Here is a 111346-nt window from a genome sequence, read left to right on the forward strand (position 1 = left end):
CAGTGACTGAGACTCTTGCCAAAACTCCCAATATATTCGACGAATCTCTTATTTACACCATGTTTGCACTGGTAGTTATGATGAAAGCATTCGTTAGTGAGTTTCAGTATTAATATATAATATTAATCAAAAATATAATTAAAATATAATCAAATATTATTTGACATTATGCATAACTCATAATCATATTAAGATATTAAACATGATATTGTCAGATTTCTACTCATTTCACCCAAAACCGTGAAAACTTTAAAAGCATTGGAAAATTAACCATTGTGTTGGTATAGCAACTGTTTAAAGGAGCATTTCACCCGTGGGAACATTAATCTTTATTAAAAGTGGGTCATATGTAGTCGAAATGTAAAAAATTTCGAATTTGGTCCCTTCTTGACCGAGGACAGACAGAAAGTAACTTTAGGGCGCATTTGTATGGAAGACAACTCCCACAATGCACCACATTGCACAGCTCCACAAGCCACTCCCACTAATCCAGAACAGCGCATATGAGAGAAATCACTCTTCCGTCTACAAGGCTAGTTAAATTCATTGAAATTCATTCAATAAATTCATTTCACACAAAATTTCTAGTTAGTTGGCGAACTCATTAGTGAATTACCCCTTGTTTGTATTTCCTTTCGAAATGGGGAATTATTGAACGGCACCGGGATGTTCAGTCCGCGTCCGCGACAGGTAGGTCTTCTGCCTCCTGTTCCTCCATCAGCCTCCGCTGCTCTTCGCTATATTGCGCCTCGTAAAGGTAGCCGCGAACATCTGATTCGAGCATCAGACTTTCAAAATTCTCTTCTTCCATATCATATTGAGTACCTTCCGCCATTGTCGTAACTTCACATCTGGCTCCACAGCGCCTGTTAGCTTAGCTTCCAAACAAGATGGCGGATATTGCGGATGGCGGTTTCTGCAAGTGAAGTCCCACCCACTGATCTGTAGTAGGTCTGTAGCGGAGTCACTTCCGGCATCACCGGCGGCCATCTTACCACAGGGAAGCTGTGAATTAAGGTGAGCGATCAGCACGCACACAAATCCTCTTATCTCGCTGAAATCTGGACGGATTTACAAACGGTTTGGTTTCTTACAAACGTTATTAACGTGGCTATAATTCTGAATGCTTAAACATGTTGAACATAATTATTCATATGTACGCAGTGTCATAACTACATCTCTGACGTTTATAACAAACCAAACCGTTTGAAAATCGGTAGAAAATTGAGCAAGTTATGGTTATTTAAAAGTACATGCACCATGTTACGAGTGACCGAGCACCCTGTGGTAAGATGGCCGCCATGTGCGGACGTCGACCTCCATTGGCCAGCAGCGCGGACGAGACATCTAGCCTTTATTATATGATATCCCACACCCTGGAAAAATGAGGAATGAGTGTTTGTAGTCTCAACCCCTCTACAAATATATGGGACTTCCTGCTTAGAATGATGCAAAATTACGATTTTTACATCATTATAAGCAGGAACTGCAACATCGAAATCCGTATTTCTTCCATCTCAGGGGAAAAATAGGGAACAATGCATGACCATTCAAAAATATGACTGGGTTTCTAACGATACAAGGCTTAATGCAAATGGGTGAAGTGTCCCTTTAATACAAATATGTTTAAAACATAGTAAAACAGGAGGACATTTGTTATGGTTACCGTAGCAAAACCATGGTTATTTTACATAAGCTAAGTGGGCAAGAAGAAGCCTAATTTAAGTTCATTAAAAACTAGAGACAGACAAATAACAATCAATCAGCTAAAACGCATAAATAATGTAAAACAGATTAAACTCACCGTCTGAATGCTCCAGTCTTTCTTTCTTCTGTGGTTTTACGGACGAGAGCGATGGAGTTAGAAGAGAAAGAGGAGGTCCGACTGGATAGAAGATACGAATACTATATTATTTTTATTATTATAATTATCACGAATATTTGAATTACGCAAGTTTGCGGCTTTCTGTGGAAGACAGGAGAAAGCGCGCGCAGATCAGAGGCGCGCTGTAAATTAGGCTACATGTTCCAGACGCCCTCGGTTTGAAATAAATGCTGTTCTTCACTTTCTGTTGATGTGTGAATCCTGAAAAAACAATGCATGTCAGATTCCACACTTCATTAAGCAGCACAAGCATTTTCAACTGTGATAAACAGCAAATTCTTGAACAGCAAATCAGCATCTATTTCTGAAGGTTCCTGTGACACTGAAGACTGGAGTAAAAGCCAATAAAATGGAGATTTGACTGAAAATACATTTGAATATTCAAATAGAAAACAGTGATTTTTGATTTGGAATAATATTTCACAGTATTATTGTTTTTGCTGTTTATTACTGCACCCCCTCCAGCAGAAAACAGGAAAGAAGAAATGAAGCAGGCCAGTCACAAACACACACTCCCCGAGACAAACAGAGAGAAACACAATAAACTTGCATTTTTAATTGCATTACACTGCTTTATTGTAAATTAAATTGTATTGTACGTTGTTATGGCAATGGGCATTTTTGTATTCGAGGTCCGCGCTGTACACGGTAGACCAATCACAACAGACTGAGCTGTCAGGCCAATCAGAGCAGAGTAGCTTGCGGAAAGGAGGGATTTAGATTGATTGATTCATCTGACGAGTCGTTTGAGAGTCATTGAAAATGTGGTGATGTGCAAATGTATATTATGAGACAGTGAAACCATTTTTTGACCTTTGATGCAGGTAAACCTGTTGTAGGAGACTCCACAACAACATTAGGAAACTTTAAAATAGCATAATAGGAGCAGCTGTCCAGTCAAACACCCAGATTTTTCACATATGGCCTAATATAAGGTGCTAAGACAGAGATTTAAGTTTGGTCTCCTTTGGACATTCTAGTTTAAGGTATTTTGCAACCATAACGTCCCTGTAACACGTTTTTTTTTGACACAACCTAAAAATAATGACATGAGGAAGCTATGATGATTCTGGAGCAGCGTGTTTCTTCTGGTGAGTCTGAAAAACCCATTTAAAAGAGAATCTCTCGCCACAGATGGAGCAGCGGTAAGGTTTCTCTCCTGTATGCCATCGCTCATGGATCTTCAGGTCACTTTTTGTCACAAAATTCTTGTCACAAAGTGAGCATTTAAAAGGTTTTTCTCCTGTATGAGTCCTCTTGTGTATTTGTAAGCTACTTGAATTAGTAAAACCCTTCCCACAATCACCACAGTGATAAGGTTTCTCTCCAGTGTGAACTCTCAGATGAACTTTGAAAGAAAATGGACTAGCAAAGCTCTTCCCGCAGTAGGAGCACAGGTACGGTTTCTCTCCAGTGTGAATCCTCTCATGGGATTTCCAGTGAGTCGAATGATAGAAACGTTTCTCACAGTGTGAACACTGATATGGTCTGTCATCAGAATGTATTTTTTGGTGTAACTTCAGAGAACTAGAGTTTGTAAAGGTTTTCTCACATTCACTGCACTGATACGGCCTTTCACTGGTGTGTGCGAGTAGATGTTTCTTCAGACTGGTTCCGTGTTTGAAGCTCTTCTCACAGAGGGGGCACTTGTACGGCCTCTCATTGGTGTGTATGAGTAGATGTTTGTTCAGATGGGATCCCTGGTTGAAGCTCTTCTCACATTGAGTGCACTTGTACGGCCTCTCATTGCTATGTGTGAGTTGATGGCTCTTCAAAGGGGATCTCTGGTTGAAACTCTTCTCACAGTGAGGACACTTGTACGGCTTTTCACCAGTGTGGATTCTCTTATGCATTGTAAGATGTTGTTTGGTGCGGAAATACTTGTCGCACTCGCTGCAGTGCAAAGTCTTTTCACTGTGTGTCTTTATATGAGCTCTCATACTATAAAGAGTGGTGAAAAAATCCTTCCCACACTGTTCGCAGCGAAACTCTTTCTTCAAGCTGTGCTCTTTTGAATGAAGTCTCCTCTCTTTTGAGGTAGAAAAGCTGATGTCACATATCTTGCAGGTGAAGTCTTTCAGTTCTTTGCGTTTTCTCTCACTTTTTGCTAAATGACCCTGTTTGCTGAATGTTTTTCCACAGGAGAAACTCTTCACTGTCTGTCGCTGTTTGGATGTAGAGGCAGTTTCTCCATCAGAAGATGAACCAGCGATGTCTTCTGAAAGGAGGAAAATGGGCATTAAATATAGAACTTTTATACTAAAGCTGAATGATCAGTCAAAATAAAGTTGTGTTGGATCTGAGAGTAGATCGGACAGAGATGATTTGTTCAAACGGAACAATCTAGGACCATAAATGAAGTGGGTAGCATCTAAGCTAACTAACCGCTCCACCGCTGTAAACAACAAACTAGTTCTCAACAGGCCTGAAAATTACAACCCGACCCTTTTAAAGCCCGGACCCGATGTAACCCGACACATCAACATGAATTATCTGCCCGAACCCGGCCCGCGGCGTCGGAATTTTTTTTCCGTGCGTTGCACGCAGCAGCCAGACTTTCTTTACGGTGAACAGCAGCGATGATTAATAAATGTTTTTTTTGTTTTTTTCCACTGAGCGGAAAAGATTAAGCCCGAGGTCCGACCCGACCCGGGTCATTTGCTTATGTTTTCGACCCGAACCCGGCCCGAACCCGTGGATCCCGTCGGGTTTGTCGGGCCGACCCGACCCGTTGAGAACTCTACAACAAACCCTTGTAAGATTCCACTTAAAGGTGAAGTCTGTAAGAATGACAACTAGTGGTCGAAATAGGTACTGCATTCCAATTCTAAATATCAGAGAACGTCGTTTGTCCCGCCACCTGCTCCTCAGACTCGACGACGTTCACACGAGTTGCCAGTTTGAGCACACGTAACAGGAACGAGCGCAATGGACAATGCTTGGAAACGCACATTTCAAAGTAAAATAACTGGCTGTAGAAGTGTTTTTCAGAGAAATGATTATGTGAACTTAGCATGTTTCCTCAATATATGCAAACATATTATGGCATTTTTATGCTTTAGTAGAGTGAAAAAGTTACATACAGCACCTTTAAGATGTCAACTTTGGGCAGTTTGTAAAAGATAGATTGGTTTGGAGAGGGCACAGCTTGAGCCCCACGAGGAAAATACCAAGGGTTGTTTGACCACCCAAGACACCTTTGGGCCTTATCATACCCTTATATACCCTTAATAATCCTTATCATGGATTGCTCCTGTCTGTCTGTCTGCCTTGCTGCTGAGTGGTTTGCGTCTGTATGCTCCGTAAAGCTTTGTTTTGAATCTTTATTTACTATCATTCCTTTGTTGTTTATATTGCTAAATATAACTTACTCATCACCACACATTAATCTGACATCGCTACCTTCAATCTAAATCGTAATCACTAGCACAACACGCTAGTAATTCGCTAGCCTGTTAACGTGCCATCCGTGCCTGCCGTCTTTATTTATTTATTTTTTCTCGTGCACGCTCGCGCCATTCGCCATTTTTTCTCTCACGCCTTTTACGAGTCCATCAAACAACTGTGGTGAGTAGGTCAGTCAACAAACACGGTGAGTCATGTCTTCTCTTATTGTCACTTGCACTTCGTATCACATGTATAGTATAGTCCTCTCTGTCAGCACAGAGGGCTTTTCATGTGATAAATGCAGGGAAGTAGTCAGGCTGACGGAGAAGATTTCAGAACTAGAGGCACGCATCCAAACTTTAATTGAGGATAGTAAGAGTGCAAGGGCTTTAGATACGGCTTTGGATGTGACTAGCTTAGTGAACTCTGTACATTGTTCGATTCCAGCTGTAGAGCCTGTGCAGCAGGGCAACTGGCTGACCGTGAGACGCTGTAGTCACGGGACAAAACACTGCTCTTCCGCTCCGACTACCATAACAAATAGATTCTCCCCACTCAGTAAAACACCCACTGTGAATCCTGTTGAATGTGCCCTAGTTATTGGCGATTCTATTACACAGAATGTGAAAATAGAGACACCAGCCACCATAGTCACATGTTTGTTGGGAGCCAGAGCACCTGACATCAAAGCAAATTTAAAAGTGCTGGCTAATGCTAATCGTAAATTCAACTTTGCCAGTCGGAGATCACTAAAATTAACGTTAAAGAGGTGTGTGAACTCGCAAGTACGATGTCAGGCACTGTCATTTGCTCTGGCCGCATTGCTGTTCGCAGGAGTGATGAGATACTTAGTAGATTGTCCTCACTCAATGGCTGGCTGTCTAAGTGGTGTCCGCAGAATAATATAGAATTCATAGATAGGGCTGGGACGGTATGGATTTTTTCTTACCGCGGTTGAAAAGCAAGAAATTCCCGTGGTATAGCGGTAAACCACTTTAAACTTCACTTTAAACCGCGGTATTGCGGTAATGCGGTAACTGTCCCAGCCCTATTCATAGACAATTGGAAAAGTTTTTGGGGCAGGCCTGACCTGTTGAAAATAGATGGTATTCATCCCTCCTGGGATGGTGCTGCTCGTCTCTCTAGTAATATGGCACAGTCTTAGAGCTCAAACATGAATTGAGGCCCAGGTCAGGAAGCAGACAGACTAGCTAAACCGACCGTATGCTAGCTGTCTCACGTCACCAAGGTCAGATAAATCCCATCATATAGAGACTCTTTCACCTAGATACCATCTTATGAGACTCAGAGACTGTGTCTGTTCCCCGAATTAGGAAATACAAAAAACTCCCAAACCCATTTAAGGGTAATAATTTAATTTATGTTCAACAAATAAAAAACAGATATAATACAGATAAACAAATGATAAAGCTCGGGTTGCTGAATATTCGATCCCTTACTTCAAAAATGAAATGATTACAGATTATAACCTAGATGTGCTGTGTTTGACAGAAACCTGGCTAAAACCAAACAATTATATTACTTTAAATGAGTCCACCACCCAATATTACTGTTATAAACATGAACCTCGTCTGAAAGGCAAAGGGGGAGGTGTTGCTGTAATTTATAACCCTGGTAATCCAGAGTTCTCGCGAGAGCACAAGTTGAATTTGCTCAGCGAGTTACTCTGGTGTCGAGTAATGATGCTCATTAAATATGCCCCTCGATCTGAGCTGCACCAATCACATCGGGTTATCTGATATAGGCGGGTCAGAGGCAAGATGACGACAGCGCTGCGACGTCGAAGTCATTAGTAAACATTGCAAGATGGCTATGGATGAACACCATTTGTTTGAAACGGCTTTGGCCGCTACAATGAAAGATTTAGACTTTTTTTCTCTATAAGAGGAACAGAAGACTGCGCTCGAATCCTTCCTTGGCAAGAAGGGCGTTTTTGCTGTTTTGCCGACCGGATACAGTAAGAGTATAATCTACCAGTTAGCTCCGCTGGTAGCTAAGCGGTAACTTGTTGTGATTGGTCATAGTGTTATCCATCTGCATGCAGTGAGATTTTCAAAAGGAGCGCAACTGGAAGAAAACAAGACTAGAGGTATTTCGCATTTAGTGGAAAGAGAGCTCGATTTCATGCAGAGAGGCTTTAAAAGCTGCTAGATCTGCTTATTTTTCAACCCTATTAGAAGAAAATAAACAAAACCCTAGGTATTAATTTGAAACAGTGGCTAAACTAACGAAAAATAAAGCTTCAAGCCCAGACGTTTCCAAGTAGCACAGCAGTAATGACTTTATGAACTTCTTTACTAACAAGATTGATAATATCAGTGAGAAAATTATAACTATGCAACCGTCTACTACAGTATCGCATCAGGCAGTGCATGTAGTCTCCTTAAGGTTTGATTGAAAGGTTTAGAAGGATGAAAATTTGATTCATTCATTGCTATAGGAGAGGAAGAATTTACTAAACTTACTCTCATCGATCACAAGTTCAGTATGGCGTACCACAAGGCTCAGTACTAGGACCGTTGCTGTTCACTCTGTACATGCTACCATTAGGAGATATCATTAGGAAGCATGGCATTAGTTTTCACTGTTATGCTGATGATACTCAGCTCTATATTTCTTCAAGCCGCGACAAAAATGACCAATTCACAAAATTAATGGAATGCATAGCTGATATAAAAAACTGGATGACTAGTAATTTCCTACTACTTAACTCTGAAAAAACAGAGATTTTAATTATTGGACAAAAAAGTTCCTCATGTAATAACCTAGAATAACCTTGTCCTGCACGCTTAATAAATAAATTACAGCTGGTCCAAAACTAGGGGTGGGAGAAAAAATCGATTCTTAGATGCATCGCGATGCAGACGTGGACGATTCTGAATCGATTCACCAATGTCAAAAAATCGATTCTCTAATTTTTATTTATTTTTTTCCTAATAACGTATATTAATATTTTCATGTAATATTCCCTAAGAACGCAAAAGGCGGAACTCGGACGCGCAGTGCGCGTGCAGTCTGTGGCGTGCACATAACAGACTCGCGCACTTAACAGACGCATGATGGCTGAGCGCCAAATTCGAACGGCACCCTCTTCGTTAAAAGCTAGCGTATGGAAAATTGGCAATTTCATTGTTACCCATTTAGTATTTTTTGTATGAAAGCTGCTTTCAGTAGCCTATTTAGTTTTCACATCAATATACTGTAAACCGATCTGATACGTACGTTGTACTGCCCTGTAATATGTGCAATGCCAGTCACAAAAAGTTACATTTTGACTGTGCTCTCTGCAGATGTTCATTCACTTTTTTGTATAAGCTGTTTTTGATTGTGGTATACAGCAAACATTTCAAGTCATAACTGTATTATTTAGTTGTGTATAAGAGAGGCTTTGTATGTTACTAATTATTCAGAATATGCGTAAGTCCACAAGCATTATATGAGAGCTGCTGGTACATAATTCTATATTTTCGAACAAAAACTGTTTGTGATTTTGCTACAGCAAAATGTTTTTTTTGTCTGAAGGATTATATTGCTCATTGGAAATAACAAGAGGATGTTGGTTAGAAGTCTATTATTAAATGCTAGAGATTCAGAATATGCTGAAGTTTGTATTAATTTACTACAAGTACACTGCAGCACACATTTATTTTCCTGTTGGTTCTTTGCAATGTTCAAATCACTTCCATTTGTTTTATTAATAAAATTAATATAGGAAGATGGAAGTAAGTTCGTTATGGGTCATCATAAATACTTTGCTTTAAAAGTACCAAGTTAAAAAAAAAAAAGAATCGTTAATAATCGATAATCGTTGCCCTCTGAATCGTAATCGAATCGAATCGTGAGGTGCCTAGAGATTCCCACCCCTATCCAAAACGCAGCAGCTAGAGTTGAGCGAGCTCTTAACGCATTATAGTCCTTCACGTCTATTGCAATCTTAAAATTCCGGCTATCAATATCAATATCAATAATCAATATCTGGCGGTAGATCCTTCTCCTATTTAGCACCAAAACTCTGGAACAGTCTTCCTAATATTGCCCAGGAAGCAGACACACTCTGTCAGTTCAAATCTAGACTAAAAACACATATCTTTGGCCTAGCATACACATTATAGACTTATATAATTCAATGTTAGGCTGCATAGATTAGGTCAGCCGGAACTGGGAACACTTCCCATAAATCCTGATGAACATCTAAGGATGGCGTCTACGCAAATATTAGTCTCTCGGTTTATCCTGAAGTTTACTGCAGTCCGCTGGATCCAGGCTGTATCCAGATCTGATGAAGGACCTGTGCCTGGACGCGACGACAACGCAGTCCTGAAGTGTCAACGCTGTTAAAAAAGTGTAAAACGCTGTTGTTTTATCTGTACAGAGTCCCCACGTAGCTACGCGGACGTGATAACTAACGTCGGTGTTTGTGCAGAGGTTTGCGCAGAGATAATCTTTTGCACCTTGGAACCTATTTCCGGGAGTGCGTTCTCGAGCCACCAGGCACTGTTTTGTGCGAATGGGCGGCCGGAGCGCATTGAGGGTTTTCTGTTAGAACGGTGTCGTGTTAGCGGCCCCGACGTTAATAACTAATGATCTTCGCAACGGAAGTGAATCAATCAATCAAAACTAACTTTAGCTGGACAATAACTTTATCCTAGAGCTGCTGTAAAGCCAAAACAATCTCTGTTATTGTAATTTCCTACTATCACTGTAAAGCTGCTTTGAAAAAAATAATATTGTTAAAAGCGCTGTATGAATGAAGTTGACTTGACTTGAGTGCTAATACAATGCTATATCAGATATACACAATATACTGTATGTGGGTCAATGACGTGACGCCTACATTTTCTGTCCGATTGCATTTTTTCAGGCAAAAATGGGTTTAAATGCCTAAAAAGATACTGTATATTTATAGTACCTCTCCCATGTATGTACTCACTTTAACTTTTAAAAAACCTTTACTTATTTGTTATTTTTTTTGTTATTTAAAGTGTCAAAACATCATGTGGTGCGACCGTCCGGCCATAACTTCTGTTTTGAAAACATCTTTGAAATTACTCTGAATTTATTCAAATTCATTTTCTGCACTATTTGGCATGATTTCCAAAATGTTTTGTAATCCTTTTAAAAAATTCTAAGCATTTGTATTTATATTTCCATCATAATATACAAACAAACTTTGTCCGATGATGTCCATTTTATGAAATATCATGTGGTGCGACCATCAAGGAACTACCATTTTGGGACTTTAATGTTGAAAACTATTCAAACACAGGAAGTTACATCATAAACCAATTTACCAAGGACCCATGGAAGCAGCAAGCAGGTTTGTAATTCTCTCAAATTGGAAAAAAAAATAAACCTTTGTAATGGTTGGTATGTAGTTGCCACATTTGGATGTCATGTGGTATGACCTCAAAAAAATAATAATATTAAAGTTATTTCTACAAATATATATTTTTATTATAAATTTCATAGTGACCTTTTTTGGCAAGCTAGCTTGTTTTGTTTAGGTGGCCAATTCTGTGCCTGTAAATTATGACTGAATGTGAAAATGTCATGTGGTGCGACCAAATATCATGTGGTGCGACCACTGCAGACTGTTTTCCATGATAGATATATGTCCTAGATTGGCAGTTTTATGCTTTTATATTCAATTGACGGTTTATATAAAACAAGTACTTTACTTTAGTATCATTTGGAATAGATTTTTATGCAATTTGGGATCTTTTTTATAGATTTCAGACAGTTTGTGCTTACTCTTTGTACAATATGAGAAAAATGCAAAAAAAAAAAAAATAGAGCATGTAATTTCAGTTTAGTAATAATGCATTTATTAGTAGTGTATTTATTATTGCCTATTTATTTATTTAAAACTATTTTAATCTATTTTACCAGATGCCACTGCCAAGCGAAAAAATTCTAACCCTGCAGCAAGAGCAGAGTACCTTGATAGGAGAAGAGTGAAATATTATTACAGTTTAAAATATCTGTTTTCTATGTGAATATATAGTAAACTGTAATTTATTCCTATGATCAAAGCTGAATTTTCAGCATCGTTACTCCAGTTTTCAGTGTCACATGATCCTTCAGAAATAATTCTAATATGTAACCCTAGACCACAAAACCACTCAATGGGTCAATGTCACATGGGTAAATTTTTTGACATTGAGATTTATACATCATATGAAAGCTGAATAAATAAGCTTTCCATTGATGTATGATTTGTTAAGATAGAACAATATTTGGTCGATACAACTGAAAATCTGGAATCTGAGGGTACTACAAAATCGAAACATTGAGAAAATCGCCATTAAAGTTGTCCATTTATGTTTGCAATATTGCTATATTCACTCACAAAAATAAATGTTTAGAAATTTATGGTAGGACATTTACAAAATATAAAACATGATCTTTATTTAATATCCTAATGATTTTTTGGAATAAAAGAAAAATCGATAATTTTGACCCATACAATGTATTGTTGGCTATTGCCACAAATACCCTGTGCGACTTGTGACTGGTTTTGTGATCCAGGGTCACTAATGATTTGCTGCTCAAGAAACATTTCTAATTATTATCAATGTTCATATTTTTTTTGGAAACTGATACATTTTTCATACATGTCAGGATTATTTGATGAATATAAAGTTCAAAAGAACAGCATTTATTTGAAATAGAATCTTTCGTAACATTATAGCCTGCTCCTGAATGTGACACTGAATGTGTCCTTGATTAATAAAGTATTAATTACTTTAAAAAAAATATTGACCCCAAATGTTACCTGTATACAATACTTTTATGAAATAATTTATATCTATAACATTATTATTTGTTAGAAAGAAATTCTAAGTCAAGTTAAATTAAATGGTGCACTTGTGTTTGTGAAGTGATTTTTTTTTTTATAAAAGTGAGTTTATAAAATGTTTATGTTCAGGAAAATTCTGTGAAATTTGTATAAAATCTGGTTTAAATAAAAAAAATTGTATAAAATGTATTGTTCATTGATCTCTTTAAATAGATTTTTAACTATATAAGGTTTTCGTGTCATTTGGAGCGACCACTTATCATGTGGTGCGACCAATAAAAGCTATCACTGTATTAAATTTAAAATAAAATATCTTATTTCTGTGGCTGAAATATGAATCACTGATACAGTATGCTTTAGTAAATTATATTTTTAAAACATTTCTATCAGTTTTATGCGATTTACAGGAAAAATAAGTCTGTTAACTGCATTTTAGAAGGCGACTGAAATTGCAGAACAAAAATATGAGATCATTATATACAAAAACTCAAAAGAAATTAAAATACTCTGTTTTTAAACACTTTAATTACTGAGAACATGTAAAAAAAAAATACATTTATGTTAAGGAAATTAATTAATTTTAAGATAAATCACGGTCGCCCCACATGACATTTTTTAAGCCTATGGACAATTCATCTAGATGAAAAAACACTAAAATCACTTAATTTAAATTTTTTATTTGAATTTTTATGTACACAACATTCTTAATGATTGAACAATTGCAATATATATTGTTAATTTTAGTATTTTAAAATTGGCCTGTTGAAAATCCTTATACGTCATTGACCCATGTGTACAATATAATTGCAGAAAAAAATAACACAACAATGCCCAGAAATAAGTTGATCCAAATTGTGATGCGTGTTATCAAACTTTTAAGGCTGTCATTTAAATAAATACAATGTCTGATTTGATATTTTATCACTGGGATATTTTACACAGTCTTAATGAATTGGCAGAATTTGCTACAAATGCTGCTCCACATGAATTTCTACAATTTAACACTAATTCTGTTACTTCAGCATATCTGGTCATAAAAGAAAGAAACATACCTGCAGGAACAAAGTCATCATCATCATCAACATCATCATTCTGATCTTCATCCTCATCTTGTTCATCCTCATCATTATTCTGATCTTCCTCCTCCTCCTCATGGCTCTGTTGTTGTTCCTCTGCTGTGATTTCTTCTCCTCGTCTCTTTATCAGATACCTGCAATCCTCCAGTTTGACGGAGCACATCTTCATCTGCTGTTCTCCAGCGTTACAGTCAGAGGTTTGATCAGCGGATCCATGATCCTGAGCGTCAGTATAACACAGTAAAGTGAGGTTGAGCTCTGAGTCCTGTGTGTCTCTGGATCTCCAGACTGAATCCTGAGCTTCTGTCCCATCAGTCACACACACGGAAACCTTCTCCAGATCCTGACAAACACATCATAGATCAACACAAATAAACAACAACCTGTTGATATTAACCTCAATACTGAGGCATAAGAAGTGAGAAGCTAACAAAGCTTTGGTTTGATTGAGCTGAAGGATGAAATGATGAGCTGCTCAAACCTCTCTGTTGGGGTTGTCTCCTCTTTCTCTCAGCTTTGCCTCCAGTGACGCCACCTCTTTCTTCAGCTGACAGATTTCAGTGATGAAATCCTCAATATCCAGCATGGACAGATCCGTTCCTACTGATTTACAGCAGATCACATCCATCTGCGCTCTCATGGTCAACATCTGACGACAAACATCATTATTATTTCATGAGGAATTTGCAATGAACTGACACTGATTTAAACTCAAAAAAGCCCATTTCAGAGAATATTAATTTCAGATATAAGTGTTTAGGAGCATTTATGTTTAGTTTCAGTATTGAGCCAGCACTGTGCAGGGATATTATCAAATAGTAGCCTATATGACAATATTACATGTATTACTCATTTAGTAATATAATAAACATGATATTGTCAGATTTCTACTCATTTCACCCAAAATCGTGAATCTAGCATTGAAAATTACCCACTGTGTTGGTATTAGTAACTGTTTACTACAAATATCATGGTTAAAACATGGTTACTGCAGAAAAAACATGACGTCATTTGTTATATTGTCGCAAAACCATAGCTATTTTTCATAAGCTAAGTAGGCGTGGAAAAGCTAAATTTTAAAGTTAATTAAAAACTAGATATATAAAAATAACAAGCCAACAGCTAAAATGCTTATAGAACAGATTAAACTCAACGTCTGGGAGTTCCAGTTGTCTTTCTTTCTTCAGTGGTTTTACCGGTAGACTAAATAACGTCACAGCGCCTCCTACAGCGTACGAGCGATGGAGTAAAAGAGTAGCTTCACCAAACCTAATTTCTCTGATTAAAAATACAGTTGTATTTCAGTGGCGTTACTAATAGACGAATATACTAACATATGTTTTATTGTTAGTCTTATATTTTTATATGTTTTATTTATATGTTAGTCACTCAGCCTTTCTGTGGAAAACAAGCACATGCAGTAAAGGAAGGTTTATGTAAAAACATTATATAAAAAAAAATATTTTTGAAGACTGGGGTAACGGCCAATCAAAAGCTGCTTTGACTCACTGAAAAAAAATTTAATTTAGATTTAATAGAAAACAGTAATTTCAAATGATAATATTTCACAATATTACTGTTTTTGCTGCTTATTACTGTACCCCCTCCAGCAGAACACAGACAAGAAGAAATGAAGGCCAGTCACAAATACAATAACGATACAAGGCGCTGGGTGAAATGGGTGAAGTGTCCCTTTAATACAAATATGTTTAAAACATAAAACATGAGGACATTTGTTATGGTTACTGTAGCAAAACCATGGTTATTTTTCATAAGCTAAGTGGGGAAGAATAAGCTTAATTTAAGTTCATTAAAAAGACAGACAAATAACAAGCAAACCGCTAAAACGCATAAATAATGTAAACAGATTAAACTCACCGTCTGAATGCTCCAGTCTTTCTTTCTTCTGTGGTTTTACGGACGAGGGTGATGGAGTTGGAAGATGAGGAGATCCGACTGGATAGAAGATACGAATACTATCATATTTTTACCTGATAATTAGATTTAAAAAAATCGATAAACAAATGTTATTCAGTCAGGGTAAATCAAAATGACGTTAAAATTTGAATTACGCGAGTTCACGGCTTTCTGTGGAAGACAGGAGAAAGCGCGCGAAGTTTAGAGGCACGCTGTAAATAGGCAGTATCAGAGAATGTCTTCTTCTTCTTCTTCTCTTTCCGGCAGTGTAGACGCTACTAGGCGTATTACTGCCCTCCACAGGTCAACTTAAACTAAATTCTTAAATACAGTCCTGTCTCATGCAAGAACTGGATGACTGCTTCAGAGATCTGTTTATGCTTGTCACTGTGTCCAAACAAAGAAGCAACAGAAAAGACTTTAAGCCCAAGTTCTGCCAATTTACAAAAAAGTGTTCTCCTTTCTATATTATACTTCCTGCATTCTAAAAAAACATGTCCTATTGTTTCCATATTTCCACATTCACACATACCAGAAATGTGCTTTCCTATAATATGCAAAAAATAATTTAACCCACAATGCCCCAACCTCAATCTGCACAATTTAACTGAGTCCCTACGGGACGGAAAGGTACAAAAACATTTTTTTCTAACTTTTGGTTGAATAGAAAAATAGTGTCTACCCTTGATTTCCTTTTCCCATCCATTCTGCCATTCTTTAATTATGCATTCTTTAACCCTTTCCCTCAGTTCCACCCTCCCCAAGGGTATATAGATATCTATTTCTCTTTCTAGGCTCTCTTTTGCTATATAGTCTGCTTGCTCATTCCCTAACACCCCCGCATGCCCAGGCACCCAACAGAAAGTGATATTGCAAGTAAACCCAATTCTAAAGAAAACACTTAATATGTCATTTACAATATCAGGGCGAGCTTCAGATTTTCCTGCTCTTAAAGTTTCCAGGGCTGCTGCAGAGTCAGAACAGATAAGAGCTTCTCTCGGGCTGGCTTCTTCAATCCACCATAATGCCCACAGAATTGCCATTAGCTCAGCAGCAAGAACAGAGCTACCATTCGAAATACGTTGTCCAATTTTCATTCCTAGTTTCTCAACATACACCCCAAACCCAGATCTTCCATTAACTGGATCTCTAGATCCATCTGTAAAAATGATTATACTAGTCGGTTTAATTGAATCAAGATATTTAACTATTTTTGGTATCAATTCAATTTTATCTTTCTCCTGGAGAAAAGCAAACTCAATTTTCAACTCAGGCATTACCCAGTATGACATAGGTAACCATCTTGTATGCTTTGCAAGATCTCCTTTTTCTACTCCCATCTTCCTAACCCATTGATTTACATTTACAAAAACATTTTTATATTTCCTATTTCCATCAACCTCATTCAACAGACACCTTGCTGGGACTGCATCATTACAACCACTAAGTTTTACCCAATATTGTAATCCTAATTTAATACGTCTTAGCCATAAGGGCATTTCTCCCATCTCAATAAGCAACGCTGGAACTGGGGAAGTTCTGAAGGCCCCACAACACAGCCTCAAAGCTCTTGTTTGCACCGCATCTAACTTATCCAACACAGTTTTAGAGGCAGACCCATATACAAAAGACCCATAATCAATAATAGACCTGATCATTGCCTGATATATTAATAATAGCGTTTCCCTATTAGCCCCCCATTCACATCCAGCCAGACTTCTCATAACATTCGGAACTTTTTCACACCTCTCCACAATCTTACCTACATGCACAATCCAAGTCAAACGTTCTTCGAACCAGATCCCCAAAAATTTAAAAACCTTCACCTTCTCCAATGGAGAACCATATAAATACAGCCCTATATTAGGAAGTTTTCTTTTAAAACCAAAAATCATATACTTTGTTTTAGATGCTGATATTTTAAATCCCCACGTATTCCCCCATTTCTCTATCAGCACTAACATTCTTTGTATTTGATTTAAAACAAATCCTACATTGCGCCCTCTTTTCCAAATGGCCCCATCGTCTGCAAATAAAGAAAGCCCAAACCCTCTCTCTATTTTACCAAAGATATCATTGATCATTATATTAACCCCCAGAGGTCGACGGTATCGCGATACCAGCTCGCTTTTTTTTATCAGTGTAAAAGAAACTCAGAAATACTCTGTTGACTTTGATTTTCCATAGGAGTTTCATACATCAATCGTTTCTGTTAAATGTGTATTATTTTTGTGTATACTCACAATAAAAAGAAAGTGTGGTGCTTTTTGCCAAATAAATAAAAATAAACACGAAGCGAGTTCTGCCTTCTCTCTGTCAGTGTAGTCCATTCTGAAACGCGTCCGAAAATGAATCATAACTCAGCGAATACTTCTCACACAGGCATGTGAGTTATGTCTTTATGAAGCTTGAAATCTCTTCTTTTAAATGAAGTAATTTATATAAAAAAACAAATGTTTTCAACTCATGTAATCCGTTTGAAAGCAAGGAGAGGTACCGTTTTTCCTTCTGCCTCATTATCTCTATAATCAGCTGCGGCCGCCCCGCCCCCGACGCGATTCACATGTAAATAGTTTAGGAGATCTAGTATGCATCGCATACGCCCCCCGATCAATGCCACTTACTGATAGTTCATCGCGTTTTGAGTATGGCACACTTCTCCGGTAATAAAGACGCCATTTAGATGATTCTGGACAGCGAGGAAGAATGCACGATACCGGGTTGTTTCCTCAGAGGAAGATTGTAACAGACGACGAACGGCAGCATTTTGAAGAGCGAATTCCGCCGAGGACACAATTTCGGAGTAAGTTTTACTTAAAAGTCTTTTGTCTTTTATTTTTCGTGTTCGCATTTATGAGGAAAAAAAAACAATATTACGTGACAGTTCTCCATTATGGACGCGAGCGCTCTAAGCACTAAAAGACTTTCAAACATTCACAGAGACCTCAAAACAGAAAGTACAAATCCTTTCTTTAAAACGAATTTCGTTTTGTATCAATTGTATCTTAATTTTAATCATTAACAAATTTCCTGGATTTAAAGTAAATATAGGCTAGCAATCACAACATAAGGTCTGAACTGGAGATCATCATGAACCAGACCGTAGCCTACACTGTAAAACATGAGAGCCCCATTAAGTTATATGAACTTACTCCTTGTCTTTAACTCCAATTGCAATGGTAAGTTGTAGAAATTGAAGTCAAATGTATAAGTTTTCTAAAATTAAACTTAAAGTTATACATTATGTTGACTACCTGTGATTTTTGTCTGGCTTGTAAAGTTCATTTAACTCGTGGCTGTAAGTTACGTTGGGGGAGGGGTGATACAGAGCAAATACCGCGAAACACAGAGAGAAGTTATCGCCATTTTGAGTTGACGCAGCTGCCAGCAGGAGCCATTACGTGAATTCGTGCTGAAAAACAAAATATCCGTGGAAGGTAAGTTTTTCTTTTTAATTTGTAATTATAATGAAGAACATTACGTTTTAATTCTTGTAAGCAGCACATTGACCGTGCTCTGCGAATTTAATGACACCATGGTGTTTTCCCTCACCAGTTCACCTTTTACCAGAACACCAAATGGTAAAATAATTTAATTTATAACTTTGGTTCATAGCTTATACCGTATTTTTTGTTTTAACTCGTGCTTATATCGTAATTTTTTCGTATTTAACTCGTGGCTGTAAGTTACGTTGGGGGAGGGGTGATACAGAGCAAATACCGCGAAACACAGAGAGAAGTTATCGCCATTTTGAGTTGACGCAGCTGCCAGCAGGAGCCATTACGTGAATTCGTGCTGAAAAACACAAAATATCCGTGGAAGGTTAGTTTTTCTTTTTAATTTGTAATTATAATGAAGGACATTACGTTTTAATTCTTGTAAGCAGCACATTGACCGTGCTCTGCGAATTTAATGACACCATGGTGTTTTCCCTCACCAGTTCACCTTTTTACCAGAACACCAAATGGTAAAATAATTTAATTTATAACTTTGGTTCATAGCTTATACCGTATTTTTTGTTTTAACTCGTGCTTATATCGTAATTTTTTCGTATTTAACTCGTGGCTGTAAGTTACGTTGGGGGAGGGGTGATACAGAGCAAATACCGCGAAACACAGAGAGAAGTTATCGCCATTTTGAGTTGACGCAGCTGCCAGCAGGAGCCATTACGTGAATTCGTGCTGAAAAACACAAAATATCCGTGGAAGGTTAGTTTTTCTTTTTAATTTGTAATTATAATGAAGGACATTACGTTTTAATTCTTGTAAGCAGCACATTGACTGTGCTCTGCGAATTTAATGACACCATGGTGTTTTCCCTCACCAGTTCACCTTTTTACCAGAACACCAAATGGTAAAATAATTTAATTTATAACTTTGGTTCACAGCTTATACCGTATTTTTTGTTAGTTGGTGGGTGTGTCGTAAACGCGTAGCTGCTATAACGTTACTGGAGCGGAAAATCATTGTTTGCCTTTGAACAAATGTCCGTTGCCAGCTAAGTTAGTTAACTTATAAACATTACACAGCTTACAAATAATTTCTGGGCAATCTAAGTGGAAATCACATGGTGATGATCGTGTTTGAGGGGTTAGGCCTATATGTCTAGTGTAAGGTTAGGACTTAATATGAATTAAACAATCCGAAAATACTGCAGGGTTTTTCCGGCCTAGAAAATTAATATGGCAGGCGCTCGCTCGCAGCTACCTGTACACCTCTCGGTTGTTGAATTTGTGCGCGAGTACTTTTATCATGCCAGCTGAAGGTTCATTTTTGCGCGTTAGAGACGAATATTGACATTGCTTAATTCAAGTTCATGGAAACTCGTCTTCTCTCCGCTGCGGCTGTCGATAATTCTCTAACGTTGCTATAACTTACAGCATTCAAACGGCGCGTCGCGTTCGGTAAGTTAACGACATTCAGCATGTTAAAACTATGCCATGATATATTCATAATACAAGGCTCGAAATTGCGACCATTTGGTCGCATATGCTCCCGAAATTTAATCTGTGCGACCTAAAAATATATTCGGGAGCGAGTGCAAATAGCTGCTAATGGTTGTGGCACGACCTGTTTTCAGGGAGCTGATTATCACGCGAAATTTAAAAGGCTTAATAAGAGAGATGATGAAATAAGGTTTTTAATAAGGCATTTAATTTTTTTTGGTCGGCCGCGAAAGCGAATTTAATCCCGCCAAGGCCTGTTTTGATCGGTAAGTGACAGATGACTGACTGCTGCGCTTGTGACAGCCGGGCGCATTACTGAAAGAACGAGCAGAGACTCCAGAGAGAGAGCCCCGGCCTCGCGCGCGCCCTCTCACCGTTTTCAAACTGTCTTGCTCTCTCTCTCTTGATTTTTAAACTGTTACTGGATTTATTTGTATCTTCGTAGAGATTAGTAATGCAGTGCAAAGGTGCTTAAAATATTACCTTCCATCTATATAATACTGGGTAATATAAAACTGGGTATATTAGATTTTAAGTATTACACTGACCTTCATTGAGAACGTGCAATACATTTTTTCTTAATTTTCTTCTTCTTCCTCTTGACAGATTTCAAGAATGTTCCCTTAATGAAGTGGAAATGTAAGTTTTGTGCATTCTCTACTAATCATCAGGGAAGAATACTACAGCACTACAAAGAGTTTCATGGGCATCATCGGAGGAGTTCAGGCCTCACCTGTATTCATAAAGACTGTTTAAAAACTTTTCAAACCCAAGCCGAACTTAAAAATCATTTAAAAGAACATAAAAAAGGATACAGGATTTTAACCAAATTATCCTGTGATTTATGTAAATTCTCAGAGTCTTGTGACATTTACAAATATTTCATCCATCTGAAGATTCATTTGAGAAACCGAGAACTTGTTAATTGTCCATTTGCAGGTTGTTTTTTCAAGTCTAGTGTGCTATCTACTTTTACTTCTCATAGAAGTCGCTATCATAAGCCTTCCACCTTAGAAAATTTCAGACCAGAGCTTGTGGCAGAGCTTGCTGTTTCTGTGCCTGTTGTTGAAGACGACTTTGTTTCAGACACTGAAGATATACTTGAAACTGAGTCTGTATTTGAGGCGGCTGGATCTGGACTTGAAAATGGCAAGGCCATCCAAAATCAGTTGGGATCTCTATTTCTCCGCATGCAAACACTTTTACATGTATCTAATTCAGCAGTACAGGAAATAGTTGATGAGTTATTTGACATTGGAGATTTTGCTCATCAAAACATAAAGACTGTCATTGATAACATTTTGAAAGACAATAATTGCAGTGTTGATCCCTCTGTTGTAACTTCATTGACTGAAGAATTACAAACTTTGAACCCACTCAGATTGCTCTCAAGGGAGGGGCCTCTTGGCACGGAGCGCAAAAGACAGTCATTTTATAAAAATAACTTTTCTGTTATTGAACCAGTTGAGTATGTGTTAAATGCACAAGAAAAAAATCATACTTTTGTTTATGTTCCTATTTTAGATTTGCTCAGTAAACTTTTGGAACGAAAAGAGGTACTTCAGACATTAGAAAGATCCAGTCAACTTGAAGGTAATTACGGTTCAATTCGAGAATATTTTAAAGAAAACAAGATTCTCTCTGAAGAAAAGGGTATAGCTCTTGGACTATATATTGATGATTTTGAAATTTGTAATCCGTTAGGTACTTCAAAAAAAAAGCACAAAATTTGTGGGGTATATTGGGTGATTGCCAATTTACCCATACAACTTCGCTCAACATTATCATCAATTTATCTAGCTGTGTTGTGCAAAACTGTACACATAAAAGAATATGGTTACAGCAAGGTTCTAGAGCCTCTAATTAGGGATCTTGAGCTCCTTGAGAGAGAAGGTGTGTTTGTTCAGAGTCTTGGCTCTAATCTCAAAGGGACAGTTTTGTATGTATCTGCAGACAATTTGGGTGCACACTCACTTTCTGGATTTCAAGAGTCTTTCAATGTTGATAAGTTTTGCAGATTTTGTACGGCAAATCGTGTAGATCTTCAGCAGTATAATGTCAGAAGTGGGGTTTTTACCTTGAGAACACCAAGATTGTTCGATGAAGCCATTAATGTGCTAAAGCAAAGTGATCTTTCTTGTGTTGATGGTATAAAGAGAGACTGTCCTTTAAACAGACTGGCTCACTTTCATGCTGCAAAAGGATTTCCACCGGATTTTCTACACGATGCATTTGAAGGAATTGTACCCGTGGAGCTCTGCATATGCCTCTCAGATCTGATTGCTAAGAAGTATTTTACACTGAATGACCTTAATGAGAGAATAAAAACATTCCCCTTTCAGTTCTATGACAAAACTAACAGACCCCAGACAATACAAAAAAACTTTCAAAAAAACAAAACTATCGGTGGCAATGGACACGAGAACTGGGCACTTCTGAGATTTCTTCCACTGTTGGTTGGCCACTGTATTCCAGAGGGTGAAAAAACGTGGAATATAATTCTTGAATTAAAAGACATTGTTGAGTTGTTATCCAGCTCCTCATTCACAACTGAAACTCTGTGCTACCTGCAAGCCAAAATCTCTGACCATCGACAGTTGCTTTTAGAAGTTTTCCCATGTACTAAATTGCGTCCTAAACATCATTATTTGGAACATTATCCTATGTTAATCCAAAAATTTGGTCCCCTAATTGAATTTTGGACGCTAAGATTTGAGGCAAAACATTCTTTCTTTAAAAAGGTGGTCCGTGATGCTGGCAATATTTAAATGGGACAAAATATTCCAAAGGAATGGTGATCTCAGTTGGGCACACAAACGGACTACCAGATTTTGGGAAAGTACTCGAGATCTGTATAGTGGATGGTCGCATACTTTTCATTACTGAACTGTTCACAGCTGGCTTCTTGGAACATCTAAGGTGTTACCAGCTCGCCAAAAAAGACCCTGCAGTAACTGTGGCTGTCCAACCTGAAGAGCTGAATGACTACATCCCCCTCGTCGCATACCTTGTTGATGGAAAGCTGCTCATTACTCCAAGGACATTCATGTTACAATAAGGTATAGTAAACATAAATCTTTAAAATCTTGCTGTTTAACTTGTTTACTTACTCCAAGCCTAATGCAATTACGCAACAAATTTAATGCAGACCATGCTGTTCTTTGAGTACAATTTCATGGGCTTTATATTGCTGCTTCTGATATCTGTTACTGTTTTTATTTATTTTTTCACAGTTACGCTGTTGATTCCTCCTCGAAGTTATCACCTCAAGGCGTGTCACCCTACAGAGTGTTCCTGAGCCAGCCAGGAAGCTATATGAAGGACATTCATGATAAGATAAAATAAGGTAAGGTGAACTTTTTTAAATATTTTTATTTTTTACTGTTTTATTTGTGTACTCACTGCTGGCCTAATACAATGACACAGTGGGCCCTATTTTAACGATCTGAAACGCAAGTATCAAGCGCAAAGCACAAGTAACTTTGTGGGCGGGTCTCGGGCACTGTTGCTATTATACCAGCGGGATAAATGACTCTTGCGCCCGGCGCAAATCTAAAAGGGGTTGGTCTGAAGTAGCTTCATTATTCATAGGTGTGGTTTGGGCGTAACGTGAAATAAACCAATCAGAGCGTCATCTCACATTCCCTTTAAGAGCAGGTGCGCTTGTTCTAAAGCGGATTCCTATTATTTGCCAGGCGCACGCGAGGAGCGGTTCACAGCCGTGGAGAGCAACGCTCTCGTCAGGGACGTTGGGGATGGAGAAACGCACCCAAATTAACTTCGGTGAAACAGGCGTATGATAATTTGGGTAAATGTGTAAGCTAGATGTATGCTTTTATAATAAACTCTATCTATCTATCTATCTATCTATCGTAATGTATGATTTGCAAAAATAACTGCTGCGTCTGTGTGTAGATGAGAGAATTAAAGTGATTGATTATGGCCCAGCATGCGCCCTTAAAATAGCACATGAATAACATGCGCAATACGTCACTGACTTTAAACTGTTTTTTTTTTTTTTTTGGCCAGTGGCGCAATTGTTTTATAAACCATAGCATGAAGGAACGTTTGCGCCGGAACACGCCGCCTCTTTTGCGCTGAACTGCGCAGGGAGCGCAAGTTCATTCCGTAGTTTAGCGACGTGCTTCTGTGGAGGGAAAAGCGCGCTTTGCGTGGGTGCAAAATTGGAATGATACATGCGTCGGTGTACAAAGTCAATTGCGCTGGGTGCAAGATGGGGCCCAATGTGTTTAATTCAGTCATTGCTGTTCTTTATTCATTGTACAATTTCATGGCTTTTGTCTGTCAGAGGAGCATGTTTTCTCATCCGAGCATGTGGATATTGTTGAACGTGAAACTATAAACACAATAACCGACTTGAGTATATATGTTCGTTCTGTAAGATAAATGTCGACGTCTGCTTTATTAGCATTTTTTTTCCCACTCACTATGCTTGAGCTTAATACTTTGGCTCTTTTGTTTTTGATTACATATTGTTTAATGTTATCAGCTAAAAGAAGATATAATGTAAGCTTGTTGTGAAATTGACTAATCATCATAAGCTTGTTCAGAATTGGATAATAACTTGATGCATTAAAAAAAGTCTTTCTCATTAAACGTCATTTAAATAAACTAATTTGAGTACAATACTCTTTAAAAATGCCCATCCCTACTTTTATCTATACTTTTACAACCTTTTGCTTTTGTTTTATTGTATTGTCATCTAGTTACAGCTGCTGATTCCTCCAAGATGCTTCTCAGAGTTATTGTGTCACCTCAAGAAATAAGGCGTGTTACCCTACAGAGTTTGCCTGAGTCCGTTGAGAAATTATGTGAAGCACTACGCACCAGTTTGGGTTTGCAAGGAAACTTCATTCTACAGTTTGAAGATCCAGATTTTGGAAATGAACTCTGCAATTTGACAGATATCAAAGATCTTCCAACTGATCGAGCAACACTGAAAGTTTTGTTCACATTTTCTGATTCAGTTTCTCACCCGACATTAGATTCTGCAAGCTTGAGTTCAGCTAATGCTTCATCAGTGGATTGGCCTGATCCTTTTGTAATTCCTGACTTCTCCCATGATGTTGAACTTCAACTGAGAGCAGCAAATGATTCCTATGCCAGAGATGGAACAGTCATTGTTATCTCCAAGGGTGTTAAGAGTGAAATACTGGACAAACTAGCTGATATGATATCAAAATACACTCCATATCCTAGTAAAGATCAGTATGAAAGTGTAGCCAAAGCTCTTGTAGCAAAGCACCCTTGTCTCCAAGAGCCAGGTTCTGCCAAAGGATGGTACTGCTGGGTGTTCAGTTTAAAATTCAAGATGGGCAATTACCGTCAGAAGTTGATGGCAGCTGGATGCCCTGAAGTTGTTGTAAATAAAAGAAAGCCTGGACAGACAAGCTGCAAGGCAGTCAAGAAGTCAAAGAAGGGAGAAATCCACTATTTGCCAAATCTACCTGAAGGACAATCTGCAGTCACTTTAGAGGAGAATCGGAAGACCATGCTTTTAGAGGTCCAAAAGTGTGATCCAGACCTGCAGCTTCTTGATGAACTGATGAATGCAACATTCTCTCAGCGAAGAAAGGAAATCATTGGTGACGAGCCGCTCATCTCTGTAGTCAGGGACAGATGGCCTGCACTCTTCAATGAGAGACAGGTAACCAGTGCCAACTCAGACATTCACAGCAATATAAATTACAAGGAAATTATGTATTTCCTTAAATGGGTAGTGACATGGCTGATTTAAATGAATTTGAGGTTCACATATGCCTGTGAAATAATTTTCATCTGTATGTGCTGTCCCTAACTACTCTGTCGCTCTTTTCCCTCTCTCAATCTTTGCTGTCTTATGTGTCTGTTTCAGATAAGTGAATAGACTAGTCACCACCGATCTACTGCAGTCATTCTTAAATGGACTAGATGCCTTGGTGCCAAGTCTTTTAGAGCTGTACAAAGTAGCTGTATCTTCAAGCAGGAGGTTGAGCCTTAGCAGTGTTATGCAGTGCCTTGATAAGGAGGTATGAATAACAATGAACTAATTATTTTACATTTGATTACTTAATTCAATTTTGGTTTCTAAAAAATACTGATAGGCCTACCTGAAAATCACTGATTATTTCATTATTATTAAATTATTTGTTCTTTTTTAATTAATAACTGTTTACTTTTTTAATAATCTTTGAAATTGATATTTGACCCTAATCAATATTTACTAACATAGGGATTCTAATTTGTATAATGCCAGTCACTCTGTCTTGTTTACAATTGTTCGTAGGACACAAATCAGAACAGAAGAACAGCTGCCTTACGTGGTCTTCCACACTTCTTTACAGAGGATACTTCGGATATAATCAAGATGTGTGATGTAAGAAAATATATTTACACATTGTTAACGCACTTATGATACTGAATTCATTGCAGAGTAGTAGGGATGGAGAAAAAAATTATTCTCTTAACTGTCATGATTTTGTTTTTGTGATATATATTTTTTAAAAAATAAATAAATAATTAATTAGCTTCATTTTAGTCTTTGTTTATAATAAATAATTGACCATACAGTGGCTTTTAGCCTAATTTGTGCTTCTCCAGTGGCTTGTTTTGACTGTCATCCCAGCCTTTTAGAGCATATATTGAAATGAAGTAAAATCATGATATGGCTTAGTGCAATTGTCATTCTTTTATTGGACCATTTCTATAATTTTATAGACCAAATCTATTACATGCCTTTTGAATTAGGATTGATACTGTCCATTTGTTTAAAGGTTCATGGTGAAACCCTGGATGTCATTATGAAGGGAATGCGTGTTGGACTACTGATTGGACACGAAGGTGTCCTGAATGATGCATTTCCTCTTGATGTCTCCAACGTGGCTGTGGTGGTAGAAGAGACAATTGTTCTCCATAATCTCAGAGACATACCCACTGGCTTTGCTCTGTTAATGGGCACAATCTACTGCCTTAACCTTGAATATCCCCGCAGTATGAGGTACTCCTTCGAATTCCTGCAGAAAGTAATCATGAAGATTAAAACTGACCACTGTTCTGCCAAGATACATGGACTTCGAAACAAACTGCTGAGATATCATTTATAGACTGGTCTCAAACCATACATCGGAGGGAACATGTTACATTTGCAGTCTTTGTCTTCAGTTACTTGACACTGTTCAAATTTAATATTACCGACCATTTCAAGTAAAACCCAAGTACTGCTGAAAAATCTCAGAATTATAAATGTTTAGATGTGTTTTTAATGCAAGGTTGTTAATTTTGAGAATTTCTGAAGCTTTTGCTGATGGGACACTTAATGTTACTTTGCATTCTGTTCTTTAATTTAGCTGATTATAAGTGTTTAACTGCTGGTGTTGTCATTTACAATTGCAAAGACTCTTTGTTATAAGAAAGTATGTGAAAGATGAAATTGTTGTGGAATTTTGTAACATAATGAAACCGTTTAATAATAATTCCTTACTTAGAACCTGTTTTCCTGACATAAATTGTATCATAAAACCAATGTTAAATTTATGCAACATTGAACTATTTACAATAAAAATATTTGAGCAGATGATTTGTTGATTATGAGTTTTCAATAATGTAACCTAGTAAGTTGTCTTAACTTGGAGAATCAAGTTGAAACAACGAATGTTCATAATGTAACCTAGTAAGTTGTCTTAACTTGGAGAATCAAGTTGAAACAACGAATGTTCATAATGTAACCTAGTAAGTTGTCTTAACTTGGAGAATCAAGTTGAAACAACATTTGACAAAGTTGTTTAAACTCAGAGAATCAAGTTGAAACAACGAATGTTCATTAGCTAGTTAACTTGTAAAACACAACATTTTGAGTTGAAACAGAATATATTTAAGTTGAGTTAACTCATGTTTTTAAGGCAGCAGGTGAACTTTCGTTTCTAAGTTTAACAGACTTGAAATGTTTTACAGTGTACTTGCTTCACATGTCTAAAAAAATTGAAATATATTTACAGAAAGCTGGTTCTAAACAAAACCATCCAAAACAAAAAAACTATGTAGCCTAATAAATGTGCATTTCTCTGGTGCGTTCACTAGCCTACTGCGAAGATCGCAAGTCAATAGCCTATGTCAACTTCATCTTTGCCAGAAGTTAAATTTACGTAACGTATTAAACGGCAAATTAACAATATGCACTAATATTTCATGAAAACAACGTTACAGTCAGGCGAAATATGAAAGACAACATTTTGTTTAGTAGATTTGGGTACAGTTTTTACTGTAGAATATACTGCCACGTCAAATAAGCTTTTGTTTAGCAATTTCTATATATAAAATAGCCTACTATTTTTGTCAAAAATAAAGTCATCAACTAAGATGTTAGCTGTTCCAATGTTGGCTATATTCAAAGTAATGAATACATACAGATAAAATGTAGGCCTATAATCTTTTTTTTTTTACAAAGAAAGAGTACACTTGAAATATTGTTGAAATTGTAATTATTGTTGTTGTAACCTTTTTAATAAAATAGCAAAACATATTTACAAGATAGATGTAAGCAAAATCTTAAATGGTCAATATAAGTCTTCTTCTAAATATATATTTTGTCCTTGCATTGTGGCTCAGTCAGTGTCACACCTGAATGCATGGCTCATTATTATGCAGAGTGGGTGGGACATTGTATTTCTCAGGTGTAAACCACTCCTCGTTCACGCCCCCCTCGCATACTGGCTTTCCAAGCAAAACCTGTTTTACATCAATTTAAATCAATGTATGGTTTTATGTGAACGATAAAGCAAGACTATTTTCACATAATTTTGAAGAAAAAACTATAGGCGACCACATCCATTAGTCAAAAGTCTTATTGCCACATATTTAGTATGTGTTTTGTGGCCTTATTTCTGCAACTTTCATTTTTATTTTTTCCAATAACCACGCATAAACATTATTCTCTTAAAAATTCAAACATATACATGCATGTTGATCAGATATTTTGGTAGCCCTGTTTGTGCTATATAGAGTGAATTTACACCTTTGCCATTAACATGTTTATAAATAACTGAAAAAAGCACAAATGTCAGAGCATGTCAGAACACCTCCAGGGCCCAGAAAACAGCTCAGACTCCAGAGGGTTAAACAGCACCGGACTAATAACACTTCCCTGTGGAGTTCCATTCATCAGAGAATGTCTAGTAGACGGGCTCTGGCAGTATGCACCATATGCACTGGCGAGCATGACGTATTTCCGGTAGTGATGGGAAGTCCGGTTCTTTTCCGCGAACCGGTTCTTTCGGACAGTTCGTTTCAATGAACCGGTTCTTTTTTCTTTTCTTTTTTTTTTTAGAACATATAAATAACATTACAGAAAAAAAAAAACAGGCATGAGTAACATAAACTGCAAAGATGATTAAATAAAAAAGAAATAAAACATTAAATAAAAAGAGACATTCACAAGACGCCAGATACAGATTTATAATATCTTACAATAGACATAGCTTTTGATTTTTTTACAATTTTAAGAGACTTCATTAACAGAGTGAGTTAGAGAAAACCTTGTATAAAAGAGGAGATTTTGACAATCTACATTTATGAATGAAAATTTTGCCATTCAGGATGATAACATTTACAAAATTGAGAATATTTTTATCATCATTCTCAAAGTAGCAAATAATTTCTTTCACATTCAGTGTTATCGTTAGATTAATTTTAACTGAAAAAGTAAAAAAACAATCTTTCCAAAATGACTTTACACTCTGGCAATCAACAAACAGATGATTTAAAGACTCCTCACAGTTGTTACAAAAGGAACATTCTTTCCCAATATCCATAAAATTAGAAAGCCACATATTAGTTGGATATATTGTGTATAAGATCTTCAGGTGAATTTCTCTTACTTTGTTAGAAATACAAAATTTGTAAGGGAGCAGCCATGCTTTTCTCCAATTAACATCTCTTAAAATGGAATTCCAGTAAAATTTCCCTCTTGGAGTCAATGAGCCGGTTCAAAAAACCGGTTCACCAGTTCTTTTACGTCATCAAGTATAATGACGTCAATTCTATCATCCCCTTAGATAAATATACATTCAAATAAAGGCATGTGTAATCATAACTTCAGTTAAATAATAGTAGCCTACTCATCGTCATAATCATCTTGGATAAGTTTCTTACATTTACATTTTGAAAATGAACCCTGTAGTAGCCTAGGCCTAAGGCGATACGCAAACGCGGATGTTTTACATGTCTTAAAGATCTAAATCTAATAAACTGGTCTTCATCATTTTTATATTATTTGTAATTAAATAAACGTACATTTCGCTGAATTCGGCCCCTCATTCAAGTCCTTGGTTCACCCGTGCTCGCCCAGATAGCAAAATTTGTCTGGCCCACCTCTGGGCCTCATCCTTGCTTCAATTCTGGCCCAGTTCTGGCTGGGTCCCCGGCCCAAAACTGGCCCAACACACTGAAAACGGACTCAAACTACTTCCTCTGGCCCAGATGTGGCCCACATCCTGTAAAGTGACTCTTATTTATTGATATGGCCCAGACACTGTAAGCCAGATCTGTCTGAGAGACGGCTTGGTCCCCGGGCCAGATGTGGCCCAGAAACTGCTAAATGTAATTAATTTTATCAGGGAAACACAAAATCAATAATTGAAAAAGATTGGGCTTTCATTCAAAATGAACAAATAACATACATGAACATTTTGTTAACAACATGGTAATATAAACATTTAATATAAAACAAACATTTATAACAATTAACAAGTGCACTTAAATATGCAAGTTAACATTGTTTTTTGTAAAAACAAATTAAAACAATTTACAAGAATACACACACACTCACGCACACACTCACTCACACACGCACTCACACACGCACTCACACACACACACGCTCTGCACTCTCTCACTCACACACACTCACTCACGCACACATGCACTCACTTACGCACTCACACACTCACTCACACACACTCACTCACACACACACACGCACTGCACTCTCTCACTCACACAAGCACGCACTCACGCATGCACACGCACTCACTCACACACACACACACATACAGTAAACGCACTCTCTCACTCACACAAGCACTCACTCACGCACACATGCACTCACTTACGCACACACACATACGCACTCTCTCACTCACACAAGCACTCACTCACTCACACAAGCACTCACTCACGCACACACACATACGCACTCTCACTCACACAAGCACTCTCTCACTCACACAAGCACTCACTCACGCACACACACATACGCACTCTCACTCACACAAGCACTCTCTCACTCACACAAGCACACACAAGCACTCACTCACGCACGCACACACATACTGTACACACACTCCCCTCCAATTCATGTTCTTCGCCAGGGAGTTGGCAATCACCCTCTTCATTATGCGCCAGGTGCAGTCACGTGTATCCGCCCCACCAATAAGCCCCAACCAGTTTACCTGAAACCAATTTTTTTTAAAAACAATATAAAAATGATTACTGTAATAAATATGTATTGCTTCGTCACCTGTGTCAGCGCTCCTGTCTACGGTCTGTTTATCACCTCTACCAAAATTAGTTTATAGTTGTTTCCTCGTGTTCATGTTGTTTCAAAAGTGGTGTTGCAAGTAAAAAAAAAAAAACACTTTTAGTATCTATGTAATTATTTACAGTTGTTTTTTTGTTTTTGTTTTTTACAGCCACTAGGACCAATTATTCAATACTAATATCAGTTTTTCAAACCTCTTCACACAGTGAGCACAAAAAACTGTTTATGTGGGCGAAACTGTGGATCATTTATCATTGCTTTGGCACAATTTCAATGACTAGCCTACATCTTTAAAATTATATGAATTAGTTAGTTTCTCATTACATGACCAAAACTCTAACTACAGGGCCATTTGCACCGGTGTGCATACCCTTATTAAAACTATTAAGTTTTATTTAGTAAAGAAATTTTATACAACAAGTCACTGTGTAACGCTACCTGTTTTTTTTAGGTCGTTGTTGAGTGACAACCTTTGCTATTGTTATGGATGAATGAGTTGATTTGGCAGGGTATCTGCAGAGTTTTTAAAATGTAAGACTTTTAAATACCTCTTTACTTGAGTTCAGCAGTCCAGCGGAGTGGAGTCAGTTGAGTCGAGCGGTGGTGGGGCAGCCAGTCTTGTGTTCCAGACGCGGTAGGAGACCGGAAGCCGGGCAAAGGGCAAGTCTAACGGGCTGAGGCATAACTGAAGGGTTGGGGAGGAGAATCGACACCGATGAGAGATAAGTAATGTCTTTAACTGATTGTGACATAATTGATGTCTCTTGGAACTGGATCAAACTTTATGTTATTTAAAATTGTCTTTTGGGAGGAGTTTATAGTTTATTGGATACCCCATGCTTCACTGCTGTTACCAATGAGACTCCATCGGCGAGTGGTGGACGGGACCCCATGCCAACGCCCTATTCTGTGAGTGGAGAGACTTTGCAGTGCTGTACATTGATATATTCACGTGTGATTATTTGTGTGGGTTGCAGTGAAACACAAGTGTGGGAGTGCATCGCTAAAGCATTGGTGGTTACAGTTAGTAATCAGAACTAGTTAAGCTGTGGAACACTTTTTTCTCTCTCCGTCTGAGCCCTGTGAAGAAACAGTTAAGCTGTGGAACACTTTTTTCTCTATATACGTACCCTTCTCTCTGTCTGAGTCCTGTGAAGAGCCCGCTAAAGCTGTGAAGTATACGTACCCTTCTCTCTGTCTGAGTCCTGTGAAGAGCCCGCTAAAGCTGTGAAGTATACGTACCCTTCTCTCTGTCTGAGTCCTGTGAAGAGTCTGCAAAAGCTTGAAGAGCCTGTTAAGGCTGTGAAGTAAACGTACCCACCTCTTCGTCTGAGCCCAGTGAAGAGTCTGCAAAAGTCTGCAGAGCCCGCTAAAGCGGTGAAGTATACTCACCTCCATTCTCTGTCTGAGTCCAGTGAATAACACGCTAAAGCTGCGAAGTATATTTCTTTCTCCATTCGAATCCTGTTGAGGCGAACATCGAAGCTACTACAGTAATTGTTTTAAAGAGATGTTTTAATTAAATAAAGAGACTTTTGTACTTCCCTTTGGTTGTCCTGTCTGCTGTGTCCTGCGGTGTAGCTCCTCACGGTGGTGTGTAAGTCAGGGGTGACGGCCGGTCATTAAGAGCCCACCCCAACCTGTGACAGTTTCTTCTGTGTAGATAAAAATTCACCTACGCTTTGCATCAGCTGGGTATGCAGGGTAAATGACGGCTGTTAGCCTACCATGGTCGTCCTCGATCGCCCAGTAGCCTAATTTGTTTTTAAATAATAATTGAAGATATAAATCAATATAATTAGTTCTAAATTAAAGGGGTTGAAATGCTATTTCATCCATACGGACTTTTTTACACTGTTAAAGAGTTGGATTCCCATGCTAAACATGGACAAAGTTTCAAAAATTAAATTGTACGTTTGAAGGAGTATTTCTGTGGCAAAAATTGTCCTTCCGGTTTGTCACAAGTTTCGGAAAGTTTTTTTCGAGTATGGGTCTGACAGACGTCAGCTGGGGCGTAATTTCCTTATATGGGTTCTAAGGGCACTTCTCCCGGAAAGGCGCGGGCGCGCGTGCACTCGTAGACCAGAGAGAGAAGAGAGCCAAAGCAGTACCTCATCAAAGCGCTGTGCTCGGCTTTTGGGAAGTCAATGTCACCAAAGAAGTGGGTTTTTGGTTGCCAGGGCAAGACAACCCTGCACAGATTCCCAAAGAACCCAGCGTTAAGGGACCAGTGGATGGAGTTTGTTTTTCCAGAGCATCAACGGAGTTGTGCAAGACTGTTTGTTCCCTGCATTTCGACAATGATTGTTTTATAAACAAAGCCCAGATCGACGGATTTGCAGATCGTCTAATGCTGAAAGGGATAGTTCACTTTGAAATTAATTTTTGATATGTTTTAGCTTACCTCAAGGGCATCCAAGATGTAGGTGTCTTTGTTTCCGCAGTAGTTTCAATTTTGATATTTTTAGGTCAAACCATTCTTGTCTGTCAGTCATATAATGCAGGTCGATGGTCACTGTCTCAAAGAGCATGCACAAAGTCCAAATAAAAACAATTCCCCATCGTCCAAATGAAACAATTCCCCATCATAAGTACACATTGATGGCCTAAGACAGTGGTTCCCAAACCTGTCCTGCCGGCACCCCAACACTGCACATTTTCTTTGTCTCCCTAATCAAACACACCTGATTCAACTCATCAGCTCATTATCACATGGGTTAATGAGCTGATGAGTTGAATCAGGTGTGTTTGATTAGGGAGACAAAGAAAATGTGCAGTGTTGGGGTGCCGGCAGGACAGGTTTGGAAACCACTGGCCTAAGACACGAAACGAGCGGTTTGTGTGAGAAAACGAACAGTATTTATATTGTTGTTATCTCTTGAAAACAGCACACGTCCAAATGATCTGACGGCGCGGGCGGGTATAGATATATACACTAGACGTCACCTTGGCTACTGAAGTTCATTGGAACGAAACCGTAGCCAAGCGACATCTAGTGTATATATCTATACCTGCCCGCAGGCGGGTATAGATGTATACACTAGATGTCGCCTTCGCTACTGCAGTTCATTGGGACGAAACCGTAGCCAAGGCGGCATCTATGTATATCTATACCCGCCCGCGCCGTCAGATCATTTGGACATGTGCTGTTTTGACCACAGGCCATAAATATAAGAATAAAAACAAAAACTGATGTTCAGCACATGTTGACAGTTGGTGCCACAATTTGTTGTAGGCACAATATGGATTTGAGGTACTGTATATATTGGCTATATACAGTATTATATTATGCTATATTAAAACATACCATTCTAATGAGTTCTAGAAGTTTTAAAATCCTTTAGTGTGAGAGTCAAATCAACATTGTGTCCTGCTGTCTGATTTAATTAAGATTTAATTTTGTGCTTACATTTTTTTACAATTCCCATAGCCTACACTTCACACTGGAAGTTGAGGTTTTCACTGAGGCTAAATGCAGAAGTGGGCATGTACAGAATTCATTGCATTTAATCAGATAAAAGTTTGTTTAACAGAATATAAAATGATTGACTTTAGGAGATCATGGAAGTCATTTTTATCAGGGATGCATTTCGATTTATTGGCTAGCTTGCTGTTTATTTCCATTAGTGCACATGTGCTGCACTGTTTGTGAATTGGGGTTATATACAGTTTGTACAGGTGTTCAGAGCTACATTATCCTTTTCATTTTTGAATATTTAATTTAAATGGTGTTTGCAGTAACACATTAAATAAGTGCAATTTGTATGTCTTTTATCAAACTTATTCTGAATAGCTTGTGTTTTGCTTTGAACTACATTGCTTATGGTGTGAGCGGGTTAAAAGAACAAACATGGTAAATGTGAAGGTTACCAGCATCTTTCCTTTTTCAAAACATGTTTATATTGGACACTGTTCTGCTTTTGCACTGTTCTGGAACTACATTAAACTCCTCCTTGACCTCTGAGTAAAGCAGGTGTAACAAGTAGAACAGCTAAAACTGAAAGCAGAAACATACAAGAGCTTCACATTGAAAAGGAAAGAGGCTGAAAAAGCAGCATAAACCAGCAGAATATTTTCATGGTAAGTACAAGTTTAAAGCAAATGGCTTTTCTGCTGTGTCTTGTGTCTTTCTATGGATAAATTATGTGAATTTTCCTAATTTATAAACTATATGTATTTGCAGGACTAATATCTTTCTGGATAGAAAGAAGAGTGACGCTGCTTCTAAAATGAGTCTCAGTGAGAAAGCAGAGGAGGGATGTTCTCAGTCCCAGAGATCTCCTGAACCCAGCTGTGTGTCTGTGAAGAGTGACGCATCCATGGATAATCTTTTAAACCTCAGTGAGAAAACAGAGGAGGGATATTCTCAGTCCCGGAGATCTCCTGAACCCAGCTGTGTGTCTATGAAGAGTGACAGATCCATGGATACTCCTTTTAAGTTTAGTGATAAACCAGTGACCACTGATACTATGTGAGTATAAACACGTTAGATTAAGTTAATTACTGCTAAGATATTAGTTCATGTGTAAACATTCATTACAATATATACACAGAGGGAATACATTTTCTAACTTAAATTCTCATTCTGTATAAATATCAAATCTATGGAAGAGCCTCAATTATATCTAGTGAAAACAATATATGGCATTATGCATTGTGGGAATTAACAACAAATATTTTAGTCATTACCAGAGATGGAGACTTCTGAACATGAAATACTCAACCATCAATGTCATGTAATTCTTTAAATGTGCAGGTTATCATATGTCTACAGTACATCATTAATCTACATTAGGCCTATGTAGGCAGAGGTGGAAAGTATAACTATTCGTTGCTGACGAGTCAATATTTCAGTGTAATGGTACTATTATTGGTATAAATACTATAAATCATAGTGCTATTAGGCTATGAAAACAAATATAGGGAATGCATCTGTATACAATAGGCTATGCTCTACATTATGTGCAAAAATGGTTATAAAATATAAACAGTTCATTCTAAAACAAAAACTGATTGCTTACTATTTTAAAGCAGAAGTTAAAATCTCTAAATTAAAAATGTAATTCATCTGACCATACTGAACATACATCAGTTACAATTGTCAATTTAAAGTTACTGTTCTCATAAAAATACAATTTATTACTGTACATTAAGAATTTTAAATCTATATTTAATGTCCAACAATTGCTTCATCCAAATGCATAAGTCATAATTATTGCACTTTCTATCTGTTGCGCTCAGCCTGTTTGATGCGCCTGTATCTGTGAAGTACACAATCATTTCTATTTTGCATAAAAACTTGCCCTGACAGCGAGTGAATCTTTGTTAATGCTTGTGATTCACTTGCTGTCAGGGAAAATGTTTATGCAAAATAGAAATGCTTTTGAAAATTTCAATAATTTACAGATAAAGATACCTGTAAACTGCTAAGGTGTTTGATATTAATAATTCAGGAATTACCTGTAATATATATGTTACCGGCAAAGTGTGTAATCCGTAATGTATTTTTTGCAAAAAACATCAGGAATTCTATACATTGCCTAGGCATTCTATACAATACCGGAATTTCAATAAACCTTTTTGGTTTATTTAAATAAGGATATTTTACTTTAATTTTATGCGGGGTTTTTTTGGCTGCCAGTCATTCAACTGTTTTATCACTTAAAGGAATAGTTCATTTGAGTAAATCATGGGGTAATTTTCATTTTTGGGAGAACTATCCTTTTAATTTTCTTTTTTTTTTAACTGTTTAATTACAGATTATTTTTGTAATTTTATACATTGTTATGTTATTTAAGCAAACAGAAAAAAATACTGTATAAAAAAAATAAAGTAAATTGTCTGTATAAAAAAGTGAATTGCTGTAATTTGTCATTTATCCTCTGGGGTCTGAGGTGTTTTCTGGGCCATGGAGGTGTTCTGACATCCCCTGAGGTTTGTGCTTATTTCTGTTAATTATAACATTTTCATGGCTAAAGTGTGATTACACTGTATTCAGCACAAACTCTGCTACAATAATATGTGAGCAGCATGTATGTACAATTTTGTAGTTATAAGAAAATTATGTTTTTGTGTAGTTTTTTTAATATCTGTCAATCGGTCCATAAAACCCATACTGAATATTTGTATATTTGTATATATATTTGTATCTTGTAGCCTACACTGTAAAACATTGCTGTACAAAAACAGCTAAATTCTGAATTTGTCAGAACTTGACCTTACTTGACCTACAACAATGAACCCAGCGGTTTCCCTCCTAAACCTACGCCAGGGGAATCTTCCCATTGAATCGTATGTGGCAGAATTTTGTGAACTCTCTCACCTGGTGGACTTTAATGATGTGGCACTCAAAGACATTTTTAGGGTAGGTTTGAATTTGCTTCCAGCTACCTGGGGGAAAAATTCATTGGTCTCTGGCACAATACATGGACTATGACCTATTATTGAGCGGTTCCTCATTTACTGTGGGTTTTGAGGAGAAGCCCCACAAACCCACAGTATCTGCCAAGCCTAAGCCACTTCATGTCATGCCTGCCAAGCCTGAACCACTTCACGTCATGCCTGCCAAGCCTGAACCACATCACGTCATGCCTGCCAAGCCTGAGTCTCTTCACGTCATGTCTGCCAAGCCTGAATCTCTTCATGTCATGTCTGCCATGTCTGGGTCTCTTCACGTCATGCCTGCCAAGTCTGAGTCTGTTCACACCACGTCGGCCACCGAGCCGGTGTCTCCTGACAAGATGGCCGCCGCCGAGCCTGTGTCTCCTGACAAGATGGCCACCGCCGAGCCTGTGTCTCCTGACAAGATGGCCGCCGCCACGCCTGAACCTGAGCCCTCAACAGAGATGGCCGCCACCACGCCTGAACCCTCAGCAGAGATGGCCAACGCCACGCCTGAACCTGAGCCCTCAACAGAGATGGCCGCCACCACGCCTGAACCCTCAGCAGAGATGGCCAACGCCACACCTGAACCTGAGCCCTCAGCAGAGATGACCGCCGCCACGCCTGAACCTGAGCCCTCAGCAAAGATGGCTGCCACTAATCTTGAGTCCTCAGTTATGGCTACACTAACAATTATGGCCACAGCCATATGGTGTGTGTGGTCGGTGCACACATTTGAAGTTCACGTCACGTCTGCCGAGCCAGAGCCTGTTCACGTCACGTCTGCCGAGCCAGAGCCTGTTCACGTCACGTCTGCCGAGCCAGAGCCTGTTCACAACACGACTGCTGAGACTTTTCACGTCATTTCTGTTCTTGAGCCATTGTCTGTTCCAGCCCATAACCCCATAGCTGTCCCCAAGAAAATTTTGGGGGGGGCAGTAGGGTCCTTGATAGGACCATGGAGGCCGCGCCGCCATGGTCTCCTGAACTGTCTGGTCTACCCTGGCCACCTGAACTGTCTGGTCCACCCTGGCCACCTGAACTGTCTGGTCCGCCCTGGCCTCCAGCACTGCCGGATCCGCCCTGGCTTCCTGCACTACCGGATCCGCCCACGCCTTGCCACGGCCCAGGTCCGCCCACGCCTTGCCACGGCCCAGGCCCGCCCATGCCATGCCACGGACCAGGTCCTGTCCCCTTGCACGGGCCTGGCCCACCATCCCTCCCCCATGACCTCCTCCATTCCACCACCCTCCTGGTATTATGTTGTGTTTTGGTTTTGTTGGGCGTCGGGAGACGCCCTTAGAGGGGGGGATTCTGTTACGATTTTGGGTTTGTTCTTGTCATGTTTCTGTGTCATGTCTTGTTTCCATGTCTGTCATGTGATTCCCTGTTTGTCATGTGATCCTGCCATGTCTTGTCATTGGTTATTTGTCTGATCATTGTTCACAGGTGTCCCTTGTTTTGTCATTATTCTGTGTATTTAAGCCTTCATGTTTGCCATTTGTCTTTGTCAAGTATTGTTTCCTGTAGTTCTGCTGTAGGGTAAGTTTCATGTTCATGCCACGGTTTTTTTTTTTATGCCACGTCATGTTTTTGTTTCATGTTTTGTTTTGTTTTGTTTCAAATAAACTGCACTTGGGTTCTCATTTACAACTTGCCTCCAGTGGATCCCTTATTACAAGCCTACAGAAATATACCGTGAATTTACAGAGCTCAAAGTCGACACTCAGAGGCTGTGTTTCAAATCACTCCCTATACCCTCATTCACTATTCCCTACATTAGATCACTAATATAGTCCACTTGACAGAGTGAATGAAAAGAAGTGAGTGTATTCAGACACTTATGAACACCTGATAAGCAGAATCACTGAAGTAAAGTGAAACAAGACCAGAAAAAAGATAAACAAAAGTCCTCAATCAGATGAGATACTCTCACTCGCAGTGCCATGCGGTGATACTGGACATCCTTTGGAAGATGGTTTGAGGGCAGCGAACAGGAGCAGCGACTCCTCAATCCAGGTAGCGAGTTCTCCGTCCAACCTGCTGTTCAATCGCTCCAGCACCACCACCTCGAGTAGCCATCGGCGGTCTCCGCTCCTTTGCTGTTCGACCTCCTCAGCACCGTGATCCCCATCAGCAGCGAGAGCTCTCTGACAGCGTGTCCCTCCTTCCTCCAGGGCTTCGGCACCAATGTAGCATTCACAAACTTTAATATATAAATAAACAAACACAAAACGAAAGTAAAGGAGGCAGCTGTTCATGGATGCTGCAAACACATAAACAAAACATAACATGAAAGTCCAGACCTGGTCCTCTCTCGTCCTTCTCTGTCATCACTACTCTTTTAATGCTTAAGAAGCTCCTCTGTGAGAGATAAGAGACCGGTGGTAATCACCAGTAATCACGCCACCGTCCTTGTGCCATTCTCTGACGGCCCTCTGCCTTGTTCTATGTAGTAGTTCTATGTCTGTTTAGTTTTATTTGTATTTTGGTTCTGTTTTTGCTGTTCCTGTTTTGGCTGTGTTCCTGATAATTTTTAGTCTCCCTGGTAGTTAATTAGTTCCTGCACCTGTTCTGTTTTACCCTGATTACTCCCCTGTGAATTTAGCCCTCGGTTTCCTTTGTTTCATTGTTCGGTATCGTTCCTGGTTATTTATTAGTTTGCTCCTGTGATATATTGTATGTTACTTTGCAGATTAATAAAGTGTTTGTTTGGATTCTCCGGCCTCCTGCGATTACTACAGCCACTACTCAGTATATAACTAGTACTGTAATGCCCTTTTGTTTGTTTGTTTTTGTCAGTATCAGCAGGTGGAAGAGACAGAGATCGGAGTCTGTAAGGAGTAACAACTCTATGGAAGAACACATTAGATTCAGCGATGGACAAGTGCAGACAGTCAAAGACCTGCTCAGAACCAACATGAAGGACAAGTATGAGAGATTATTTGAGGGAACCAAACTCCAAGAGAAAGAAACCCTCCTCAACAGGATCTACACACAGCTTTACATCATAGAGGGAGAGAGTGAAGGAGTGAATGAAGAACATGAGGTTTTACAGATGGAGAAAACAGCCAGAGCACAAACCTCACAAGACACTCCAATCTACTGCAATGACATCTTTAAAGCCTCACCTGAACCAGGACGTGAGGAGAAAGAGCAAATCAAGACTGTTCTTACTAAAGGCATCGCTGGAATCGGAAAAAGCGTTTCTGTGCAGAAGTTCATTCTGGACTGGGCCGAGGGAAAAGCCAATCAGGATGTAGATTTCATGTTTGTGCTTCCATTTCGAGAGCTGAACTTGATCCGAGATCATCAGTACAGTCTTCACAGACTTCTGCTGGACTTTTATCCTGAACTTCAAGATCTGGACCCAAAGATTTTTGAGGAGTGTAAAGTTGTGTTGATCTTTGATGGTCTGGATGAAAGCAGAATGACAATGATGTTTTCAGATGATCAGAAAGTTTCTGATGTGACTGAGACATCATCAGTGGGTGTGTTGATGTCTAACCTCATGAAAGGAGATCTGCTTCCCTCTGCTCTCATCTGGATCACCTCCAGACCAGCAGCAGCCAATCAGATCCCCTCCAAACACATCAACCGTCTGACAGAGATTCAGGGATTCAATGAGTCTCAGAAGGAGCAATATTTCAGGAAGAGAATCAGTGACAAACATCAAGCCAGCAGAATCATCCCACACATCAGAAGAGCAAGAAGCCTCCACATCATGTGCCACATACCCGTCTTCTGCTGGATCTCCTCCACTGTGCTTCAGAAGCTCCTGGAAGAAGATCTGAGTGCAGAAATCCCTCAAACTCTGACTGAAATGTACATCCACTTCCTGCTGATTCAGATCAACAAGAGGAATCAGAAGTATGAAGAGAGAGATCCAGAGAAACTCCTGCCGTCCAACAGAGAAGTGATTGTGAAACTTGCTGAAGTGGCTTTCAAGCAGCTGATGAAGGGCAATGTGATGTTTTATGAGGAGGACCTGTTTGAGAGCGGCATAGACGTCAATGACGCCTCAGTGCTTTCTGGGATTTGCATCTTTAAGGAGGAATCAGTGATTCATCAGAGGAACGTCTACAGCTTCATTCATCTGAGCGTTCAGGAGTTTCTTGCTGCCTTCTATGTGTTTTACTTTCATGTAAGTACAACTATGGAGGGACTGAAAAAATTTGCTTCAGTACAAAAATTGCTTAAAGGTGCAGTAGATGATGCCATTGAGAGTGAGAATGGACAGCTGGATCTGTTCCTGCGGTTCCTGCTGGGCGTCTCACTGGAGTCCAATCAGAGACTCTTACAGGATCTTCTGACACACACAGAGAACAGCTCAGAGAGCATCAGGAGAACCACACAGTACATTAAAGAGAAAATCAAATATGGACATGGACTCACCGCTGAAAGATCCATCAATCTGTTCCTCTGTCTGCTGGAAGTGAAAGATCAGACTCTGTCCAGAGAGATTCAGGAGTTTGTGAAATCAGACAAACTCTCAGAGAAGAAACTCTCTCCTGCTCACTGCTCAACAATCTCCTACATGCTTCAGATGTCAGAGGAGGCGCTGGATGAGCTGGACCTCAAGAAATACAACACATCAGATGAGGGTAGAAGAAGATTAATACCAGCTGTGATTAACTGCCGGAAAGCCCTGTGAGTGTTTAATAATATATTACATTGAAAAGTTTCAGAATATAAACACAATTGTTATGATAACATATACATCTTAAGTATATTTTGATTATTTAAAAAAAAGTGTTTTTACAAAATGATGCTGATATTATTGAACTCTTAATTGTAGAATGCAGTTAAAAATATATAAATCTCATATCTTTCAGTCTTGCTGGCTGTAATCTCACTGTTCAGTGTTGTGAGAGTTTGTCATCAACTCTTCAATCCTCATACTGTGTCCTGAGAGAGCTGGATCTGAGTAACAATGACCTGCAGGATTCAGGAGTGGAACTGCTTTCTGATGGACTGAAGAGTTCAAGCTGTCAGCTGGAGATACTGAGGTTTGACTTTTACATTGAGTCATTCATGGTGGTTCCATACTGGCTTTAAAACAACCCGTTTACTGTTGATGTGTGTCTGTAGATGATCTGACTGTGTGTTTCTGTAGGTTGTCAGGCTGTATGGTGACAGAGAAAGGTTGTGGTTATGTGTCTTCAGCTCTGAGTTCAAACGCCTCACACCTGAGAGAGCTGGATCTGAGCTACAATCACCCAGGAGAATCAGGAGTCAAGCTGCTCAATGACAAACTGAATAATCCAAAATGCTCACTGCAGATACTCAAGTATGTGGGGTATAAGATAAGGGGCCCTATCTTGCACCCAGCGCAATTGACTTTGTACACTGACGCATGTATCATTCCTATTTTGCACCCGCGGAAAGCGCGCTTTTCCCTCCACAGAAGCACGTCGCTAAACTAGGGAATGAACTTGCGCTCCCTGGGCGGTTCAGTGCAAAAAAGGAGGCGTGTTCCGGCGCAAACGTTCCTTCATGCTATTTTGCAGGTTTAGAAAACAATTGCGCCACTAACCAGGAAAAAATAGTTTAAAGTCAGTGGCGCGTATTCATATGCTAATTTAAGGGCGCATGCTTGGCCATAATCAATGTAGCGTGTGCACAACGCGCATACACTTTGATTCTCTCATCTACACAGAAGCAGCAGTTTTCATTTTTGCAAATCATACATTATTATGATAGATAGATAGATAGATAGATAGATAGACAATTTATTATAAAAGCATACATCTAGCTTACACATTTACCCAAATTATCATACACCTTTTTAACCGAAGTTAATTTGGGTGGGTTTCTCCATCCCCAACGTCCCTGACGAGAGCGTTGCTCTCCTTGGCTGTGAACAGCTCCTGGCGCGCGTCTGGCAAATCCGCCGTTATAATAGGAATCCGCTTTAGAACAAAGCGCGTCTGCTCTTAAAGGGAATGTGAGATGACGCTCTGATTGGTTTATTTCACGTTACGCCCAAACCACACCTATGAATAATGAAGCTACTTCAGACCAACCCATTTTAGATTTGCGCCTGGCGCAAGAGTCATTTATCCCGCTGGGAAAATAGCAACAGCGCCAAGACCCGCCCACAAAGTTACTTGCGCTTTGCGCTTTGACTCTTGCGTTTCAGATCGTTAAAATAGGGCCCAAGAAGTGAAATAATTGAATTCAGAGCTTTTGATCAAACTTTGCTTTGAAAGTAAAATCCTTAATTCTTCTGGTTCTTCCGATCTCTGCATTGTAGCAATTAAATCCATATTTTAACTCGCATAATGTATTTGCACCATTTTCTTTATTGCAGTTTTTACATATTTATAGTAAAAGGTCAATATCTGCAAAAAGTGCTTGCTGAAAATACAACTAAAACATTGAGTATGTTAATTAGAATATATGGATTGGGTTATTAAGAATTTGAAGATGGTAGTGATACTCATGTACTGTTATTTATTGGTTACAGAGTTACTAAATGCAAACAATTTACAACTAAATATTATATTATTTATTTTACAGTTATATGCATATATCAAATCCATTTTAGCTCCTTCGGCTGTTCACTAGGAGCTCAAAAAGACTGCAGAATATTTCCTGTAAAGCTGTGTACAGGGGTCTGAAGACATCAATATATAAAAAATCTCAAGACATTGAGACATACGGCTCTGTGAAGCTGCTTTGGAACAATATGTATTGAGAGATGTGCTATACAAATAAATATGACTTGGCTTTATATTAATAGTCTGTATGTGAATATCTATTCAAACTACTCACAATTGGTTTTGTCTGTATGTTTGTGTGTCTTTTTTAGTTTGGATCATGGAGGACCCTTCAGGATAAAATCAGGACTACAAAAATGTAGGTTATTTTTCTAACACACTCTTGCACATTTAAAAAACAAAACAAATGAGATTAATAAACTTTTTATCTCTCTTCTTGTGTTCAGATGCCTGTGATCTTACAATGGATCCAAACACAGCAAACACTCAACTCATCCTGTCTGAAAAGAACAAAAAGATAGAATATGTGAAAGATCATCAGCCGTATCCTGATCATGGATGAATATCATGCTGATATTCCTCAGGTTCTGTGTCGAGAGAGTCTGACTGGACGCTGTTACTGGGAGGTAGAATTGACTGGCTGGGCTCGTGTAGCAGTGGCTTATAAAGGTATCAGCAGGAAAGAAGGAACTGTCTGTAAGTTTGGATACAATGACAAATCATGGTGTCTTTTTTGCACTTGTGATGGATTCACTGTCTGGCACAATAATGTGTGCAGTACCATACCAACCCCTATACCCCAATCTAAGAGAGTAGGAGTGTATCTGGACGTGTCGGCCGGCACTCTGTCCTTCTACAGCATTTCTGACACACACACACTTACACACATATACACATACAACACCACTTTCACTGAACCCCTCTGTGCTGGATTTAAAGTTTTTGAGTCCGAACTGTCTCTGTGTCAGATTTAACGAACAAACACTTAAATTCCAAAGTAGACTGCCCATACACAAAAGAAATAGATTTGAAATAGATTTTCAGGATATATTTTGGAATATATGCAAATATTTGAAATTGGCCCAATAAATATATTTCATACTTATATTTCATATATTTTTGTTATATTTCAGAATATATTTCAATGTATTTGGAATATATGCCACATATATTTTTGACACTTTTGGGGACCCATACAGAAAATAATACATTGAAATATATTCTGAAATATAACAAAAATATATGAAATATAAGTATGAAATATATTTATTGGCCAATTTCAAATATTTGCATATATTCCAAAATATATCCTGAAAATATATTTCAAATATATTTCTTTTGTGTATGGGTGAGTACAGATTTAATGGAGTACAGTTGTAACACTGAATGTTTCCTTTCTCATGCAAGTAGCACACGGATGATTATTGCATTTGCATGTTCACATTGGCATGGGGACAGTTCTCAGAAAGTAATTTTGTTATGATAAAAGCATCTAATTAAAAAAATATACACAACTATACTCATTCTACTCTACTTAATTCTCTGTCAGTTCATTAGGTGCTGACATGTCATTGTATTTATTTATAACTTTTGATTGTAAAATGGCCTGGGAGGATGTTGTGAAAAACCAAGAATATACTATTATAAATAGCAAGTTTTAATATATGGTAGGAAGTCACTAAACATTTCCACTTCCTCCACCCTGAATTCAATTTATTAATTGTCTGCAAGAATCATGCCACCACCTTGTAAAAAACTATGTACAAATCATTGTGGATGTCTTATTTATTTACATTAATGTTAATTCACTTTAATCTATTTTATACATTTATTAAATATTACTTTTAATTGTTAATTAAATTAAAATAGAATAGAATCAGCAATTAAAAGTAATTACTCTTATTCTCTCTAATTTCGCCTGATTTGGGGGGCAGATCACTGGATCACAGTGTCTCTCTCACTTCTTCTCTTATAGGACAGATGGAAGGGAGCTGAGAGGATTTTAAAAGTTAGAAATACACACAAAATGAACAGTGGTATTACTTTGCCTAATGCAAATTAAGGTTACAGCGATAGGTTGTTAGTGCTTTAAAAATTTGTCAATGAAATAATGTAACCACATAATTAGTAAATGAAAAATGTAGTACATGTCAAATTTAAAAATGTTATAAAACATGAATGGTTAAAACACTATATTAAATAATAAAATAACAAATGTGAATTAAAGATCATACATGTCTTTATTGAGTCAGCACTGTCATGTAATTTTAATTTACAATACAATTTTAGACATGCAGTTTGTTTCCTTTTAGAATTTCCACATTAATAAATGTAGCACATTATATACTGTTGGCCTGTTTTAAGCATAAAAAGTAATACATACAAATGTTCTTTTAAATGAACTCGCTGTATGTTGTCTGTTTACAGTGAAACTGTTCTGCTAGAAAGGTTTAAAGAGTGAGGGCATCGTTTCAGGGTTATGAACACACTGACTCTGACTGGCTGACAGTCTTTACTCTTCTAGAGATACTCTGATATGTGAAGAAACTCCAGCAGCTTTAATCTCTTGACTGTAGAAAGGATACAAACTATTTCATATTACACAAAAATACAGCACAGGACATACAGAAGATGTTTGGAAATCAGAGAGATGTTCAGCAGCTCTTCATGCTTCAGATGTAAAAGAGTGTATAAGCGTCACATGAGGCCGGTGAAACCATAATAAGAGCTGTGGTTTGAGCAATGCTTGAGCAAGTCACTGAAAGTCATTTAGATCCTTCCGTTTTCTCAGGATTGTGTGTGAGACAAAAGCGCATTAACCCTTGTGTTATGTTGGAATTCTGTGCACTCCCCTTATGGTCCGGGACCCGCATTGGATTCAATACAATTCCTCAAAAATCACACTATGAAAAACAACAAAGATTCAGGTACAAACTGTAAACTTTTAATATCAACATTTGTCAAATATTCCAAAAAATATATATCTGAAGATATGATTTAATGAAAATGTTTTTTAACCATTTTTTAAAACTGTTTTGCTTTGACAAAATTTGAATATACATTATATTTATATATATTTGAATTTACTTTTTTTTTTTTACTTTTTTTTTTTTTGCTTAGAACATCATAACTGAACAATTAATCAATTAATCTGAGCTAATTTTCCCTGCAGTCTATGTCGAAGTCTCAAGACATTTCAGATATCTTGAATATATAAATGAGAGCTTATTTTACTATCTGCGTCAGTCAAAGATTTTCAATTGTAATTTGCAATTAACTCTGAACACCATGATTTAGCTTTTTCAAGTGTGTTTGGTTTGGGTTAGAGCACTTTTAGATACACTTACACTTTAGAACTGGAGTTGATGCCCAGTTGATACATAAAATAAATGTTTTTATGTTGTGTCTGTACAGTTGTTTTTGAATAGCCTATGGGGGCCAAATTGACCTTTGAACATCACAAATGTAATAGTAATTTTGTTTGTATATGTAAAAAAAAAAAAAACACCAGCATGTTGAAACTTTGCATGCATGTTCATGAAGATAAATGCAAAAAAGTCCCAAAATATCAAGAGAAAAAAAAAGATTTAATATTATTTCAGGTAGCTTGAAAAAATAAATGATAGGTAATTTTTACCATCTGTGGCTGACAAAATATTGTTCTGTATTGAAATAAGTTTGGAAAACCTATTTTTTTTAGCTTCATAAGGTAGTAAAAAAATAAAATAAAGTATAACCAAGAAATGTTATTATTTTGGGTCCGTACAGTTGCCTTAGAGCGTTAAAATATGCGGGTCAAATTGACCCGCGAACATCACGAAAGGAACAGTAATTTTGTTTGTATATGTCAAAAAACACCATCATGTTGAAACTTTGCATGCATGTTCATGATGATAAATGAGAAAAAGTCACAAAATATCAAGAAAAAAAACATAGGTTAACCAGTATTTCCAGCAACTATAAAATTTAAACAGGTCAAATTGACCCGCAACATAACACAAGGGTTAACCGGTTCCTCCAAATGTACCGTTACTGCAATGTTTTTATTGCAAATATGCAGTGTTTTGTGTCCTGTATCCATCACACAGTTCAGTCTGATAAAACCCAGATCAACATATATACTTTCAGTTTGCTCATTAATTAATGAACTGTAAGAGGCATTCAATTAATTTGATCACTTTTGTTCCCATGCAACTTTACAGTGAATATGACTTTATGCGTACACAATTTTATGTGAATAAAGAAAGGAAGATGATATGAATGTTAACATTAGACATAGAGATCACAACAACGTTTTAGCAGCATTTGTTTGAACTATCAGATTGGACTGGATTGTGATTAGAATATCTTCGACCTCTGATGATCATGTAGTCGACTTAATATGTTGTTTCAAAATCTACATGTTGAAGAATCCGATGTTTGCTCTACAACTGTTTGACCAGTAGATGACAATTAGATGCTTCCATGATGAACTGACCCCACTCAGTTACAGAGTGCTGGACTCTTGCATTGTCAATATAAGATCTCAAACAAAAACTGATGCACATCAAGATGGAAATAACATCACAACATTTATTTCCATCAAGAGGTGCATCAGTTTTGGTCAGGATCTTGTACGGACAATGCAAGAGTCCAGCACTCTGTAAAGTCTCCTCCAGCATATCCCATAGACTTTTAATGAATTTAAGGTCTGGACTCAGAGCTTTCACAATTTGAAATATATTTTCAAAATATATTTTTGGAATATATGCAAATATTTGAAATTGGCCCAATAAATATATTTTAGTTAAATATATGTTTACATATATGTTCATATCTGTTTTAACTTTTGCAAATTTTTTCATTTGAAATATATTTTGAAATTTAAAAACTTAACATTTTCACAAACAAAACAACACATTTTCAATTTATTTTTTAGATAGACCACTTCAGCCATGGATGAGGGCATGGGAGAGCAGTGCTCTACCACTTCCCAAGCCCACATTTTTACTACTGGTCGGGGATTGAACCGGCAACCCTTCGGTTACAAGCCCGAAGCCATAACATGCATTTCATCCCTCTTAAAAATTGCATGCATGTTCAGCTCACCGGTTCTCAGTATGTCGAACACGTCCGAAATAAACAGTTCTCGGTTCTGTACTGGTGATCCGAGATCCGCTGTACCCATGGCTGTACCTGTACGTTCGGTAGCGCGCGCATGCTCAGTATCAACTGCTCGTGTTCATCACTTCTCTCAGCACAACATGTCTCAGTTCAGTGAACTGTTGGATTTACTGGAGTAACATATAGGCCTACTCCAGGATATTGGTTTCTTTCGAGTCGAAGGGACTGTCAGGACTCAGGCATGTCCGAAAGTGAGTAACTTTAGTAACTTGTGGATCAGCGCTGAACTGTTTCGAACGATTCAGTCCGATTTAGTGTACTGTTTCGTCCAGTCACTAAAAAGAACCGGTTCAAAAGAACGATTCGTTCACAAACCGGACATCACTAATTTCCGGTTAAATATCAGGATGGTTGTAAACATCCGGTTACTGTAGAGTGAAGTGCTACCATTGAATGCTTGTCGTCAAAACACCCCAAACTGTTCATTTTCGTTGTTATTGTGTTGTTTATGCTAATGTTTTTACTTGTACTTTGTCTTGACTGATAACGCGATGGCATGTAAACGTACAAAATTGTCCTTTCAAAGGCGGGAAGACAGCTCTTCTAGCCACCACTGCTGTGTTCCGCAATGCACAGTGTCTGCAACATGCAATTCTTCAGTTCGTTTTTTTACTTTTCCCAAAGACATTGAATTAATAAACGGTGGGTGATTAACATCCGACGAGACAAATTTCTTACAACAAACACACAAGTCTGCAGCCGACACTTTCAAAGTGAAAACGTGATAGAGCCTCCGACTCCAGCTGGGCGCAGACGTCTAAAGAAGGGAGCTGTTCCAGTGCTTTTTCAATGGAACAATTTCAGTCTGCCACGGTCCGGAGTTTGGGAAAGGGCCGAGCGTCCCAATACAGAAACCGCGCACAATCCATCTGTGGAATTGGGACTATCCTCCTGACCATGACTACTGCGACAGTAGTGAACCTGCACAGCAAAAACTCCAGTGTTAAATTAACACTCCTGGGAGTGTATATGAGTCCACACTCAAGAGTGTAAAGTGTTAAAATATGAGTGTTAAATTAACACTCAAGAGTGTTAAAGTTAATGAGATAATTAAGTGATTAATTGAGTGATGGTTGACCATTATTGAAGACACCTGATGTTAACAAGCAGAATCACTGAAGGAGAAAATCTCAAATTGTAAGTTGCCATTATGGTGATCAGTATTTGCTTTAGTTGGGCTCCTGACCCTTATATGTTTACTTTAGATTAGTAAATCCATTGCTACGCTGGATATGTCTCTTAACCGCATTGAAGAACTTCACGAAGAGATAGCAAGACTCCGAAACCTAATAGAGGAGATATCTATCAGCAACAAGTTCTGCTTGGAGCGGTTTTCTGGATCAGATGATGACATAAGGTTCTTCACAAGGTAAATTAAAATGTCCACTGTGTTTAATATAGAAGTTTTATAGCTTTCAACATTGATTAGTATTATTAAGCCTATCTGTTTAAATGTTGCATGTGTGATGGGTGTTGTTGTAAGCTACTGGAAAAATTGAATTTCCCTCGTGATGAGAAAAGTATCTATCTAGATCTATCTACTAGTGCATTGTATTTTAAAATACTGAGAAGAGCAGTAAGCAAAAGGACTGGCTTGTGTGTGGTCCAGTTTCTGACATTAGTGCCTAAATGTTCCAGGATGTTTACAGTAACTGTCAATACGGATGCTAACATGCTTGCAATTTAATGTTGTGTATGGGCACTTAATGTAATGTGATGAAATGTAACACCTATGTCCCACGGGTTTGCAAGTCACGCCCACCTGATGGCCTTTTGGAAGCAGATAGAACCAGCCACCTGCAAGATGATACGGGTGACAAGAGCACGAATTGTAGCGAAGAATGATGAGGTCAGTGCAACGGTGAATATATTTTACAGTTGTTCTTACAAGAATCAATAAGGCATAAAATCAACGAATCGTATCTGCGAATGATGTGTAGCACATTTACAAGTGATGAATAGTTTACACTTTAGATTAGGGGATGCAGAAAGTGTTGTAAATGATTTATTCATGCGTTTACACATCTATAACAGGTGTTGAACACTGTAGTGTGTACTACAGTGTAAGTGCTGACTGGTGAGGGTGTAGACAGCTTTTCTGTCACTTTCCTACTGTCTTGCACCACTTGGCTATACTGTCTTCCACATATCTGCCAACACTCCCGTTTTTCCCAAGTTTCTCCCGTATTTCAAGGTCATCTCCCGGCGCCCTCCCGTTCTGTTATTTCTCCCGAAAAACTCTTGTAATTTGCATGACCATCAAACTTAATTTTAAAAACTTAAAACTTAAATTCACTTGCCCGGAAGTTTCTGAAAAACCTTTGCTGTGTTCAAAATCACCCCCTATACCCTCATTCACTATTCCCTACATTAGCCCACTAATATAGTTCACTTGAATGAATGAATGAAAACGAGTGGGTGATTTCAGACACTGAGTGCACTGGAAGGGCTGCCGCTTTTGCATAGTTTGTGCTGGTTAATAATCGTTTGAAACTGAACAAACTGGCAGCTCCAGTACTGAGATGAAAAGATTTATCTTGAACTCGGTCATGGAAATTACGTTTAAACCTTATTTATACAATTTAATAATTAATTAAAAAGTAATTTATACCTGTATGATATTCCGCTGTAGCCACATTGGACCAGCGGTTTGGAAAATTAATGGATGGATGATTGAGCTGCGGGCGCCATCTTCTGGATAGATGCAGGAATTTATTCAGTGCGACCATCACAGTGCATTATAGGTATTATATAGCCATTGATTGTACATTGGTTGTAAACCTGTTGTAGGAGACTCCACAACATTAGGAAACTTTAAAATAGCATAAAAATGCACTTTAATGCACTTTAATGCGCTGTCCAGTAAAACACCCAGATTTTTCACATATGGCCTAATATAAGGTGCTAAGACAGAGATATTTAAGTTTGGTCTCCTTTGGACCATTCTAGTTTTAGGTATTTTACAACCATAACGTCCCTGTAACACTGCAAGGTGGGGTTTTTTGACACAACCTAAAAATAATGACATCATGAAGCTATGATGACTCTGGAGCGGCGTGTTTCTTCTGGTGAGTCCGAAAGACCCATTTAAAAGCGAATCTCTCGCCACAGATGGAGCAGCGGTAAGGTTTCTCTCCTGTATGCATTCGCTCATGGATCTTCATGGCACTTGATTGAGCAAAAGTCTTGTCACAATGTGAACATTTAAAAGGTTTTTCTCCTATATGAGTCCTCTGGTGTAGTTGTAAGCTACTTGAATTAGTAAAACCCTTCCCACAATCACCACAGTGATATGGTTTCTCTCCAGTGTGAACTCTCAGATGAACTTTGAAAGAAAATGGACTAGCAAAGCTCTTCCCGCAGTAGGAGCACAGGTACGGTTTCTCTCCAGTGTGAATCCTCTCATGGGATTTCCAGTGAGTCGAATGATAGAAACGTTTCTCACAGTGTGAACACTGATATGGTCTGTTATCAGAATGTATTTTTTGGTGTAACTTCAGAGAACTTGAGTTTGTAAAGGTTTTCTCACATTCACTGCACTGATACGGCCTTTCACTGGTGTGTGTGAGTAGATGTTTCTTCAGACTGGTTCTGTGTTTGAAGCTCTTCTCACAGAGGGGACACTTGTACGGCCTCTCATTGGTGTGTATGAGTAGATGTTTGTTCAGACGGGATCCCTGGTTGAAGCTCTTCTCACATTGAGTGCACTTGTACGGCCTCTCATTGCTATGTGTGAGTTGATGGCTCTTCAAAGCGGATCTCTGGTTGAAGCTCTTCTCGCAGTGAGGACACTTGTACGGCTTTTCACCAGTGTGGATTCTCTTATGCACTGTAAGATGTTGTTTGGTGCGGAAATACTTGTCACACTCACTGCAGTGCAAAGTCTTTTCACTGTGTGTCTTTATATGAGCTCTCATATTATAAGGAGTGGTGAAAAAATCCTTCCCGCACTGTTCGCAGCGAAACTCCTCCTTGACGCTGTGCTTTTTTGAATGACGTCTCTTCTCTTCTGCAGTAGAAAAGCTGATGTCACATCTCTTACAGGTGAAGTCTTTCTGTTCGGTGCGTTCTCTCTCACTTTTTGCTAAATGACCCTGTTTGCTGAATGTTTTTCCACAGGAGAAACTCTTCACTGTCTGTCGCTCTTTGGATGTAGAGGCAGTTTCTCCATCAGAAGATGAACCAGCGAGGTCTTCTGAAAGGAGCAAAATGGGCATTAAATATAGAACTTTTATACTAAAGCTGAATGATCAGTCAAAATAAAATTGTGTTGGATCTGAGAGTAGATCGGACAGAGATGATTTGTTCAAACGGAACAATCTAGGACCATAAATGAAGTGGGTAGCATCTAAGCTAACTAACCAACTCGACCGCTGTAAACAACAAACCCTTGTAAGATTCCACTTAAAGGTTAAGTCTGTAAGAATGACAACTAGTGGTCGAAATAGGTACTGCTTTCCAATTCTAAATATCAGAGATCGTCGTTTCTCCCACCACCTGCTCCTCAGACTCGACGGCGTTCACACGAGTTGCCAGTTTGAGCACACGCAACAAGAACGAGTGCAATGGACAATGCCTGGAAACGCACATTTCAAAGTAAAATAACTGGCTGTAGAAGTGTTTTTCAGAGAAATGATTATGTGAACTTAGCATGTTTCCTCAATATATGCAAACATATTATGGCATTTTTATGCTTTAGTAGAGTGAAAAAGTTACATACAGCACCTTTAAGATGTCAACTTTGGGCAGTTTGTAAAAGATAGATTGGTTTGGAGAGGGCACAGCTTAAGCCCCACAAGGAAAATACCAAGGGTTGTTTGACCACCCAAGACACCTTTGGGCCTTATCATACCCTTAATACCCTTATATACCCTTAATAATCCTTATCATGGATTGCTCCTGTCTGTCTGTCTACCTTGCTGCTGAGTGGTTTGCGTCTATATGCTCCGTATAGCTTTCTGTTTTGAATCTTTATTTACTATCATTCCTTTGTTGTTTATATTGCTAAATATATATAGCGTTATCGCTAGCACAACACGCTAGTAATTCGCTAGCCTGTTAACGTGCCATCCGTGCCTGCCGTCTTTTCTTTTTTTTCTCGTGCACGCGTGCGCCATTCGTGCCTGCCGTCTTTATTTTTTCTCTCACGCCTTTTACGAGTCCATCAAACAACTGTGGTGAGTAGGATCAGTCAACAAACACGGTGAGTCATGTCTTCTCTTATTGTCACTTGCACTTCGTATCACATGTATAGTATAGACTTCTCTGTCAGCACAGAGGGCTTTTCATGTGATAAATGCAGGGAAGTAGTCAGGCTGATGGAGAAGATTTCAGAACTAGAGACACGCATCCAAACTTTAATTGAGGATAGTAAGAGTGCAAGGGCTTTAGATACTGCTTTGGATGTGACTAGCTTAGTGAACTCTGTACATTGTTCGGTTCCGGCTGTAGAGCCCGTGCAGCAGGGCAACTGGCTGACCCTGAGACGCTGTAGTCGCGGGACAAAACACCGTTCTTCTGTTCCGACTACCATAACAAATCGTTTCTCCCCACTGAAACACCCACTGTGAATCCTGTTGAATGTGCCCTAGTTATTGGTGATTCTATTACACAGAATGTGAAAATAGAGACACCAGCCACCATAGTCACATGTTTGTTGGGAGCCAGAGCACCTGACATCAAAGCAAATTTAAAAGTGCTGGCTAATGCTAATCGTAAATTCAACTTTGCCAGTCGGAGATCACTAAAATTAACGTTAAAGAGGTGTGTTAACTCGCAAGTACGATGTCAGGCACTGTAATTTGCTCTGGCCCCATTCCTGTTCGCAGGAGTGTTGAGATACTTAGTAGATTGTCCTCACTCAATGGCTGACTGTCTAAGTGGTGTCCGCAGAATAATATAGAATTCATAGATAGGGCTGGGATGGTATGGATTTTTTCTTGCCGTGGTTGAAAAGCAAGAAATTCCCGCGGTACAGCAGTAATCCGCTTTAAACCTCATTTGATTATGTAGCCTACTTATTCATTTTCTTGCAAGTTCCATCAAGATTACTCTCTGGTGCTGTGCACTTGCCGCGAATCCGCGAGGGTTGACAAACGCGGTCTTCACGTGAGAGAATTGTGTTAAATAAGCACATGCAATTAAAAGCTGAGGTCCTGCTTTTGGGGCTTCAAATTATAGGCTATAAGACATTTGCAATATAATTGGGAGTCTGCACAGGGTGTTTATTTTGAAATTGACTTTTTTGGCTTGGACGCGACATCTGTCGAAAATAGACCAGGCGCCTATCTTTAGCGAAGCGGCGCGGAGAGATGAAAAACCAAGGTTTTTTTAGAAAACCTTGAATCCATGTAAGACACAATGTTATGTATGACATAATGTAGACATAATCCATGTCATTAGAATCATTGAATCCATGTCATTAGACACATGTGAAGGCCAGTGTTTATTTATTTATTTATTTTTTGCGGTGATGACGGTGACGAGCTCAGACCCGCGGTAGGCGTCACGTGACCGCGGTATTGCGGTAATGCGGTAACAGTCCCAGCCCTATTCATAGACAATTGGAAAAGTTTTTGGGGCAGACCTGACCTGTTGAAAAGAGATGGTATTCATCCCTCCTGGGATGGTGCTGCTCTTCTCTCTAGTAATATAGCATATAGTCTTAGAGCTCAAACATGAATTGAGGCCCAGGTCAGGAAGCAGACAGACTGGCTAAACCAACCGTCTGCTAGCCGTCTCACGTCACCAAGGTCAGATAAATCCCATCACATAGAGACTCTTTCACCTAGATACCATCTTATGAGACTCAGAGACTAGTTGAACACCAGTTGTTTGAAACGGCTTTGGCCGCTACAATGAAAGATTTAGACTTTTTTTCTCTATAAGAGGAACAGAAGACTGTGCTCGAATCCTTCCTTTGCAAGAAGGGCGTTTTTGCTGTTTTGCCGACCGGATACAGTAAGAGTATAATCTACCAGTTAGCTCCGCTGGTAGCTAAGCGATAACTTGTTGTGATTGGTCATAGTGTTATCCATCTGCGTGCAGTGAGATTTTCAAAAGGAGCGCAACTGGAAGAAAACAAAACTAGAGGTATTTCGCATTTCGTGGAAAGAGAGCTCGATTTCATGCAGAGAGGCTTTAAAAGCTGCTAGATCTGCTTATTTTTCAACTCTATTAGAAGAAAATAAACAAAACCCTAGGTATTAATTTGAAACAGTGGCTAAACTAACGAAAAATAAAGCTTCAAGCCCAGACGTTTCCAAGCAGCACAGCAGTAATGACTTTATGAACTTCTTTACTAACAAGATTGATAATATCAGTGAGAAAATTATAACTATGCAACCGTCTACTACAGTATCGCATCAGACAGTGCATGTAGTCTCCTTAAGGTTTGATTGAAAGGTTTGGAAGGATGAAAATTTGATTCATTCATTGCTATAGGAGAGGAAGAATTTACTAAACTCGTTAAATGTCTCATCGATCACAAGTTCAGTATGGCGTACCACAAGGCTCAGTACTAGGACCGTTGCTGTTCACTCTGTACATGCTACTCTTGGGAGATATCATTAGGAAGCATGGCATTAGTTTTCACTGTTATGCTGATGATACTCAGCTCTATATTTCTTCAAGCCGCGACAAAAATGACCAATTCACAAAATTAATGGAATGCATAGCTGATGACTGGATGACTAGTAATTTCCTACTACTTAAAGGCACACTAGGCAGCTTTCCGTTTTTGTCAAACAGCGACCCCTAGAGTCGCTGTGGAGTACTTGTATTTAACGTTACTGTCGTAAATAGCACTCGCGCAGAGCTGTCTCTGCACTCACGGCCTGATCCTTTCCGCCCTCTATACCGGTACCTGTTCAATAGGATGGAAGCTGTAACGAGTGGAAATAAGGTGTGGCCCCTTTAAGAGCTGCGCGCGCCCTGTTGAACTGTCGTCGGCAGTCTGTGTTGTATCATGTGCACCTCGAACACCCGTATGCGGGTTATTTCAGTTTGATGCTCATTCTTATCCTACTTTTGTTTATCAAGTAAAGATGTGGACGTTAGAACGGGTGACAGACAGTTACACGAGTTCGACTGGGCAATAAAGTGCAAGTTGTGAGATGCCAATCGCCTCCGTGAGTCTGTCTGGCTCTCGGTAATAACTTCATCTGTGAGCTATCCCTATTTCTCCTCCTGACAGAACGCGTTACAAAGCGTCGGACATCGAACAGGCACAGATAACCTCTGAAGATGTCTACTAGTCCATCAACAAGAACGATATTTACTCGAGTCTGACTCCTTGCTCGGTCAGTCTGCCGTTTCCTTTCTTTCGACCTCCGACAAAGCTTTCCTAGCTTTGTGTGCAGTGCCATAAAGCAATTTGTTACATCGCGAGACCTGATATCACGCGATACTTCCTGACGCGACCCGCCGGCCCAAAGTTGCAAGGGTGGTTTTTCCGCTCACAGGCGCTCGGGGGATGCGCGACGACCACCATTCAACCCGAAACAAGTCATATAACTATTCCAATGACTCCGAAGCTGTTCGGTTAAGGTAAAAAAGTTACTTAGTGCACCTTTAACTCTGAAAAAACAGAGATTTTAATTATTGGACAAAAAAGTTCCTCATGTAATAACCTAGAATAACCTTGCCCTGCACGCTTAATAAATAAATTACAGCTGGTCCAAAATGCAGCAGCTAGAGTTGAGCGAGCTCTTAACGCATTATAGTCCTTCACGTCTATTGCGATATTAAAATTCCGGCTATCAATATCAATAATCAATATCTGGCGGTAGATCCTTCTCCTATTTAGCACCACAACTCTGGAACAGTCTTCCTAATATTGCCCGGGAAGCAGACACACTCTGTCAGTTCAAATCTAGACTAAAAACACATATCTTTGGCCTAGCATACACATAACACATTATACACTTCTATACTTCAATGTTAGGCTGCATAGATCAGGTCAGCCGGAACCGGGAACACTTCCCATAAATCCTGATGAACATCTAAGGATGGCGTCTACGCAGATATTAGTCTCTCAGTTTATCCCGAAGTTTACTGCAGTCCGCTGGATCCAGGCTGTATCCAGATCTGATGAAGGACCTATGCCTGGACACGATGACAACGCAGTCCTGAAGTGTCAACGCTGTAAAAAAGTGTAAATCGCTGTCGTTTTATCTGTACAGAGTCCCCACGTAGCTACGCGGACGCGCTAACTAACGTCGGTGTTTGTGCAGAGGTTTGCGCAGAGATAACTGTTAATCTTTTGCACCTTGGAACCTATTTCCGGGAATGCATTCTCGAGCCACCAGGCACTGTTTTGTGCGAATAGGCGGCCGGAGCGCATTGAGGGTTTTCTGTTAGAACGGTGTCGTGTTAGTGGCCCCGACGTTAATAACTAATGACCTTCGCAACGGAAGTGAATCAATCAATCAAAACTAACTTTAGCAGGACAATAACTTTATCCTAGAGCTGCTGTAAAGCCAAAACAATCTCTGTTATTGTAATTTCCTACTATCACTGTAAAGCTGCTTTGAAAAAATCATATTGTTAAAAGCGCTGTATGAATGAAGGTGACTTGACTTGACTTGAGGCCACAGTGACACCTTGTGGTGGACCAAACGATATGTACAGGGAAAAAATTACTTAAGAGATGGGCAATATGGCCACAATCTTATATCATGGTTAAAGTTATTTAATATTACCCTAACTATATGTATTTTTGGTGACCCTACATAGTCCGTAAAACATTGTCCGGTCGGGATTTCTAAAATGTCCTGACACACATGAACAGAAGCTGCATGTTCAACAGATCTGATAACAGATACTTTGACATGGAAGCATGTGAAATTATCTCCTATGAGTAGCATAACTTTGTTTTAAAAAGTGGTTGGGACAGGTGTGTGTGTGGGGGGTGTGGGGGGGGGGGGTTGGGGGGTGCTAATACAATGCTATATCAGATATATGTACAATATACTGTATGTGTACAATATAATTGCAGAAAAAAATAACAATGCCCAGAGATAAGTTGATCCAAATTGTGATGTGTGTTATCAAACTTTTAACTTAAGGCTGTCATTTAAATAAATACAATGTCTGATTTGATATTTTATCACTGGGATATTTTACACAGTCTTAATGAATTGGCAGAGTTCGCTACAAATGCTGCTCCACATGAATTTCTACAATTTAACACTAATTCTGTTACTTCAGCATATCTGGTCATAAAAGAAAGAAACATACCTGCAGGAACAAAGTCATCATCATCATCATCATCATCAACATCTTCATTCTGATCTTCCTCCTCCTCCTCCCCCTCCTCCTCCTGGCTCTGTTGTTGTTCCTCTGCTGTGGTTTCTTCTCCTCGTCTCTCTATCAGGTTCCTGCAGTCCTCCAGTGTGACGGAGCACATCTTCATCTGCTGTTCTCCAGCGTTACAGTCAGAGGTTTGATCAGCGGATCCATGATCCTGAGCGTCAGTGTAACACAGTAAAGTGAGGCTGAGCTCTGAGTCCTGTGTGTCTCTGGATCTCCAGACTGAATCCTGAGCTTCTGTCCCATCAGTCACACACACTGAAACCTTCTCCAGATCCTGACAAACACATCATAGATCAACACAAATAAACAACAACCTGTTGATATTAACCTCATTACTGAGGCATAAGAAGTTAGAAGTTAACAAAGCTTTGGTTTGATTGAGCTGAAGGATGAAATGATGAGCTGCTCAGACGTCTCTGTTGGGTTTGTCTCCTCTTTCTCTCAGCTTTGCCTCCAGTGACGCCACCTCTTTCTTCAGCTGACAGATTTCAGTGATGAAATCCTCAATATCCAGCATGGACAGATCAGTTCCTACTGATTTACAGCAGATCACATCCATCTGCGCTCTCATGGTCAACATCTGAAGACAAACATCATCATTAGTTCATGAGGAATTTGCAATGAACTGACACTGATTTAAACTCAAAATAGCCCATTTCAGAGAATATTAATTTCAGATATAAGTGTTTAGGAGCATTTATGTTTAGTTTCAGTATTGAGCCAACACTGTGCAGGGATATTATCAAATAGTAGCCTATATGACACTATTACATGTATTACTCATTTAGTAATATAATAAACATGATATTGTCAGATTTCTACTCATTTCACCCAAAATCGTGAATCTAGCATTGAAAATTACCCACTGTGTTGGTATTAGTAACTGTTTACTACAAATATCATGGTTAAAACATGGTTACTGTAGAAAAAACATGACATCATTTGTTATACTGTAGCAAAACCATAGCTATTTTTCATAAGCTAAGTAGGCGTGGAAAAGCTAAATTTTAAAGTTAATTAAAAACTAGATATATAAAAACAACAAGCCAACAGCTAAAATGCTTATAGAACAGATTAAACTCAACGTCTGAGAGTTCCAGTTGTCTTTCTTCAGTGGTTTTACCGGCAGACTAAATAACGTCACAGCGCCTCCTACAGTACGAGCGATGGAGTAAAAGAGGCTTCACCAAACCTAATTTCTCTGATTAAAAATACAGTTGTATTTCAGTGGCGTTACTAATAGACGAATATACTAACATATGTTTTATTGTTAGTCTTATATGTTTATATGTTTTATTTATATGTTAGTCAGTCAGCCTTTCTGTGGAAAACAAGCACATGCAGTAAAGGAAGGTTTATGTAAAAACATTATATAAAAAAAATATTTTTGAAGACTGGGGTAACGGCCAATCAAAAGCTGCTTTGACTCACTGAAATTTTTTTTTAATTTAGATTTAATAGAAAACAGTAATTTCAAATGATAATATTTCACAATATTACTGTTTTGCTGTTTATTACTGTACCCCCTCCAGCAGAACACAGACAAGAAGAAATGAAGGCCAGTCACAAATACACTAACGATACAAGGCGCTGGGTGAAATGGGTGAAGTGTCCCTTTAATACAAATATGTTTAAAACATAGTAAAACATGAGGACATGTGTTATGTTTACTGTAGCAAAACCATGGTTATTTTTCATAATCTAAGTGGGGAAGAATAAGCTTAATTTAAGTTCATTAAAAAGACAAATAACAAGCAAACCGCTAAAACGCATAAATAATGTAAAACAGATTAAACTCACCGTCTGAATGCTCCAGTCTTTCTTTCTTCTGTGGTTTTACGGACGAGGGTAAGGAGGAGATCCGACTGGATAGAAGATACGAATACTATCATATTTTTACCTGATAATTAGATCAGATAAACAAATGTTATTCAGTCAGCGGTAAATCAAAATGACGTTAATATTTGAATTACGCGAGTTCGCGGCTTTCTGTGGAAGACAGGAGAAAGCGCGCGAAGATCAGAGGCACGCTGTAAATAGGCAGTATGCACCATAGACATGATAGCTGTGTCCCAATGTGAAGACTGCATCCTTCGAAGGCTGCGGACTTCAAACGATGCAGCCTATGCGTCCTCCGAACGGCACACCATGAAGCCTTCGTAGGATTTCCTAATTGTGCAGCCAGGTGTTCCCGATTACCGCTCCAGGCGCCAAGCAACGGTGCGAGTGTATGCTACCATCCTGATAATTCATTTGATATAATTGAGTAAACAGCTATGGAGCCAGAATTGGCTATTGTCATTTTTATGTTTTATATTTTACTGGAGGACATGGTATTAAGGATGTTTCAGGTCATGTACTTTCAGCTTAGCTGAAGATTCAAATGTTCATTTATAGGCCTATCTTACCTTGATGCGATTTTGTAGGCTAGTGTATTCTTTTTTATTATGCACATAAATGGACCTTGGTAAATATATTTACACAGGTTTTCAACCCTATTTGAATATAAAACTCAGTTGAATATAAAAAGTCCAGTGCGAATGTTACTCCCGCTCTTCATCGGCAGCTGTCAGTCACTGTTGCTAGGCGACAAGAACAATCGTCAGTAGGCTAGACCAGTCCGAGCGCTTCTGATGCGCCCTTTGAAATGGGACGGAGCTGTAGTTAGCAACAATTTGTTAATATTGTGACAATAGGCCTACATTTACTTTAATTTTCAAAATAACCAGTGGTGGTATGTAAGGAACTACATCGTTAATACTCGAAGTGATTTTCCCACACAGGACAGCAACACTACAAAATTATGTTGTTTTACAATATGATGCATTGTTTTACAATAAACTACACAAAAGTATATAGTTTAAATGTATCAACCTTGAAAATATTCAGAAGTAAAATGCAACATATGCAGTAATATAAAAGCAGAACCATCATAAAAACCCTGACAAGGTTTTTTTCCTGCAGAATTCCTTTACTTTTACTCTTGATACCTTAAGTACATTAGAGTATGCAAGATAATTTTGCTTAACTAAGGTTTGAAATATATGACTAGTAGTTTTTCCCCAATGCGGTATTAGTGGTTATTAAAAGTACTTTAGTGTAATAAAGTATCTCAATATTTATTCCACGAGTCAGCCCTGCAAACCTGTTGGTAGACAACTTAGTGGATAGTGGAAATATGCAGTCAAACACACTGAAGAACGTCCTAGATGAAGTCCCACCAGAAGGAGGCCTTACCAGGGTCTCTATTGTGGAGCCCATCCCAGTCCAGCAGCACACCAGGGTCTCCCACTCAGCTGAATAAAAGTCTACATCATTTTTTCTTATTTTATGTACTGTAAATTTAAATGTTTATGTTGATTTTGAGATGTTTAACGTATGTTGTAAATAGTTGGGGAAAAACGTTATAGAAGAATTTGTTTCATGTAGAAATTATGACTATCATTACAAAAATAAACAATGTCCAGAGCAATGAATTCTCTTTTATTTACACATTTAAAGTTGCATAATTTTTTTTTCCTTTTAAAAAATATAAGTGAAAAAAGTTAAAGAATATATATATATATATATATATATACACATACATACATATTTCTTAATCATTCTTTCAAGAAGAGAAAACAGCCTGTCCATTCTCTCCTGTGCTCTCCTCGCCTCTGCAGTCCCATGTCTTCTGTAATCAAGTCCAAAAACTCGACCTCTCTGTCTCGCCTTCTTCGTGGTGCTGGTGCGGGTGCTCATGCTGCTGCTGCCCCTGGCTCCTCCTCTTTTTGGTCACACACTGCTGAACTCGGCCCTGGTGTGTCCTCATTGAGGCAATGAGGGTGCAATGCCTCTGTCCCAACATCTCATCCATGAGGACAAACCAGGGCCAAGTTGCAGCAGTAGGTTCCCACTCACACCCTCACCTGTCCCAGGACATGTGCAATCCTAAGGCAGAGCAAATTAACCATGGCTTGTTAACAACAACAGCACATACATTTCAGCAAAGATGTGATCTCAACTTTCTTACTTTGTATTTTTAAAATCATATTCATGTTCAGAAATCATATTCATGAATACTCAAATTTGGTTAAAACCTTTGTGGACATAGCTTGCATGACAGCACTACAAAAACACATTAAAGTGAAACCCCATTGCCTTATCTACTGCTTTTCCTATTGTTGTGGGCCTTATTGGGTGAGTGATATTTCTTATTTACGCAAGTTAGACAGACTAGTGCAAATATTACAATACAATTTAATTTATTTAGTTTATTTATTTATTTTAAATTGCAGTTTAATAAATTGAGCTGTCTGCTCCTTGCTCCCTGAAACAATTATTAAACTATTAGCTCAAGTTTTGCCTCAGACCACCTGACAAATGAAGCCACGCAATGGTGAAGAAGGAGTTATGGTGAAGTTTATAAGAAAGAAAAACTTGTGGCTTTTAACTCAGGTTTCACTAGCTATTTGAGTAAATGAAAACATAATACTTACATTTAAATGTGAATTTGCCGTCCACCAGCGAACTCTCGGCCGTCATTTATTTATTTATTTATTAATAAAAATGCTGTCGTCACCACCGCGCGATGACTTATGGGGTAGGATAGTCCGCAAAGTGTCCATTTATGTATCCTTCCTTTCACGGGGAAACGAAGGGTGCATTTGGTGTCGCTTTAGCCTTCGTCGCGCCGCGATGACGCAACCGGCCTTCGAATACGGCCTTCGGAGGATGCAGAATTGAATTGGGACCAAGCGGCAACCTCCCCGTCTCTCTCTTGAAACCAACACGGAAGTGAGTTAAACTGCAATTCATTGACTGGCCGCTTGGCCTGGCTGCAGAAGTGAGTCAAATCTGTATCTCCCTCATGTTAAAATTACCAACTTTACAGCAGAAAAAAATATGTTTACAGCCTGGATCTCTATGTGGCTTTGGTCTATACAGCTAATTTTGCCCTTCATAACAACTGTGAGGGGGGTGAATTATTTTATAACTCGTCCGTTTAGTTGATTAATATTTAAATTTAAGGGTGTGGCCAGTGGCCACTTGAGTGACAGGTGGGTTGTCGCTGATGTCAATGCTAGCCGTTTGTCTGCTGTTACCAGCCGTCACTTCACCTCAGCAAATGTTAGCTGCTGAACTTGCCATCTCTGCAGTGTTTGTGCTTTTTTCGGGATTATTTCATACAATTTAATACTTGGGTACAAAGCCCACGTCTTTGGATTCCGTCGTTATCGTTCGAGAGAACAACCAGCGCTGTATTTCAGTTGTTTTCCTCCGTGAACCTGCACTAATGGATGTCTGACAATTTCGTTGCTTTTTGGGGTTTTCAAATTTAAAACGTCAATAAATGCTCGTTCGTTCTGCTCTCACGGAACAGATGGATTATAATATGCTTATGTACCGTCAGATGAAATCATGCAGGCGTCGGCGCTTTCTCCGTCCATGCAATAAATGCACATGAATGAGCGCGGATTTTCTAGCGCATTTACTTGAACTTCATAGGCAATATATCTATGGTTTAACCCATTTGAGAGACGGCCAAAATCAGAATTTAAAATGGACTGAATAAGCTCTCTACGAACTTGAGCAATGCCGCGCTGACGGACCATGAAAGAGTGACGGACATACTGTATGCACATAAATCACTGTCACACACAAACACTCTCGAAGTAATACACAGTCTCACTTGTTGTAGCCATGTCTTTTAACTATTATAATATTACGAAGGGCAAAAATAGGAACGTTTAATTGGCTTTACATCATCAGCTAACTCGATCACGTCGAGCTAGGAGATTTCAGATAGCCAGGCCAGGCTCCTCAGCTCCACTCACGCCCCGCCTGTTTGTCTATTTTCTGTTATCCGGGAGTGACGCAAGGCCAAGATGGCGACGGCCGGCTCCGCCCACTTTAGGCTTCAAAAATGCTCTTCAGAAACCTACGGGTGACGTCACGGACACTACGTCCATATTTTTTTACAGTCTATGATTGGGACAGCCTTCATAGCGCCGCGGTGACGCAATCGGCCTTCAAATGCGACCTCCGAAGTGTGCAGCCTTTGAATTGGGTCATCCTTCGTCGCTCCGCTGTGACGTTTCGTCGCGCTGCTGTGACGCAATCGGCCTTCAAATACGGCCTTCGGAGGATGCAGACTTCACATTGGGACACAGCTGATGTCTATGGTATGCACCATATGCACTGGCGAGCATGACGTATTTCCGGTAGTGATGGGAAGTCCGGTTCTTTTCCGCGAACCGGTTCTTTCGGACAGTTCGTTTCAATGAACCGGTTCTTTTTTCTTTTCTTTTCTTAGAACATATAAATAACATTACAGAAAAAAAAAAAAACAGGCATGAGTAACATAAACTGCAAAGATGATTAAATATTTTTTTTTTTTTAAAAATAAATAAAAAGAGACATTCACAAGACGCCAGATTCATTATATCTTACAATAGACATAGCTTTTGAATTTTTTACAATTTTAAGAGACTTCATTAACAGAGTGAGTTAGAGAAAATAAAGGAGGAGTATAAAGCAGGAGATTTTGACAATCTACATTTATGAATGAAAAATTTGCCATTCAGGATGATAACATTTACAAAATTGAGAATATTTTTATCATCATTCTCAAAGTAGCAAATAATTTCTTTCACATTCAGTGTTATCGTTAGATTAATTTTAACTGAAAAAGTAAAAAAACAATCTTTCCAAAATGACTTTACACTCTGGCAATCAACAAACAGATGATTTAAAGACTCCTCACAGTTGTTACAAAAGGAACATTCTTTCCCAATATCCATAAAATTAGAAAGCCACATATTAGTTGGATATATTGTGTGTAAGATCTTCAGGTGAATTTCTCTTACTTTGTTAGAAATACAAAATTTGTAAGGGAGCAGCCATGCTTTTCTCCAATTAACATCTCTTAAAATGGAATTCCAGTAAAATTTCCCTCTTGGAGTCAATGAGCCGGTTCAAAAAAACGGTTCACCAGTTCTTTTACGTCATCACGTATAATGACGTCAATTCTATCATCCCGGCGGATAAATATACATTCAAATAAAGGCATGTGTAATCATAACTTCAGTTAAATAATAGTAGCCTACTCATCGTCATAATCATCTTGGATAAGTTTCTTACATTTACGTTTTGAAAATGAACCCTGTAGTAGCCTAGGCCTAAGGCGATACGCAAACGCGGATGTTTTACATGTCTTAAAGATCTAAATCTAATAAACTAGTCTTCATCATTTTTATATTATTTGTAATTAAATAAACTTACATTTCGCCGAGTTCGGCCCCTCATTCAAGTCCTTGGTTCACCCGTGCTCGACCCAGATATAGCAAAATTTGTCTGGCCCACCTCTGGGCCTCATCCTTGCTTCAATTCTGGCCTAGTTCTGGCTGGGTCCCCGGCCCAAAACTGGCCCAACACACTGAAAACGGACTCAAACTACTTCCTCTGGCCCAGATGTGGCCCACACCCTGTAAAGTGACTCTTATTTACTGATATGGCCCAGGCACTGTAAGCCAGATGTGGCCCAGAAACTGCTAAATGTAATTAATTTTATCAAGGAAACACAAAATCAATAATTGAAAAAGATTGGGCTTTTATTCAAAATTAACAAATAACATGAACATTTTGTTAACAACATGGTAATATAAACATTTAATATAAAACAAAATTTATAACAATTAACAAGTGCACTTAAATATGCAAGTTAACATTGTTTTTTGTAAAAACAAATTAAAACAATTTACAAGAATACACACACTCACTCACGCACGCACTTACACACACATACGCACTGCACTCTCTCACTCACACACACTCACACATACTGCACTCTCTCACTCACACAAGCACGCACTCACGCATGCACACGCACTCACTCACACTCTCACGCACTCACATGCACACACACACACACACTGTAAACGCACTCTCTCACTCACTCACACACTCACTCACGCACACATGCACTCACTTACGCACACACACACACACGCACTGCACTCTCTCACTCACACAAGCACGCACTCACGCATGCACACGCACTCACTCACTCACACACATACACTCAAGCACTCACATGCACACACACATACTGTAAACACACTCTCTCACTCACACAAGCACGCACTCACGCATGCACACGCACTCACTCACACACACACACACACACACTCAAGCACTCACATGCACACACACACACACACATACTGTAATCGCACTCTCACACACGCACTCACACACACACACGCACTGCACTCTCTCACTCACACAAGCACGCACTCACACATGCACACGCACTCACTCACACACTCACGCACTCACATGCACACACACATACTGTAAACGCACTCTCTCACTCACACAAGCACTCACTCACTCACTCACGCACACACACATGCACTCACTTACGCACACACACACACATACGCACTGCACTCTCTCACTCACACAAGCACGCACTCACGCATGCACACGCACTCACTCACACGCACACACACACACACACATACTGTAAACGCACTCTCACACTCACACAAGCACTCACTCACGCACACATGCACTCACTTACGCACACACACACGCACTCACTCACGCACACATGCACTCACTTATGCACACACTCACGCACACACACACACACACACATACTGTACACACACTCCCCTCCAATTCATGTTCTTCGCCAGGGAGTTGGCAATCACCCTCTTCATTATGGGCCAGGTGCAGTCACGTGTATCCGCCCCACCAATAAGCCCCAACCAGTTTACCTGAAACCAATTTTTTTTTTTAACAATATAAAAATTATTAATAAATATGTATTGCTTCGTCACCTGTGTCAGCGCTCCTGTCTACGGTCTGTTTATCACCTCTACCAAAATTAGGTTGTTTCCTCGTGTTCATGTTGTTTCAAAAGTGGTGTTGCAAGTAAAAAAAAACAACAACAAAAAAACACTTAGTATCTATGTAATTATTTACAGTTGTTTTTTTTGTTTGTTTTTTTTTACAGCCACTAGGACCATTTATTCAATACTAATATCAGTTTTTCAAACCTCTTCACACAGTGAGCACAAAAAACAGTTTATGTGGGCTAAACTGTGGATCATTTATCATTGCTTTGGCACAGTTTCAATGACTAGCCTACATCTTTAAAATTATATGAATTAGTTTCTCATGACATGACCAAAACTTTAACTACAGGGCCATTTGCACAGGTGTGCATACTCTTTTCAAAACTATTAAGTTTTATTTAGTAAAGAAATTTTATACAACAAGTCACTGTGTAACGCTACCTGTTTTTTTTAGGTCGTTGTTGAGTGACAACCTTTGCTATTGTTATGGAAGAATGAGTTGATTTGGCAGGGTATCTGCAGAGTTTTTAAAATGTAAGACTTTTAAATACCTCTTTTAAATAAAATGACCTGCACAAATAAAATGAAAACCGTATTCCATTACAGAACAAACCCATACAATATAAAAATAAATAAGGTATGTCCAATTCTTCTACTTCATTAAGACTTTTGTTGTACCATTTAAAGGTAGGGTAGGTAGGAATTGTCTAAAAAACTTCTTTTCCAAATTTGTTTAAACTTTATTTATATATCAATACATAATTAAAATGTAAGTACTCTGAAAAAGAGAGTATAAAAATCGAGTGTCTGTAGACCTCTCACGACTGTTTTAAAGACAGCTCATTATTTCCATTCACTCCACCCCCTCCCTTCTGGGCTCCTTCCAAAGCCACGCCCCCAAAACACATGAACGCGCGACGCCGACCGCTGAGCTGAAGACGCATTATTTACCTGAGACGAGCGGAGAGGAAGGAGCGCAGTGCATGCAGTGACATCATGTCAGAATCACATGTAATTAACTTTATCATTTATTACTTTATCATAATTACTGTATTTTAGTACTCACTATCAAGCTAGCATATTGATATTGGTAAAGTTTAAAATATATATTTTTTTATTCGCTAACGAGCTAGTTATATCTATAAGGCAAAGCTAAAAACAGGTTGCATTGATACACGTGTTTCCATTACCATCATTTACACTGTGATGAAGGTGAATTTCGTGTAAGAGTCATAACATATATGGTGTTCTGCATGTAAGAGTTTCCATGATGAAAGCATTGTTGACTCTGATGAGGACTACACTCCAGAGACAAGTACCGCATCGTCAGCTCGAGGACAGGTCCGGGGTCGAGGGCGAAGCAGAGGAGGTCGTGCAAGAGGCCGTGCAACTAGGGTCCGAGGATACTGACACGCGTTTTATTTCTTTGTTTATCCAAAGACTTTTTGTTCATTACCTTTTCTAGTACTGTCTTCCTTTTTTGCCTTGTTTGCCTTCGCTAACTGCATATGCCGGTAATGTGAATTTTGATTGCTCTTTCTCTGCCATTGTTTTGCTATTCCTAGGTTCCGTGCCTCTTGAATTCCTCAAATCAAACGGGTGCGCGCGCATATGGGCAGATCCTGTGTGGCAAAAGGGTGGTTGCCATGGTTGCGAGAGAGTGACAGTCGCCTAAGCCAATCCTTTGTTTCGTCCCGAATGGAAATAATGAGCTGTGTTTAATGCAGATTAAACGGTCTAGAGTACTTACATTTTAATTATGTATTGATATATATAGAAAGTTTAAACAAATTTGGAAAAAAGTTTTTTATAAAGTTCCTACCTACCCTACCTTTAAGACTTTTTATGGCTTTAAACATACAGTCAGTGACGGACTGGCCATTGGGCAATGTGGGCAAATGCCACTGCGGCCGCCTGGTCTCATCACTTGTTGTGGCCGCATCACAAACAAATAAATAGGCTAAATAAAGCGAGGAAGCGGCCGCCTATTGGCGCAATGGCTGCAAGCGGCAGCACCACCAGCGGCTCGCTCGCCGCTCATCACAACTTGTGGCGCACAACCATATAAAAAGGCTAAATAAATAAATAAAGCGGAGATGCGGCCGCCTTTTGGCGGATTGGCCGCCCGCAACCGGCAGCACAGCCAGCGGCTCGCTCAGCGCTCATCACAAGTTCACAACCATATAAAAAGGCTAAATAAATAAATAAAGCGGAGATGCGGCCGCCTTTTGGCGGATTGGCCGCCCGCAACCGGCAGCACAGCCAGCGGCTCGCTCAGCGCTCATCACAAGTTCACAACCATATAAAAAGGCTAAATAAATAAATAAAGCGGAGTGTCTGCAACAATAGGCCGTCGCAAATCAACAGACTAAGTATATGAACTGACAAAATGTAAAAATGTGTACGTTGAATGCAATGTAAGTCGCTTTGGATAAAAGCGTCTGCCAAATGCATAAATGTAAATGTAAATGTAAATATGAATAAAATAATAATAAATTAAGCGGAGCTGCAGGCGGCCACAAAAAAACAAGGAAAAAAGCAAACAAACAAACACCACGGCCTATCTCTGAAAAATAATAGCCCTATGAACTAAATAATAATAATGACTTTTTATTTCTATTTTTCCTGTGAAGGACAAATAGCCTAAATGTATGTAATCTCTCTATTTATAAGGTATTTTGAATGTTTTTAGTCAGTGGAATTTCTCGCGATCATTGACCTGATGAGATGATAGATAATGACAAGTGAATGATAAAACATTTATTTTTCATGTCTTGGTTAAGCTATTATTGGAGTGTGTTGTTTGTGTAATGTTATGTTTCTTTGTTGGTTGCAGATGACTTGAGAAGACAAATGTGGCCTCTCTGCTAAAATTGCCAGGGCCTCTTTTTGGTGCCAGTCCGCCACTGCATACAGTATGGATTTTTTCCGCCACTAGGGGTCGCTAACCTATTTACAATAACAAAGGCGTAGTTTGCCCATACACAAAAGAAATGTATTTGAAATATATTTTCAGAATATATTTTTGGAATATATGCAAATATTTGAAATTTGCCCAATAAATATATTTTAGTTAAACATATGTAAATATATTTTGAAATTTAAAAAGTCAACATTTTCACAAACAGCACATTTTCAATTTATTTTTTAGATAGACCACTTCAGAGTGCTCTACTTCAACCACCCACATTTTTCCGACTGGTCGGGGATCGAACCGGCAATCTTTCGGTTACAAGCTCAAAGCCCAAAGCCCTAACCAGTAGGCCACAGCTGCCCCTTTGCTGACTTTATTGGCCTAAAATGACAATTTTATGTAGGACATAACACACAGAATGCAGAGTTTTTTTCCATATTTTTACAGAATTTAATACAGATATTTAATAGTGTGTGTATGCAGTGTTAAACACTGAGTTCTATCTATTGTTTAAGTGCACTTCACTGTTGGAGTGTCACTGTTATACTTGCATCATAAATATTGTGCATATTTTCAATATTTTAAATGACTTCAGGAAAGATGTCAATAAAACAACAATAAATCAAATAATTGCACTTAGTGATAGGTACGTGCCACCTAATATGGCCTAATAGTCCTAGGAAAGCATCTGTCATTTTACATTGCAGTCATTTAAATGTAAGTACAGTATTTATTATAGCTGTGTGTCATAATACAGTAGTGAAATATGGTAGCCTACTGTTGTGTATTGGGGAAAAGGTACAGGAATTACTATGATCAAAATACATTTTCGACCCTTCTTTAGCAAGCTAAACATTTTATGACCATATATTTTGTCATATATTTTACATTACATGTTATAAATGTAAATATATTTCACACTTAACATCATATATTTTTGTTATATTTCATAATATATTTCAAAATGATAAATATAAGTGAACAACAATGCAAATATATTTCAATGTATTTGGAATATATGCCACATATATTTTTGACACTATAAAATATATTTACATATATTTCTTTTGTGTATGGGTGATGACACAACATTTGCTAAGAACTATGGATCTTGACGTCATCGTCAAGCCGACCGATCTAATAATGTTTATGGATGACTGAATACATCAATGTTTTTATCATGACTGTGATATGAAGCAGTTGGGGATTGCTAAGAGACAGCTATCAGCTCCACAAGCGACGCGAGTCCCGCGGATATAAAGGAATATGGACATTTCATTCTACCGAACTACACGCGAGTGCAGAATTACTACTCACAGGTCAGTTTATTAGACAAATTAAACTTGTGAGGTAACGCAGCGCTGTTTCACTTGGTCTAACATTACACTAGCACACTAAACTGCATTTAAATGTGTTGAAATGTATGTGTTAGTTTGTCTGTATGAGACTAGCAGTAAGCTAGATCAACATGAGAATAACATACAGATCATATTCTGACATTTTATCATTGTTGAACTATATAACATTGATTAGTTTTATGTAAATGTGCTCACCTGTTTAATAAAGTACATGTAGGAGCGGTCGAAGTCTCGACGTGGAGCTCTCGTTTATATACTGTCAATGGGAGCTCTCGGCATCTCGAAAACACCGCGCTGATATTGATTCTCGTTTTAGTTCTCCTTTTTTATCCAAAGTCTGCTTGCCATGGTCCATAATGTTTGAACGAAACAACAACAGCGTGCAGATAGACATTGCGAACTACAGTGATCCACGTCTGTCGTCTTGGTTACTATCAGAGGGCTCTGGTACATGGTTACCAGAGCCGTAGAGAGAGAGAGTTGCGACAACGGAAGTTCGAAATGCTTACTTGTCACGTGATTCGCGTAGATCTCAGATAGTTCCAGGAAGTGCTTCAGCGCCAATTCAAATCGATGGAGTTAGAGAGCAGAACTTTGATTTTTGGTAGTTTGTAGTCAATAAATTAATTGATTTACAATATGTATATAATACACTGACATGTGAATGTAGTATGTGTTTGTAGTAATAGTAATGTTATTTTTAAAAGATAAAAATCTGCTAGTATTTAATGTTTATTGTGGTCAACCAGCGTTGCCTGCCGTGTGTTAACATATTTCTGGCTAACGTTACCTTGGTTAAAGACCGTGTTACAGTTGTTTTGAAGTATTTCAAGTATTTCATTTAGGTTCGCGTTTAAAGCATAGATTGTAAAAAATAGGTTTAAAGTCTGTGTACAGAGAATGGTGTTGTCTTAGCGGCCCCTAATTTAATAACAAATGATCATTCCGACGGAAGCGAATCAATGAACATTAACTTTAGCTGGAAAATAACTTTATTAAAGAACCGCTATAAAGCCAAAACAATATCTGTTACCATAAATTATACGGTGTATCTCTAAGCTGCTTTGAAACAATCTACATTGTTAAAAGCGCTAACGTAGCCTATATAAATGAAGATGACTTGACTTGACTATTTTTTGTTCTTAAACTTGAATGTTATTTAAAGGTATCACGTAATGTTCACTATGGTTTCACAAGGACAGAGACTTGCAGGTAACAGGTGATTGTCTTAAATCCATTGCAAACAAGTAAAATGTAGAATTTATTCAATTAAATTTCATTAATCTTAATGTTTACAATGCTTATGCACCCCATGCACTTATTTCTGTATAAATTAATACATAATATATTAATGTATAATATTACATTTTCAAACAAAACATGATTATACACACACACACACACACATTATTTCATTAGTGTCCATGTGCATTATTTACTTTTAACATAATTTGATAAATTCATGATCTACATTTCTTTAATCTATAAAATATAATTTATTTGGTTATTTTATTATAGTAATTACATTATACATGATAAATAATGCATCGTCCAGAGGAGCCTTAATGATGAGTGAAAAGGGTTGTAGATCTCTCTCAAATACTGGTAAAAACTGCTTTCGAGTATGGGTAAGTTGGTACACTTTCCATGTCAGGTGAATTTAAACACTAGAAATGTTTAATATACATTACATCAGTTTTAATATATATATATATATATATATATATATATATATATATATATATATATATATATATATATTTGCATTGATTTAGCACAATAGGATTTATAAATGTCTAATAAACTGCACGTCAAGCATGTTGTCTGTCATTTCCTCTGTGTTGTTCTTGTGGTGTCTGACACAGAGAGGAGAAAATATGCTGAAACTGAAGGTGAGGGTACAGCGTCAGTGCAGGGAGTCTTCATGATCCACTGAATCCCTTTGAGCTTCTTGTGTTGAAAGAGATAAAGGAGACAAAAACGGGACAAATTATATACAGTAGTATATATTACATGTTGTGGTATTTAGTATTATTCCCCATTTTATCTAGTGTGATTTGTTTTTTTAAAATGGCTTGCTGCTTTTAAGCATTGTTTTTAATCTCACAAATAAACTTCCATTTCCCTTTCAATCCAAAAATCAGCTGAGCTGAAACATAATATAGACAGCCTAATAGTCAACAGAAACACAATGTCTAAAAAACTCCGCCCATACGTTTTTGTTACTCAAAAATGCAATCTAAAATAAGGATTTTTTGTTGTTGTTATTGCGCATTTAATGAGGAATGAAACGGATATTCTCATTTTATCACTTCCACATATCACACTCCCCAATGTTATATTTAACCCCTGTTTAGAAGCCTTTCCCTCTTAGTATTACACAACAAAGGATAAAACTGCATTAAAAGAACGGTTTTAACCATTAATAGGCTGTTCGTGGTTTATGCGCTACTAACTTTATCCAATGACCTATCTTTATCTGATAACGTCCCCTAAAACTACTAATTTAGAGAGCAATAATCAACTAGCATGCTTTAATACAAGTTCATTTGATTCAGATGCACTGATAATATACAATCGTATTCTTTAAACGTCTTACCTTTTATAAAAGTCCATCACTAACGGTCTGTTCTACCGCGCTGCTGCTACTTCCGGGAACTATTGAGAGGCTCCACGAGCCGCCATTGCTGTAAAAAAAGCGTTCCATTGTAGTCAATGGAGTTGTCGCAACTCTCTCTCTCCATGGCTCTGATGGTTACCATCATAGACATAATAAATACATAGACGCCCTATTGGCCGCTGGATCGTACGTCAACGGCGCCGCCATACTGCGGAGGGCAACTTTCCCATACCTCTCATAACAAGAATTGAGAAAAATGCCTATTTCTTGTGCTGCTTGGGAACAGGTCTCAGGGAATTACCTTTCACAAGCAAAACTGAAAATTTGTTCCTGGTTGTATTTCATTTACTATTTTTATTTTCAGAGGAGAAAGGCCGCGAAATTTAAAAATACTACTGTTATTGTGTCACGAAATGTAGTTTTAAGAGTTTTTCAGTCGACAATGTAGTTGTTTAAAGCTCAAATCTGTGGTCTATTTATAAAGAGAGCGCCTTTTTAAAAATGTTATCTGGCGGTTTCGGAGTTGTGAGAGCCAGCGATCACCGGGCGCTCATGTACCCCGCCGAGAACAGCCTTGCCTCGGCTATAGTGCTTCTGACGTTCGCCGCTGGATCTGATGTCTTTAGTCTAGTGTAGTGGTTCTCAACGGGGGCGTTCAGAGAACAACGGGGGGCGTTGGAAGCAAGATTTTTGAAAGGGGGGCGTTCAGGTGTTAATGGGGGGCGTTCACAAGTTTAAATATGTAACGCAAATTTTTGTTAATTTACTTTTATTCATTTTAAGCATTTAGTAGTTGTAATAAACACTGTAAGTGGGCTATTTAAAAAAGTGTTAGGACTATGTTTTTGTTAAATTATGTTGTAAAACATATGTGCAGAGTGTGATATCATATTGTGTGCATCTATGGTGCGCGTGAAAGAATACCTCAGCAGCGCTCAAAAAAAAAAAAAAAAAAACATTCGTCCGCACCCGCTCTAGTCCTGACCGCAAGTCCACCGTCAGTGTTGTAGGTAGGCACTAGGCATGTTTTTTGTGTTCATTTCTATTGCATTACGATTGAAAGCAGTATCAATAATGTAAAAAATATGATGTGCAGTCAAGTTCGGGTGTGTATGCTGTGAGTGTTCTCACCGCGCACGCTTGTTGTGATTCGAGGAGTTTTGACGAGTTGTATTTTGACGACTTGATATTATTTCTTATTCAAAAGTTTAGAATGCCTAACATTCTAAAATCTTCCAGTTTTATGCGACATGTAGCCTATCGTTACTTTTGCAACGACTCTATTATTTTTCCAGTCATAGACCAGCGCTCAAGCACTGACTAGAATCCAGCGCTGATAAGAATCAGCATTCACGAGCTCAAAAATGTGTTTGGCGCTGACAACAATCCGGTGGTGCCGAGAATCCAGCACTTACTGTACTAGAATCAAAGGTATGGAAAGTTGACAAGCCATTAAAAAGTATTGACTTAAGAAACACATATTTTTTCAAATATTTTAAATAAATCATGTTCCCATTCACTCTGGCGACGAATTTTAAAATTAATTAAACTATATTCTATTTATAAGGTAAAACTTTTACATTTTTAGGCATTAAAGGAGCTGTATGTAAGAAATGTATTTCAATTAATCATAAAATGGCCCTGATATGTCACTAGACATTAAGAAATCATGTTCATTTCAAATACTTATATCACTGACAACAGTAGTCCGGCCAGGATATTGTCATTTAAAAGTGAAGTTGCAGCCCTCAACTGATGTTGATGTTGTCATCTTGTGTTTTGGCCTGAAGCGCCACCCTCCACCTATCAATCACGAAGTCAGTAGTGTTTCAGCATCCGGGTTGCCAGCTCTGCTCTAGATACCACAGCTGCAGCTACAAACGTGTCAGCCTACGATCCTGCAGCCTATCTGGCAACCTCGAGTCAGGGGGGAGGGGGAGGGGATACACCGCTCTACAGTAATTTGAAAGTGATTGCAGTACCAGTTTTGGCCACAATCTTACATACAGTTCCTTTAACTAATTCAAATCCCAAATGCCAAAATGTTTTCTTTGTTCACCAAGTAATTTACTGGTCAGGCATTATTGTTAACTCACAAGACAGTAAGGAGAAAATGACAATTTGATGGATAATTTAAATATATTCTGCAATCACATTTTGGTAATGTATTCATTCCGCCGTCACATCTGAGCGCGAAACGCTGCTTGGGTAGTTTCAAGATATACAAATAATTAATAATACAATAATAATGTAATTGTTCATATGTGTTTATTCTTGTTAGAAGATTTTTTTCACTGATTATGAACACAAATTAATCACAACAAACCAAATTAATTGTAATTGTATTAATTATACCATTGAAGAAAACAAGCTTATACCAAGGTATTTTAGGCCTACAATTCTAACATAATTTTTCATGAAAAATCATGATTGTATTTATTTATTTTTCGAAAGTAAGGTTAATGTAAGCAGCTTCTTGCAATACTCTCCTAAATGTGTAATAAAACCTATAAGTGCGAACATTACCACTTTAATGACCGTCCTTTATATTTCAGTGCATTTGTTTTACAATATATGGCTATTACTGTCATGGGATTAATATTATAACTATTATTATGTAGTAGTGTAATGTAGACAGACACAACTAAAAGAGGTTTGAATTTTTCTTTGCACACTGAATATGGGTTGGCACTTTTAATTTTGAACTCTCAAAGTGCACCAGATTGATGCATTTAACATTAAAATGAACAAAATTTTCTTACGGGGGGGGGGCATGCCCCCGGACCCCCCTAGAAGGCCTGAGGTCCACTCACCACAGATTTACCAAAATCCTGTGAGAAATACTGGTATTGCTATGTCAATGCAGTTTATAACTTTTTTTTTTTTTTGGATGAATCACTGTGGAGTACAGTTCAGTTGTATTAACAAAAGAAAATTTTGCACTTATTTCATCTATTAACTCTCACTCATTCCTGCTCGCTCAGTAGTTTGGGGGTGGGGGGCGTTCAGGGACCTGGATATTGGATAGGGGGCGCTGGCCCAAAAAAGGTTGAGAACCACTGGTCTAGTGAGAATAATTCGTCTTGTGTATATCTAATGGGCGATCTTTGGTTTCATTAACTTTATTTCTTGACTTGTATAGCTTCTTATACCTTTTAAAAACTGAAATTTAACAAAAAGAGACAGGGTTGTGTCATTTTATTTTATATAGACTATGTAAGAATATTTTAAAATATATAAATTTACATTATTTATTATTGTTATTTTAATAATATACCACTTGCGATTATCAATCTATTATAGTTATGCTGTTAAATTATTGTACTATTCATAGTAACTATTTAACTTATTTTTTATTGTCTATATTCTGTAATTGATATTTCATATTCTATTGCTATTATTATAGTATTATACATAAACTATATGTTATTATCAATATATTATTATTATTATATTAGTACTTATGATATTATATCATTATACTTTTCATTACTATTTAATTTGCTGTATACTGTTTGTTTATTTTATTGACTAAACTATTTACTATTAGCCTACTTCTCACTTTATTTTATATTTACTATTTGCATTGCACTGTAGTTGTACCATGTATTACCATAAAGGATCCATCAGTTATCTTTTTTATTGCTAAAATCGGGTCAATGACAGAATATGCTTTTCCCACAATAAGAAAACTTTATTTAATTTAATGTGAAAATTAAATTATATCTCAGTATGGGGGTGTTCACAATTCTTTTCCAAGAATGAAAAACCAAATACATGACAACCCTGAGCTTTGGCCATTCCTTATTAAAAATAAATACATTTTATAAGTCTAACTATCGAGATTTTAAATAACTAGAAATTGAACTTTTTTGTACACCACATACAAACCACTGAAATCGGTTGATAAATATATTTTTTGGGGGTTTTATACAGAAAAACCGCAGCTCACCTGTTTACTTGCATTTGATTACAGCGCAGTCTAGCCCTCCGCAAAATGGCGGACGCGTTGACGTATCGCAGCAACGTTCCAAAGCGGCCAATAGGGCGTCTATGTATTTATTATGTCTATGGTTACCATGGCAGGACAAGCGGACACCAGGGACAACGCGGATATGACGCCATTGACTGAGACAAAACGGAAATAAAGAAACGTGCCGTGTCTTCGAATTAAATTGAAATTTCTCCTGGTTTGAAAGTTGTTGGAAACAGTTGGGATAATGTAAGTACACAACTAAAAAAAAAATATAACATAGATATAGTGATTTTTGCTATTTTTAAAGCAAAAAAGTTACATATTGTGCCTTTAAATTTAATCAAACCAAATATAAGACTTTTTAAGGGCCCGCAGTAAACCTGTTTGGGACACGTATTAAAGGGATACTTCAGGATTTAGCATTAAGCTTTGTATTAGTAGAAAACCTGTAGTGTTTTCGAATTACCATGCTTTCCACCCTCATATCCCCCTGAGAGGAGAGATTTATTGTGATTTATTTACTGATTTATTTTGTCTGGAAAAAATCCTCCGATGACGCAGAAATCGTCATTTTGTGTCATCAGAGGATTTTCTGGCCAGAGGCTAAAGACTACAGCCAGTAGGAGGCGCTGTCCCGCATGTGTTCAACCCGCCCATAGAGGGTGGGATCTCACTCACAGACTGTACACACAGTGTCAGCCGTCTTTCTTTGGAAGCTAAGCTAGCAGGCTCTTGTTCAGTGGAGAAAGCTGAGTAGTAGGAGAAAGCTGAGTAGTAGGGGTTACCATCCTCCTTTTCCCGGACTTGTCCGGCGGGCGAGATCGTCCAAAATGTCCGGGATTCGGCTTTTGTTTTCCGCGGTCGCCATTCATTGTTTACATGCACACCTTTTGTTTCAATCTAGCTGAATTCATTCCGATCGGTGAATCTGAATGTAGTGTTTACATGAACGCTAAACAAGTGATCGGTTGATGTGCGTTTTACCATTGCTAAGAAAATTCCCGCTCCTCCGTGAGAGATAACTTACTAGACCGGCGCGTCTCAGTAATGACGCCACCGGCCTCGCGCCGTTCTCCCACGGCCTTCAGCCTCGTCCTGCTCGCCACAGTAAACATGATGAATGGCGACTGTAGAACGCAAAAGCCAAATCCCAGACATTTTGGGCGATCTCGAAATCCAGGGCAGACTCGTCACGGAGACTCACTAGTAGGCTAACTTTGTTGTTTTCAACTGCGCACTCTTACCGGTAGGCGTGGCTTGGGAGTGTCCTCCTAGGGCAGCGAAGCAAGTGCATTCTGGGAGTTGTTGTCTTTCATCCACATAAGCCAAAAATACATTTTCTGGCTTTTCTCAGTCTAGGAAGCTCCAAATTCAAAAATGTCTTCACATTTCTTCTACATAAATTACCTATTTTAAATACACATTCATCTTTCCAGAGGTGAAGTATCCCTTTAAGTGATTTGGTAGTTGTAGTCCATTTTAAATTTAACATTTATTGCTGTGCCAAGCTGGTAAGGACAACTGTATTAAGAGTTTTGGAAAAAGTGACCCAAGCACTGAATGTCGTAGAAATTATAAAATAAATAATTAATAACTAGAAAGAAAGAAAATCTCACCAGTGTTTGCTTGAAATCTGGGTTGTGCTGCATCCTTTGCTCCAGACTGAGCAGTTGGGTGAGGTCTTGCAGGGGCAGTAAACCCATACACAAAAGAAATATATTTGAAATATATTTTCAAAATATATTTTTGGAATATATGCAAATATTTGGAATTGGCCTAATAAATACATTTTAGTTAAATATATGTAAATATATTGTTCATATATATTTTAACTTTTGCAAATTGTTTAAATTGAAATATATTTTGAAATTTAAAAAGTTAACATTTTCACAAACAACACATTTTCAGCTTATTTTTTTAGAAAAACCACTTCAGCTGTGGATAGTGCTCTACCACTTCCCCCAGCCACATTTTTCCTACTGGTCAGGGATCAAACCGGCAACCCTTCAGTTACAAGCCCGAAGCCCGAAGCCCTAACCAGTAGGCCACAGCGGCCCCTTTACTGACTTTATTGGTCTAAAAAATGACAATTTTATGTAGGAAATAACACACAGAATGCAGAGTTTTTTCCCCTATTTTTACAGAATTGATTACAGTTATTTAATAGTGTGTGTATGCAGTGTTAGACACTGAGTTCTATCTATTGTTTAAGTGTACTTCATTGTTGGAGTGTCACTGTTATACTTGCATCATGTGCATATTTTCAATATTTAAGGTGCGTGACAAAAACACACGCGCACTTCAGTTAGTGCGATTAAAGTGTTTACATGGCCGCATACTGCAATTAAAAACGGCGTACGCCACCTGTTTTAATACGATTATAGTTGATGCGATTATGAGCTTAATCACATTATTAAGTATTGTGTTTACATGAGGTAAAGTATAATCGCAATATTGCTAAAATCCCATTATACGCATACGTAGTAGAACGGATCGTGTACCGACAAGGGGTTTTGTCACGGGTGATGACGATTATGAAGGAGACGGAACCTTTGATTCCGGCCGGAGGTTCCTATGGGGAGCTCTTCCGGTGTGAGACCCGCAAAGACTCCGGTTCCGGGTACACCGGGCAATGACAGAGATTATTATGAAAGATTGAGAACAGGTGTGGGAGGAGAGTAAGCGGAACAGCGATTGGGGCGCGCATTGATTGGGGGTAACATAAAAATGTATTGCATTCAAACCGAAGGGAGTTCAGCAGTCCAGCGGAGTGGAGTCGAGCGGTGTTGGGGAAGCCAGTCTTGTGTTCCAGACGCGGTAGGAGACCGGAAACCGGGCAAAGGGCGAGTCTAACGGGCTGAGGCATAACTGAAGGGTTGGAGAGGAGAATCGACACCGATGAGAGATAAGTGATGTCTTTAACTGGATTGTGACATAATTGATGTCTCTTGGAACTGGATGGAACTTCATGTAATTTGAAATTGTCTTTTGGGAGGAGTTTATAGTTTATTGGATACCCCATGCTTCACTGCTGTTACCAATGAGACTCCATCAGCGAGTGGTGGACAGGACCCCATGCCAACGCCCTATTCTGTGAGTGGAGAGACTTTGCAGTGCTGTACATTGATATATTCACGTGTGATTATTTGTGTGGGTTGCAGTGAAACACAAGTGTGGGAGAGCATCGCTAAAGCATTGGTGGTTACAGTTAGCCGACGTGCCATTCTCTCTGTTGTAATCAGAACTAGTTAAGCTGTGGAATCCTTACCTCCTCTCTCTCCGTCTGAGCCCCGTGAAGAGAACTAGTTAAGCTGTGGAATCCTTACCTCCTCTCTCTCCGTCTGAGCCCCGTGAAGAGAACCAGTTAAGCTGTGGACTCCTTACCTCCTCTCTCTCTGTCTGAGCCCTGTGAAGAAACAGTTAAGCTGTGGAACACTTTTCTCTCTCCATCTGAGTCCTGTGAAGAGTCTGCTAAAGCTGTGAAGTATACGTACCCTCCTCTCCGTCTGAGTCCAGTGAAGAGCCCGCTAAAGCTGTGAAGTATACGTACCCTTCTCTCCGTCTGAGTCCAGTGAAGAGCCCGCTAAAGCCGTGAAGTATACGTACCCTTCTCTAAGTCTGAGTCCAGTGAAGAGTACGCTAAAGCTGTGAAGTATACGTACCCTTCTCTCCGTCTGAGTCCAGTGAAGAGCCCGCTAAAGCCGTGAAGTATACGTACCCTTCTCTCCGTCTGAGTCCAGTGAAGAGCCCGCTAAAGCCGTGAAGTATACGTACCCTTCTCTCCGTCTGAGTCCAGTGAAGAGCCCGCTAAAGCCGTGAAGTATACGTACCCTTCTCTCCGTCTGAGTCCAGTGAAGAGCCCGCTAAAGCTGTGAAGTATACGTACCCTTCTCTCCGTCTGAGTCCAGTGCAGAGCCCGCTAAAGCTGTGAAGTATACGTACCCTTCTCTCAGTCTGAGTCCAGTGAAGAGCCCGCTAAAGCCGTGAAGTATACGTACCCTTCTCTCAGTCTGAGTCCAGTGAAGAGTACGCTAAAGCCGTGAAGTATACGTACCCTTCTCTAAGTCTGAGTCCAGTGAAGAGTACGCTAAAGCTGTGAAGTATACATACCCTTCTCTCAGTCTGAGTCCAGTGAAGAGTACGCTAAAGCTGTGAAGGATACGTACCCTCCTCTCCGTCTGAGTCCAGTGAAGAGTCTACAAAAGTCTGCAGAGCCCGCTAAAGCGGTGAAGTATACTCACCTCCATTCTCTCCGTCTGAGTCCAGTGAAGAACCTGCTAAAGCTGTGAAGTATACATACCCTTCTCGCTGTCTGAGTCCAGTGAAGAGTACGCTAAAGCTGTGAAGGATACGTACCCTCCTCTCCGTCTGAGTCCAGTGAAGAGTCTACAAAAGTCTGCAGAGCCCGCTAAAGCGGTGAAGTATACTCGCCTCTATTCTCTCCGTCTGAGTCCAGTGAAGAGCCCGCTAAAGCTGTGAAGTATACGTACCCTTCTCTCAGTCTGAGTCCAGTGAAGAGCCCGCTAAAGCCGTGAAGTATACGTACCCTTCTCTCCGTCTGAGTCCAGTGAAGAGCCCGCTAAAGCCGTGAAGTATACGTACCCTTTTCTCCGTCTGAGTCCAGTGAAGAGTACGCTAAAGCCGTGAAGTATACGTACCCTTCTCGCTGTCTGAGTCCAGTGCAGAGCCCGCTAAAGCTGTGAAGTATACGTACCCTTCTCTCAGTCTGAGTCCAGTGAAGAGCCCGCTAAAGCCGTGAAGTATACGTACCCTTCTCTCAGTCTGAGTCCAGTGAAGAGCCCGCTAAAGCCGTGAAGTATACGTACCCTTCTCTCAGTCTGAGTCCAGTGAAGAGCCCGCTAAAGCCGTGAAGTATACGTACCCTTCTCTCCGTCTGAGTCCAGTGCAGAGCCCGCTAAAGCTGTGAAGTATACGTACCCTTCTCTCAGTCTGAGTCCAGTGAAGAGCCCGCTAAAGCCGTGAAGTATACGTACCCTTCTCTCAGTCTGAGTCCAGTGAAGAGCCCGCTAAAGCCGTGAAGTATACGTACCCTTCTCTAAGTCTGAGTCCAGTGAAGAGTACGCTAAAGCTGTGAAGGATACGTACCCTCCTCTCCGTCTGAGTCCAGTGAAGAGCCCGCTAAAGCTGTGAAGTATACGTACCCTTCTCTCCGTCTGAGTCCAGTGAAGAGCCCGCTAAAGCTGTGAAGTATACGTACCCTTCTCTCCGTCTGAGTCCAGTGCAGAGCCCGCTAAAGCTGTGAAGTATACGTACCCTTCTCTCAGTCTGAGTCCAGTGAAGAGCCCGCTAAAGCCGTGAAGTATACGTACCCTTCTCTAAGTCTGAGTCCAGTGAAGAGTACGCTAAAGCTGTGAAGGATACGTACCCTCCTCTCCGTCTGAGTCCAGTGAAGAGTCTACAAAAGTCTGCAGAGCCCGCTAAAGCGGTGAAGTATACTCACCTCCATTCTCTCCGTCTGAGTCCAGTGAAGAACCTGCTAAAGCTGCAAAGCATATCCGCCTCTTCCTCCATTCGAATCCTGTTGAGGCGAACGTCGAAGCTACTACAGTAATTGTTTTAAAGAGATGTTTTAATTAAATAAAGAGACTTTTGTACTTACCTTTGGTTGTCCTGTCTGCTGTGTCCTGCAGTGTAGCTCCTCACGGTGGTGTGTAAGTCAGGGGTGACGGCCGGTCATTAAGAGCCCACCCCAACCTGTGACAGTTTCTTCTGTGTAGATATAAATTCACCTACGCTTTGCATCAGCTGGGTATGCAGGATAAATGACGGCTGTTAGCCTACCATGGTCGCCCTCAATCGCCCAGTAGCCTAATTTGTTTTTAAATAATAAATGAAGATATAAATCAATATAATTAGTTGTAAATTAAATATTTTTAACACTAATACAATAAGAAAAGAATAATGCATTGACTATATAATAGGCCTATATTAATGTAAACGCATGAACTGTCATTCAGACTGACTATCTAACAACCGGAGAACAGAGAACAACAGAGATCTTAAAATACATACTCTACTGAGTTTTATAATGTAGGCCTTGTTTTATTAAAATGTATTAATTTATATCTCAAAGATGTGCGCTTGTGCACAGAGCACCGGGTCATGTTGAGAGGGAAACAAACGCATTTTATTATTAGCCTTTTCAGAAATAGTGTAAAAGACTGGTAAATAAAATACAACATTAACATTATAAACACTATTAATAACATATAAGCTATGTCTATGCGTATTTTACTTCCCCTTACCTTTACTTCCCCTTTGACATTTGCCTATGTCAAATCTTTAAATTAACGGTATTCAGAAAACAACAAGAATGAAAAATAAGTAGCCAAGTATAATAAAAATATAACCTAATAGCTTATAATAATAGACTATTGTGTCCTTTATTATAAACAACATTTAGCCTATAGCTAAATCAGCATCTTCACAGCAAGGGAAATGAGTTTGGAATAACAGCAAGTAGGACTCTGCGGCACAGCCTTTATATTGTACAACAGACCAATTAAATTAAGCAGAATAACTTTTTATATATTTGGTTGACTGTGTTTTATTTTAATAATGAACAGGCTGCGATGTCAAGTTAGCAATGCCAGAAGTGAACTGATAATAGCCTAGATGTTGTGTGAGCGAGCGATGCGCCGGCGCCATCACTTGGATTTGTTGCTCAGCAGGGGAAATAACTTAATATTCTGTCATTTAATACTCTGTCATTCCAAACAGTAAAATGTATATTTTTTATTTGTGTACATTCAAAATGACTACAAAATGTCATGCCTTTGAAAAATAAAGAAAACAACATGATGCGCTGCTTTAGCGTGTCTCAGTCTCTTTGAACATCTTTCTGGCGCACACCAAAAATGAACCAAAATAGAGTGAATAGCCTTCTGACGCGCCTACTTTTCAGAGTCAACATTTAGATTATTTGAAGTAAAATGCATTATTAGGTCACTTAGGAATAAAACACAGCGTAGTTCATGATAAAAAAATAAAAATGTGACTTTACAGTTCGGAAAATAGGAAAATAGCAAACCCCTGACACTTGAGAACTCTGGTCTACACAGAAGAAAGCCCTGTCTAGTCTATTCCCCAGTACGGGTTGTGTCGAGGCATTCATTAGTCTGGTTGATGGAAAACATATGAAAAAGTTGCAATAAACGCGTTAAGAATCCACACTACAGAGGACTCTTATTCTGCAGGAAGAACTGATGACGGGACAGTTTGATCTTCGGCTGACAAATCAGAGGAAAGGGGCGTTTCATTCCCGCCTACAGGTATGTGTAGAAATCGAATATTCAAGCTGTTGATTAATTTTAATACCTCAAAACAAAAAACGAAAAATCAAGCTGAATTCTTGTTTTTCGTTTTTTTTTTATTTATTTTTTTTTATGAAAAAACGAAATAGGAACCGTTTTCTCATTTTTCTACTTTCAATATTAAATCTAAAAACGACTGAACGAATGATACACGAATCAGGGTATCTTCCGTCCATTTCATTTCCTATTTGAAATGAAATAAGCAGAAACGAGAAATGGCGCCTTTATTCGTTTTTTCGTTTTTTCCAAAAAACGAAAAAACGAGATTTCGGCTTGATTTTTCGTTTTTTAGTTCACAGGCAAAAAACGAATAAATTACTTCAAAATTCGTTTTGCACATGTGGACGGTCATGAGGCGCCCCTGTCAGCCGATTGGTCAAGAAAATCTGAGCATGGACGTCATCGGTAGTTCCCTAGGTTTATTCAACAAAATAATAGTCCTATGGCTCTGCGTACCGAATATTAAACTGTTCAGGGCAGGTCCTGGGCTTACTTATGTGCAACTTAACGCGTTTCAGAGAAATATTTATATATCAGAAATATTAAATATTAATCTGCTGCACCCAGACGGTTTTATTAATGTGCTGCGCTAAATCTGTCTGGTGCTGTTCAGTCAAGTGTAGCATATACGCAGCAGTCATAACTCTTCTTTTAGACAATACGCTCAGTTTTGGACAAGGGGTGGTTATTATTGCAAATACTGTAATGCAAAACTGCTGATGGTGGTTGGTACCGCGATGATGGTAAATAAAATTGTACTGTAACTGTAGCCGCGAGAGTGAGACAGCGAGATGATTGACAGGACGATAGCGGAGGAAAAAGCGCAAGATTTTGTTAGTAAAGAAATATTTATTTGTTTAATATAAAAGTGAGTTTGTCTTTGAAAACAACAACAAAAAGGTGAAATAACAGTGTGATCACAAAACTGAGCGTTCGTTTTAAAGGGAAATTTCTAAATATATTTTATTTATTTGTTAGCCTAATGCTGTTGTTTTATGCTACAAGTTTAATACTATGCGGATGCGGGAGTTAAAACTGTGCTGGGCTATGTTGGTGACCCAGTGTAATTGTAGCCTACAGCGTAAAATACAACCACAAACACACGTAATATGTATGCATAGCCAAAACACAACACGAGTTTGTTTAAACTTGATTTTTACCATCCATATTTTTTTTTCTTCCGGACTCCACGCCAGAGGTCCCCCTCAGCACCCCTAACCCTTGTGTTATGTTGCGGGTCAATTTGAACCGTTTAGGGTGCTTTCACATCTGTAGTTCCGTTCATTCCGGACCAAGGGAGAAAAATTATACTTTGTAGCATTTTTCAGGCGTTTTGGTTCGTTTTCACACCACACATTTGTGATGTTCCCGCCCGGGTCAATTTGTCCCTCAGCTATTCAAAAGCAACTGTATGGACACATGTGTTTGTATGACAGGGCACTTCAACTCCAGTTCTAAAGTGCAAGTGTCTAAAAGTGATCTAACCCTATCCAAACACACTTGAAAAAGCTAAATCACGTTGTTCAGAATTAATTGCAAATTACAGATGAAAATCTTTGTCAGACAAATAAGCTCTCATTTCTATATTCAAGATATCTGAAATACCTAGCTTTTAACCTTTTATGATTTTCAAAGGCAGCTTTACAGAGCCAATAAATAAATAAAAAACATTTTATTTGATGTATGTTTTTGTTATGTTTTGTTTCTCACTCCCATGTGAGTGAATAATGAGCTTTCCTACAATTTTGCTTAGTGTGGCACAAGACTTTGGCATAGACAGCAGGAAAAATGAGCTCCCAAAGATTGACATTTAAATAAGTATTTTCATTATACAGCTACATTTAATTGTTTAGTTATGATGTTATAAGCATAAAATGTATAAGAAAAAATGAAAACGTAAAAAAAAAGTCAGTAGGCCTATACTGTTTATAAAAAGAAAACGGTTTTAAAAATGGTTAAAAAACAATTTGACCAATTTGTCAATTTGACACAACAACAATAAAATAGTAGGCTACAATAAAAAAAAACTCCTGCATAGTATTAAACTTGAATTAACAAAACGATTAAGGCGGAATAACAACAGCATAGGCTAACAAATAAATAACAAATAAATAAAATATATTTGGAAATTTTCCCTTTAAAACGAACGCTCAGTTTTGTGATCACACTGTTATTTCACTGTTTTGTTGTTGTTTTCAAAGACAAACTCACTTATATTAAACAAATAAATATTTTTTTACTAACAAAATCTTGCGCTTTTTCCTCCGCTATCGTCCTGTCAATAATCTCGCTGTCTCACTCTCGCGGCTACAGTTACAGTACAATTTTATGTACCATCATCGCGGTACCCACCACCATCAGCAGTTTTGCATTAGACCTACTGTCATGATTCCTGTCCTGTGTTTCCCTTGTCTGGTGTGCATTTTTGTTATTTCCTGTTCTGTGCCATGTTTTGTAGTCCTTTGTAGTCTTTCTTGTTTATTAGTCTCCCCAGGTGTTTCAGATTAACCACGCCCCCTTGTTATCTTGTTTAGCTTGTTAGTCTCTGTATTTAAACCCTGTATCTTGTTTCAGTGTTTGTGGGTTCTTGTTTGTGTATGTTGGCTGTTTGGTTCCTGTGTCCTGTTTCCCGAGTCTGAGTTTGTCTAGTTTTTGATTTATTAAATAAAGTTTGCTGCATGTGGATCCTGCTTCCTCCTATCATTCAGCCAGCAGCGTTACAGAAGAACCCACCACTTAATGGATCCAGCAGCAGCTTTGGGGAGTCTCCAGCCAAGATGGCGGCCACGTCTGATTCTGGTTCCCAGGATGGCCGCCACCACGTTGTCTGAGAATCTCCAGCCAAGAAGGCGGCCACGCCTGATTCTGGTTCCAAGGATGGCCGCCGCCACGCTTCCTGAGCCTCTGTCTGTTCCTGAGACCGCATCTGTTCCTGAGTCTGAGCCTGTTCCTGAACCTGAGCTTCTTCACGTCGCTTCTGCTGATCCAGAGACTGTTCACGTCGCTTCTGCTGATCCAGAGACTGTTCACGTCACTTCTGCTGATCCAGAGACTGTTCACGTCGCTTCTGCTGATCCAGAGACTGTTCACGTCGCTTCTGCTGATCCAGAGACTGTTCACGTCGCTTCTGCTGATCCAGAGACTGTTCACGTCGCTTCTGCTGATCCAGAGACTGTTCACGTCACTTCTGCTGATCTAGAGACTGTTCACGTCACTTCTGCTGATCCAGAGACTGTTCACGTCACTTCTGCCGATCAAGAGCTTCACGCCAGCTCAGAGCCCTCTTCGCCGCTGGTCCTGCCCAGCTCAGTGCCCTCTTCACCGCTGGTCCTGCCCAGCTCAGTGCCCTCTTCGCCGCTGGTCCTGCCCAGCTCAGTGCCGTCTTCGCCGCTGGTCCTGCCCAGCTCAGTGCCGTCTTCGCCGCTGGTCCTGCCCAGCTCAGTGCCCTCTTCGCCGCTGGTCCTGCCCAGCTCAGTGCCCTCTTCGCCGCTGGTCCTGCCCAGCTCAGTGCCCTCTTCGCCGCTGGTCCTGCCCAGTTCAGAGCCCTCTTCGCCGCTGGTCCTGCCCAGTTCAGAGCCCTCTTCGCCGCTGGTCCTGCCCAGTTCAGAGCCCTCTTCGCCGCTGGTCCTGCCCAGCTCAGTGCCCTCTTCGCCGCTGGTCCTGCCCAGCTCAAAGCCCTCTTCATCGCTGGTCCAGGACTCTTTACCGGGGAGCCTCCCCAAGAAAATTTTGGGGGGGGGCAATACACCTCCGGACCAGCCCGATCCGCCAGAGGGGTGGTCTCCTGTTCCGCCGTGGCCGCCTGAAGGGTCGTCTCCGCCGTGGCCGCCCGAAGGGTCGTCTCCGCCGTGGCCGCCCGAAGGGTCGTCTCCGCCGTGGCCGCCCGAAGGGTCGTCTCCGCCCTGGCCGCCCGAAGGGTCGTCTCCGCCGTGGCCGCCCGAAGGGTCGTCTCCGCCGTGGCCGCCCGAAGGGTCGTCTCCGCCGTGGCCGTCTCCTCAGCCAGCACCGCCCTGGCCGCCTGCTCCGCCCTGGCCGCCTGCACAGCCTGCTCCGCCCTGGCCGCCTGCACAGCCTGCTCCGCCCTGGTCGCCTGCACAGCCTGATCCGCCCTGGTCTCCCGTTCTGCCACAGTCTCCAGGCCCTCTGCCGTTCCATGGGCCTGGCCCTCCATCCCGCCCCCGGGTCCGCCTCCGCTCCACCACCCTCCTGAACTATTTCCTGAGGAGCATCTGGAATCTGCTCCTTAAGTGGGGGGCTATGTCATGATTCCTGTCCTGTGTTTCCCTTGTCTGGTGTGCATTTTTGTTATTTCCTGTTCTGTGCCATGTTTTGTAGTCCTTTGTAGTCTTTCTTGTTTATTAGTCTCCCCAGGTGTTTCAGATTAACCACGCCCCCTTGTTATCTTGTTTAGCTTGTTAGTCTCTGTATTTAAACCCTGTATCTTGTTTCAGTGTTTGTGGGTTCTTGTTTGTGTATGTTGGCTGTTTGGTTCCTGTGTCCTGTTTCCCGAGTCTGAGTTTGTCTAGTTTTTGATTTATTAAATAAAGTTTGCTGCATGTGGATCCTGCTTCCTCCTATCATTCAGCCAGCAGCGTTACACCTACAGTATTTGCAATAACCACCCCTTGTCCAAAACTGAGCGTATTGTCTAAAAGAAGAGTTATGACAGCTGCGTATATGCTACACTTGACTGAACATTGCTTGCCTAGCGCAGCACCAGACAGATTTAACTCCGCACAGCTAATAAAACCGTCTGGGTGCAGATTAATATTTAATATTTCTGATATATAAATATTTCTCTGAAACGCGTTAAGTTGCACATAAGTAAGCCCAGGACCTGCCCTGAACAGTTTAATATAGTACGCAGAGCCATAGGACTATTATTTTGTTGAATAAACCTGGGGAACTACCGATGACGTCCATGCTCAGATTTTCTTGACCAATCGGCTGACAGGGGCGCCTCATGACCGTCCACATGTGCAAAACTAATTTTGAAGTAATTCATTCGTTTTTTGCCTGTGAACTAAAAAACGAAAAATCAAGCTGAAATCTCGTTTTTCGTTTTTTGGAAAAAAACGAAAAAACGGATAAAGGCGCCATTTCTCGTTTCTGCTTATTTCATTTCAAATAGGAAATGAAATGGACGGAAGATACCCTGATTTACACGGATTGTAGTCAAATCAATTTTGCTGAAAGATCTGATACCTCACAGTGTAACAGCAAAATCGGTCACCTTTGCAGGACAAAATAAGTTGAACATGAGTTATTAATTCTGCTAAAGGTCATCATACAGTCTATTTCAGATTCAAGTTGCTGCATCAGACACATCAGCTTTCTTTGTTTGACACAATAATGAACTCAGCAACAAATCATAAGAGCATATACTGAGTCAGACACTGTAGTTGGACCACAGGCCGTTAAATGCAATGAATTCTGCAAATGCCCACTTCTGCATTTAGCCTCAGTGAAAACCTCAACTTCCAGTGTGAAGTAGGCTATGGGAATTGTAAAAAATTTAAGCACAAAATTAAATCTTAATTAAATCAGACAGCAGGACACAATGTTTATTTGATCTCACTCTCACACTAAAGGATTTTAAAACTTCTAGAACTCATTAGAATGGTATGTTTTAATATAACATAATATAATACTGTATACAGCCAATATATACCTCAAATACATATTGTGCCTACAACAAATTGTGGCACCAACTGTCAACATGTGCTGAACATCAGTTTTTGTTTTTATTCTTATCTTAATCAGATAAAAGTTGGTTTAACAGAATATAAAATGATTGTCTTTAGGAGATCATGGAAGTCATTTTTATCAGGGATGCATTTCGATTTATTGGCTAGCTTGCTGTTTATTTCCATTAGTGCACATGTGCTGCACTGTTTGTGAATTGGGGTTATATACAGTTTATACAGGTGTTCAGAGCTACATTATCCTTTTTATTTTTGAATATTTAATTTAAATGGTGTTTGCAGTAACACATTAAATAAGTGCAATTTGTATGTCGTTTATCAAACTTATTCTGAATAGCTTGTGTTTTGCTTTGAACTACATTGCTTAAGGTGTGAGAGGGTTAAAACAAACATGGTAAATGTGAAGGTTACCAGCATCTTTCCTTTTTCAAAACATGTTTTTATTGTACACTGTTCTGCTTTTGCACTGTTCTGGAACTACATGAAACTCCTCCTTGACCTCTGAGTAAAGCAGGTGTAACAAGTAGAACAGCTAAAACTGAAAGCAGAAACATACAAGAGCTTCACATCGGAAAGGAAAGAGGCTGAAAAAGCAGCATAAACCAGCAGGATATTTTCATGGTAATTACAAGTTTAAAGCAAATGGCTTTTCTGCTGTGTCTTGTGTCTTTCTATGGATAAATTATGTGAATTTTCCTAATTTATAAACGATATGTATTTGCAGGACTAATATCTTTCTGGATAGAAAGAAGAGTGGCGCTGCTTCTAAAATGAGTCTCAGTGAGAAAGCAGAGGAGGGATGTTCTCAGTCCCGGAGATCTCCTGAACACAGCTGTGTGTCTATGAAGAGTGACGCATCCAAGGATACTCCTTTTGAGTTCAGTGATAAACCAGTGACCACTGATACTATGTGAGTATAAACACGTTAGATAAAGTTAATTACTGCTAAGATATTAGTTCATGTGTAAACATTCATTACAATATATACACAGAGGAAATACATTTTCTAACTTAAATTCTCATTCTGTATAAATATCAAATCTATGGAAGAGCCTCAATTATATCTAGTGAAACCAATATATGCATTGTGAGAATTAACAACAAATATTTGAGTCATTACCAGAGATGGAGACTTCTGAACATCAAATACTCAACCTTCAATGTCATGTAATTCTTTAAATGTGCAGGTTATCATATGTCTACAGTACATCATTAATATACAGTAGGCCTATGTAGGCAGAGGTGGAAAGTATAACTATTTGTTGCTGACGAGTTAATATTTTAGTGTAATGGTACTATTATTGGTATAAATACTATAAATCATAGTGCTATTAGGCTATGAAAACAAATATAGGGAATGCATCTGTATACAGTAGGCTATGCTATACATTATGTGCAAAAATTGTTCTAAAATATAAACAGTACGTTCTAAAACAAAAACTGATTGCTTACTATTTTAAAGCAGAAGTTAAAATCCCTAAATTAAAAATGTAATTCATCTGAACATACTCCAATTACAATCGTCAATTTACAGTTACTGTTCTCATAAAAATGCAATTTATTACTGTACATTAAGAATTTTAAATCTATATTTAATGTCCAACAATTGCTTCATCCAAATGCATAAGTCATAATTATTGCACTTTCTATCTGTTGCGCTCAGCCTGTTTGATGCGCCTGTATCTGTGAAGTACACAATCATTTTTATTTTGCATAAAAACTTGCCCAGACAGCGAGTGAATCTCTGTTAATGCTTGTGATTCACTTGCTGTCAGGGAAAATGTTTATGCAAAATAGAAATGCTTTTGAAAATTTCAATAATTTACAGATAAAGATACCTGTAAACTGCTAAAATATATATATATATATATTTTTTTTTTTTTACAGTGAAGGTGTTTGATCTTAATAATTCAGGAATTACCTGTAATATATATGTTACCGGCAAATTGTGTAATCCGTAATGTATTTTTTGCAAAAAACATCAGGAATTCTATACATTGCCTAGGCATTCTATACAATACCGGAATTTCACACTTTGCCGGTAACACACACACACACACACACACACACATATATATATATATATATATATATATATATATATATCTCAATTTTTTGGTTTATTTAAATAAGGATATTTTACTTTAATTTTTTTTTTTTTTTTTTTTTTTTTGGCTGCCAGTCATTCAACTGTTTTATCACTTAAAGGGATAGTTCATTTGAGTAAATCATGGGGTAATTTTCATTTTTGAGAGAACTAAACCTGCTAACCTGCATATACACCCGAAAGTGTTTTTAGCATGATGCATGATGGCGCTGGTGTGTTTGGCTGGCCGTCTGTTCCCTGTCCTGTTTATTTGGTTTTATATTTCTGTTTTAACTCAAAATGTTTTTACTTTATTTGTTTATGACCGTCAAATGCTTTTGAATATAAGGGACTCTGTTGAGATTTCATCGAACGCTGATTTAAAATTCTTTCAATCAAACTACTTCCCTCCATTTTTGAAAACTGTCCCGGCCTGGGAAATCCGGTTGCCGTGGAATTTTCATGGAAAGAAACGCCGTAGGAGAAGAGGAAAGCGAGCGGGCATTGCAGCTAAACTGAAGTTAAGTTTAGTGCGTCAGCTGAAATCGCGTCATGGTTTGGATTGCTCTCAGCTCGGGCCTGGATCCGGTCACTTTGTTATGCGGCAATCGCTTGAAGTGGCTCAATGGATTTTACCTGTGACCCAGGATACACTTTTAAACTATTCCCGCCGTCGGAGACCCAGATCTCGTCGCAGAGGTGTAAATCTCTGCAATCTTCGCCCGCTGTGCCGTGCAGCACAGCCGGACTGCGATCCAGTAAGTGTCAAGATGGCTCTGGTAAACACAAGATCTCTTGCAAATAAGACATTTTGCGAGATTTCTTCAACTTAAATAAACTGGATTTTTTACTAGTGACTGAGACTTGGATGAGTATGGGGGATACAAGCCCCTTTTCAGAACTTCAGACTGTTCTTTTTTGAACTGTCCTAGACTTTCTGGTAGAGGCGGTGGGCTTGCGTCTGTTTTTAAAAGTAATTTTTGCTGCCGATCTTTAAAGACAGAAATGTTTTCTAGTTTGTGTTTTTCTAGTAAGTGTTTTTCTAGTAAGTTCTCCTGTTTCTGCTAAATATGGATCAGTTAGCGATCGCTGTGGTTTATCGGCCTCCAAAACCAAATAAGGATTTTTTAAATGAGTTTGCAAACTTTTTAGGAGACATTGTTCTTCAGTATGATCGTCTTTTGATTGCGGGGGATTTTAATATCCACATTTGTTGTGAGTCAAATTCCTTGGCCAAGGATTTTACTAATCTGACTGATTCTTTCGACTTTACGCAGGTGGTAAATGGTCCAACTCATAAACAGGGCCACACACTAGATCTTGTGTTGTTGCACGGTATTTCGATCTGTGAACTTGAAATCCTTGATTTGAGTTTCTCTGATCATATGCCTGTTACATTCACTTGCTCCTTCCCAAATGAAGTTACAAAAACACAGAGGGTTTCACAGCAGATTCGTACCTTTAGCCCTTCATCTAGTGATTCTTTTTCTTTTCTTTTGAATGGGGCTTGCCAAATGTATGGTCTTGATTCCCTTTCAAATTTGCTTAATGTTGATGAACATCTTATGTTATTCAATTCCATTAGTAATGACATAATGAATTCTGTGGCTCCACTAAGAGAAAAACGGCAAAAGCCTAAAGCTGAACCTTAGGTAACTAGCACCACACTTAGACGGGTTTGTCGTAGAGCTGAACGAAAGTGGAAAAAAGACAAATTACAAGTGTCTTATGAAATATTACGCGAGTCATTCATTACTTACCAAAAGTCAGTAAAAGCTGCAAAATCTCAGTATTTTTCTGACATTATAGCAAAAAACACCCACAAACCTAAAATACTTTTTACTTTTTACTATTTTAAATTCAGTTGTGAATGCTGTGAGTGCTGTCTGCTTTAATGCATCAACTGCAGTATGTGATAGCTTTTTAAAGTTTTTCACAGATAAAATTGTTGATATAAGACTAAATATTGTACCCTCAAACTATGATCCATCTATTCTTTCTCTCTATGTCTCATCCTTTCAATTTCAGACAGTTTCTTTAAATTTACTTAAAGATATTATTAAGAAACTAAAACCTACTACATGTCTGCATGACATTATTCCAACACATTTTTTGCTGCAGATTTTTGATGTTGTTGGACCTAGTATTTTAGATATAATAAATAAGTCCCTTCTCACAGGTGTTGTTCCTAAATACCTAAAACATGTAACTGTTAAACCCCTACTTAAGAAACCCAATCTCGACCCAACCATACTTTCAAATTATAGACCGATTTCAAATCTATCCTTTATTTCAAAAATTTTGGAGAAAGTTGTTTTGGAACAACTACAGAGTCATTTGGAGTTAAATAGTGTTTTTGAAAAATTCCAATCTGGGTTTAGAAAATATCACAGTACTGAGTCCGCTTTATTAAAAGTTTTTAATGATATTTTATTGTCTGTTGACTCAGGGGATTCTGTGATTCTCCTACTCTTGGATTTAAGTGCTGCCTTTGATACTGTGGACCACAAAATTCTTATCTCACGACTTGAACAATGTGTGGGTATTGAAGGCTGCACTCTAGATTGGTTTAAGTCCTATTTGAATGCTAGAACGTTTTCTGTTTGTCTAGATGGGTTTTCTTCTTCTGTTTCTGTTTTGGATTATGGAGTCCCTCAGGGCTCCATTCTGTCGCCAGCTCTGTTCTCGTTGTATTTGCTTCCTTTGGGGACTATTTTCTCTAAACATGGGGTGTCATTCCATTTTTATGCTGATGACACCTAGATTTATCTGCCTCTAAAGAAAAATGACGAAAAGGGCCTACGCTTATTATCAGCGTGCTTGTCTGATGTTAAGTCCTGGTTTTCCTTAAATTTTCTGCATCTAAACGAGAGCAAAACTGATGTTATCGTTTTTGGTATCTCAGGTGTTTCTGTTACTCCTGATGGTGACCTGGGAGATTTGGCCCCCTATGTAAAACACTCTGTGACAAACTTGGGTGTTATTTTTGATTCTGCTCTTAAATTTGACAAACAGATAAGTGCTGTAGTTAAATCTAGTTTCTTCCAATTAAGACTATTATCTAAGGCTAAGAGTTTTTTAACATTTGCAGAGTTTGAGAGAGTGATTCATTCGTTCATTTCATCTAGACTTGACTATTGTAATTCTCTTTATATTGGAATGAGTCAATCCAATATTAGTCGTCTTCAGATGGTTCAGAATGCAGCAGCCAGACTTTTGACTGGCACAAGGAAGTTTGATCATGTTTCCCCAATACTGCGTTCGTTGCACTGGCTGCCAGTTTGTTATAGAGTTGATTTTAAAATTCTGCTTTTTGTTTTTAAAGCCATGAACGAATTAGCTCCAAACTATCTCTCTGATCTATTGAAATTAAATGACTGTGCTAGATCATTGAGGTCATCTCAACAAAGACTGTTGATGGTTCCAAGATCAAGACTGAAGACGAGAGGTGATCGTGCATTTTCTGTTGTTGGTCCAAAACTGTGGAATAGTCTTCCTGTATCTTTAAGACTAATATCCACAGAGTCTGTTTTTAAATCTAAGTTAAAAACCTACCTGTTTTCACAGGCTTACAATTGTCCATGATTTTAATGTTGAATTGTCAAATTGGTGGTTCCGATGTAAACTCCCTTTATCATTTGTTTTGCGGTCGGTTTTTGTTTTTAAGATATTTATCCTGTTGTACAGCACAATGGCCAACTACTGTTGCTTTTATTGTGCTATATAAATAAAAGTTGATTGATTGATTGATTGAGAACTATCCTTTTAATTTTCTTTTTTTTTAACTGTTTAATTACAGATTATTTTAGTAATTTTATACATTGGTATGTTATTTAAGCAAACAGAAAAAATACTGTATAAAAAATAAAGTAAATTGTCTGTATAAAAAAGTGAATTGCTGTAATTTGTCATTTATCCTCTGGGGTCTGAGGTGTTTTCTGGGCCCTGGAGGTGTTCTGACATGCCCTGACATTTGTGCTTATTTCTGTTAATTATAACATTTTCATGGCTAAAGTCTGATTACACTGTATTCAGCACAAACTCTGCTACAATAATATGTGAGCAGCATGTATGCAAAATTTTATAGTTATGAGAAAATTATGTTTTTGTGTAGTTTTTGAAATATCTGTCAATCGGTCCATAAAACCCATACTGAATATTTGTATAAATTTGTATCTTGTAGCCTACACTGTAAAACATTGCTGTAAAAAAACAGCTAAATTCTGATAGTAACATACAATTTTCCATTAAAACAGTAATATACCATAGAAAACAATGCATTCTGGATAATATTTATCAGTTTCAAGAAAATAGCCTACAGAAATATACCGTGAATTTACAGCGCTCAAAAGCGCTCAGAGGTTGTGTTTCAAATCACACCCTATACCCTCATTCACTATTCCCTACATTAGATCACTAATATAGTCCACTTGACAGAGTGAATGAAAAGAAGTGAGTGTATTCAGACACTTATGAACACCTGATAAGCAGAATCACTGAAGTAAAGTGAAACAAGACCAGAAAAAAGATGAACAAAAGTCCTCAATCAGATGAGATACTCTCACTCGCGGTGGCATGTGATGGTACTGGACATCCTTTGGAGGACGGCTCGATCCTCCGGTTGAGGGAAGTCGGCAGCTCCTCCCCCATCATGGCGTACGGCAGCAGGCTCCGGCCCATGGCGAACGGGAGCGACTCCTCCTCAATCCAGGTAGCGAGTTCTCCGTCCAACCTGCTGTTCAATTGCTCCAGCACCACCGCCTTGGGCTGCCATCGGCGGTCTCCGCTCCTTTGCTGTTCGACCTCCTCAGCACCGCGATCCCCATCAGCAGCGAGAGCTCTCTGACACCGTGTCTCTCCTTCCTCCAGGGCTTCGGCACCAATGTAGCATTCACAAACTTTAATATATAAATAAACAAACACAAAACGAAAGTAAAGGAGGCAGCTGTTCACGGATGCTGCACACACATAAACAAAAAATAACATAAAAGTCCAGACCTGGTCCTCTCTCGTCCTTCTCTGTCGTCACTACTCTTTTAACTGTACGTTCACACCGCCGCCGGCGAGAGCGGCAAAATTCGCTCTCGCCGCCCTGCCACCGACGCCGTAGAAAGATTCGGGGACGCTCTGAAGCTCTGACGTAGATTAGAATGCGTGATTTTTTTAAAAACTTTATTTAAAGGGGCCGCAAAAACCGTAGCTGCAATTGGTCAAAATCATTATTATTTTGAGCAAATTAATTGCATTCCCGCTGAAAAAACAAGTGTTTTTAGTTCAAAGAAGTTCTAGCGCAAAAATGTTGCCTATAAATAGTGTTGCGCGGCTTTTTCTAATCAAACTGACAACACTATGGATGACAAGTCGTACAATAACGGGAAACCCGCAACAGAAATGATTATTTTTTCCTCCATTTTGCTTTAACTAATGTGGTCGGAACCAAAGTTTACAGGATTGTGTTCTCTTGTATCCTCTCAGGCAGCGGACTTCTACATTCCGATTGGTTGCCGCCGAACCGCGTCATAGCTTATTACCATAAAGTTGACTTGATTTCAACTCTTCTCGCCGCTCTCGCCGTCCAAGACGCGCCGCGCCGCCCTCGCCGGAGCTCGCCGCCGGCTCTCATTGAAAATGAATGGCTTAAGACAGGTTTTGCCTGGAAAGCCAATATGCGAGGGGGGCGTGAACGAGGAGTGGTTTACACCTGAGAATACTATGTCCCACCCACTCTGCATAATGAGCCATTCATTCAGGTGTGACACTGACTGAGCCACAAGAATGAATGCAAGGACAAAAGATATATTTAGAAGAAGACTTATATTGACCATTTAAGATTTTGCTTACATCTATCTTGTAAATATGTTTTGCTATTTTATTAAAAAGGTTACAATTACAACAATAATTACAATTTCAACAATATTTCAAGTGTACTCTTTCTTTGTAAAAAAAATGATTATAGGCCTACATTTTATCATATGTAGGTATTCATTAGTTTGAATATAGCCAACATTGGAACATCTAACATCTTAGTTTATGACTTTATTTTTGACAAAAATAGTATTATATATATATACAGTGAGGAAAATAAGTATTTGAACACCCTGCTATTTTGCAAGTTCTCCCACTTAGAAATCATGGAGGGGTCTGAAATTGTCATCGTAGGTGCATGTCCACTGTGAGAGACATAATCTAAAAAAAAAAATCCAGAAATCACAATGTATGATTTTTTAACTATTTATTTGTATGATACAGCTGCAAATAAGTATTTGAACACCTGAGAAAATCAATGTTAATATTTGGTACAGTAGCCTTTGTTTGCAATTACAGAGGTCAAACGTTTCCTGTAGTTTTTCACCAGGTTTGCACACACTGCAGGAGGGATTTTGGCCCACTCCTCCACACAGATCTTCTCTAGATCAGTCAGGTTTCTGGGCTGTCGCTGAGAAACACGGAGTTTGAGCTCCCTCCAAAGATTCTCTATTGGGTTTAGGTCTGGAGACTGGCTAGGCCACGCCAGAACCTTGATATGCTTCTTACAGAGCCACTCCTTGGTTATCCTGGCTGTGTGCTTCGGGTCATTGTCTGCCTCGACCCATCTTCAATGCTCTAACTGAGGGAAGTTCCCCAAAATCTCGCAATACATGGCCCCGGTCATCCTCTCCTTAATACAGTGCAGTCGCCCTGTCCCATGTGCAGAAAAACACCCCCAAAGCATGATGCTACCACCCCCATGCTTCACAGTAGGGATGGTGTTCTTGGGATGGTACTCATCATTCTTCTTCCTCCAAACACGTTTAGTGGAATTATGACCAAAAAGTTCTATTTTGGTCTCATCTGACCACATGACTTTCTCCCATGACTCCTCTGGATCATCCAAATGGTCATTGGCAAACTTAAGACGGGCCTTGACATGTGCTGGTTTAAGCAGGGGAACCTTCCGTGCCATGCATGATTTCAAACCATGACGTCTTAGTGTATTACCAACAGTAACCTTGGAAATGGTGGTCCCAGCTCTTTTCAGGTCATTGACCAGCTCCTCCCGTGTAGTTCTGGGCTGATTTCCCACCTTTCTTAGGATCATTGAGACCCCACGAGGTGAGATCTTGCATGGAGCCCCAGTCCGAGGGAGATTGACAGTCATGTTTAGCTTCTTCCATTTTCTAATGATTGCTCCAACAGTGGACCTTTTTTCACCAAGCTGCTTGGCAATTTCCCCGTAGCCCTTTCCAGCCTTGTGGAGGTGTACAATTTTGTCTCTAGTGTCTTTGGACAGCTCTTTGGTCTTGGCCATGTTAGTAGTTGGATTCTTACTGATTGTATGGGGTGGACAGGTGTCTTTATGCAGCTAACGACCTCAAACAGGTGCATCTAATTTAGGATAATAAATGGAGTGGAGGTGGACATTTTAAAGGCAGACTAACAGGTCTTTGAGGGTCAGAATTCTAGCTGATAGACAGGTGTTCAAATACTTATTTGCAGCTGTATCATACAAATAAATAGTTAAAAAATCATATATTGTGATTTCTTGATTTTTTTTTAGCAAGACTATTTTCACATAATTTTGAAGCCAGAACTCGAAGCGACAACATCCATTAGTCAAAAGTCTTGTGGACACATATTTAGTATGAGTTTTGTGGTCTTATTTCAGCAACTTTCATTTTTATTTTTTTCAATAACCACGCATAAACATTATTCTCTTAAAAATACAAACATCTACATACATGATGCTCACATATTATGGTAGCCCTGTTTGTGCTATATAGAGTGAATTTACACCTTTGTCATTAATATGTTTATAAGCAACTGAAAAAAGCACAAATGTCAGGGCATGTCAGAACATCCCAAGGGCCCCAAAAACACCTTAGACCCTAGAGGGTTAATAAAGTGTTTGTTTGGATTCTCCGGCCTCCTGCGATTACTACAGCCACTATTCATGATAGGTGCATTCCAGTTATTCAATATAACTAGTACTGTAATGCCCTTTTGTTTGTTTGTTTTTGTCAGTATCAGCAGGTGGAAGAGACAGAGATCTGACAGAGAGTCTGTAAGGAGTAAAAACTCTATGGAAGAACACATTAGATTTAGCGATGGACCAGTGCAGACAGTCAAAGACCTGCTCAAAACCAACATGAAGGACAATTATGAGAGATTATTTGAGGGAACCAAACTCCAAGAGAATGAAACCCTCCTCAACAGGATCTACACACAGCTCTACATCATACAGGAAGAGAGAGAAGGAGTGAATGAAGAACATGAGGTTTTACAGATGGAGAAAACAGCCAGAACACCTTCAGAAGACATTCCAATCTACTGCAATGACATCTTTAAAGCCTCATCTGAACCAGGACGCAAGGAGAAAGACAAAATCAAGACTGTTCTTACTAAAGGCATCGCTGGAATCGGAAAAAGCGTTTCTGTGCAGAAGTTCATTCTGGACTGGGCCGAGGGAAAAGCCAATCAGGATGTAGATTTCATGTTTGTGCTTCCATTTCGAGAGCTGAACTTAATCCGAGATCATCAGTACAGTCTTCACAGACTTCTGCTGGACTTTCATCCTGAACTTCAAGATCTGGACCCAAAGATTTTTGAGGAGTGTAAAGTTGTGTTGATCTTTGATGGTCTGGATGAAAGCAGAATGACAATGATGTTTTCAGATGATCAGAAAGTTTCTGATGTGACTGAGACTTCATCAGTGGCTGTGTTGATGTCTAACCTCATTAAAGGAGAGCTGCTTCCCTCTGCTCTCATCTGGATCACCTCCAGACCAGCCAATCAAATCCCCCCCAATTACATCCACCGTCTGACAGAGATTCAGGGATTCAATGAGCCTCAGAAGGAGGAATATTTCAGGAAGAGAATCAGTGATGAGTATCAAGCCAGTAGAATCATCTTACACATCAGAAGAGCAAGAAGCCTCCACATCATGTGCCACATACCCGTCTTCTGCTGGATCTCATCCACTGTGCTTCAGAAGCTCCTGGAAGAAGATCTGAGTGCAGAAATCCCTCAAAATCTGACTGAAATGTACATCCACTTCCTGCTTATTCAGATCAACAAGAGGAATCAGAAGTATAAAGAGAGAGATCCAGAGAAACCCTTGCAGTCCAACAGAGAAGTGATTGTGAAACTTGCTGAAGTGGCTTTCAAGCAGCTGATGAAGGGCAATGTGATGTTCTATGAGGAGGACCTGAGAGAGAGCGGCATAGACGTCAATGACACCTCAGTGTATTCTGGGATTTGCATCTTTAAGGAGGAATCAGTGATTCATCAGAGGAACGTCTACAGCTTCATTCATCTGAGCGTTCAGGAGTTTCTCGCTGCCTTCTATGTGTTTTACTTTCATGTAAGTACAACTATGGAGGGACTGAAAAATTTTGCTTCAGTACAAAAATTGCTTAAAGGTGCAGTAGATGATGCCATTGAGAGTAAGAATGGACACCTGGATCTATTCCTGCGGTTCCTGCTGGGCGTCTCACTGGAGTCCAATCAGAGACTCTTACAGGATCTACTGACACACACAGAGAACAGCTCAGAGAGCATCAGGAGAACCACACAGTACATTAAAGAGAAGATCAAATATGGACATGGACTCTCCACTGAAAGATCCATCAATCTGTTCCTCTGTCTGCTGGAAGTGAAAGATCAGACTCTGTCCAGAGAGATTCAGGAGTTTGTGAAATCAGACAAACTCTCAAAGAAGAAACTCTCTCCTGCTCACTGCTCAACAATCGCCTACATGCTTCAGATGTCAGAGGAGGTGCTGGATGAGCTGGACCTCAAGAAATACAACACATCAGATGAGGGTAGAAGAAGACTAATACCAGCTGTGATTAACTGCCGGAAAGCCCTGTGAGTGTTTAATAATATATTACATTGAAAAGTTTCAGAATATAAACACAATTGTTGTGATAACATATACATCTTAAGTATATTTTGATTATTTAAAAAAAAGTGTTTTTACAAAATGATGCTGATATTATTGAACTCCTAATTGTAGAATGCAGTTAAAAATATATAAATCTCATATCTTTCAGTCTTGCTGGCTGTAATCTCACTGTTCAGTGTTGTGAGAGTTTGTCATCAGCTCTTCAATCCTCAAACTGTGTCCTGAGAGAGCTGGATCTGAGTAACAATGACCTGCAGGATTCAGGAGTGGAACTGCTTTCTGATGGACTGAAGAGTTCAAGCTGTCAGCTGGAGATACTGAGGTTTGACTTTTACATTGAGTCATTCATGGTGGTTCCATACTGGCTTTAAAACAACCCGTTTACTGTTGATGTGTGTCTGTGGATTATCTGACTGTGTGTTTCTGTAGGTTGTCAGGCTGTATGGTGACAGAGAAAGGTTGTGGTTATGTGTCTTCAGCTCTGAGTTCAAACCCATCACACCTGAGAGAGCTGGATCTGAGCTACAATCACCCAGGAGATTCAGGAGTCAAGCTGCTCAATGACAAACTGAATGATCCAAAATGCTCACTGCAGATACTTAAGTATGTGGGGTACAAGATAAGAAGTGAAATAATTGAATTCAGAGCTTTTAATCAAACTTTGCTTTGAAAGTAAAATCCTTAATTCTTCTGGTTCTTCCGATCTCTGCATTGTAGCAATTAAATCCATATTTTATCTCGCAAAATGTATTTGCACCATTTTCTTTATTGCAGTTTTTACATATTTATAGTAAAAGGTCAATATCTGCAAAAAGTGCTTGCTGAAAATACAACTAAAACATTGAGTATGTTAATTAGAATATATGGATTGAGTTATTAAGAATTTGAAGATGGTAGAGATACTCATGTACTGTTATTTATTGGTTACAGAGTTACTAAATGCAAACAATTTACAACTAAATATTATATTATTTGTTTTACAGTTATATGCATATATCAAATCCGTTTTAGCTCCTTCGGCTGTTCACTAGGAGCTCAAAAAGACTGCAGAATATTTCCTGTAAAGCTGTGTACAGGGGTCTGAAGACATCAATATATAAAAAATCTCAAGACATTGAGACATACGGTTCTGTGAAGCTGCTTTGGAACAATATGTATTGAGAGATGTGCTATACAAATAAATATGACTTGACTTTATATTAATAGTCTGTATGTGAATATCTATTCAAACTACTCACAATTGGTTTTGTCTGTATGTTTGTGTGTCTTTTTTAGTTTGGATCATGGAGGGCCCTTCAGGATAAAATCAGGACTACAAAAATGTAGGTTATTTTTCTAACACACTCTTGCACATTTAAAAAACAAAACAAATGAGATTAATAAACTTTTTATCTCTCTTCTTGTGTTCAGATGCCTGTGATCTTACAATGGATCCAAACACAGCAAACACTCAACTCATCCTGTCTGAAAAGAACAAAAAGATAGAATATGTGAAAGATCATCAGCCGTATCCTGATCATCCAGAAAGATTTGCTGATATTCCTCAGGTTCTGTGTCGAGAGAGTCTGACTGGACGCTGTTACTGGGAGGTAGAATTGACTGGCTGGGCTCGTGTAGCAGTGGCTTATAAAGGTATCAGCAGGAAAGAAGGAACTGTCTGTAAGTTTGGATACAATGACAAATCATGGTGTCTTTTTTGCACTTGTGATGGATTCACTGTCTGGCACAATAATGTGTGCAGTACCATACCAACCCATATACCCCAATCTAAGAGAGTAGGAGTGTATCTGGACGTGTCGGCCGGCACTCTGTCCTTCTACAGCATTTCTGACACACACACACTTACACACATATACACATACAACACCACTTTCACTGAACCCCTCTGTGCTGGATTTAAAGTTTTTGAGTCCGAACTGTCTCTGTGTCAGATTTAACAAACAAACACTTAAATTCCAAAGTAGACTGCCCATACACAAAAGAAATAGATTTGAAATATATTTTCAGGATATATTTTGGAATATATGCAAATATTTGAAATTGGCCCAATAAATATATTTCATACTTATATTTCATATATTTTTGTTATATTTCAGAATATATTTCAATGTATTTGGAATATATGCCACATATATTTTTGACACTTTTGGAGACCCATACAGAAAATAATACATTGAAATATATTCTGAAATATAACAAAAATATATGAAATATAAGTATGAAATATATTTATTGGCCAATTTCAAATATTTGCATATATTCCAAAATATATCCTGAAAATATATTTCAAATATATTTCTTTTGTGTATGGGTGAGTACAGATTTAATGGAGTACAGTTGTAACACTGAATGTTTCCTTTCTCATGCAAGTTGCACACGGATGATTATTGTATATGCACGTTCACACTGGCATGGGGACAGTTCTCAGAAAGTAATTTTGTTATGATAAAAGCATCTAATTAAAAAAATATACACAGCTATACTCATTCTACTCTACTTAATTCTCTGTCAGTTCATTAGGTGCTGACATGTCATTGTATTTATTTATAACTTTTGATTGTAAAATGGCCTGGAAGGATGTTGTGAAAAAAAAAAGAATATACTATTATAAATGGCAAGTTTTAATATATGGTAGCAAGCCACTAAACATTTCCACTTCCTCCACCCTGAATTCAATTTATTAATTGTCTGCAAGAATCATGCCACCACTTTGTAAAAACTATGTACAAATCATTGTGGATGTCTTATGTATTTACATTCATGTTAATTCACTTTAATCTATTTCATTCATTTATTTAATATTACTTTTAATTGTTAATTAAATTAAAATAGAATAGAATCAGCAATTAAAAGTAATTACTCTTATTCTCTCTAATTTGGCCTGATTCGGGGGGCAGATCACTAGATCACAGTGTCTCTCTCACTTCTTCTCTTATAGGACAGATGGAAGGGAGCTGAGAGGATTTTAAAAGTTATAAATACACACAAAATGAACAGTGGTATTACTTTGCCTAATGCAAATTAAGGTTACAGCAATAGGTTGTTAGTGCTTTCAAAATTTGTCAATGAAATAATGTAACCACATAATTAGTAAATGAAAAATGTAGTACATGTCAAATTGAAAAATGTTGTAAAACATGAATGGTTAAAACACTATATTAAATAATAAAAGAACAAATGTGAATTAAAGATCATACATGTCTTTATTGAGTCAGTACTGTCATGTCATTTTAATTTACAATACAATTTTAGACATGCAGTTTGTTTCCTTTCATAATTTCTACATTAATAAATGTAGCACATTATATACTGTTGGCCTGTTTTCAGCATAAAAAGTAATACATTTAAATGTTCTTTTAAATGAACTCGATGTATGTTGTCTGTTTACCATGAAACTGTTCTGCAAGAAAGGTTTAAAGAGTGAGGGCATCGTTTCAGGGTTACGGACAAACTGGCTCTGACTGGCACTGTGTGTATGACAGTCTTTACTCTTCTAGAGATACTCTGATATGTGACAAAAGACAAAAGCGCATAAACCGGTTCCTCTAAATGTACCGTTACTGCAATGTTTTTATTGCAAATATGCAGTGTTTTGTGTCCTATATCTATCACACAGTTCAGTCTGACAAAACCCAGATCAACATATGTACTTTCAGTTTGCTCATTAATTAATGAACTGTAAGAGGCATTCAATTCATTTGATCACTTTTGTTCCCATGCACTAGCCTTAGCCCGCTAGCATTGCACGCGTGGTCGCGCCTATCGATCGTCTTATTTACACCCGTATCACTGAAAGCTATAATTCGCCATTATAGCACATCTACTATAATGGCGAATATAACGGATGTGTGTCTAACGTTACCTTTGAGTGCAGGTGAGGACACCTTCGAGCTACATGCTGTGCAGTTAGAGCTTGAGTCGGTGGAGAAGCAGATCCGCGACCTACTAGAGAGACAGGCCGAGCTGCGAGATCGGCGATCCGCGCTTGAAACATCACGCGCCGATGCTCACAAGTCAGTGGTTAGTAACCTTTTGACTCCGACCTCGTCTACTCCGTGTGTTTCTCTGCACAGGACCCGAGCAGCCAGGACGCGATCATCCCTGGTTTCGTTCACTCCGGCACCGACACAACACCATGGACCCTGGGTGATTCCACAGCGGAAGACGCGAGCCAGGACCAGAGCTAGGACCTCTCCACCCCTCCCGGCCTTCGAGATCTCCACCCGGAACCGCTTCTCCCCTCTACGCGAGACGGAACGCGACGCTGTGATCATCGGCGATTCCATTGTCCGGCATGTCCACGCTTCGTCAGGTAAAGGTAAGGTGCGCACTCACTGCTTTCCTGGTGCTCGTGTTCTTGATGTCGCTACGCAGGTCCCCGAGATCCTGAACAGTGACAAGCGCGTCGGAGCTGTCATGCTGCACGCGGGAACGAACGACATCAGGCTACGGCAGACTGAGGTTCTGAAGAAGGACTACAGGAGCCTGATCGAGACGGTACGCAGCACATCGCCTGAAACAACGATCATCGTGTCTGGACCGCTTCCCACGTACCGACTAGGACAAGAAAGGTTCAGTAGATTACTTGCTCTAAATGAATGGTTAATGTCATGGTGTAATGAACAGAGACTGCTCTTTGTAAATAATTGGAATCTGTTCTGGGAGCGACCTAGGCTCTTCCGTGCTGATGGCCTTCACCCCAGCAGAATCGGAGCGGCTCTTCTGTCAGACAACATCTCCAAGACGTTACACACCATATGACTAGTAAGTCAAAGTCCAAATCACACTCTTTGCTGTCCAAACTTAATTGATATAAGTACCAATGTAGAACATTATATTGAAACTGTGTCTATTCCTCGTTTAGTGAGGTCAAACATTAAATCTACTGTAGGATCCAGGAAAAATCTAATTGTGATTAAACCAGAAAATCTCAATAGTAGTGAACAAAAACAATTTATAAAGCTAGGTCTTCTTAACATTAGATCGCTCACACCTAAGGCGGTTATTGTAAATGAAATGGTCACAGATAATAGTTTCGATGTATTTTGCCTTACTGAAACCTGGCTTAAACCTAATGATTATTTCGGTCTTAATGAGTCTACTCCTCCGGGATACTGCTATAAACATGAGCCCCGTCTGATTGGTCGTGGCGGCGGTGTTGCAACAATCTATAGAGATATTCTTAATGTTACAAAGAAAACAGGTCGCAGGTTTAATTCGTTTGAAGTAATTGTACTAAATGTTACTCTCTTAGATGTAAGAAAGAAATCCCTATTATCTCTAGCCTTGGCTACCGTATATAGACCGGTATAGGGGCTGCGTTTACAGATTTATTAAACTCCTTTGGGGTCAAGCAAAACGTCATTGGTCCCACTCACCGTCTTAATCATACGCTAGATTTAATTATATCACATGGAACCAATCCAACCGATATAGATATTATACCGCAAAGTGATGAAGTCACTGATCATTACATGGTCACTTGCATACTACGTACTGCTGAAATTTGCCACGTTGCGCCACGTTATCGACCAGGCAGAACAATCGTTCCAACTACTATAGATAGATTCTCAAATAGCTTACCTGATATAACTCAGCTGATTAGTGAACCCAAACAAACAGATGAACTAGAGGAAATGACTAGCACTATGAGCACCATTTTCTCTAGTACATTAAACATTGTTGCACCAATTAGATTAAAAAAGGTTAGAGAGAAAACTAAAGCACCATGGTATAACAATACTACGCATATTATCAAGAGAGAAACTCGTAATTTAGAGCGTAAATGGAAACAAACTAATTTAGAGGTCTTTAAAATCGCGTGGAAAGACAGTATGTCACGTTATAAAAAGGCCCTAAAAGCGGCCAGGGCTGAGCATCTCCGCAAACTAATAGAAAATAACTAAAATAATCCAAGGTTTTTATTTAACACCGTGGCTAGACTAACAAATAAACAGACTTCACCCGAACAAAATATTCCGTTACAGTTTAGCAGTAATGATTTCATGAACTTCTTCACTGAGAAAATAGAAAGAATCAGAAACACAATTGTAAATGTACAATCTTTAATGGTGTCTTATGATTCAGCCTCAATTATCGCCCCTCAAGAAAAACTACAGCGCTTTACAACTATAGGACAGGAAGAGCTAAATAAACTTATCATTGCATCTAAACCAACAACATGTTTATTAGATCCTATACCAACTAAACTACTGAAAGAAGTGTTACCTGTAGTGGAAGAGCCTCTTCTCAATATTATTAACTCGTCTTTATCTTTAGGTCATGTTCCAAGAATATTCAAGTTGGCAGTTATAAAACCTCTTATTAAGAAACCACAATTAGATCATAATAATCTAGCAAATTACAGACCCATTTCAAATTTACCATTTATGTCTAAAATACTAGAAAAAGTTGTGTCCGCTCAATTGTGCTATTTCTTGCAAGAAAATGACATCTATGAAAAGATTCAGTCTGGATTCAGGCCGCATCATAGCACTGAAACTGCGCTCGTTAAAATGACAAATGATTTACATCTAGCTTCTGACCAAGGCTGTATCTCAATACTAGTTTTACTCGATCTTAGTGCTGCGTTCGATACTATAGATCTCACGATACTCTTAGATCGACTACAAAACTACACTGGTGTTCATGGACAGGCATTAAGCTGGTTTAGATCATACTTATCTGACCGCTACCATTT

At 38.9% G+C, this 111346-nt stretch overlaps 3 protein-coding genes and 1 pseudogene across 8 annotated transcripts; 2 read left to right on the forward strand and 2 right to left on the reverse strand.

Annotated features, from left to right (window-relative positions):
- Nucleotides 1-2328: 2328 nt before the first annotated feature.
- On the reverse strand, nucleotides 2329-60937 carry LOC311077480 (uncharacterized protein). 3 transcript variants are annotated; one of them, XR_014604898.1, is made up of 3 exons: nucleotides 59850-60931; nucleotides 52457-53805; nucleotides 2329-2774 (listed from the first exon to the last, which is right to left on the reverse strand). XR_014604898.1 is itself a non-coding variant. In XM_084106010.1 (2 exons), exons 1-2 carry the CDS (start codon nucleotides 60022-60024, stop codon nucleotides 52646-52648), a joined length of 1335 nt encoding a protein of 444 aa, XP_083962136.1. In that variant the 5' UTR covers nucleotides 60025-60937; the 3' UTR covers nucleotides 51619-52645. The 3 variants fall into 3 exon arrangements, 2 of the variants coding, with proteins under 2 accessions (XP_083962136.1, XP_083962137.1); XM_084106010.1 differs by lacking the exon at nucleotides 2329-2774 and having other exon boundaries at nucleotides 51619-53805; nucleotides 59850-60937; XM_084106011.1 differs by lacking the exon at nucleotides 2329-2774 and having other exon boundaries at nucleotides 51619-53802.
- Nucleotides 2442-15340, reverse strand: LOC311077468 (uncharacterized protein). 3 transcript variants are annotated; one of them, XM_084105995.1, is made up of 5 exons: nucleotides 15047-15312; nucleotides 14323-14393; nucleotides 13650-13817; nucleotides 13145-13511; nucleotides 2767-4103 (listed from the first exon to the last, which is right to left on the reverse strand). In XM_084105995.1, exons 3-5 carry the CDS (start codon nucleotides 13815-13817, stop codon nucleotides 2944-2946), a joined length of 1695 nt encoding a protein of 564 aa, XP_083962121.1. In that variant the 5' UTR covers nucleotides 14323-14393; nucleotides 15047-15312; the 3' UTR covers nucleotides 2767-2943. The 3 variants fall into 3 exon arrangements, with proteins under 3 accessions (XP_083962120.1, XP_083962121.1, XP_083962122.1); XM_084105994.1 differs by lacking the exon at nucleotides 14323-14393 and having other exon boundaries at nucleotides 2442-4103; nucleotides 15047-15340; XM_084105996.1 differs by lacking the exon at nucleotides 14323-14393 and having other exon boundaries at nucleotides 2767-4100; nucleotides 15047-15328.
- LOC311077450 (NLR family CARD domain-containing protein 3-like) lies at nucleotides 35588-48440 on the forward strand (annotated as a pseudogene). The gene is made up of 7 exons: nucleotides 35588-35643; nucleotides 35747-36034; nucleotides 40747-42594; nucleotides 42780-42953; nucleotides 43061-43234; nucleotides 44759-44805; nucleotides 44894-48440. The product of its transcript is annotated as an NLR family CARD domain-containing protein 3-like (transcript).
- A 32305-nt stretch (nucleotides 60938-93242) lies between the features above and the next one.
- LOC311077454 (NACHT, LRR and PYD domains-containing protein 3-like) lies at nucleotides 93243-107231 on the forward strand. The gene is made up of 7 exons (XM_084105961.1): nucleotides 93243-93298; nucleotides 93402-93587; nucleotides 102765-104609; nucleotides 104795-104968; nucleotides 105076-105249; nucleotides 105922-105968; nucleotides 106057-107231. The coding sequence occupies exons 2-7, from the start codon at nucleotides 93448-93450 to the stop codon at nucleotides 106581-106583; spliced, it is 2907 nt and encodes a 968-aa protein (XP_083962087.1). The 5' UTR covers nucleotides 93243-93298; nucleotides 93402-93447; the 3' UTR covers nucleotides 106584-107231.
- Nucleotides 107232-111346: the final 4115 nt, after the last annotated feature.

Source organism: Abramis brama, assembly GCF_963993115.1.
Source record: "Abramis brama genome assembly, chromosome: 2".
In the NCBI taxonomy this organism is placed as follows: Eukaryota; Metazoa; Chordata; class Actinopteri; order Cypriniformes; family Leuciscidae; genus Abramis; species Abramis brama.

Coding starts and splice junctions, on each gene's coding strand:
- LOC311077468 (XM_084105994.1), bottom strand. CDS start 13,817: ATGTTGACCATGAGAGCGCAGATGGATGTGATCTGCTGTAAATCAGTA. Junction 13,512..13,649: donor GAGACAACCCCAACAGAGAG/GTTTGAGCAGCT, acceptor TGTGTTTGTCAG/GATCTGGAGAAGGTTTCCGT. Junction 4,104..13,144: donor TGATGACTTTGTTCCTGCAG/GTATGTTTCTTT, acceptor TCCTCCTTTCAG/AAGACATCGCTGGTTCATCT.
- LOC311077480 (XM_084106010.1), bottom strand. CDS start 60,024: ATGAAGATGTGCTCCGTCACACTGGAGGACTGCAGGAACCTGATAGAG. Junction 53,806..59,849: donor TGATGACTTTGTTCCTGCAG/GTATGTTTCTTT, acceptor TGCTCCTTTCAG/AAGACCTCGCTGGTTCATCT.
- LOC311077454 (XM_084105961.1), top strand. CDS start 93,448: ATGAGTCTCAGTGAGAAAGCAGAGGAGGGATGTTCTCAGTCCCGGAGA. Junction 104,969..105,075: donor TGTCAGCTGGAGATACTGAG/GTTTGACTTTTA, acceptor GTGTTTCTGTAG/GTTGTCAGGCTGTATGGTGA. Junction 105,250..105,921: donor TGCTCACTGCAGATACTTAA/GTATGTGGGGTA, acceptor TGTCTTTTTTAG/TTTGGATCATGGAGGGCCCT.